This window comes from Monodelphis domestica, chromosome 5, assembly GCF_027887165.1.
Source record: "Monodelphis domestica isolate mMonDom1 chromosome 5, mMonDom1.pri, whole genome shotgun sequence".
In the NCBI taxonomy this organism is placed as follows: domain Eukaryota; kingdom Metazoa; phylum Chordata; class Mammalia; order Didelphimorphia; family Didelphidae; genus Monodelphis; species Monodelphis domestica.
Genome location: NC_077231.1, coordinates 133,648,224 through 133,792,402, shown reverse-complemented (window position 1 = coordinate 133,792,402; position 144,179 = coordinate 133,648,224).

Here is a 144,179-nt window from a genome sequence, read left to right as displayed (position 1 = left end):
ATGACTGAAAAAAATGACTGAAAAACAACATTTGCCAAGCACTGTGCACTAGGGTTATGTAAAACTAGAAAAGAAAGACAATCTGCCCTTAAGGAATTTACAATCTAATGGGGTACAGACAACCTACAAAAGGAAGCAGAAATGTAGAAAAGTGGAGTACCTGGTGCAAGAGTATGATGAGGGTGGAGTCAAAATCAAGCAGATGGGAAATGAAGAGTCGACTGTGTTTCTAATCCCCTTTTAAAGGGAAGATTTTTAAGGATGGGCTCTGGCCCCCCAATCAGAGAGGCCGAGACAATTGATAGTAGTCATAAGGACAAGCTCCAATGAAATTGAGTTGCTTGGTGATAAGATATACAGAGAGAGGAAGGAAAGAGAAAGGGTAAATGTATAAGTGAAAGGTGATGGTAGAGTTGAAACCAATAGTTCAGGGAGGGGGTAAATAAATTTTTTATTATTTAATCTTCCCTTTTATAAAACACCAAAACCTTTTATCTCTAGATTCTCTCTCTCTCTCTTTTTTTTTTTTGGTTCTCTGTTTTCCTTTTTCTTTATCTTTTAGATGGATTTTCCAAATTCTGAGGGGGAGACATTAAAGTCTTATAAAATCATTGTTACTATATATATATTTGCAAATTAGCTAACTTTATCTTTATTAATTTAAATGCTATGTTATTTGGTACAGGTATGTTTAGCATTGATATAGCATTATTGCCTATTATTCCTTTTAAGCAAAGTTTTGTTGCAATGTGTATCACTTAATATTATGAATTTAATTTTCCTTTGTCTGATGGTATGATTACAATTTTTGCTTTTTTGGAATCACCTGATTCAGGGTATTACTAGTTCAAGCCTCTTGTTTTCATTCTGTATGCCTTTATTTTTACATGTTTTTCTTGTATTCAGCAAATTATTAGATTTTATTTTCTTACCCATTCTGGCACTGTATTTTTTTATTTGATAATGTAATCCAAATTGTTAGACTTATGTTTTAGGTCACATATTTTTGTACTCATTTTTATCCATTCTCCTTTTATGCCAGCATTTTGTTCTAGAATAGTTTTATTTTCCCTATTTTGTGGCCAAACTCCTTCCATCAGTTCTACCTTACTCCTGATTCCCAACTTATCTTCCCTATCTGAAGTTATTTAATCTATTTAAATGATTAATTTATCTTTCTTTTTATGTATGTATATTTTGGTTTGTTATTTACATATTTCTTCACCTCATCTGACTCCTCTCTTTTCCAAGTTAAATGCATGATTTAAAATCTTCCTTTCTTTCTTTCCCTCCAATATCTTATTACAACTAATTTTCTTTTTGCCTTCTTTTCCAAGGAGTTTTCCTTTCTTTGTTTTTTACTTTATTTCTCTTCCTTTCTTATATAATCTGAATTTTGTTTTTAATTCATGGACTACATTTCCTTTTTTATTCTTTTATTACAGTCATGAGAATAAAAATTACAAAGTAACAGGTTTGGGTTTCCTTCACTATCACACTACTATATTTTTGCCATTTGAGCTCTTAGTCCTTTATCATTTCACCTTTGACTCCTTCTTTGATATATCATTATTTAAAATGGTAATGTCTATTGGAAGCATTATATATCATGAAAATCACTGCAAGTCCCAAGTCTTAGAACCCAGTTCCATCCTTTATCCTTACCTTATAAGCAATTTTATAAGACAGACTTAATTCAAATCAATCCAATGCTTTAGAATTAAATGAATTGCTTGTAGAGCACATAATTCAATTAGAAAACTGTACTTACAATTTTAGAAAAAAATTTAAGATAATTACTAAAAATACATATTATGCTCTCTGCCTCTTTATTTGACCCAACAACAACTCTGGACCAAAAATATATTCTGTGGGCCAGTGAAAATTCCATCATATCTTGAGAACACCTATCTCCCAAAGGCTCAGTTTTTTATTTTCATGGTCTTCTAGACCAACCAAATAGAAATGACATTCTTCTGTATAGCAAGGAAATTGTGCAAGGCTGAAATTCCCTTACTACAACTGGCCTCCTTAAAAGAAAATCATACTAACTTTTTTTTAATGGATGCTGGCCCTTCACATCTCATTCAATGATGACAATATCCCAACACTCTTCCAAAGGACATTCTAACAATTATCCTTAAATGGCTCTGACAGTGGGAATCATCTATCATTGCTAGAGTAGCAGTACTAGAGTAGGAGGCAAATACAAATAATAAAAATATAAAAACATCCCTTTTTAAAAGGGCACTATATCAGGTACAGTTCATAGTAGATATAATGATATAAAATGACAACAATGATTAGGAGCAAAACAAGAGCATCAGAGTCACAACAACAATGACAACACTTCTAACTTGTGACCAATCTCTATATTGGGTCAGGATTGCCTGCAGCAAGGTAGCTTAGAAGTCAAAAGGCTTATGCATGTAATCTGTCCCAAGATGTTCATTGATATAGAGACATATAGTACTGAAATCCATTTAGTATTCTGAGGTCAAAATCTTCCTCTCTCTATGAGTCCCATCAGGAGAGAGGGCATCACATCATTTCCCCCTTTCTCCACTAGTCAGGAAGCCTAAGTTTAAATGTAGCCTCAAATACTTAGCAACCCTGGAAATCATTTAACCTCTGTTTACCTTATTTTATTCAACTATAAAATAGGAATAAAAATAGTACCTATGTTGCAGGGTTGTTTGAAGATTAAATAAGATAATATTCACAAATGTGCCTAGCCCAGTCCTTCATACATAGTAAGGGCTATACAAATATTCATCTCCTCCTCAGAAGACTACTGAACAGGTATCTGAGTGGCAGTACTAATATCCCTCAGGTTACTCCCCTCTGCCATTTGATCATGTTATATAAAGGATAGAGTTCTGGACATGGAACTAAGGAAATTTATATTCTATCATGCCTCTAACGCTTACTGGCATAGTGAAATACTGAAGCTATTCTCCCTGTCCACAATAGAGCCAGAGAATTTGGTTCCCAGAGCAAGGCTATTGCCCAGTCTCCCCTCTAATATTTAATCATTATTTAAAATGATAATGTCTATTGGAAGCATAATATGTCATCAGAGTCACTGCAAGTCCCAAGTCTTAGGACCCAGGGCTCTGGGAGTTTTTTGTTTGTTTGTTTGTTTTTTTAATGGATGCTGGCCCTTAACATCTCATTCAGTGATGACAATATCCCAACACTTCCTTTGAGGAGTTTTGGGGTTAGATAAATATTACTGGCTTGAGCCTCTATCCCCTGTGTTCCATCTAAAGTCAATTATCAGAGATTTCTTCCCCATTCTCATTTGCTGCTGCCCGTTAGTATCTGCCATGTTACCTAAACCATTGCTATTTATTCAATATCAACAATAAGTAATTAATATCATTTAGCTTTTGCAAAGGTCTATATACTAAGAAAATGTGTCAAGAATAAATATATGACCACCACTTTAGGGGCATATTCTTTTCTCTACCATCTCAGTCTCTGGGAAGAATGAGTTCATATTTATAGTGCGTGATGCAAACATTCCTCCTACCAACTATTATACTTCTATATGTTGTTTTTGGGGTTGCCAAATATAACATCTTGACTCCCAGAAGAATCCACTATTGGGATGGTGCAGGCAAGTTTTTCCCCAGGATTGGCTCCTTCTTGGGCTTGACCACTAAATTACTGATGGCTTTTCTAGACCTTAGGAGGTCACAGTCTGATCATTTTTATCTCCAATATTCATTCATCCAAGATTAGAAAGAAGAAATTCAAAAGGACAGCAGAGAAGACCCAAGTGGGAAGCATAAGCCTTTTCCTATTCTTTTCCTACACAATTACAGCAATTCTTGCCTCATTCTATATGAAGAAAAAAGAAAGATGTCAAGTTTCTCTATTAGTCTTTTTTATGCACACTCAGGTCTAGCTTAGTAGTCAATTAAAAGACTTTTCTTCAACATGCAATAAGTGAACAGAAAACAGTCACAGTATGCCTGCATATGCTTTGAATTTAGGTAAATGAAAGCACTTACCAGAGATATGTTGTTAAATGTTTAACTACCATCTCTCCCCCTCAAAAAATGTCCCCATACTTTAGTTTAATCTGTATTACTAATATTTTCTCTATCACTTTCTTAAGAGTAGAAATCAAGAAAAACAGTAAATCAAACCTTGATTTGTAGCACTTGTGCTGATTTCTGAGCTGTACATGCCCATACTGAAAATTTAACTATCAGACCTTTTAAACTGCTTTCCTCCTGACATATAGGAAGAACATTTTATTAGTACTTACATCACTCTTTCTGTCAATGTTATTTTCTTCTAAGAATCTAGTGCTTCCATAATATTAATTATAAAGCATATATTTAACTAAGGCTGACAGACAAAGATTTTTTAGTCAGGTTGTTGTAATTGATTAACCAAAAATTTTACCAAAAAAAGTGTTTTGAGATTCTATCCTTTCTTGCTAATATACTTCCTTTAATTCCTAGAATTCTTCATTATTTGTACAATTGTTCTATGGCATGTAAATAAAGGGAGGCTTTCCATCTTTGAGTCATTTACTTTTGGACTAACTCGAATGGTTTATAGGCATGTTTTACAGCTACAAGCATCAATGATATACAACTATAATTGAAATACAAATTCAAACTTAATATTTTCCACAAAATAGTATATTATATTCTGTGCTAAATTCTAATACTTTGAAATCTGATTATTATATTTAGCCCACAGATTAAGATCTTAGTGTAAATGCAATAAAATTACATTAAAGGTTATGTATCAACAAGGTGTCAGTGTGCATAAGGATGAAGTATTCTAGTCATAATTAAATTTCAAATCTAATTATACTTTGAGGAGTCTTTTTAATTACATTGCAATATTTTCCTTTCACAGTGGTATAGCATCTTTTAGCTGTAATTTTCTTTTAATTAAAAATGTAAATAAATAAAAAACCATTTGCTTAAAATATTTACTTTATAAGTAAATGAAAAATAATGATAAAGTTAGGTTTTATCATTTGAATCATATTTGCTATTTTGGAACATAAGCATGTCCACATATAAATAGACATAGGTCAGAGGTCTCAATATTCTTTACATATTAGTAAGCACCAAAAGCTAATGTACAGTAACAGAATCAACAGAGAGGAGGTCAGTGTTATTTCATTTTTCCTCTTAACTTCAGGGATCATAGGATTATAGATTTAGAACTAGAAGGGACCTAAAGCCATAAAGTCCCACTCAAGACCAAGTGAACCGCCTAGGGTCATACATCTAGTAAATGTCCAAGGCAGAATTTGACCTCTGGTATTTTTCGGGATCCTTGCTCAGGACCCATGAGCACTGCTTGGTCAGATCATCAGAAAAGAAGAATTAGAAATCTAGAGCTATGTTGAGTATGATACTCTAGATATCTTTTGACCAAAGGAGAATATGACAAGATAATCATTTTCTATTACTGAAAGTTTGCCTCCTTTCTACTTTCATTATCAAAAAACAATGTAATTCTTTTATGTAATCACAATCTCCTGTCATTCAAATTTTCTGTATGCCTCACTCTCCTAAGCCCTTTTTTCAACTTGTCTATCCCTCACTATGTTACTCGGACCATAATTCCCAATTTCAATTTAATGAATTGGTTGAATTTGTACTATTTTTTACTCTCAAAATCCTTGCTCCCTTTTACTGTCTATCACCCCTTATACCTTGTCAGACTCCAATCCTAGATTAATTCTATGACTTGCATCCCATACTTCTCCACACTTGCTGCTGCCTGAACAGAACTGGGGGAGGTCATGCAACTTTCTGACTAGGTCCATTGCCATCTATTTATTTATCCCATCTATTCTCCAGTGAGCCCTCAATGCAAAAATAAAACTATATTACTACTTCCTAATTTATTCTCTATTCTACTCCACACAATGACTATTCTGGAACTTTACTCCTCTCCGTACACTTCCCACAACATCCATTCTTTTAATTTCTCAGCTGAAGTTCTTGTTTCTACTTTACCAAAGAAAAGAGGGAGAATTTTCTGAGAGTTCTTTCTTCTCTCTTCCTCTACCTCATAACCTATTGACATCATGCTCTATTATTTCCTTCTTTATTTTCTTCTCTGATGAAGAGGTGGACCTTCTCTTTGCCAAGGCCAACACCTTTTATACCCTTCCTTCCCCTGTTCTCATGAAAATCATCTCCATTATTAATCTGTCTATCTCTCATCTTCAATAATTTCCCATCAACTACAAACATGCCCAAGTCTCCCTGTTTTAAACACACACACATACACACACACACAAACACACACACACATATACAAATAACATGTCCTAGATCTGTCTTCTGAGCTACATTTTTTAAAGACATCTACTTAGACTACCACCATTCTTCTTATTCTTTTTCACCTTCTACAATCTGGCTTCTGATCTGTCTACCTACCTGAAAATGCTCTTCCAAAATTACCACTGACATCTTGATTTCAAGATTGAATGACCTTTTCTCAGTCTTTACCCTCATAATTCTATCTGAAGCAATCAATATTTCTGACTACCCTCTCTTTCCAGCTACTCTGTCTTTAATTTACTACTACACTCCATATAGTTCTCTTCTTATCTCTCTAACCATTCATTCTTGGTCTCCTTCCATCAACTCTAGCTTTGCCACGAGGCTTTTCCCTAAACTCTCTTTTGTCTCTCTATTTTTTCACTTCGAGACCTCATAGTTACCATGGATTTAATAATCATCTTTTTATGCAAAATTCAGAGAATGAAAGAGAGAGAGGGAGAGGGATTTAGTCCCATATCCCTAACTACCTACTGGGCATTGCTAAACTGATTTCCTATAGGCATCTCAAACTGAACATGTCCAAACTCATTCTCTTTTTGCCCAAAACCTCTTCTGAAATTTTCTATTACTGTTGATGATCCTTCAACATGATCCTTCCTACCACCCAGGTCCAATATCTTAATGGCATCCACACATCCAACATTTTCTCTCAGTGAGTAAATCTTTCCTTCCTTTTAACATCTCTCGCATCTGATACCTCCTCTCCACTCACAGAGGAACAATCCTAGTTAAAGCCCTTGTCACCTCTCTCTTATGACTTCAGACTCCCATTTGTTCAACCTACTTCAAGTCTCTCCCATTCCAATCCTTTCCCCTCACAGCCACCAAAGCAGTTTTCTTAAAGCATTAGTCTGAAGACACTTGCACCAATAAATTCCAGGAATTCATTATGACCTATAAGATCAAATATAAACTCTCCTTTTTGAGTTTTAAATATCTTCTCAACCTGGCTCCTTCCTACAGATGATTCCAAGATGATTCCAAACCTAATCCTCTCTCCTGAGATCCAGACATCACCAACTGTAAGTCAGTCAATAAACATTTATTAAGGACCCACTAAGTTCCAGGCACTGTGCTCAGCACTGGAGGTAATGAAATGGGTAAAAAGACAGTCCTTGCCCTCAAGGAGTTTACAATCTAATGTAGCAGCCTTTTGAACTTATTGAGCTAAATGTCTCTCAAATATCTTAAACTCAGCATTTATAAAAATAGAACTCATCATATTTCTCCCCAAACCCTCCCTTCTTTTGAACTTCCCTATTATTATTGAAAATATTATCATGCAGGAGGGAAAAAAGTGGAAAAAATATGAGGATAAGAAAAAGAAGGGAGAGGAGGAGAAGGGGAAGAAAGGAAGGGAGATGGAAGAAGACAGAAAGGAAGAGGGGGAGAAAGAGGAGAACAAGAACAAGAAATAGGAGGTAAACAAGGAGGAGGAAGATGAAGAGGCAGAGGACAAGGAATTGAAATGGATAAGTGAAATCAATCAAGTCTCTTCATTTTCAAATGCCCTGAACTCAGAGAGCCTTCATTCCAACTGCCAGGGCGTATAGACCTAATTTAAAGACCACCAATGAAAAAAATGAAACTAATGCAACAAGATCTGTTCCAGAGGATGAGAATGATAGGCTTATTATATTTGATCCCCAAAGCAGAGTAAGGAGTAACTTAATGGAAGTCGTATTCTCTCAAGACACTGTATGGCTTTGACTCAAAGAATATTCCAATCTCCAAATAACCTGATATTGATAGCTAAGCAAATTCTAAGGGAAAAAAAAACAATTAGTTGATTGTAACAAACAAGTTTTGTTTCTTTCCTTTCTACTGATTTTCTTTCCTAAACTTAAATTTAGCTTTGTTAGATTCTCAGGAACTTGGAATTTGGATCTCAAAAATAAAAGTAATAAACTATATTAGATGGTTCAATATCTATTTTACTACTGATTAATGCATTAGTTTGTATATAAATATGTAAATTTCCATTTGCATGTGAATATACATGTTGAGTTCATGTAATAGTAGCTGACATTTATATAGGGATTCATAGTTATGATGAAATGAATATAAATTATTCCATCTAACCCTCACGACAACTCTGAGTCATTTAGTGAAGCACTGCCATATGCCCTTGACAGGTGAGGAAACAAACTCAGCTTAAATGACCTTGCTTAAGTCATAGAACTGGAAATTAGCAAAACTGGGTCTTGAACTCAGATCTAGAGTTTTCCCACTATATCAAACTTCCTTTCTACTCCACAAATTGTTCCCTGATGAGTTACCACCAGAAGTGATCTCTGCCATTGCTGAACTCCTATAATGGGCTGTATGTGTAATATACTTGCCAATAATCACATATCACAGATTTTCCAATCATTTCATTTTGCATCATGGTGCAAAGACACATAGCTTTTTGTTATATTCTAGAGATACCCTGTTTTTTTTTCTTTTTCATTCTATTGATTTCCTACAGCAACTAATGAAGTCCCTTCTTTGCCATAATTATTTCATTTATATGTCCTGATACTTATATTTACATACTACCATGTCCACATCACATTGTCGCTAATTTAATTTCAGGATTATTTTACTGGGAGGAAGAATGAGGGAAAGACATGCTATAAGAATGGAAGCCGAGGAATCTAACATTAAAATGTCACAAGAAAATACAATTTCAATGTTAAAAAAAACTATCAAGCTACATTTTTCCACTACAGCTGGCCTCTCCATTTTAAGGGTTTAACAAATTACTGTCTTGAGCCAATTCTTTAGCCTTAGTCAAATTAACTATTCCTAATGATAGAAGAAATGAATTTGCCATTATGTAGATGAAGAACTAATGACAATAATACTTAATGGATTATCTGGGACTATTGAATGTTTCAAGAATTAAAAGTGACCTGAAATTTGAGAATTCAGAACTTCAAGATCAAGAACAAAAAAGGAATATATAGTCATAGGCCTCAAAGGAAGCTTATATAGACCATGTAGTACAATTGCCCTCTTTTGCATATGAGAAATTAAATAAGACCTAAAGAGATTATATGCTTTCCCCAAATAACAAATAAATAACAGAGCTAGCATTCACACCCAGTTCCAATGATTCCACATCCTTTTTTCCCAGTCTTGAGCTGCCTTCCCAAAGATGCATTATTTTACTTTCTGGGAAATGTCATATTTGTAAGTGACAGAGCTCAGACCTGCAGAAAGTATAAAATATACACCAACACATTAGCTTGTCTTGTCACCTGCCTGGTTCCCAGCAGGTTGGTGAAGTTAGCCTTTTTTAAATTTAATTTCATGGGAATGCATGATAAGCTCTTATTTCATAGTGAATGGTTATAATACATATTCCAAATATTTCAAGGATAATTTGGAAGTTGGGTGATATGTGCTTTCATCAGTAAGTAAAACAAAGCACAATAATTCTACCTATATTGGAATTTCTTTATAGAAAACATATTTTAATATCCCCAAACTATTCCTTTCTCAACTTGGCATTTGATTTTTGCATGTGCATTGTTTTGGATCAGGAAGACAGTGATGGTAGGGCTCAGTGGTGGTGTTCTTTTTCTAACTTGGCTTGAGTAGCTGCAATTCCTCTCAGTTCTCATGAAAACACACATTATTTAGTGATACTTCCCCCTCTCAGTGTACAGTACTATAGCAGGCCTCTCACAGAGGAGCTCAGGAGTTTCCTACACTAATTGTCTCCTAGCCAGTTGTTGCTTTCCCTGTAGCATCCCAAGCCAGACTTTCTTGCAGCCTGTTAGCATTTTCTACTCTAGAATACGCTGCCAAATTCTCTCCACAGGGCCTGCTCTAAGTTTGCTTGTTAAGATAAGCTTCCAGCCTCATGTACAGTCTATAAGCAAATATATACATATATAGATATCTAATTCTATTTTATGCATATATTCTAAAAAGAGAGACTGATAGACAAAAGAGAGAGCAAGCATAATTTGATATAATTGGTAATACTATTTTCATGTTCTTGACAACAATTGCATCCCATAGAACTCTGAGGTAAGAGTTTTATTTGAGGCTTCCTTTCCAAGATAAAAGGATTAATGAGACCAAAATAATAAAAATAAAATCACAATCACTGGAGGGGTTGCAGGACAGGAAAACACCTCTATACCATTGGTTCAGCCATTCTGGAAGACAATTTGGTATTATATCTTAAAGTCACTAAATTGTACATAACTTTTGACTCAGTGACATGACTAAAGACAGAGGGAAAGGAACCATCTGCTTGTACAGAAATGTCAAACAGTATTTCTTCATGTAACAAAGAACTGGAAACAAAGTAGGTGCTGATCAGTTGGGGAATGGCTGAATAAAATGAAAATAGGAATGAAATGGAATATTATTGTACCATGAACCAATGCTAAGGATTCAGAGGGACAGGGAAAGACATAGGATTCAATGCAGGATGAAATGAGCAAAGCCACATAATAATGTGAAGACAAATAACTAAAAGGCCAGAACTGACCAAAATAGGTATCAGAAGTTCCAAAGATAGATAATGATACACATCTCTCCCCTCTGGGCAGAAAGGTAATGGAATCTCAAAGTGAGGTACAGGTACCCTTAGGGATCCCCCAGGATCTTTAATGGTTTCTTTAAAGTAATAATAATAATACTAAGATATTTGAATTTTTGAAACAATATCAATAGATACAGTCATATAAGCAAAAGATCTTGGAAGAGTAAGGCTGTTTCTCCATAATCTTGAAGACAATAAAGATCTTGAAAGCAAAAAGTTTGAGAACCACTAAACTTTATTTTTACAATAATAATAATGATGATGCCTAAAATTCACATAGCACTTTTTAAAAAAAGATTTTTCTCAGTCCATACAACATTCAATAATCATTTTCTGACATTTTAAATTCACATAGCATTTTAAGGTTTCCTGAGCTTGTTTACATTATCTTATTTGATTATTACTATTACCAGAAAGGCAGTGAACTAGAAGTACTGAAGAAAACATGCATTGTCTCATTGACAGTGATTGATTTGTTTATGTATATATAACATGCAAATATTTATGTACATATAACAAATATGACATATTTGTTACAAGGGAGAGTTTCTCTACTCACAGGGTCATGGGGATTAGTGGGTAGTGATAGATATGAAAAAATAAGGTCAATAAAATATTGTAATGCCTAGAGGCAAAAAAAAAGCACAGAAAGGGGCTTGGAGGACTTTTGTTACTACTATGTTAAATGTTAAATAGATAGATATAGGAAGAGAGAGAGATGATAAAGTGTAGATATGTACATATATAGAGAGAGAGGTATATAGAATTTATACAGGATTTTCAAAAGTCTTAATGCATTACTGATTTTGCAACATTATATGTCTAAAGTTCTTTCAAAAAAAACAAAGAATATATAAACAGATTTTAAAACAAACTGTATATAACAGTTCACATTTTTTATATCTTTCTTATTTTTTTGTATATTGAAATGTTTATGCTTAGAGATGAAAGTTAAGTTTGTTATACATTTATATAGATAAATACTTTATGGAAGAGTGTATAATTCCCAATCTCAACCTTTTTCTTTGAATTTAAGAGTATGCCATACTCTTTGGGGGTGTGGGTGTAGGTATGTGTGTTCAACCTTTATTTTTTTCAGATAAGAGTAAGATTAATGGGTGCTCCCCTCCACATTTGTATACTCCTATTGTAAGAAATAGTTCTTCCATTCCATTTTCATTTCTTTCCTGATTTATTTCTTTTTGCTCTTCCTTTTCATTCCTCTCTTAAAACCTTTGAAACATAACAAAATCTTTTGTACAAAATCTTTTGTTTTTCTATTTTTACATCCTTTGTGACTCTTGAAGATAGCCAATTTCTTAAGAGAAATTGGTCTTTTCTTCTCCTATTAGAATGCAACCATTTAATCATGATTTAGTCTTCTGACAACTGCTTAAATTTAACTTTCTAGGTTTCTGTTGTCTTATGTTTGCATTTCAAAGATTCTACATATCTCTGCCTTATTTATCATGAATGCTTGAAAGTCTTCTATTTTATTTAAAATCCATTTTTTTCTTTTCTTATTATCAAAGTCCACACTAAGTTAAATGAGTATTGCTGTTTCTTTTAACTTTGGTCATGACCACTTAAAATATTACTTTTTTGACCTACAATTTCTGGACTTTAGCTATCTTATAATTGGGTATTTTCAATTTGGGGTTTCTTTCAGAAGATGGCCAGTATAGTTATTCTGTTCTAACTTTCCCTCTAGTTCTCATAGATCTAGGTAACTTCTTTTTATGATTTCTTAAAATATGGTATTTAAGATTTTACCCCACCTCCACTTATGATTTTTCAGCCCAGTGATTTTTAAATGAATTCTAAAAATCAACATTTTTGATGATAGATAATTTATATATTTTTCAGTCTTGGTTCTAATGTTTATTGTGGTTACATTGATTTCTTTTCATTCCATTCTGTTGTTGTTGTTTTTTTTTTTTTTTTCAGGAAAACTACTATATGTATACGGTTGTCACCTTCTCTTCTGACCTGTTTATTTTCCTTTTAATTTTTTTTCCTCCAGAAGTCTCACGTAGGGTTTTTACTTAATTTCTTGCTTCACTTCTTTCATTCAGTTTTTAGATTCACTGAGACCAGTTAATTATTTTTTTCTTAGACTCTGCTTGTACTTTTTATGGAGTTATTCTTTACTTTTAGTTTTACTTCTTTGTCTATCTTCCCTTTTAACTCATAGTATTACATTTTTGTATTCAGATTTCTTTTTCATTTATTCATATGTTTGCCTAGATTCATGGATTTTGCTCCTAATATTTCTCAACTAGAATGGCTTTCCCTGAACTTATCCTATTGGCTAAATACTAGCTAGCCTCCATAGAGGAGGTAGAACCACCAGAGCTCCTAGTCCTCTCTCCCTCTGAATTCTTAAAACATCCATTGTCTGTACCATGTGTTAAGCCCTTATATACTGCCTTATGTGTGCATGTAGTGTGAAAAGGAAATCACTTTAAAAGACTGATATATATTCATTTAAGGTCGCCAAGGAATTCAGCTATGTAATTCCTAAATGAAAACTCAAGTCAGCAGTCAACCTTTTATGGAGTTTTTAATTACAAACAGGAGGAAGAAAGGTATTAGAGAGACAGAGAGAAAGAGAGAGAGAGAGAGAGAGAAAGAGAGAGAGAAAGGGGAGAGAAGGGAATAGGGCTTAAATACCCCCTCTGTTTAGGCTGGGCCAAAGATAGCTGAGGCAAAGAAAAGAGATCAGTCCCTATCACTCACGTGACCAAAATGGAGAAACAGTCTCAGGGGCCTCTACCTCCAGCCTCCTTCAGAGCAAGCCCTCCTCTCAGAGCAACCTCCTCAGAGCAAAACCTCCTCGAACCTCCAGTCCTCAGACCCCACTATCTTTAAGGAAACCATCTAAGTTCCCTCCCCTCAGTTCTCACATCTACCAATGTCTTCCACAATGTCCATGTCTTCCCTGTGCCAATGGTGGCTCTACCTTAACCCAGGACTGCCCAGAGGTCTGTGGCTTTGCACATGTGTGTTGAAGGTCATATTCTCAAATAATTAAATCTTGATCCTTGCTGCAGCCCTTCCTAAATCCTTTTACTCTGAGTAGGGTGGAGATTGTAGTTTCAAGACCTGGTTCTGTCATTCCAAGTATCTCTATTGTATCAATTCTAAAATCAATCATGACTCAAAGAACTTCCTGTTCTATGCTTAAGCATAGGTCAAAGCCATTGTTTAGCAAAAGGTTTCTGTCCTAAAGTAGTCTTAGGTAGGGAGGAGAAGGATCCTCCCATGCCAAGGGGGTTCACATTCCAATAAAGTTCTTACTATCAGTAGGAAATTTTTTCTAAGTATGAAATTTTCCAATGGTGAAATTTCCAACATTCATAAGTCTAAGAAATTTTAAGGTTTACAGTAGGAACACATGCATGTGTATTTATGTGTGGACATGCATGCATAATCATCTTTTCCTGCAGAGAGTGTTAAAAAGTAGAGACTTTTTCCTCACACATTTCAATGGGACAGGAAAGCTCTATTAGACTGGGATGTTGCTGCCATCTTTGGTGAACTAGAGTCTACCCTCTGCTGAAATCCAGATTTTTCATTGATCTACTGTTGGTCTAATGTGGGTGTTGACTTCATCTCATTTCTTTCTCCTTTTAAGAACTAACGCTTAGTATTGATTCTAAGAGAGAAGGTAAAGGTGTTTTAAAAGAAGTTTAAAGCCTCATTTCTCAAATAGAGAACTAAGTCAAATTTATAAGAATGTAAAGCATTCTCCATTTGGCAGATGGTCAAAAGATAGGGATTCTCAGATAAAGAAATTAAAGCTATTGTAGACAAATGATTTAGACAAAACTAAGACAAAAAAAGAAATGACAAATATTGACAAAATGTGGGGAAATGGGGAGACTAATATACACAGTTGAAGGAGTTTTGAACTGATACAATTCTGGAGAGCATTTTGGAATCATGTCCAAAGGATCATAAAACTGTGCATTCCCGTTGACCAGCAATAATACTATTATATCTGTTTTCCAAAGAGATCAAAGACAAGGGAAAAGAACCTACTTGCACAAAAATATTTATAGCAGCTCTTTTTGTGATGACAAAGAACTGGAAACTGAAGAGAACTCCATCAACTGAGAAATAGTTTTGGTATGTCATTAGAATGAAATTCTTTTGTATCATAAGAAATGATGAATAAGATGATCACAAAAAAAAAAACCCTGGAAATACTTGTATGAAGTAAAGCAAAGTGAAGTGAGCAGAACCAAGGATAATGTAAACAATAACAAAAGTAGTGTATGATGATGATCTGTGAATGACTTCACTATTACCAACAATGCTAGATATGGGGATTCACAATGAAAAAAGTTATCTACTATAGAAGGTGCTGATGGAATCCAAATTCAAATCAAAACATACAATTCTTCACTTCACAATTTCCTCCCTGATTTTTTTCTAGTGTAAACAATACATGTCTTCTTTTACAACATGACAAAAAATGAAAACATGTATTATAATAAATGTACAACCTGTATCATAATACATGCTATCTTGGGAAGGGGGAAATGGGAAAAGGAGGGAGAGAACATGAATTACAAGATGCCAGAAAACAATTTTTGAAAATTAATTGATGTATTCTGAAAAAATAATTTTGAAAAAGAAGTTATAGTCAAGTTATGAAATCTAGGAATATGAAAAGAGATATTTTGGTGAACATAAACAACAATGGTTAAAAGGAAAAACTGGAATCACATTGTCATTATGGGTTGGTGTACATGATTCTAGATAGAAAAAAGGCATAGAGGCAGAATAGCGTCCAGGTACTTCAATTACCTGGACACCTACTAAAGCTCTCTATTTCTCTGCCAAATCATGGTAAGATGGAATTAAAATACCTAATGGTAATATACAATAAATAAGGAGATATTCAAGAGCACCTAGCTGTCCTTGCTGAGTTCAAGTTGCCAGATACATAAAAATTACTTTTTTAAGGTTCTGAAAGAACTGGCAGCTATAACTTCACTGTTAATATTCATTGGAAGATAATGGGGGAAAAGAAAGGTATCACAGAACTGAAAGACAAAAGTTGCTTTGATATTCAACCTCTTTCAAATTTCTTGTACATTTCATTAAATGGCCAATGAAAATGGTGAAAAGGTAGCACTGTTTGAAAGGTGCCAATAGAATTTCATCAAAAACTGGTCAAAGAAGACTGTATAGAGTAAGACATTTAGACTTGGCCTTGGAGACAGAAAGACCTGGGTTTAAGGTCTGTCTCTGCGCACCCAGGGGCATCTTTAGCACAATGGAGAGAATACCAGGTCTAGAATCAAGAAGAGTTATCTTCCTGAGTTCAAATCTAGCCTCATTATACTAGCTCTATGAACTTGGGCAAATCACTTAAACCTGTTTGTCTCAATTTCCTCTTCTGTAAAATGAGCTAGAGAAAAATGGGAAATCACTCTAGTGTATTTTCCAAAAGAATCCAAATAGTGTCACAAAGAATTGGACATTACTGAAAACAACTCAACAACAACAAAATCTGACATATTCTATGGATGAAGAATATCAACTATATGACACTAAACAAGTAATTTATCCTCATAATGACCTCCACTCTCTACTCCTATATAAATTGTATAACAAATGTTTTACAACATGGTAAAGGAAGCTTCTTCACCAGGAGTTTCCTAGTCCAAGAAAGAAAATATATCCTGTAAAAATAAATAAATGTATAGGTTGTATCAGGCTAAGTTCATTTTTTAACAAGGTTACTAGTTATTATTGGATTTAGAATCAGAAAGACTTGGGCTCACATCTCACCTCTGCCACATATTAACTGTGTGACCAGGAGAAATCATTTAACCTCTCTCACCCTCATCTATAAAAATGAGATGCTTGGACTAGATGACTTCCGAGGGCCTTTCCTAAATCAATGATCATATAATCCTGAGACCTGAGTTCAAATAGTGCCACTGTCACTGATTATATGACCCTTCATAAATCACTTAATTTCTATGTGCCTATGGAAAGCCCCTAAAATATTTATTAAGTCATAGATTTAGACAGGTAAAGGGAGTTATCCATACTGAAAAACCCAGAAATCCTACATGTATTTGTTTATGTCAAAAGGGTTAGTGGGTAGACTACTTCAGAAATCAAATAAAATTTAAAAAATTTAGGACAGCATTTTATAAGATCTTTCATGCCATTATTATAGGAAAGAAGAAATATGGGCTAAAAATGTATACAGTTAGGCAGATTCAAAACTGGGAAAATGCTAGAACCAAACAGTCATTAATAGTTCTCTATCAAGTTGGAAAAGATCTCTGGTTGAGTGCTCCAGGGATCTGTCTTTGGCCCTAAAATCTTTAACACTTTTATGATTGACTTGGATAAAGATGGCATGCTTATCACATTTTCAGATAACACAAAGATAGAGGGATAACTAACAAAATTCATGACAGAAATAGGATCTAAAAAGATCTCAACAGACTGTGTCAAAGGAGAAATTAAATAGTAATATATTAAAATTTTATTCTTCAGTTAAAAAAAAAAAACTTCATGACATGGGGATAGTACAGCATTATTAAAATTTTCCTGAAAAGAGATGTATTGTTTAGTAGACATAAAACTCTAGATGAGTCAGTATTTTCATAAGGCAAACTGAAAATGCTAATTACTAAGTAACCTGAAGCTATATGAAGAAAAATATGTCAATAATAATAGCTAACATTTATACAGCATTTAAGTGTCAGGCATCATGCTAATTACATTATAAATATTATCTATTTGATCCTTACACATAACTCTGGGAAGTAGGTACTATCTCCCTATTCTCAGTCCTACTTTATAGATGAGGAAATTAAGTGGCTTGAACAGGGTCACCCAAATTAGAACATGTCTGAGGACAGATTTGAACTCACAGCTTCCTAAACCAGGGAGATGATATTCTGCTGTACTGAGAAAGGAACTGGGAATGTTTAGCCTGGAGAAAAGAACACCTAAAATATGGAAGGACAAGAAATATTTTCAAGGATTCAAACAGATGACATATGAAAAAGAAATTAGTCTTGTTTTTCTTGACTCCAGGCTAGAAGTAGCAACAATCAGTGGAAGTTTCAGGAAGCTAGAAATAGCATTCTTTTAAATTAATGAAAAACCCTTCTAAAGAAATAGAGTTATCCAAAAGAACAGGCTACCTTGGTTTCCCATCCCTATGGATTTTCTAGAAAAAGCTGGATGAAATATGGTGCAGTGTGCAGAACTTTGAATCTTGAATCACACATTTCACTGAAGAGAACCACAAGACCTGGGAATGGATCCTCATTTAATCACTTCCAAAATTCAAGTCACTTAGCTTCTTTGTTATCAGTTGCCTCATACATAAAACAAAGATAAATGATATCATTATTCTCTACCTCTTGGGGTTTTGAGACTCAAATTCAATGCCCTAAGATCAGTAGGAAAATGAGAATTTAAACTTAGGCATTTATGAATCTAAGAGCAAGTAATATTCTTTCTCCTTTTCCTGCCTCTATCTTCCTAGTTGCTGCATTACTTTCATCAGAATAGGGACTATATTCAGAGACAATTGTTTTCAGCTCCCAGAACATCCTGTGAATGTGAACATGTGAAATGAAATGTAAATAAATCTAATGTTGATGACATGTTTGCTCATTTTAAAAATTGATAAAGGGTGTAAGCCCTTCCTTGCACTTAATTATACCCGAAGTAGATCTTGTTGTTAAAGGGGGGAAAAGTTAATTTTCCATATTGATTTCTCCTAGACATCCCTTGAGCTCTAAATTGACATTAATTATTCATGCATGGGAGAGGTCCTATGTTAGGAGAGAAATTTTCCATTAAGACTTAATTCATTAGCTCAACATTTAAAAAACTTGATGCCTTAGGTCACTCAGAGGTATAGAAGCACTTAAATCACTGCAGAAAGAGAGTGAAGTCTGAGATGCCCCTCACAATCCTGGAGAAATTGGAGAACAATTGTCTAGGGAAAGATGCATGAATAATACCCTCTATTTAATCTATATTGTTTATAGAAAGAACCATTACTAACATCCACTACAGATGAAGTCACTTTGGCCTAAGCCCCTGGTAGAGTAGAATAAGTCCTGCATTTGGAATTAGGAGACCTTGGTTTGAATATATGTACTGCTACCTACTTTTTCTTTGATATTGATTTGACCTCAGTTTCCTAATTTGTCAAATAAAAGGTTGGACTAAATGACCTACAACAACAAAATCTTTTTTCCTCCTCTCCAAAAACTTCTTTTTTGCTCTACCATTCTTTTTGTTATTGTGATTTTCTCTCTGGAGTAAACAAGTTTCCAGAAAAAATTCTCCAATCTGATTCCTCTACAGGGAATTGGCCAAAGGTCATGGACCAAGGAATGGCATACTACATTATCATGCAATCAAACAAAAAATAATATAAACAACAGAAACTTGCTATGAGGTCTTAAAAGCAAAGACCTCATAGCCATCTCTGCCTTTGAAGTTTTCCTTTTTTTTCCAAGTCAATGCTGATGTGGTGTTGTTCTTAGCCTATGACCTGTGTACAGTCCCCTGCAGATGTCAGAGATCTGAGAACCATTGTTGTGGGAGTGTGTTCATTAGATATGAAGAAAAAGACTGAATGAATGAAAGAATATGTCGAATCCCTTTAGAATTTTTAAGACTAAAAACCAAACTAGAATCAGTAAATAACCAAGTTTGGTGCTTTTATTTTGTTTTATCTGAGGAGAGAAAGTTAAACACAAATGAAGTCTTATTTAATTTAGTCTCTGAAAAAGAAACAAGAAGACCATCTATAAATTAAGCTTCTCCTGTTGTGTTCAATCTCTAGGTGACATTTTTTATCTCTCTTTGACAATTATTGTTAATTACTTATTCCTCCTCATGAGACTTTGAAGAGTTGAAATCCTTTATAAAAAAGAGGAAGAATGAAGCTCAGAGACAGGGACAATTGATCTTTAGGGACTAAAGATGGCTAAATGATTCATATCAACAAGGATTACCAACATCCCAAGAGATCAGAAGCTCTTTAACCTCTTTTGTGTCATGGATTGCTGTGAAAGTCTTGTGAAATCTATGGACCTCTTCTCAGCAAAATGTTCTTAAACTCATAAAGTAAGATATATAAGATTACAAAGGAAACCAATTATATTTATATAGTTATCAAAATTTTAGTCATTAATTCTAAATTAAGAAGTCCTTGCAGAATAGATTATAATTTTATCAACCTGCCTATACATCACAATTGATGATAAAGCTCATACCCCTTCACTTCAAAGATCAGTCTCATAGACCTTGTGGCTATGTATATTTTAAGCTCTCACAATATTCTAGGAACAGGTGAGGCAATATTTAATTCAGTGAAAAATGCAGATACTTGTTTTATTTTGCTTAAAATAATTTTGTTGGTGTTTTCCATTTCTAACATCATCATTATTATCATCATTATCCTCCCCTGTCCCCCTCCTAGAAGATCACCCAATATAATAGATCTAACAAAAAAGATTGAAAAGGAAAAAAATAAAGCAATACAATTTATTAATAGGTTTTAAATGTCTGAAAACCTCTGCAGTGCTTTAATACCTGTCTACCTCCCAACTTCACGAAGGGGTAGTTTAGGGCTGTCTTTTCATGTCTTTTCAGTTGTAACATGCTTAATCTTTATAATTTTGTTATATTTATTTTAATTGTATATGGCTGTTGTTTCCATTTACATTGTTGTAGTTACTATGCATATTTCTTCTTGGCCCTGCTTACTTTACTTTTCATTAAGTTCACATACATCTTTCCATGAGTCTCTTTATTCATGACATATATAATTTCTGATAGTAACAGTAACATCCCATTTTATTCATGTACCACAATTTATCTAGACATTCCAAAATGAATGGGTATCTACTTTGCTTCCTTCTTTTTCTCTCCCTAAAAGGTGCCACTTAAAATATTTGGCTACATATGGGGATTTTCTTCTTATTGATAGCTTCCTTAGGATATAATCCCAGTAACAGAGACCTTGGTTCCAAAAATATTGACATCTTATTCATTTTATTTGTACAATTCCAAATTGCTTTCTAAAATGGCTATATTTCACAACTTTCTTAATAATGTTTTATAGTTTCTATTATTTCATAATCCTAGATCACTGAGTACTGCTATTTGGGGATATTTTTGCCAATTTTCAGGTGAAACTTCAAACTTGTTTTGATTAGCTATTTTATTATTAGTTATTTGAAGAATTATTTCATATGTTTATAAAAATTTTCAATTTTTCTTTTGAGAACTCTGTTCATATCTTTTGATCATTTATCTACAAAACAGGTTTCTAATTTCTTGGTCCTAATTAATTTAGTATTATCCTTCCTCTTCTCTTCTGTGCCTTCTCTCTTTTATCAGTTATCAGTATCATGCATACTCTAAGCAGTAGTCACATAGTGACTTTATTCTTCCACTCTTCCTGATCTTAACTAAAAGACAAAAATGGAAACTATTTTTCTGTTCACTATCAGGATATCAAAACCACATTTTTGTTGTTTCTCTTATTCCTTGATGATTTCAATTCATTTGTAATTAATTTTTAAATTAACAAGTATTTTTCTCCCTCATACCTCTCATCATGTAAAAAATGAAAAAACTAAAATGCATATTAAAGCCAAATAATTCCTAACATTTCCTATATTCAAAACTTCTATTTTGTTTTACATATTTAGATATTTCAGGAGGTGCCAGTTACAGATGAACCAAGACAATATAATAAAAAGATGATGATGATACCTGGTTTTGTTTCTAGTGCTACATGATCCAGATTATCGAAGGTTTGCTTTATAGACTTTGAAAAAATTAAATTGATCTGGAAAAGAACATGTCAATAACCTCAATGATACTTTTTTTAAATGGAAAAAACAAGTCCTAGAAGTAACATGTCTCAATGTATTCTACCATATAGTAAACTTCAGTTGATTATAGCTTAGCAATCCTGAATTTATTTCTATAGGACCCTTTCTCCTCTATTATCTGCCTTTGCTTTAATCTTCTGTACAAGTGCTTTAAAATGATTTTAATTCAATTATAAGTTCTACCAGCATCAACACATTTGATGACATTTTTGCCCATTTTTTTGTTCATTTTGTCAAAAAAAAGGTTCATTTTTCTGCTTCACTTGTAAAATTTCCTTTTGAGTCTTCAAAATATCATTTTAAAAAAATCCTTACCTTTTGTGTTAGAATGATTCTAAGGCAGAAAAGTGGTAAGGGCCAGGCAATAGGGGTTAACTGACTTGCCCAGAGTCACACAGCTAGGAAGTGTCTGTGGCTAGATTTGAACCTCCTGTCTCTAGGCCTGGCCCTCAATCCACTGAGTCACCCAGCTGCCCCCCCAAAAAATGTCATTCTTGAGAGTTTTCTATCCCATATAGGATGACTGGACATGGAATTTTGGTCCATGCCTTCCTATAATTCTCATCCTTTCTCTAAACCCCTTGAAATCTATCTACACCAAATTAGTCCATGGACAGCTTTCCTCCTCCTATTAGATTCCTGTCACCAGCACTCTGTTACTTCAGATTTAATCTTGGGGGAAGACAATTTTAAGCCACTGAACAATTAATAAAAGGAGGTTTACTCAGCTCAAGCAGAACAAAGATATTTGATAAAGATCCAGAGATACTTAGCATTTCTATATGTGGCCTCTATCATTGTCTGGGAAGCAAGAGAGAGTGGATTGGCCCACAATGTCTTCAGAAATCTCTCAGACTGGAGGAACACTGACAGAATGGAGAATAAGACTGTCATTTCATGTTCCCCAAAAGTTAAGAACTCTGCCCCTATTAGCTGGATGCATTGAGCCAGTTCTTTTTTGAATATTATTCTGGCAGTACAGCTTCTTTGGGAAAGTAAAAAATATGCAAGGAATGCTAGACATGGAACTTTCTTCACATCCACAAGAGCCTCTTTTAGCATCTACTGTGTCGATTTCGACAGGTGAACAGTAGCATGCTCCCTTCTCATGCTAAGGGTATTCCCCTTCCATGATTGCAAGTTTTCTTGCTATTATTGGATGCCAAGGCAGAGTTGACGTGATTTAACTGAATAGTTGAAAAGACCAACTGAAGAAGTTTCAGTCTTCCATTTAATGACCTCCAAGTCCAGAAAGAGTGTTGTCCTCCCTACAGCCTTTCTTCCTATGCTATTTCCAGCATATTCTGAAAAATGACCATATAGATTTGCCCTCTGATCCAGTCTTCACCTCCTTTGTCCCCAAAGGCCAAGAATGTTCCAAACAGATTAATCTTTCAAGTGTTAAAGTTGTGGGAATTTTTTTTTTATCCTTCATGGTTTGAGATAATCTGGTGTCTATCTCCAGTATCTTAGAGGCAATTGTACTTATCTCTTATTTTTTAAAGATACTATGAATGGGGGGCAGCTGAGTAGCTCAGTGAATTGAAAACTAGGCCCAGGGTTGTGAGATCCTAGGTTCAAATCTGACCTCAGACACTACCCAGCTGTGTGACCCTGGGCAAGTCACTTAACCCCCATTGCCTAGCCCTGACCACTCTTCTGCCTTGGAGCCAATACACAGTATTGATTCCAAGACGGAAGGTAAGGGTTTAAAAAAAAAAAAAGATGCTATGAATGAGTACATGGATTCCTACCATCTTTTAAGGACTGTGTTGCTAAATAAATTTAGTAGATGCCTGCATTCTCCTGATCCTCTTTGTTCTGCTTTCCCACAACTGACTAAAACATATTTCTAAGTTTGAATTGAAGGTCCCAAAGCTTCTTTTGTTTTCTTCTGTATGTAGATAGGTACAGAGAAATAGAAACATATTGTTAAAGAAGTGCTTGAAACTCTTCATTTGAGGGTCAGACCCTTATTTTTCAATATCTCTGAACCAATTTAATTAGGCAAAATGAACGAAATAATTGTATTTTTTCCACATGATTAACATTCACCAAGTGCTATTTGCCAAGAGTTACTTTGAGAGTAGGAAACGCATTTTTTTTCAAGTTGCTAGCTTTTTTCACATAAAACTATTTCCAGCTAGCACCAGAAAATGACAATAACATCAAACTGCAGACATAGGTCCAGGAGTATGTAAGCCCTTACTGTGTGCCAGGCATTATGCTAAAAACATGACCAAAAACTCCTTGGCGCCAGTCACTTGAGACAATGGCACTGGGACCATTGGCTGGCCACTGAGATGGGAAGATTGACCCAGGCAGTAAAATTTAAATGTAAGACTGTACTCTTTAGAAATGGCTTTTCCCATCTCTCAAGAGTATTGGATCTTTGAGCCTATCCCTCGATGAAAGACAGGGAAGGAATTTCTCTCTCCCCAGTATTCAGGGCAGAGCAACTGTAGTGAGAACATACGTGTATCCAGATGAGCTAGAGAACAGACTTTGAGCACCTCTCTGCTTCTGCTTGGGGTTTCTTTCCCTGAATACTAGGAACCAGATAGTGATCCTAAGCTAGATGTTCCTAGCCCTGGTGGCCATTTTCTAAGTTCAAGATTTCCAAAGCTCCTCAGTCTGGGCGCTGGTTGTCCAAGAGGAGGTGATCTCTGCAGTAACTTCTGAAAGAAGATGACCACCTCTAGGGAGACACTACAGATGAAAGGATGAAGAAAGACAAACCCATGCATCACTTACCTAAAGTAAGGGTTTCTCAGTAATAAATGTGTGTCCCCTCCTAAAACCAGGCTATGAATGTATATGAAACAATTATATAGATGATCACACAGCTAGCTGATGACAGAATCAGCACAAGAATTCTAGTTTTCTGACTTGTTACCCAGACTTTTTCCATGAAATGATACTGTACTACCCTTGTGATTTTTCAAAGCTATTTTAAAATCCTTCACTACATTGATTCTTCTGAATACTTTGATGATACAAAGTTTAATGTAAAGGAGAATAATGAATGGTCTTTAAGATGATTACAAATACATGATATTTTGTAATTCTGCTAAAACAACCCTATCTCTATGTCAATAATAAGCACTTCTGTGATCCTTTGATTCCAGAAGCCCCCAATTGGAGAACAACTGAAAGTTAACCAGGATTAAAGCAAGCTTTGGGTCAGCATCTAATCAAAACTGTTTTAGGATTTCAATACACTAAACAGGATACATTATTTCAAGATAAAAAAAATTCTTAGTTCTATTGCACAGCAAAGTAGACATCAAAGAAAATCATCCTCTAAAACATAGTAACAATATTATAATTTCTCTCTGTGTGTGTGTGTGTGTGTGTCTGTCTGTCTGTCTGTCTGTCTGTCTCTCTTAAATATATGTGTATTTATTTACAAACTTCTAGTGGGAAGAGTACCCATAGCCTGAGAGTATAGAAGAGGGTAAACATGTAGCAAACAAGTAGTCAGACATTCTATAAATGCTACCTCCAATACTACTGTTTAACCTCAGAGCCACTTATATTATCTGCTGGTATGGGATTTTAAGCAAATTATGAGCTATTGTTATCAGGTATTGCTTCTGTTGCCAAGCTATTGGTGCTCTTACACTACAATTTGCTACTTTTTTCAATGTACTGCTCTCCTTTGGTCCTTTGATGTTATCTGATCATCACCCATTTAATTACAGCTACAATGGGGTTTCTCTCATGGAATAGAATATCAGTGTTTTATTATCCATGGACTTCTTTAATTTTTTATGTGAGGTAGACTCATAGCCCAAACCAAAACTCCTTATGAAAAGTAGCAGAAGCCATCAAACTTAAACCTGTTTTTTTTTAACTCCTTTGTTTCTGTCCTGTGTCCAACTTTCAGCATCCTACCTAATAGCACTGAGCACAGTGACTTGAACACAGAATTCCTGAGAACATTTTACAAAAGATTTGTAGTCATCTTCTAACTTTCAGACTTTTTCTTGAACTGTCTCTCTCCCCATTTGACCCATGCCTTCCCCCAAACCTCCTTTTTGTTCTCATTCTCATTTTGTAATCATCTCACTTTTGTTTCCATAGAAGCATCCTAGATTCCAAGGTGAGAAAATAGATATTTTTTTAAATCTATAAGACAAAATGAATTTAAAGCTCACAGATTCTTCTACATTGTCATTCTCCAGAGTAAAGATCCCAAAGGTGATATGTATAGCCAAATCCTTAGAAAAATATAGTGAAGAAGGAATTTTTTTTTATAACTATCAGTACCAGTATGTAGTACCCCTGGTATTTGTTGTCTTTTTTCTCCTGGCAACCAAAGGACTCCTCTATTGGAAAACACACTCTGTATGGTTCCAGTTTCTTGATTTGTTTTAATATTTGTTGATGACTCATAGGGGCATTAGCATCTATTTGGTTAATTCTAGTTTTTAGGTAGTTATTGTCTATGGTGAAGTTTGTTCACCTTGTTTCAAGCTGTTCTCTTTTCATACCTCTTCTCTATAGCTCTTTTTAGCTTGTTTTCCTTTATTAGTTTCATTTTTGTTTTTTTAATCATCTTAACTCTTTTTTTTAAATCTTGCTTTAACTCTTCAAGGAATTCTGGTTGGACTTTTGTCCAAGTTTGGATTTTTCTTGAAGGGCTTGATTGTAAATATTTTCAAAACATTCTCTTCTTCTGAGTTTATAGCTGAAGTTTCACTGTTACTTTAGGAGCTCTTCGTGGCAGAATTCTTTATTTCTTATCATTCTTCTTAACTTTGGATGTTATCTTAGAACTGGGATTTGCACACTTGTTGGAAGAATGAGCTTCTGCCCTCTTGTGTCTACCTGTTGTTTCATATCTTAGATTTGAGACCTAGTTGCAAAATGATGTGATCCAAGGTGAATTCTGTTCATTGCCTTCCTGGTCTGGGTTCTTCAAGGTCCCAATCTTGGTTGGGAGTTGCAGAAGACAGGTATAATACTAAATCTTTATTAGCTCACTGGGAACTGCTATATATTCAAAGCAGCTGAACTTTAGGCTCCATTTTGGCCTAAGTCTTCTGTGCTGGTTATTTACCTGCAGATTTCAGCCTGAGTTGGAGGCTAAAAACTGAGTCCCCACACTACTTCTGGGGTCAAAGGCTCACATCTACTACTTGCTTCCACGTTTGTTCCTTCCTTTATATACAGTTAGGACCTGATAGAGACTGCTCCTCTGCAAAACCCCTAGATGCGGGTCTCTCCACTCAAACCAACCTGGAACTAGAGTAGTCAGCAGAACTGCCATCTGAATCATCACTCTGAATTATTTCAAGGATCTCCTGACATTATTTCCTGTTCCAGAGCTTCCTACCCCAATGCCCAGTCTCTACCCTTCCTTAGTCACTGGATATCAAAATGCTTTATGTATGACACATTTCCAACCCCAGTGTCTCCAGTTGTGTCTGTCTCCCTAAGTTCCCTGAGCTGGAAAAATGACTCATTATGACTTTTTCCCTAGGATTTTCTAATCAGAATTCAATTTGGTATGTATTCTAAACCTTTATAGAGAAGATTTCTCTGAGGAGCTAGGTTATACTTCCTCCCACTACTCCAAAGTTCTGATCTTCTCCCCTTGCCTCTGTAATTCAAGAAGCATTACAAAATAAAAATTACTTTTAAAGATTCAAGGAGAAGGAAAAGAAGAAGCCATTATCAGTTGGCAAAGCAACATAGGCAAAAGAAAAGGTAAATAGCATACCTGAAACAATTAGGTGATAGATGACCTAATTAGTATATGGAGCTTTTGTAGTTGATTATTAACTTCTTTTGAACCCAGTGATGTTTCACAGCTGGTTGGAGCCAAGATGGAGAGGTAGGTAGGCCTACCCTATCTTTGTTGGTACAATTCTATCTGACTGCTTCACAGATAGTTATAAACAGTTGTTGGTTTATTACAATACTCAAACTCTCAAGATGGATTAGTGGACCAGGATTTAGGAGTCCCTAAATTTTATAATCTAAGTTCTACAACCAAATCTACCCTAAGACTGTCTTCATAGAGGATGATGGATACTCACTCTACTGCCTAGTGAGATCTGGGTAACAAAATCCTTTTCTAACTGGTCCACTCTCAAGTAGTGACAAGTAAATAGTTCATCAGGATAAGATAGCCATATCAAGCTGAGTTCTCCCCCTCGAGGCCTGAGGCCTCACCAAGATGGTAGGGTTCTTCTCTTGTAGATTCACCAGGTCTCCACAGCTCACACACAGAATTTAGGATGGTACAAGAATGTCTCAGCTCACAGAATCACAGATGATCTCTGGGGTCAGGGATGGGAAAACCACAGAGAAATATCTTGATGACAGGAACCTCCAAGGTTGGGTCAGGAAAGTCAGTTAACTCCCTCCAGCCTTCACAGGATGGCCATAGGAAGTCAGTCACTGCCCTCCTGGTGTCCAGGCACCAATGGATCCCTTTGATCCTCAGGTTCTGCCTTTTATCTCTTTCCCTGATTCTGGGACTCTTCTTTTCCATTCCATGTGTGAGCCCAGGTCCCACACAGACCTGCTATGCAAAGTTCATGCCACAGGCCTTTGAAAAAGCTCCTATCTATCTCTTTCTACTCTATATACCACTGCTGGGTTTGTACCCCAAAGAGATAATAGGGAAAAATACTTGTACAAAAATATTTCTAGTCGCTGTAATGGTTAACTTTCTGGATGGTAATGATGGTTTCAGAGGGAGCTGTTATGATTGACCCACAAGGAGACTATCCCTACCCAAGTGAGTATAGGGGAGGAGTCAAGATGGAATGGGTGGCAGACCTGTATATCTGTGGCTGCCAGGTACTACCCCATCTCACCACACCAGGGCTAGGTTGAGAGGGTCAGACCTCAGAAGATGAGCTTTCCTGGTGAGAGGTCAGTACTGGTAAACTAAGGGGAGGTCTCCCTCATTGGATGAAGACAAGGATGACCCAGGAAGGGTGTGTACAAGACTCCCCTTCGCTTCACTGCACAGCAGAGGGGGGCTGACCAGCACAGGGAAATGGCTAAGCAGCCACTACTAGATAAAGGCTCCCTCTATGTCCCCCAGAACAAAGTCTTCCCCTTTATCTGGTTCCGATTTGAAGTAAAGCTTTAATTCTTCAGGTATCAAAGGAAGGGGGGGGGGGTCAGGTAGAGGGTGAAAGGGTGTCCGTAAATTCTTATTCCCCAAGGTCCTTCTTCCTGACAGACCCCAAAGGTCAAATCAGAAATTCTCCTTCCCTTTCCCAGTTCCTATCTCAGCCTACACTGGGGTATTAAGGAAAGAAAGGTCGTTAGGGGGGTGGGCCAGCTCAAAGGCCATTGAGTCTGAGGCACCTCAGATCCTGCGGGACCAGAATCTATCTTCTAATATTGATGAAGATGTCAGGTAACAATGATTCTCTTTCTGGGAAGCTCCACAGCTGGTTCTCTGGGTTAATCTCTCGGCTGGCTCTTGGATGATCTTGAGCAAGTCAAGAAACCTCCTCTCACCCCAAGATCTCAGGTCCAAAAGCTCTTTTTTCTCCTAGGGTCTCTCCCAAGTCTCCCTGGTTCTTTTCCCAGGCTCCTTTGCTCTCTCTTTCCAACAGTCTTTGCCTGTCCATCAAATCCCTCTTTTAACGTTCCATTCTCTCCCTTGCATCCTGCTGTTATACCATGCTGTTTGTGGTGGAAAAAAATTGGGAAATGAGGGGATGTCCCTCAATTGGGGAATGGCTGAACAAATTGTGGTATTTGATGGTGATGGAATACTATTGTGCTCAAAAGAATAATAAAGTGGAGGAATTCCATGGGGACTGGAATGACCTCCAGGAATTGATGCAGAGTGAAAGGAGCAGAACCAGGAGAACATTATAGAAAGAGACTGATACACTGTGGCACAATCAAATGAAATGGACTTCTCTACTAGTAGAAATGCTAGTCCAGGATAATTCTGAGGGACTTATGAGAAAGAATGCTATCCACATTGAAAGAAAGAACTGTGGGAACAGAAACACAGAAGAAAAACATTTGCTTGATCAGATGGTTTGATGGGGATATGATTGGGGATGTTGACTTTAAATGATCACTCTATTGCAAATATTAATAATATGGAAATGGGCTTTGAACAATGACACACATAAAACCCAGTGGAACTGCTTGTTGGCTCTGGGAGTGGGGAGGAAGGAAGTGAAGGAAAAAACTCAAATCATGTAAAAATATTCTAATTTAATTAATTTAAAAATGTTTTTGAAAGAAAAGAAAAGGTAAATAGAACAAATTGATGGCCAAGGCAAATTGGCAGAGTGGATTCATTGGTGGAACAAGTAAACGAAACAGAAGGTGTGTATGAGATGAGTACCAAAACAGGAATATAGCTATTAAGTTTTGAAATGGTAATAATACAATGTGGTAGCATGCAATAAGAGATAGAGAATTGGACAAGGAGTCAAGAAGATAGGTCTTAAATATCACCTTTGACATATAATAGCTGGTTAACCCTGAGCAAGCCACTCAGTAGAAGTGCCTTACACCAATTAACTTAGAAGTCTAGTCCAAAAAAATAGAATGTAAAGTCCTTAATAAAGTGCTTTGATATGTAACATAAATACTTACAAGTATATTTAAAAACAAACAAGGCTAAAAATTTCAGTATGGAGAACAAGAGATAACTTTGCAGTGACATTATTTTGCAATATTTATTTATATTTCTGCCACAGCCAACTGATTGCTTTCCATGTTCTAAATGTCAGTAGGTCTCCCTCCCAAAAGATAAAAGAAAAAGATTTAAGGGATATCTTTCCACAATCCGGACTATCAAGGTAAATGTTCCTTTAAAATAAAATGAAAATTATAACATGGCTTCAATGGGGGAGGGTGGAGGCTCTGAAGTAGAAGAGGGGAAACTAGAATCTTCTCAAGATTCTAAAGAGTAAAAATATGTCATATATAAGAGGAAGAAAAGGGAAGGAAAGGACAATTGTATACTTAAAGATATAAACAATTCTCCTAAAAAGGAAGAAATCAATTCCTTAAGGAGGAAGCAGCTGCTTATCCACCAAGGAATATAATAAAAGCACAGAAGCTATTAGGTGGGAGATGATCCAACAAAGGTTAGAAGAACCAAGAGTTATGGTGTGGTTCCTTGCTCAGGTACACCAAGGTCAACCTGATACTAACAAAGTGAAATCTATTATCTTTCTATGGCATGTATTCAAATAATAACAAAGAATGTCCCATAATTTATCTGAGGAAAATAATTTCTACCAACATCTAATGATTTACATGAACACAAATTATAATAAAGGGAGTCAGAAAGTATTACTGAAGAGGATACAGTGTTGCCAATAAACAAAGACTATAAAGTCATTGTGTGTTTTTTTCACTGCTGCCTAATCAGGCTGAATGATGAAGAAAAGAGAGATTGACATGAATGTGAACAGTTGATCAAGAAAATAGTATCTGACAATGGGATTTAGATTTCTGTACTATGGCTTAAAATAGAAATTATATACTCTAATACCTCCTTTCTTCCCAACTTTCTTATTACTCTCAAGAGGAACCCTATCCTATCGGTTACCAAGTCTTACAATTTAGATGTCATCCTTGACTCTTCACTCTCTTTCACCTCCCCAACCTCCCTATAGCTGGTCTATTATTGACAGGTGACTTCCTATTAACTTCAAGATCAAATATAAAATCCTTTGAGTGTCATTCAAAGTTTTCCATAATCTGCCCAGACTCTACTCCTCTCTCCCTTCCTCCTGATGTACTTTGAAATCCAATAAGAGTGACTCTCTTGCTTTTCTTACATAAAACCTTCCATCTCTGCCATCAGGAATTTTCATTTACTGTCCCCCATGCCTGAGTCTCCTCCTGTTCATTCTATCTCCTAGCCTTCCTGGTTTCCTTCAGGGTCCAAATAAAATAAAATAACAACCTACCTTTCCCAATTCTCCTTAATGCTTGTGTCTTTTCTTTGTTGATTATCTCTAATTTATTATGAGTATATGTTGCTTGTTTTCATGTTATTCTCCTTTCTCCCCCTACCTCCTGCATCCTCCCCCTAACTCTTGCTGTGAGTTCTTTAGGAGTAGACTATACTTCTGGCTCTTTATATCCCCAGTACTTAGCATAATGCCTGGCACAAAGTAGTTGCTTAGTAAATGCTTGTTGCCTGACAAAGATTGGCTAGAATGTATTCAATTGGTTATTACTCATCTAAGCTATAAAAACTATGAACCATATAGCGACTCTTCATGATTCCAGAGGATCATCATGAAACATGCTATGAATTTATGAATTTGGGGAACATGAGGAAACATGTAGCTTTTGTATGCAGCCATTGAGGGAATTTGTTTTATTTGAATATACATATTTTAAAAAGATTTTTCTTTTTTCCACTGGAGTTGGGTAGAAGAGTGGAAGAGAGAAAAAAATTTTGTTTATTATTATGTTATTATTATGTTAATTTATTTATAAATAGAGAGGAGGGAGGGGTGCTGAACATGTGGAAAGCTGATGTACTTTCAGAAGAGGTCATTGCATTAATCTTATTGGAGAGTTTTACTCTGTTACAATAGACTTCTCACAAAGTGAGAATAATCTGTAAATGTCTGTAATGTAAAAAATAAACACATCAACAAAACTATATTTTTAAAAGACTTTAAATTTAAGAGAATGAAGGAAAGATAAATATGCATTTAGATATCCACTTAGATACTACTGAATGTATATAATTGAGGAAAAGAAAAAGCAGTGAGACATCAGAAGATCGTAAGAGACAAATTCTAGCCCACTTAGCCCCTATCTCGAGCTTCCTCCATTGGCAGTAATGAAAATCTCCCTCATAGAAGGGTGGCAGAGAAGACAATAGCACTGTCTCTTCTGCCTCATTTCAAATCATCCAGGAAGCCCTGGAAACACCAGCCTTTTCTACACAAGAGGACTCTACTCTGCTATACAAAATTTTCAAGGAAAATAGTCCCTCTACTCCAGGGTCTTAAATTCTACTGGATAGTCCATGTTCCCTTAAGATGTATATGGTTCCCTGCTTTTTCAACCAGCTAAACTCCCCAGAATCATGCATCTTGTTCCACAATTTTAAAAGATTTTCTTATAATAATGAACTGATACTCTAGGATCCTCTCTTTTCTTCTGGCTCCTAATTCCTTCCTTGAATTCATAGAGTTCAAAGGCCTTCTTCCCTTTTTCCTAAATGCCAATTACTCAATGTAAACAAATGAAAAGGAAGTTTGGGTATTCAATATGATTCAATCAAATAAAAGGTAGGAAACATTAGCATCCATGTATTCCAGAACTTGCTAGCAAAGCACAACTAAATTTAGCAGCCAGTGATATTGATTTGATTAAAAATGGTTTAAGGCTTGTAAATGTCACTGGAACTTAGCAAAATTAATATTATTAAATCCTTCTGGTGATGGGGAAAACTAACAAAGGGATTTGCAGTGGTTTCTGTAATTAATTGCTCTGTCATGATTTATATTAACTTACAGTACAACTCCATTAGCTCAGACCTGTCATCTCTGCTCAAGGAACCACCAAGTAATCACTAGCACATTAAAGAATAAATTAGTTTTTGGCTTGGAGCCTAGTTGTAGAATGCTTCATTTGTGTCTGCTGTAGACATATGTACCTAATAAAGTTGGGACGAATGAGTTAAAGTACATATATATCAGTGTCAGCAGGTTATATTTTAGAGACAATATGCTCAGCATTGTTCATTAGAGCTAATGAATTCTTTTTCTTTTTCTTCTTTCCAGTTGCATCACCTCATATTTAGCCAGTGCCTTCAGGTGAGACATGAAGCAAAACTCTGAAAAAAGGTAGGTCTCCAGAGATTTTTTTCCTCTCTTTGCAGTCTGTGGCCTGTGGTTGTAATAATAGCTTCATGTGGTTTTTGTTAACACTTCATTACCCTAAAGTTGGATAAATTATCTCCTGCTTCTGCCCTGTGTGCAAACACTCTGGTGTAGCCAAAAATCTTAGCTACTACTTACAGTAGATTATGGGGATTTGTAAGGTCTATCAAATCATCTCTGACTCTGATAGCTGGAAGATGTTTTAAGTAGGGCTGTCAGGAGGACTATTTAACATTTCAAAGAAAGTGTTGATTGCCTGGAGGATTTGCAAGCTAGAGCAGTCCTCTTTTCAGGGGTATGTGGTAGGGAGAGGAACTAATTTGGCAGGTACTGTGACCAACAGCCTAACCAGCCAGAGGATCCTGACTCAGGGAGTGGGACCAAGAGATAATAACCTACCTTAGCTTAACACCAAAAATAAACTAGCCTTTAGAGTTCATTAATACTGGAGGGTTCAAAGGACAAGGTCATTTCAACTACAAATGGCTGTGTACCACCCAGGCATTCCTAACTTATCCTGGATCATCTCTGTAATTTGAATCATCTGATGTCATTGACTTCTTCACAGATGCTATGCCTGCAGTGCAAGGAGCCATCCTGGAGCTTTCCATGCATGGCTGAGTAGAGTGATAAATGTACAAAATGTGAGGAAATTGCTGCCTTAGCCAACTGGAAAATGTATATATTATTGAGACTATAGTCAAAAAGGGAAAGTGAGCTAATTTATGATGACAAAGGCCTTTGACATTTGGGCAATCTTATTCTTTCCTTCATAATGTGATATGTGATTGGCATTTCAAATTTACAATGATTAGTCCTAGCTGATAATTTTCCATTGAATTGGAGTGGAAAAAATCATAAACATGGAAAGAAACCATATCCACCTATGTGATTGGCTGCTGCACGTTATTTACACCACTAGCTGTATGTGAAGTTATTGTCAATGCAAGAGGCATTTTTGCTTAATAAAATGAAGGAAGGAAGGAAGGAAGGAAGGAAGGAAGGAAGGAAGGAAGGAAGGAAGGAAGGAAGGAAGGAAGGAAGGAAGGAAGAAAGGAAGAAAGGAAGGAAGGAAGGAAGGAAGGAAGGAAGGAAGGAAGGAAGGAAGGAAGGAAGGAAGGAAGGAAGGAAGGAAGGAAGGAAGGAAGGAAGGAAGGAAGGAAGGAAGGAAGGAAGGAAGGAAGGAAGGAAGGAAGGAAGGAAGGAAGGAAGGAAGGAAGGAAGGAAGGAAGGAAGGAAGGAAGGAAGGAAGGAAGGAAGGAAGGAAGGAAGGAAGGAAGGAAGGAAGGAAGGAAGGAAGGAAGGAAGGAAGGAAGGAAGGAAGGAAGGAAGGAAGGAAGGAAGGAAGGAAGGAAGGAAGGAAGGAAGGAAGGAAGGAAGGAAGGGAAGGAGGGAGGGAGGGAAGGAGGGAGGGAGGGAAGGAGGGAGGGAAGAAGGAAGGAGGAATTGTATTCCAATTGACAATACAGGAAGTATTAGTGAAAGGAAAATTATAAAGAAATACAAAAGTACTAAATAATGCTTCTTGGTCTCTCAGCTTCAACTAGGAATAGGAAAAAAATTAACTAAAATCATCCCCTCTGTGTAGTACCTTTCCAATTGATCATATAGCATAATAGTCACTAAACTCTCAAAATTGACCTCAGTGCAATTTAAGTACATAGATAATTTGAAGTCACATCTGAACCTAGTTCTCTCTTACTTTCCAGAAGCTTTCAGATTTTCAAAAATTTAGATTTGTGGGAGGCCTCAGAGGGAATCTTTTCAACACATATCCAAATAGGAGTCCTCTCTAAAACATTCCTAAAAAATAGTCAAGTATTTGAAGACCTCCAAAGGGGTAAAAATCCACTACTCCCTTGAGATAATAACAGAGCACTAATAATGGCAACTATTGTGTAATTTGGGTGAAAAGGAGAATGACTAAGATGAAACCTGATAATAAGGCTAAATTTTCTAGATCTTCTTTTGAAGAAATCACTTGCTCTTGAGACAGCTCACCTCAGTTTGGGGCTATTGTAATTACTGGGAGCTATTTCATTTGCAGTGTCTTTAACTTCATATTACTTATTAGGAATAGGCCATTTTGCTATGATACCCAGTGTAGGCTAGTTCTTTAGAAACCTGGTTAAGAAGTTGGTATTTGAATTAAGATTTGGGTTATAGATTTCTGGAATTCAATTAAAATATAAGAATGTCAGAGTTCTTATTGAAGGACAGAATATTATAAGAAGATATTCCACCCTAAAATGAAATGTAATATAGTGGATTGAGAATAGATCTTGATGTCAGGAATACCTGGGATCAAATTTTCCCTCTGACATATACTAGCTATGTGACCATGGATAAGTGGCCCAGTCTTTCAATATGAACATCTTTAGGTGAGCTGTCAATCTTCATCAATAAAGGGAGTTTCCACACAGATGTAATTTTAGACCCCATAGAAGGCTTGAGGGAAATTGATTAAGTGATTACATTTTAGTCATCCAAAAAAGATAGGGAAATTCTAGAGAATGAAATTCTGAATATTAAACAAGGAGATTCCTTTATGAAAAAGAGAAGGGGAGTTATCTAACAAGATTGATATGATTTACAAAGGGAACTTATTAACAATATTTTTTAAACAAATGAACATGAAAGTATAGAATTCTAGGATCTTGCCAATTCCACTTCACCCACCAATGTAGTAAAAGGAAAAGACTGCTAGATTTTGAATTGGAACTTGAACTCTGCCACATATCGTCATCTTGGTTAATTTACTAATTTTCTCTGGGTCTCAGTTTCCTCATCTATAAAATGTGAGAGGTTGATTAAAATGTTGTTTAAAGACCTTTCTAGAGTTACAGATGTAATGCTAAGATGCCTTTTGCTCCATAGTGTTCATCATGTGTAGAAGGAACTTATAGAAATGGCAAATGGAAGAAATCATCAGATGTAATATTATGTATGGAACTAGAAGATAAAGAAAGGATAGAGACTTAGAAGCAATGACAGCCAAGATGTCTTGTCTATGATTTTCTCCCTGCTACTTGCCTCTGAGGACAAGTATTAGCCCATGTTGCCTTTAAGCAGTTCCTCCTTTTTAATGAAAGAAATTAATGAATAAGTAATAAAGCATTTATTAAGTGCTTACTGTGTGTCAATTACTATTGGAGATTGCTATGTTGGAAGTCAAATGAGATAATATTTGCAAAGTGCTTAGCAGAGAGTCCAAGCACCTAGTAGGTGTTTAGTAAATGTGCATTCCCTTCCCTTATGAGATATAAAAATCAATGTAGTCCCTGCCCTCAGGTAGCTTACATTCTAATGGAGGAAGACAACAACATAGAAGAGTGATAAACAGGGAAATTGGTGTTTTCTTCTGAAAAATCAAAGAGAAAGTGAGTTTCATGGCAAATAGTTTATAGGGGTTCTTTCCAAAAATAGTAGTGTGGATTTGATTAGTGTTCCTAGAACCAGGGGTCGATGCCAGGGTTATGAATACTGCATCATGGCAGGAAGATGGCTAAAGTACAGTGTGGTAGGCATGAGGCTGGTTAGATATAGTGAATTCTAGCCAATCAGGAGCACATGGTCCCAAAATAAAAACTGGAGTCTCTTGTCAATTACTTGATTTATTTTTTTAATCCACATTTCTGTCTTAGAATCAACATTGAATATTGGTTCCAAAACAAAAGAGTGGTAAGAGCTAGGCAACTGGGGTTAAATGACTTGCCCAGGATCACAGAGCTAGGAAAAGTCTGAAGCTAGATTTGAATCCAATACCTCCTATGCTCAGGCTGACTGCCCCTTGTCAAAGATTTTAGACAGTCAAATCATCCAAAAGACCCTGGAGTACACTTCTGGACCCTGGGCCTGGCAACTGTCAGAGATAATTCCTGCTATATTATTCAGCACTGCCTCTACAATCATTAGAATCATAGGAAGCTTCTACCGAGGTCTCCAGAGTTGGTAGAAACAGCCAACTGCCCCTTACTTTCCCCATTCCTTTCTCCTGATTTACTTGTAGATAGAAAGTTTATGATATTTGATTGGCTATCTCATCATCCTCCTTTGCTGCCACATCTAGGACTCTACCTTTCAGGCAAGGTAAGGTTAACCGAGAGGGTTGAAATGAGCAGAGTTAAACACAGGGCTTCAGGATACATGCATCTACAGTTTTTAGATTTATTAGGATCTGTATATGATTAAACTGATTTCTGGGTCATATAATCCATAAGATGAAGAACTACAAATTGTCTGTGATCCTCATGACTTCTGAGACCTCTGTAAAATGGGAATTATGTGAAATAGATAAAGCAATTATCTTTATGATCTAAGACACCAAGAACCCTAATGAGGCAACAATCCAAAGGAGTACCAACAGAGAAAGATAGTCCCTAACCTCTCACTCACTCACTCAGCACTTTGTCCCTCACCAGACATCACTCTCCATCAAGGCTGGACAAGTTTATCCATGGATTTTAAGTAGAATTCAACTCTACCCTTCCACCCCTATCCTGAGCCACTGAATGCAAGAAAGTGTGCCTTGCCTATGGCTACAACATGGACAATGGCCTTTGAAATAATAAGAATAATTAATAGCTAACATTTATATAGCACTTATGTAACAAATGAAATTTTTCAAATAAGGGAACTGAAGCAACAAATTCCAAGCACAATCAGTTTATTAACAAAACCTAGCAACCTGCCAATAAAGTAAAGCTGCATGAGGATATATGCCAGACAAAACAGAATGAAGAATCTCCCTTTGGGAGCTGTGCAACTCAACTCAACCAAGAAAGTCCCAGGTTTTACGCAAAGGAAAAATCTTGGAAGTCATTAGTGCAACTAGCTAGGCCAGGGATATATGGGAAAGTGCTAACTGTTCTTATGTTAGCATCTTTCCTGAGTCTAATTCTCCTTTCAACAACTTGAAATGGAGTTAGCATTGTCCACCTTCTCTTTGAAGCTGGAAATCAAAAGCACCCAAAGCAACTGGAGAGTCTGAAGAAACCTGAAGAGTAGATTTCTCCTCTCTCCAGTTCTTTCCATCCACTCACTCGGACACAGGACATTGACCTTTACCAATTAGGAGAGAATCTCATACCAATGGGCTTTGGCACTTGTATATTGACATCTAAGATATTTAGGAAATATACACAGATATAAAACACTAACCCTATGGTTAAAGAATATGAATAACTTTCAAAGAATGGCAAATTATAAATTATCATGTAACATACTCCAAGTCAAAAGTAGTAAGAGAAATGCAAATTAAGTCTAACTTTTTATTTCATATGCCACAAATTACCAAGGAGGGAAAAAAACAAGAACAGTCAGTGTTGAAGGAGTTAATAAAATAGCTGTCATGTATGTCACTTCAAGGGTTGCAAAGCATTTCATAAATACCTCATTTTGTCCTCACAACAACTCTGGGAGGTAAGTGCTATATTATTGTCATTTTAGAGATGAGAGAAAATGAGGTAAAACTTAAGTGATTAACCCAAGTCACAAAGCTAATGAATGTCTGAGTCCAGATTTGAACTCAGGAAGAAGACTCATCTTCCTGGACCAGCATCTATCCACTATTTCTCTTCCTTAAAACCCCATTCCCTGCCTATTATCTTCCTTTTATGTGTTCTCTTCACCCATAGTATTAGTCTTTATTTTTGCTTGCATTTATATTCTCAGAATTTGTCAAAATCCCCAACATATATCATGAATAAATACTCCATCTACCTCTCTGTCTGAGAATTTAGATGACTTACCCAAGGTCAGAGCCAAAGCTCAGAATCAAAGGCAAGTCTCCCTGACTTCAGTTCCAACATTCTATCCACCATGTAGGGCTGATATAGTGATACACAAGTACTGATATTGGACACACACACACACCCTCCAAGTTAAGAAAACTTAATGTATTTATAAATATGCCATTTGTTAGGGGAGTGCCTAACACTAATAACCTGTTCATTTGAGTTCTATTTTGGAACAAAATAAGTTATTTTTAGGTTATTGAATTGCTACCAAATAGAGATTTACATTTCCCTGGAACAACAAGGATATTTTATAAGAATTGAGTGGCACTTTTCTTCTTCTTGGTCTCCTTGTCTTCACATGGAAATGTATCTAGTCAGCAGGACAAAATATGGCAACTCTCATGGTCTTTAGACATCCACTAAGTTGGAAGAGTTCCTACTCTACATGGATGGGAATTTTAAACCCATTAGGAGATCAAGACATTGTCACAGAAGACAAGGGCCACTCAAGCCAATGGGACAACTTTTGTTTTTTTTTAGGAAAAACTAATCATCCTTGTTGGAGGAAACAGAGGATACCCCAATCTTATCACTTGCAGTTTATGTGGTAATGTCCCAAGGATCTTCTAGATGATGTTAATTTGGAAAATAATTTCAAAAGCAAAATCTGTCTTAAAATCAGAGGAATTTATTGAGAGAGAAAAGCTAAGCATGCATGTAGAAATAAGCCCCTTTCAGTGAGAGGGGGCTGTGAACAAAGCTGAACCACAGTCAAGAAGTGAGTGATGAGTTCCTGATCAACTTGTCAAAGGGTCAGATGTTCCAATGGAAGGGCTCATTTACATATCAGCACCAAACCTCTAGAATATCAGCTGTTCAAGGGAGGGTGTCTAAAGGTCTTAAATTTCTTCATTAGAATATCTGGTTGGCAATGTCTATTCAACTAATCTTATCAGGACTGCCGAGATTACTGAAATGGAAGCCATTGGCCTCCGTAGCTGGACTTAGCAGGGATTCCTGACTCTCCTATTCTACATTATTATAATTCAAACATCCACATTTATGCTATATTATGTTTTAAATAGCCATACTTAACAATGACCTTCCATTATTTAATGCTTTTTACTTTTTTTAAGGCTTTTACTGGACAATCTTCCTGATATTGAAAGTACCAAGTAGGAGGAAAAGAAAAATAGCACTCCTTGCAGTGTGACCAGGAAGCTTCATCAAAATGGAGAGAAGTCCTGGGACAGTTTCCTTGCCTTTTAGGGAAAACTATTCCCTGTTGTTGGAAAACAAGAGAATCCGAGTCCCATCACAGCAATCATGAGTAGGTATAAGAATGAATAATATCCTTAGTTCCTAATAGTTGCACCTAGATTGATTCATAAAGTCATTCTAGCTATTCCGTCAAAACATTCCCACAATTCAATATCCTTTAAAAGAGGCCAAAATCTACTAGGCAGTCTCACTTATTAAATGACATTCACTCAGAGGATGGGAAGAGAACAAGTATTTATATAATACCTATAATGTGCCTTCCCTTTATCTTTCCTCTTCACTTTTCAGAGAGAATATTCATTTTTGTTATTTGACTCTCTAATGCAATATATATTGTATATGCCAAGCAAAGAACAAATAAGTGCTTTGACAATGACTTCACATAAGTAATCTTGAGGCACATCTATTCCCCCTCCCTTACTATTGCCAAGGTATATTTTTCAGACATAGATAACCCATTTAAAACATACAGATTTGCAGAAAAAAATTACAAGCATATGAAATGTTTGTATTCTAAATCCTACATTTTATACCCTAAGTGAGAGTACAGTGTAACTATAATCATATAATTCAGACATCTGTATACAATACTAGGGGAATTTACAAGCTACTCAGAGAAATGAAAAATTATGTAACTATTAGGCTATTTTATGTGCCCTAACTTCAAGTGAGTTATGTGCTTCTGTCCCTCTTTTCATTTGCTCTACTTTGAGCTATTATGGAAGCTTCACATATAGGACTAAATCTGAAGTTTTTAATACAGCAAGTATTTAATTTTCAAGAAAGTTAACATAGTCCAGACAGTTTCATTTCTTTGCTCTCTGATGTAAAGAGCAGCTGTTTCTCCTGAGTTGCTAAGATCCCATGTAGAAAGTTAACAAAACACTAGTTTTGTTATAGATTATAGTCAATCTGCTGCTTAATGCCAAAAAAAATGGTATCAAAAAATAACCTTTAGCTCTTTCTGGCTCCCCCACAAAAATTATATGTCTATGGAAAGATCTGGCAAGCTTTTTTAAAGTATTGAGCAAGCCCTGGGGAGAATGGAGGCTTTGTGATTTGATGCACACATAGAATTTTACCAGAAGTTAAGTGCAACATTGACGACTTTTTGGAGTACAGAATTCCTCAATACTGTTAATATATCAGTAGATCTGTGATCTCATCAGTGTGGTTACTCAATTCCTCCCTCTTACTTTCCCCACATATTCAATCTGTTACCAAGTCTTATTTTTCTACCTTCATGATATCCTGCTAATGCATGCTTTTCTTTCCACTCTCTTTTCTCCATTAACACAGCCACTATGCTAGTTCAGTTTTTCCTCACTTAGACCACTACTTTAACCTTCTAATAGGTCTCCTTGCCTTGCCCCTGCTTACTCCAATCCATCCTCTACTCAATAAACTCCAATTTCAAAAATAGAATCTTCTAGGCATTTAAAGCTCTTCACAACCTGTCCTCTTGGCCTTTCAAGTGTTCTTATACTTTATGTCTCTCTCCTCAATGATCCAACCATGCTGGTCTATGCACTGTTCCTCATTCACTTCATCTCCCAACCCTTTTCATTATCTGTTCTTTGTGTTTGATATGTTCTCCCTCTTCACTTCTGTCTTATTTCCCCTGGATTCCTTCAAATTGTAATTCATATCCCACTTTCTTCCTTTTTTCTTTCTTTCTTTCTACCTTTCTTCCTTCCTTCCTTCCTCTTTCTTCCATTATTTTCTTTTTCTTTTCTTATATATGCATGTGTACCTTTACAGCCTTATTATACATTAATTCCTTATACATGCTCTTCAATCTAGTGACACTGACTTTCTGGCTGTTCCACTAATAAGATATTCAGTCTCTTGAGCCCAGATATTTTCCCTGGCTGGTCTCCATGCCTGAAACTCTCTCCCTCTTCTACTCTAATAACCTCCTCAACAAAAATCTCATCTTTTACAGGAAACCTTTCCTAAATGCCTCTTAATTCCACTGTCATCCCTCTGTTAATTATCTCCTGTTTATCAAATATATATATATATATATAATATATATATATATAATTTGTATGTTGTCTCCCCCATTAGATTGTAAGCTCCTTGAGGGCAGGGACTATCTTTTGCCTCTTTGTATCCCCAGCATTTAGTATAGTGCCTGTATAATAGGAAGTTCATAAATATTAATTGATTGACTGATATATGTAGTATGTATTTTGATATTTACATGCTGATTTCCCCATCGAAATGTGAGTTCTTTGAAGACCAGACTTTTTTTTTTACTTTTCTCTGTATTCTAATTGTTTAGCACAGTAACTAGCACTTGATCTTTTTTCCTTTTTCCTCAAGGAAATCTCATCTTCAATTTAGCCCCTACTTCTGAATCTTCAACCACAACCTATCAACTAGTTCCTTCCCTCCTGCCTTGAGACATTCTCAAACATGAATTACCCTCATGCTATCCCATAAAGTAATTACTTATTGAGTGCCTTGCCAATCAAACTATAAAATCATGACTTTATTAAGTGGGGGGGGGGGGCAAGGAAGTAAATTCCTCTCCAAAAACAAAAAGTTAAGAATCTTAAGGGAAATAATTTTTAAAGTAGGAAAAAAGGCAGCTGAGCACTACCAGATCTCAAATTATCTGATAAAAACAGTAATCATCAAGACAACTTGGTAATAGGTAATACAGAAAGGGATCAGTGGAACAGATTAGGCACACAATATACAGAAGTAAACAAGCACTGAAGCCCATTTATTGATTGAATAAACTCAGTTATTGAGACAGAACTCACTAATCAAAGAAAATAATGGAGGAAACTGAAAATCACTATGACAGAAACTAGGTAGAGACCAACATTTCATACCTTAAATGAAGATAAATACAAATATACAAATAACTATGTTCCTTGACATCAACTATGACATCATAAACAATAGAGCAAAAGAGAAATTTATCTTTCAGCTGTATGTATAGAGTAAGAGTCCAAGACCAAACAAGAGATATAAATTATTACAGGAAGAAAAATAGACAGTTTTGACTGCATGAAATTAAAACTTTTTTTGTACAAATAAAATCAACATAGCTAAAATTAAAAGAGAAGCAAGTAAATTGGAAAAAAAATATTTCTCTGAAGTAGGATCAATGTCTAATATATAGAAGCCTGATTCAAATTCATAAAAATAAAAACCATTCCCCAACTGAAAAATGGTCAAAGTATACGAATAGATAAGAAATCCAAGTTATCAATAGTGATATAAAGGGGGCAGCTGGGTCTCTCAGTGGATTGAGAGTCAGATCCAGAGATGGGAGGTCCTGGGTTCTAATATGACCTCAGACACTTCCTACCTGTGTGACCCTGGGCAAATCACTTAATCTCAATTGCCTAGCCCTTACCATTCTTCTGCCTTAGAACCAATACACAGTATTGATTCTAAGATGGAAGGTAAGGGTTTAAAAAAATAGTGATATAAAAATGAACCAAATTAACAATTAGAGAAGTATTAACTAGCTCAACTTTGAAATTCTACTTCACACTGATCAACTTGGCAAAAATTAACAAAAAAATAAAATGATAAATACTGAAGATACTATAGGAAAATAATTATTTTATTTCACTGTTGGTGGAGCTGTGAACTGATCCAGTCATCCTGGAAAGCAATTTGAAATTATGTCCTTGTATGGTGAGAACAAAAGTATGAGAATATGACCTATGGAATCACTGTTATTGTAAATAGTAAAATCACTAACATGGTAAAATTTACATGTAACCACCCATATGGCCATGGGCTATCTCTTGACACTAATCCTTCTTTGTTCTGTTTCTGTACAATATCTGGCCTGACTTAAATGTAGTGTGGAGTTCTGTCACTGTCCTGCCACTGCCCAGAACCAACTTAATCAGCATATTCTCCTGTAATAGTCTATCTATAATCATGCTAATGTGGACTGGCCCTCTTTCTTTTATATCTCAGTATCAAATCAGTGATGCAATCATCCCTGCAGATGGTCTACTCTGATATATAGACCCCAAATTACTAATTTTTCCATGCCCTTTGATACAAAAATATCACGATTAGTTCTAAGAAATTAGAAAAGGATCCAGATATTTATAGTAAGTTTTGTGGTGGCAAATAACTAGAAACTAAAGGAGTGTCCATCACTTGAGGAATGACTAAATAAATTATGGTACGTGAATGTTATGGAATACTATAAGAAATAATGAGTATTAACTCATGTAGAGTGAAGTAAGCAGAATCAGGAGAACCATTTATATACTAAAAATAATAATTTGCTTTGCGTAACTATGCATATTTGTTTAAGTGTTTTGTTTTTCCTTTCTCTTTCAATGGATAGGGATAAGAGGTCAGAAGGAAAGAAGATGGAATTTAATTGAAAACAACCTTTATTTTCAAATTTGAGAAGGAAAAAATATTAAATTCCAGTTACTCATTTGTTATTTTCCCCTCTCTCTCTTTACCAATCAGTCCCCCTTCCTTTCCTGATCATACATCCTCTATATCTTTTGGGCTGCTTCTCATACTCAATTCATTGTTGGTAATGTATCACAATCTACATCCCTATTAATCTTGGAATTACCAACTCTTTGCAGGCTATGGTGTTCCATGATTCACAGGCAAGTATCATCAGTAGAAATTTTATAATATTTTTGTTTATTTTAGGCAGAAATAAGATTATCGAAATTCTTGTACAACTTTTCACATGCCAATCAATCATTATAGCTCCATCTTAACCACATATGGGGATGGTCATATCCTTGATCTCACAATCATCTATAACTATTCTTTCTACCTCCATGATCTAGAAATTCCTCTCTCTGACCATAGTCACCATCTTTCATTTCTCCCCTATGCTAAAATCCACCTTAACCTTTTCTTTCTCTTTCCAAATACTTTCAGCCCCTCAATCCCATCCTGTTCTTTCAGTTCATTATCCATTGTCTGGCCCTGTTCTTCTTCTATAAAAATCCTGACATTAATATTGAAGAATTTTCAATATGCTATCAACTACTCTTTCTATTTCATTTTTATCTTTGGCTTAACGTAGTATCTGGTATATATTCAGTGCCCACAAGATATTTATTGATTATTAGATTAATGTCTTTGTATCCTATCTATCGTCACACTGCCATGCAAATAGGAAGTATAATAAATACTTCATGAATTTCATTAAGTAGCAACTTTCTGGGGAGTCAAGATGGTGGCTTAGAGACAACAACAGCTCAGACCTCTACAAACCCTTCCTCACCAGTCAAAAACACAATGCTTCAAGGGGACTGAAAACCAAATCTAATAACAGGACAGAGCTAGGGAACCCTCCTCCTGGACCCAACTTAAAAAGTATGCCCCAAAAAAGCCTGAATTCTGGAACATGTGGGTTTAAGAAGAAGGAAGAAGGAAGGTCCCACGACCCCTTCCCCACCTACAGTGCTGAGCCTCTAGTGGAATATCTGGGTGAGCAAGGGCACTAGTCCAGAGGGAGTACCTTGCTGGTACAGCTAAGCCAGCCTCAGGGCATTGAACATGGGCAGCATAGAGGCAGCTGGTGGAGAAATGCAGCCTAGTCGCAGTCAAGATGTTCCATCTTGCCACAAACACTCTCTCTCTCTCTCTCTCTCTCTCTCTCTCTCTCTCTCTCTCTCTCTCTCTCTCTCTCTTTCTCTCTCTTTCTCTCTTATTCTCTTTCTGTCTCTCTCTCTCTCTCTCTCTCTTTCTCTCTCTCAAGGTTTTGGCCTTAGGGCACATCCAGCTTTGCAAATCAACTCTGCCCTGGATCAGTCTCCTCAACAGGGCAGATAAGAAGCCTTCAGAGGGCAGGGAAGATCACATTCCAACACCCCACTCCAGTCTGCTCTGAGAGCCTTGCTGACTAAGCTCCAAGGGCAAAACCTGCAACAATTTACAGGCAACAACCTTGATAACAGGGTGGAAAGCCCAGCTCCTTTTCAGTTTCTGCTGTCAGCTGGGGAAGATCTGATTAACCTGATCAATTAATAGAATAGAGAAGAAGTCCCTTCAGGACAGAACAGCCCAAACCCATAGAACCAACACATAATGAGAGGAGGAAGACTACAGGCAACTACAGGGGGGAAATAAGAAGGGTGGGGGGAATGTGAGTAAACAACAAAAAAAGAAAAAAGAAATTGCAATGGACAGCTTCTATCCAGACAATGAACAAAGAGCAAATGAAACAGAGGGGGATTAAGGAACACCAAGCAAAAACACAGAAACTCCAGAGAATCGTACACAGGCTTTTGAAGAACTCAAAATAGAATTCAAAAAACAATTAAGAGAGGTTGAAGACAACTGGGGGGAAAAAAAACTTAAAAAGCAAGATAAGTCACCTGGAAACGGTGGCACTGGAAGTACAATGAGAAAACAGTGTCTTGAAAGCCCAAATTAACCAGACTGAAAATGAGGCAAAGAAGATGAAAAATCAGAAGGTGAAGGATGACCAAAAAGACAGGGATGAAATTCAGTCTTTAAAAACTAGAATCCAACAACTAGAAGCAAATGACTTCACAAGGCAGCAGGAAACTATAAAACAAAATCAAAAGAATGAAAACATTTAGGAAAATATGAAACACTTCATCCACAAAACAGATGATCTATAAAACAGGTCCAGGAGAGACAACTTAAGAATCATTCGACTATGGGAAAATCATGACAAAATAAAAAGCCTGGACATCATTCTACAGAAAATTATCCAAGAAAACTGACCCTACATTCTAGAGCAAGAGGGAAAAGAGGAGATTAAAAGAATCCATAGAACACCTCCTGTACTTAATACCCAACTGACAACACTCAGGAATGTGATAGCCAAATTCAAGAACTACCAGACCAAGGAAAAAATATTACAAGCTGCTAAGAAAAAGTCATTAAGATACCATAGAACTACAGTTAGCATAACACAGGATCTGGTTACATCTACACTGAAGGACCAAAAAGCATGGAATATGATATTCTGGAAAGAAAGGGAACTAGGTCTACAACCAAGAATCAACTGCTGAGCAAAACTAACTATATTCTTGCAGGGGGGATTTAATTGGTCATTTAATAAAATAGAAGACTTCCAAGCATTCATAAAGTCCAGACTTGAACAGAAAATTTGATGCCCAAATAGAATTCAAGATAATCATCAAAAGGTAATTAAGAAAGGGGAAAAATATTTTTAAGGGACCCAGTAAGTTAAAATGATTGGTATCCCTACAAGAAAAGAGAATATTGGTAACTCTTAAAAATTATTATCATCTGGTATCTAGAAGAATTATACTTAGAGGGAACAGTGACAAACTGTACAGGATGAGATGCCAAGACACACACACATGCGCACACACACACACACACACACATACACACACACACACACATATAGTTATATATAAACTAGAGGAAATACTAAGAGAAATGGGAAAAGAGATAAAATTGGGTAAATTTATATGTCATAAAGAAGCACATGGGGGGAGTTGGGGAGAACACCAATACACTGGAAGGATAAAGAGGTGGGAAATAGGAAATACTTAATTCTTATGTGCATTGAAATTGACTCAAAGAGGGAAGAACAATCAGATCAATTGTGGTAGGGAATTGATCTGTGCCCTATAGAGAAATAGAAGGGTAACAAGTGGACTGGTGGGGAGGGAAGCAATACAAGGAAGGAAGACTATGGAGGTATATTAAAAATACCCTAAAGAAGAATAAAAAGGGAATAAGAAGGGTGGGTGGGAAGGGAAGCAAAATAAGGGTGGGAAATAGGGCAACTGATAATAAAAAAACACTGGTAAAGAAGGAAACAGTGAAATAAGAAAGGGCAGAACTAGGAGTAGAAATCAAAATGTTGGAAAATACACAGCTGGTAATTATAACTCTGAATATGAATGGAATGAACTCACCCATAAAACAGAAGCAAATAGCAGAATGGATTAGAAACCAAAATCCTACCATATGTTGTCTATAAGAAACAAAAATGAGGAAGGCAGAAACACACAGGGTAAAGGGAAGTGGATGGAGCAAAATATATTGGGCATCAACTGAGAAAAAGAAGGCAGGAGTCACAATCATGATATCTGACAAAGCCAAAGTAAAATTAGATCTAGTTAAAAGAGATAGGGAAGGTAATTACATCCTGATAAAAGGCAGTATAGACAATGAGTAAATATCAGTACTCAACATGTATGCACCAAATGGCATAGCATCCAAATTTCTAAAGGAGAAACTAGTAGAGCTCAAGGATGAAATAGATAGAAAAACTATACTAGTGGGAGACCTGAACCTTCCTTTATCAGATCTAGATACATCAAACCAAAAAGTAAATGACAAAGAGGTAAGAGATATAAATGAAATCTTGGAAAAAAATCAGAGTTAGTAGATATGTGGAGAAGAATAAATAGGAACAAAAAGGAATATATTTTCTTTTCAGAGGCACATGGTACATTCACAAAGATTTACCATGTACTAGGGCATAAAAACATTGCAAACCTGTGCAAAAGAGCAGAAATAATAAATGCAACCTTTTCAGATCACAATGCCATAAAAATAATCATTAGTAAGAATACATGGAGAGGCAAATCAAAAAATTAATTGGAAATTAAATAATATGATTCTCCAAAATCAGGTAGTTAAAGAAAAAATCCTAGAAACAATTAATAATTTCCTTGAAGAAAATGTCAATGATGAGACATCCTTTCAAAAAATCGATGGGATGCAGCCAAAGCAGTACTCAGGGGGAAATATATATCCTTGAGTTCATAAATTAACAAATTATGGAGGACAGAGGTCAATGAATTAGGCATGCAAATTAAAAAAACTAGAAAGTGAACAAATTAAAAATCCTCATATGAAAACTAAATTAGAGATCCTAAAAAATTAAAGGAGAAATTATTAAAATTGAAAGTGAAATAACTATTGAATTAATAAATAAGACTAAAAGCTGGTATTTTGAAAAAAAAAACAAATAAAATGGACAAAGTACTCGTCAATGTAATTTTTAAAAGGAAAGAAGAAAACCAAATGAACAGTATCCAAGATGAAAAGGGAGACCTCACCTCTAATGAAGAGGAAATTAATGCAATCATTAAAAATTATTATGCCCAATTCTATGGCAATAAATATGGCAATATGGGTGATATAGATGAATATTTATGAAAATATAAATTGTCTAGATTAACAGAAGAAACAGAATACTTAAATAACCCCATATCAGAAAAAGGAAGTGAATAAGCGATAAAAGAACTCCCTAAGAAAAAATCCCCAGGTCCAGATGGATTCACAAATGAATTCTATCAAACATTCAAAGAACAACTAATCCCAATATTATAGAAACTATTTGACATAATAACCAAAGAAGGAGTTCTACCAAATTCCTTTTATGACACAAATATAGTATTGATTCCAAAGCCAGGCAGGTCAAAAAACAGAGAAAGAAAACTATGGATCAATCTCCCTAATGAACAAAGATGCAAAAATCTCAAATAGAATACTAGCAAAAAGACTCCAGTAAGTGATCACAAGGGTTATTCATTATGGCCAGTTGGGATTTATACTAGGAATGCAATGATGGTTCAATATTAGGAAAACGATACACATAATTGACCATATCGACAAGCAAACCATCAAAAATCATATGATTATCTCAATAGATTGCAGAAAAAGCCTTTGACAAAATAGAACACTCATTCCTATTGAAAACACTAGAAAGTATAGGAATAGAAGGTCCTTTCCTAAAAATAATAAACAGTATATATCTAAAATCATCAGAAAACATCAATTGCAATAGGGATAAACTAGAAGTATTCCCAATAAGATCAAGAGTGAAACACAGATGCCCAATATCACTTCTATTATTTAACATTGTACTAGAAACACTAGTAGTAGCAATTAAAGAAAAAGAAATTGAAGGCATTAAAATAGACAATGAGGAGACCAAGCTATCACTCTTTTCAGCTGATAAGATGATCTACTTAAAGAATCCTAGAGAATCAACTACAAAGCTTGTAGAAATAATCAACAACTTTAGCAAATTTGCAGGATACAAAATAAACTCACATAAGTCATCAGAATTTCTATATATTTCCAACAGATCTCAGCAGCAAGAATTAGAAAGAGAAATTCCATTTAAAATCACCTAGACTTTTTAATGTTAGAACTTCCTTGAGTAGGCTCAAGAGGTATAGAATAGTTTTCCTCATAAAGGGTATCTTTTTTTAACTTTAATAGCTAGATTTAATTTGAAATTATAGAACTTATATAAACTAGATCATGAACTCAACAGGAAGTAGAGTTCTTATTTTACCCACATTGTACATGCTTCCTTTACTTTCATGGAAAAAACTTTCTGGACATTCAACAAAGCTTAATCAAAATCTTGATTCCAGGAAGATTAAAAATGCATCTTAGGACAACTTGTAATATTAGAAACAACCTTCTGGATCTTGTTTTCCTTCCTAGACTTTTCTACTCAACCATCTTTGTTGGTTGTAAATTATATGCCAGGAAGTGAGAAAATGCCCTAAATGTGTTCAGTGGTTCAAAAACTGGCTCAGGTAAGAAACAAAGCTGGTGAAAATGTTTGTGGTCTTCTGAGAAACTATTCATGAGGTTGATTTATGCAGTGTACAATGATAAAATTAGTGCCCTTTGTCTAGAGTTAATAGCAGTTTGATGGCATTAAACTCAGAAAATGTCAAACCAAGCAGGAGCTGTTTCAAAATACAAATTTATAAAAGAAGGTAATAAATTTCCTTCCATAATGACAGAATAAAATTCAGAAAAGACTCTCAAGTTACTATCTTTAACTAATTAATCATACATAGAACATGACATGAAGCAAATTGAAAACTAGAAAGGAGTGTTCTGATATTTTAAATTTGCCATGGCTCATTCTTTTTAAAGTTTTTAAGTCTTATTAATGCCTTTATAATTTTCCATTTAGAATATGCCCCTAACCATCCCCTATATTACCCCTCATTTAGCATCTCTGTACAGGAACCTTTTCTCAACCTGTCTAAATCCTAGTGCCTTTCGTATTTTAATTATTACCTATTTATCTTCTATATAGCTTGTTTGCACAGAATGATTTAATTGTTCTTTGACACACACACGCGCGCACACACACACACACAAACCTCACCCATGCCAATTAGATTATAAGTTTCTTGAGGGCAAAGATTGTCTTTTGATGCTTTTTGAATCTCCAGAAATTAACAAACTACCTATTACATTGTAGGTGCTTAATAAATGTTTATTGACTAACTAACCGTATTACCAAAAAAACCCTTTACAATTTAACAGAAGGGACAACCATGTCTTTCAGAATATGCAACATTCTATATTCACATACACATAACCTCTATTTTGCCAACAAAGAGAGGAAATGCATTCTCTTTTCTCTCTTCTATGGTCAAATTTGGTCATAATAATTACACAGTATTGCATGGTATTCAATGTTGTATCATTGCTCTTTCCATATACACTATTGTAGTGAAAATGCATATTACTTTGCTGGCTATGACCCCTTGGTATTCTGCATCAGCTGATATGTCTTCCCAAGTTTTTTTTTTTATGAATTCCTAATTTTTTAATTTTATAATATTAGACTCATCTGTCACCATTTGTTTAACTATTCCACAATCAATGGGCAACCATCCTGTTTCCAGTTCTCTGCTGTCACAAAAAGTGGTCCATATGTGAACTCTGATACGTGTGCGTAGATTTCACATATGACATACATACCCTTTTCTGTTTAGCTAAGTGACACAATGAATACAGAGCACTGATCCTGAAGTCATTAAGACCTGCAATCAATTCTAGTTTCAGATACTTACTATCTGTGTGACCCTAGACAAGTCACTTAACCTCCACATGTTTCAATTTCTTCATCTGCAAAATAGGGGGTAATAATACCACCTACCTTCCCTTGTTGTGAAGATAAAATGGGTTAATATTTGTAAATATATTCATAAGCCTTGAAATTTTACATAAATATTAGCTATAATTATTATTAAATACATACAAGAACTAATTAGTAGGAATAACAAATTTCAAGAAGAAGTTGCATATATTTGAACACTATTCCAGATTATAACTGTATAAAATATCTTGATGGGTTCCAACTCAATTGAAATATGCAGTATAAATATGAATAATGGGACCCTTTCATGTGCTAACTGGGACTTTTTACCATTTCCACAGGAATTATAGTATAAAGAAGAAATATTATTATATTCATATTAAGTTCACAAATGATCTGGTGTTGTTTTTTTTTTCCCCTAAGGAAAGAGACAAAGATTTTCTAATTTGGCAGTTTGTCTTTGGCCATGGGTACATGAGATGGGACAGTCGTAGTTTGTATTTTGGTTGTTCTAGCACCAAAATTGGGGTACAGGAAGACAAAACATAAGGTTAGGTGTGATTATCCCTTTATGTTGAAATAGATGCTTATTCTAAAATGCTATAATCATTTTTAAAGAAGTAAACTACAGCACAGAACACATTATCATCAGAGTTTCCTTCTTTGCAACTTTTAAACCTTCATTCAATAGTCTTTGCCTCTAATAATTTGATGTATTTAAAGTCAGAATTTGGAATCCTGGAGGCATCAGTTAGTAAAAATATATGTTGTCACAAGCCTTGGAATGGCAGAAAGGTCAGAATCTACACTTTCCATGTTGTACAGGATAAAACAAACGGGAAATGGGTATGGGGATTTGTTTGGCAGGCAAGATGTCAATTTAGGCTCTCTTGGGAATAGGTCCAGGCTTTGGTTCTCACATAATATAGGGGTAAGTGATTTGGTTGGTGTGAAGGTGGACTGGGATGTTCATTCTCTGGTTTGTTTTCCTTGGTTACCATGGGTTATAGAGATGCAAGACAAGATGCAAAGACGTCTGGTGCCAAGGCTGGATGGATTCCTTCACAGGATGATATTTGGGTCCATGGATGGTGTTTTAATGAGGGATAGTAATATTGGTGGGTAACAGGACCCAGAAAGGACTTCTCTTGTGTGTTTGAAAAATGCTTTTCACATTCATGCATCCAGTCTTCCATTTAGAAGTTGCAAAAGGAATACTAGGGGATCATGGTAAAGGAATTTCTAGTACCTGTTGGTAGAGAGTTTTAATATTTCACATTAGTACCTGAAAGTAGTTATCATGCTTTTTTTCTGTTACCTGGAGACACGTTTGTTATGGGTGCCATATGGCATTAGAACATGCTTTTGTGTCCATAGAGTTGTCAGTGTAGATGGGAAAAAGAGGAAACATCAAGCCACTTAAATATAGTCTCAGTAGAAATGAAAGCTGTCATTTTTCCAGTATTACATTTAGTCATTCCACTGCCACTACAGACTCAGAGTGGTGCGAGCAGGAACAACAGCTGAACCTGCGAAGTCTTATCTTGTGACTTCTTTTACCCTTTGTTCTGTAAAATGAGTAAATCTGGCACTACTGGTTGACTGAGTGGGGTACAAAATCTGAGACTAAATGCCTTTAAGGTATTTTATGAAATATGACAGAATTTGCTTTTGTTTTCAAGGAAAATATTAATCCATTCTAAATATTAGCAAACAATTACAAACACACACACACACAAAAAAAAAACAATTCCCATTAGGAAAAAAACAGTTTGTATGCTTATAAAAGGTTGTTATGCTCAGGGAATGAGCTGATAATTTTTTAATTCAATAAAGGAAAGACTTAGCAGGAACAAAACATGTGCTTGACTATATTAAGAGTGTAAACTTCAAAAATAATCCATTTAAAATAAAAGAAATTAGATTAGGAAAATGTTGATAGCAAATACAGTGAATAAAATCTAGATGCCTAAAACCCACGAAAAAAAATATTAAAATCACAGTGGTAACTGCAAGACTATGAAAGATAAGTAGCCAAAGCATATATGGCCAATTATTTTCAAAATAATACAAATTGTTAAAAATCACTTGAAAATGTTAGTCATGAGATTCAAATTTAAACAACCTTAATATACATAATCTCTCTCAAATTAATAAAAAATAATTAAAAGGAATGACACTCAGTACTGGTAAGGTTGCAGGGCAACAGATACATGTTTTCATTGTTAGTAGAATTTCAAACCTGACTTTTTGGAGAGCAATTTAGAAGTATGTTATAAAAGTTTTGTGTTTGTTTTTAAATGTTCTTTATTCAATAATTTCATTGTTGGATATAAAATATAATATGACTCTATTATAAAAAATGATATAATAAGGAGTTGGGAATGATAATTTAGCTTCAAAACCAAAGGGCTGGAAGGATGGTAACAATGAGCAAGAGAAGCGTACTACAGGCATTTTAACTTCTTGTTGCTAATGTTATTCCTTTAATTTTTTCCCATAATTTATTGCTATTACACAAGATTTCTAAAACTATGATAAATAGGACTTGGTAAAAGTGAAAATATTTGTTTTTAAAAGGAATACTACTTATACTTCATAATGGTTTTAGCTGTGTATGTTTATCATATTGTAGAAAGATAATTCTATTCCTATATTTCTAGTGTTTTTTCATTAATTAATATGCTAATTTTATCTAAGACCTTCTCTGCAGCTAAAGATATGGTTTTTATTTCTTCTCTTATTGATCAGGTTTGGTAAATTGATTTTATTTCACGGAATTAAAATGCCCTTACATTTTACTTATAAATCCTGCTTGGTCTTAATGGATAATGTTTGTTTTGTTTTTATTTTCTGCTATTTTCTATTTGTATATTGTTCAGTACTTTGATTGATTAATGATATTCACCTAATTTTCTCTCTCAACTTTATGTTCACTTTAATGATCAATGCAATATTTGCCTTGTAGAGGGGTCAAATCATCTTTCTCTGTGTTTTGAAATAGTCAGTACTAATACAGAAGTTACAGTTTTTTAAGTCTGGCAAAACTTGAGCATCCAAGTTGGCTCAGTGTGTCTTGGCAGGTCAGCGTTTTTATGCGCTTAATGATTTCTGCTTCAAAGATTTGTTGATTTAAGTTGTCTACTTCTTGTTTTTTAATTGTGATACTCAGTGCTTTTAGAGGCAATTATTAATTTCTTTTAGATTCTTTAAGTTATTAGCAGAAAATGGTATAGATAATAATCTGTTACTTTTCTAGATTTGTTTTACCCCCAATGTGATTGAACTATTTTTGCTGTATCCAATAAAATTTACCTTTATTGCTTGACTTGCCATTACTTTAATAACTCCTTTCTCTTTTCTAATTCTTTTCTCACAATTCATTTGTTTTATAATTTTCTAATTTTTCTAATTGTGATCAGGATTTCTTTTTTAAAAATTAAGATAAAAGTCTTTAAGGAATAATGCTTTATATTTAAAGTATTCAATTGTTTTCTTTTTAAATTGTATTTATCTATGATCTTGGGTTTTTTTCTTCTTTTTGCATTGCTTTGTTATTTTTTTCTAAATTTTTAAGGTACAGATTGTATTTGTTCATTTCTTCTCTTTATCTGATTAAGTTAAATATTCTTTGTTAAGAATTGCCTCTGAATAATTTTTTGACAACATTCTATAGATTTTGATAGGTACTATTTGCCATATAGGTATTATTTAGTAAGTAATTTTAAAATTTCTATAACTACTATTGCTAGTTTTATTGCATTATTGTCTTTAAGAGTACTACATAGAATCTTGGCTTTTTTATACTTGCATTAAAAGGCACACAAGAGTATTTTCTTATAAAATTTGTCTCACTGCAACTTCAACCTAATATTCATAGTTCTTTACCCAGGATCCAAGCAAATTAATTGTTAAGCAAATAGGTTTCTCCAGTCTAAAAATGCCAATTCCTTCAAGGGAGTTCCCTCAACATAAGTTTAAAAGGCCATGTTTTGTTTTGTTTTTTACTCTTAGGAGTCTTCAACAAATTCCTTGTTCTGATCCTTATACAACTGACATTGTCATTTTTGGAGCTTGTTACTCTTTGATATTGATAATCAGTTTCTGTTTCCAACTTCTGTATTGATAATCAGTTTCTATGTTTCCAACTTCTGTATTGATAATCAGTTTCTATGTTTCCAACTTCTGTATTCATCTTTTTAAAAATCTAATTTGGTAAATGATTTGCTTGTCATCAACATGTATAGTTAGAAATTCTTGAACCTTGAAACAAAACTACATTACCCAAAGTCCTTTTCTGTATTACCTAGAATCCTTTTCCCTTTTCCTGTGTCCTCGTGTTTTGTGTGATTGTATTTAAGTGATGGTAACTCCTCCCTCTTCCTCTCTTTTGACCTGCAATGGGGCTGAGTACAGGTAGCTTTTTTAACTTTTGGTTATTAGTAATAAAACTTTTAAAATATAATAGTTATTGGTTATTGATTTTAAAACACACATATTGGTCTATTTAGATGGTTCCTCATTTTCTGTTTCATCCATTTTTTCAAGTGTCATTGGAATGTTATTCCTGAGAGCATCCTTTACCTCCATTCAATTCCAGGGAACAGCCTTTATTAAGCTACTGCAATGGGACAAACAATGTGATTAGATATAGAGTCAAATGTCAACATGTCACACAGAGTCAACCTGTCAGTATTTGTATAACTTTAGGTAGATCTAAATATAACTTTCCCTTTTTATATTAAGATCTCAGTTCAGCTGGTATATTGGCTCATATTTAACAATGGTGTAAAGAGGTCATGGCTTTCTAACCTGTTCTGGAATATTATCTCCAAGAATGACTCCTCCCCTATAGCACTACTTCTTTTGGATGTCATAGCTGATAACCTCTGGGGTGTCTGGCTTGGTGGAAGATTGTGTCCTTCTCCTACAGTGTGGTCTATCAGTAGATAGAACCTAAATTTAAGTCCTCCCTCACATATTTTCTAATTGTATCATTTTATGGGTAATTTATTTCACCTCTCAGAGCCTCCATTTCCTCATCTAAAATGGGCAATAATAAAAGATACACTAAGATACTACTATAAGAGAAACATTTGTACATGTTTAAAGAACTCAATGGCAGTTATGATGATGATTTTCTATTTTATATCATTTTCATCAAATCACAACTCTCTAGGAAAGTTTAATTTTATGGACCCTCATGATAAACGTACAGGCTTGGCCATGAGTCTATCTTCGCTTTATTGTACACAGTGATGCAGAGATCCCCTTCTCAGATATCATCTTGTTCTTGGTAGCCACCATTCTTCCAATGGAGAATGGAAGACAGGCAGAGACAGAGAGGGGCATTTGGCTTGGATAGGAGCATGGGCCATCTAGTCCAGTGGCCTCGTGTTACAGATAAGAAAGTTAAGTGACTTTCCCAATATCAAATTCCTAGTAAGTGGCAAAGTTAAGACTTAAACTGAAGTCCTCTCCACATGAGGAGTTATGAAAATGGAATCAGGATTTCTACTCTAATTTTTCATTTTCTTGTTTAGAACTTCATCATTCCAAAACATGTTTTCTAAGTTCCTTCTGGCAATATCATTGGTCTATGTGAATCATCATCCGTGAATAGTCAAGGAAATGGGTTGGAAGACTCTTAGGAGGTTCTATGTCAGAGCCTGAATAGATACACCAAGAAAACAGCACATTTTGCTATATTCATGTCAGGTTAATACTTTAGTGGCTTTCAGTAGGAAGTCACTAACCCCTAGGACTCATCCTTTCTGCTGGCTAGTAGCAGATAAATTATTTTCTTTTAGTATCTGTGGATTCTCAGAACTATTTCTTAAAGAATTAGAAACTGCCTCCTCATTAGAGGATCCAGTTTCACCTTCTCTGTGAAAGCCCTCAACTGATTCCATAGCCTAAGAGATCCCATGATCTTTCCCTTCTTTCTCGGTGTCTCATGAAAACTTTTGGGAGAGAAATATTATGTACTACAGTCAGCTGTGATGGAGGAAAAGAGGGAAAGCACAACTGAGACTCTGACCTAGGCAGGGAAAGCTAGTTTCTCCTTAAAACATATTGAAACTGTCAGTCATCAAGATACAATTTCCAAAATGAAACTTCTGACAATTCTGATATTTCACCTCATGTTCAACAGATTAGAAAAAATGACAAAAAAAAATATCAGAGGGGATGTGAGGAAACAGCTATATTGCAGCATTGTTGATAGACTTGTGAACCATTTTGAAAGGAATTTAGAATTATACACAGAAAAGTTATTAAACAATGCATCATAGTTAAGTCCTTTGACCCAACTATAATACTGCTAAATCTAAACTACAATTATCAAAAAAAGAGTAAAATGTATATATGCAACAAATTTTATAGAAAAACTCATTATAGGGGGCAGCTAGGTGGCCCAGTGGATTGAGAGTCAGGTCCAGAGATGGAAGGTCCTAGATTCAAATCTAACCTCAGATACTTCCTAGCTGTGTGACCCTGGGCAAGTCACTTAATCCTTATTGCCTAGTCCTTACCACTCTTCTGCCTTGGAACCAATACACAGTATTAGGTCTAAGACAGAAGGTAAGGTTAAAAAACTTTTTATAAATACATATCTATAAAACTCTTTATACAAAGGCCAAAAAAAAACTAGAAAATGAGATGTTCATCACGGGAGAATGGCTAAATAAATTATGATATTTGGATGCCATGGAATATTATTATATTGTAAGAAATTAAGAAATTGATTCATTCAGAGACATAAAAAGATCTATATGAATGGATGTAGAATGAAATGAGCAGAACTTCATAACATAACATCAATATTTAAAATTAAATAATTTTGAGAGCTTGTATTAACTGATGAAGAATGAAATGAGTAGAAGTAGGAGGATAATTGATACAATAACCACAACTTGGAAAAACAAACAACTTAGAAACCATTAAGACTTCTGATCAATGCAATGTCCATCCAGAACTCTACAGGACCAGTGATGAAATATGCCATCTAGCTCCTGAGAGATGTTCAGGGTGCAGAATGTGACTGTGACATATATATATATATTTGAAAATGGACCAATGAGGGCCTTTACTTTGGTTGATGACACAAACTCTATATTTGATATAAGGAATTTAGGATTTTTCCACCAATGGGATGGAGACAAGGAAGTGTGAGAAAATAGATTTCATTAAAAAAATAACATTTAATTTTTTAATAAATAAATAAAATAATTTTAAACTTTTGAATGGTGCCTCATGCTGTGGATTCCTGGTTACCTAAAGATGTCAAAAGGATCATCCACATGAAGTCAAAGCCTCAAACTAATGACTCCCTGCGCCTCCATGGATTAAGGCTATGAGTCCTCTCATTTTCACATCCCTCACTACTTCTCCATTTGAAACCCTCGCTGAGGCAACCAGAGAGGAATGGTAAGAACTTGTCCATCAGAAGAACACTGAAACCTCAGTGCCTTGAAAGTGGGTCATCTCCCCTGTTGGGCCCAGAGGAAGGAAATGCCTGCTGATCATTTTCCCTAGTGTTGGCACCACGTGAGTGAGATGGACTCTATGTTCTCTCTGTCTGTCTGTCTGGCTCTGTCTTCCTCTAGCTCTGACTGTTCCTCTGTCTCTCTTTCTGTCACTGTGTGTGTCTCTGTTTCTGTCTCCTCTCTTGCCTACCTACACCTTTTTTCTCCTCTTGCTCTCTTCTCCTGCGAGATGCAGCCCCATTTGTATTGCTAGGGTGGCATAACAAAGCAGTGCTGGAAGGATGTACTAAAAACAAGGCAGACAGGATCTCTGCCCTCCTCCCTCTTACATCCTTTTTAATCTCTCTTTTCCCAAAGAACGCTTAATTATCCCCAATAACCCAAGTATAAGGAGGCATTCTTCCACTGCTTTCATTTTCTCCTCTGGGAGGGAGAAGGACCTGCATTTTGCACTCATGTCCTCAGGGTCTAGAGCCTGTGCAGTCCATCAGCTTGCTCAGATGATGTCTCCAAGGGGAGGGAGCTACTTCCATCATCAAGATAAGGTGCGCTGGGAGTGCCTTGGGGACAATGGAGCCTAGGAAGACACCCTTTCATGGATCCCAGTTGGACTGCCATGTGGTTTGAAGGAATCTTTTTCTGCTGGCTCTGTAGCCAGAACGCTGCGTCTTTAAAGGGTCTGAATCGGCTTTCGTAGCCCCCTTTATTGTCCTCAGCTTTACTAGAATTGGATGAGCATCTGATGAAAGCCCATGCTTTAAGGGGAAGATCTTTGGGACCTTCCCATGGAAAGCCACAGCCTCTAAGAGACAGGACTCGGTGCTGCTTTCCTCATTCTTTTCCATTCTAGGTGCAGGCTGTAAGGGCTCTGGCCTTTGGAGTTTCAAAATCAAGCTGCAGGAGTTTGAGAGATTTCTGTTCGGGTTTGACAGCCTGAGCAATGCTGATCCCCTAAGAAGTAAAGAGCAAAGATCAGTCTTTAGGAGTAGACTTTGGGACTCTCGCTCAGCAAAAACACTCATCTGGCAACCTTTTGGGATGTGAACTTGGGGGAAAGAATGTGATACAAAAATTGAACTAAATTTACATTACTCCTTCCCCAAGAAACTGAGTTTGAGAGATTGTGCCCTGATATTCTGGGGAAAGGATCTGGATGTTTGCTTTTGCTCTATCTTTAAAGTAAATATCCCTTTATAAAAGTCACCCTTTGCAAAGAGGCGAAATAAAGCTAGCTTGCTATTTAGTACTCTCCTAAAAACTAAAACAACAACAACAACAAAAACTGGATAAATGGAGACTGCTTAGATATTAAATTGTTCATTCAAAATCATGACTTAATTAGTCAACTGTAAATTAGATCAATTTCACTTCCCTCAAGCAGGACTTGTTTTCTCTCCTTTACATGAAAGCACTTGGAAGTGTGTATATATCAAGTTCACGAGGCTGTCTGGAGTGAAGGAGTCACAAAGCAGAGTATAATGTTGATTTGCATGAGTTCCCAACTCCTTTGCTTGGAGAAATCCCCGAGAAGGACGCACATACCTTCCTTAATTGGGGAGACTCAAGCTTATCCCAACAGAGAGTAAACTATTATCTGTATGAAGTTAGGAGTTATTAGAGTCCTGTAGGAAATTACCCCTCAGATTCTTTGGTGCTACCTTAGTACCTTAATAGAAATGATTCATTTAAAATCACTGAACAATTTTATCTGCAGTACAAAGTAAAGTGGGGAATTGGCTACCATTCAGATGATTTGAGCTGTGTAAATAGATAATCTGAATCTTCTTCATACCAAGACATCTGGAATAGCAGACGACACAGCTGTTCACTCTATGCAAAGGATTTTCAATAAATATTTTCAAATGACTTGTTTAATAAGTTATTTCTGGAAGTTCACAGATCACGGGATCATAGATTTAGAGTTAGTAGGCTCTCACATTCACCTAGTTGTTAACAACCTGAATTTTTTTTCATACTAAGACATCTGGAATAGTTGGCTACTCCGCTATTCACTCTACACAAAAGGTTTTCCACAAATATCTTCAACAGAATATTTTTAATAAGTTATTTCTTGAGTATCATAGATCACAGGTGGACCTAGTCAGAAAATATTTTTATTGTAAGATTAGAATCTTTGCTTAAATACCTTTTATTATTATTATTATTATTACATATTAATGTACTTTCAAGTTCTCGTGCAAAGAAACATTAGCAAATCATAGGATCATATATTTGGAGACAGAGGGGATTTTAGAGGTCACTTGGTCCACCTCCTTCACTTAGAGTTGAGTGCAAAACTAATTCAATATAAGAGAGGTATGGGTGTCCAAGATGGGATACAAGCCTAGGGCCTCTGCCTCCAAACCCTGTACTCTTTTCACTGAACTACATTGCATCTAGGGCTCTAGAAGGCTTTTGAAAATGTGGAGTGCTGCAAAAGCTAAATAAAATTAAGTTTTCTTTATAACTTGGCTCATTTCTAACTATGTTACTTAAAATATGCTTTGCCACTCACCTACAAAGTCGTCTTTTTTTTTTAATTCAAATTGCATTGCCATCACAGGGCCCTAAGAACTCTGTTCCTCAAATGGTTTGATTAAAATTGGTTGTTAAAAGTTAAGATCAGAGTGATTTCTCTTCTCCATACTCATTCCCTGCTTCCATGCATTCTAGCTTTACGGGAGGCTCATTAATAGACCAGCTTGCCCAGTTTGTCATCTGTTTCATTATGCAAAATATATACTTTTCATTTACTTTTCCTGTGTGAAAATCTGTTAACTTCAACCTGTCATAATGATTTCTTTGGGTTTCTTCTCAACCCCTGAATGGCACAGCTTCTCTAAAATCTCCACTGGGGGTAGAATACTTGGAAACCCTGATGGGCACCAATTTTAATGTAATGATCTTTATGTTCCCATTAAAATAGAAGTGTAATAACTTGTAAAGCTGACCACTGGGCAAACCTAATATTGACCTCAAAGGAAAAGAAAGTTTAAAGCTTTCTGATCATTATTAAAAAAATCTTTTAAACATGAAAATTAAAGAAGAAATCCCCAAAATGAAACTTTCTTTCTTATCACTAGTTTTATTACAGTTTTACTGAATAAAGTGTGAAAAGTTGATACATAGTTCTCTCATCTTTTGACTTTCTTTACCTAAGTTTGTTCGCATTGTTCACATTAAAATAAGTATAAAATGATACCTATTGCCTCTTCTCAGAGTCCTACGAATTATTTTATTCAAAATGATATCTCATAAATGGTCAAGTATTATAGTTAGCTAATTCATTTACATGTGAATTTATTCCTTTGAGAAAATGTCTTGAATGTTTCAGAATTTAGTTCCTTCTGGTTGAAGTCTGTCTAGCAGATGCATATCAATTTGCATGTCCAAGACAATAGCATCATTTGATGTTTGCTGACTAAATAAATGAGTGATTACTTTAAAGAATCTGAATACATCAATCTGGATACTCTTAGTCAACCTGACTCAATACTATTTTATTTCTAAGACAGCTTATATGAGATTTAGTCTTTCATAATACATAAAGTAGAATGTGTATTTAAATATTAATACCCAAAGAAATTCTCTGATTACTAGGAGAAGACATCTTTTTTTTAATAAGTAGTAGGTGTGAAAACCATTCCTTCTTTGCCAAACTCTTCCACATATGTCTATACTCTAGGTAGCAGCCACCATATGGGGGAAAATGCGTTCCTTTCTAAACCTGATTTTGTATCTCTAAGTTCCAGCCTGACTTTCTATTCATTGCCAGAAAGAAGTAACTACATAATTTGGCACTCTGTGAATGAACAATTTAAGATTCAGCTCTGTCTATCTGCATGTCCCTTCAGCAGGAAGAATTCCCACTCAAGAAGGTCCCTTGAGGGATTAGAAATGGGATAGTGGACTCTCATTTAGCAACTCTGCCAAACCAGCTTTTCCATCATATTTTGGGGGATGAAAGGGGAAATGGATTTTTCTTCTGCAATCCAATAGCATCTATCTCTGCTCCTGGTGTATATGTCCTGTTCTAGGAACTCGATGTTTATTGCCTTCTCTTAGTCCTCCAAGGTGGTGCCCACAGGATTCCCAAGGAACTAAAAACATTAGCAAAGGGTACCTCAGATTTCCTCTGGCCAGTGACGAGCTCTTTCAACAAAACTCAAGGTTCAAGCAACAAGAGGAAGCTCAAGAATTCCCCCCTCTGATGGCTGTTTCCATCCTCTAATCATACCTCGACTGCTTCTATCTATTGCTGGTCTTTGTGCGTCCCCACAAAAGTGATGCAGAGTCTCTGTCAGAGTGAATTGCCTTGGGCTTCCTGCTAATTACTAGTAATGACTCTGGTTCTTAGTAAGATCACTGAAAATTCACCCAAATCCTTCTTTTCCTCCTGTTCCACTAGAAGAAGATTCTCAAAAGGACATATCTAATTATCTCTGGAGGGCAGAGTATCCCAATTTACTATTACTAATTCCTGTTTACCTAAATCACTCAACAACAAGTAATGAGTTTCACCCAAGCAAAACTGTATCTGAAACAATTCTGGAAGCCTGCCTGTAATTCTCTTAGTTGTGAATATTGAATACTCAAACCTCAAACCCTTGTTCTTTGTTATCAGTTACAACTTCAGGAAACTGAGCAAGGCTTTCAGGTAAAGTGGAAAGTATATGCTAGTTGAATTGAGTTGTATAGAATGATTTGAGGATCATGCAAGCAGGGTGGAAAGAAAATGCATCTTCATTTAGGAAGATATTGGAAGATGATAAAGGTTAAGTTCAGGTCCCTGACACTACCACAAAATAGCAGTAGATGCACCAAAACAAAAAAAAAAAACAATAACCAAACAAGGTGGCAGGGGAAAGGGGGACTGGGGCAGGGGGACAGAAATATCCAGAAAAGCCTTTGCCAAAAAAATGTGGACAAACAAAAAAGAGTTCAATAAAATGACTGAAAAATTAAAGTCATGAAATATGTATTCAAAGAAATCACAAAGGAAATGTCTTGTATGCATTAGAAACAGAGGGTAAAGTACAAGTCAGAATAATTGACAGGACATCACAGGGAGAAAATCCAAATTTAAATCCCAGTTTAAACACCCTGAAGTATAGTCAAATCTGAGAATATTAACATTGAACACAGTCTTACAAGGACGGGAAGAAATTCACAAGAAAAGAATCCCCATTCAAAACACTTAGAATTATTTGTCAATGTTGAAAAATGAAAATATAATGTTTGAACGTGGTATAATAAAAAGCAAAAATAAAAACTGTCACAAAGCAAAGCATAATCTTCAAAAACAAATTTATTTTCTTTATGAAAAAAAAAGTATTTCTTCAGTCAGAGCCCAGGCTTTTATCCATCCTCCTAAAATATATATAACCTTTGACATGTAATTTTATCAAAAAAGAAACAATAAGGTAAGCAAAACTATCTAACATGAAGTAAGTGATGGCAGTGTTTAGATGCTATAAGGAGAAGAAATAATCTGAGACACAAGAAGTCCTGCTTTGTCCAAAGATCATTTGGAACATAGATCTCCAAAATCAGTGGAATGATTGAAGAAGTAATCCAAAACAACCAATAGGAGTGCGGAAAGAAAAGAGTATGATTTCTATTAATTTTATCCCCTCAAGAAAGAAATAAAACTGATTTAATATTTGATATATAGATTGGCTTTAGCATATCCTCAAGTCTTACAATGATCTCTGGTATCATATTAGCCTTCTCAGATGCAAAAATATTGAAAGTGAAATGTAACATATTTACATAATTCCCACAAGTAGCTTGCAAGGAGACTGAATATGCTTAGAAGCTGGGAAGTTTGGGGTTTTAACTAAGGAGTCATTACCCTTTACCCAACTTGGCCATATGGATGATGCAGCTAAGTTGGCCATGTTGCCCTGGACCCTTACTAATCAGGAAAAGAAAATTATCCTTTCCCATAACTGGCTGGTCTCTATCTTGGGCTCCATACTCAGGATTCTCCTGATTCTTCTCAATTTCTATTCCCACTCCTGCCTCCCCAGTGTAGCTGGGTACCCTGTAGTAGGAAGCTGGATATGACAGAGTGCCCTGGCCAGGGATGGGTTGAATGGGACTAAACTGAGCAGGTCTCTCCCCACAACGGTTTCATGAACTTAGCTCCATGCAGTCTCTGTAGAAAAGGCAAGTTAACTTATGGCTGGGAAGTATAGTTGAAGTTGACTTGTAGGAGCAAAGCGCTAATGAGTTATATGAAAAGGAAGAATGTGTGGGTCAAATTGTGATGCTCATGTTTTTTCCTTTTCTCATTCCCTACACATTCCCTTTCTCTCAGCTGCACTTTACTTGTTCATAAAACTCTTTACCTGACTAGAAATTTGGCCCTAGTGGGATTTTGCAATTGGGAGGGAATCCAAGAGCAACTGCAAAATGTAGCTATTTTGTCTTCCCACTGAGAATTATAGGTATCCATTTTGAGAATGAGGAATGGTAATGGATTGGTGATTGACACTGGTAGGGTGAAAGGTATGGAAGGAAGGAAGGAAGGAAGGAAAGGAAAGGAAAGGAAAGGAAAGGAAAGGAAAGGAAAGGAAAGGAAAGGAAAGGAAAGGAAAGGAAAGGAAAGGAAAGGAAAGGAAAGGAAAGGAAAGGAAAGGAAAGGAAAGGAAAGGAAAGGAAAGGAAAGGAAAGGAAAGGAAAGGAAAGGAAAGGAAAGGAAAGGAAAGGAAAGGAAAGGAAAGGAAAGGAAAGGAAAGGAAAGGAAAGGAAAGGAAAGGAAAGGAAAGGGAGGGAGGAAGGGAGGGAGGTAGGGAGGGAGGGAGGAAGGAAGGGAGGTAGGGAGGGAGGGAGGTAGGGAGGGAGGGAGGAGGGAAGGGAGGGAGGGAGGAAGGGAGGGAGGAGGGAGGTTAGAGGTAATCTTAAAGATTTTTAACTTCAATACAGTTATCAGCTCAAGTATGACAAAATATATGTATTGTCATTATTTTTTCTATGCCAAATTTAAATTAATTCAGCCTTATATATTTGCCTCTTTTTTTTTAATTGAATACAATCCTCAAAGAATTTAATAATAAATTTTAATTTCATTTGAAAATGTTTATTCTTTTTTCCTCAGAAGGTAGAAAGACACATTCAGACTGTACCAAATCAAGATAAGCAACAAATCCCCCATTGGGGCAGCTTTACTCTAATAATGTAGTAAAACAGGTGATTAAAACAGGGCAACTATGTGTGTTTGATATTCTTAATTTAGTTAGAAGGCAATGTTATTTAAAGTAAATGCTTGTCAATATGCCAACTTTAAATAATTTTGATGCTGATTATCTCCCTTTATAAAAACTGACTTGACACTAACTATTTTTGTGAGCACTTGGATTAAATAGAGTATTTGACAAAACATAAGTGTATTCATAATGGAAACATTTCCCAGTAATTTATTAATTATATTTAAAATTGAATCACATCCATTTAGTGCTTTTCTTGTCACAGTAGGCCATTTTGCACAGATAAATTTACTGACATAAAATCACTGTGATTTTACATAAAGAAATGAAGATGTCAAAAATACCCTAAAATTGCAAATGATAAAATAGACACTGTCTGGAAATTAGAATGCTGTTACCAAAAGTGCCTCATCACTTACCCAAAGGAAACTGATGGTATGTATTTTCTAATGACTTCAGTGTGACTGACTACAGTGTCCAAATACTGGAAGAACCCACACCCACCTAGGGAAAGGCCTTTCCCCCAACATCCAACACTGCTGGCAGGTTTGTTTGACCAAAACAAGGAAACTTCATTTAGCCTCAGACTGACAAGCAACTATGGGAATATCTCTGGAGATTACAAGCCTAGTCAATGTTTACCCTGTGACAGAACATTCTGAGTAGTTAGGCCTGTTTTCAGTCAGTCAAATAGTCATCAAACATTTATTAAGTGTTCACTATGGCACCACCAGCTCTGAGGATACAAAGAAAGGTAAAGACAGTCACTGCTATCAAGGAACTAACATTTTAATGGCCAAGGCAAGATGAAAGAAACAAAAAGAAGCAAGGAAGGAAAGAAAGGAGAGAGGGAGGAAAGGAGGAAGGAAAGAAGGAAAGAAAGGAGAGAGGAAGGAAGGAAAGAAAGAAAGAAGGAAAGAAGGAAGGGAGGGAGGGAGGGAGGGAGGGAGGGAGGAAGGAAGGAAGGAAGGAAGGAAGGAAGGAAGGAAGGAAGGAAGGAAGGAAGGAAGGAAGGAAGGAAGGAAGGAAGGAAGGAAGGAAGGAAGGAAGGAAGGGAGGGAGGGAGGGAGGGAGGAAGGGAGGAAGGGAGGAGGGAGGTTAGAGGTAATCTTAATAATGGTTTATATAGATTATAGATATAGATATGGATATGGATATGGATATGGATATGGATATGGATATAGATATAGATATAGATATAGATATAGATATAGATATAGATATAGATATAGATATAGATATAGATATAGATATAGATATAGATATAGATATAGATATAGATATAGATATAGATATGCAATGAGAGGAACTGATAAAGGCCATTTGCAGAAGGGAGAATTTAAAGTGAATCTAAATGGAAGCCAGGAGGCAGAGTTAATTATAGAGAATTCCATGCTACAGGGATAGCCATGAAAAAATATAGTCAGGAGATTTGAGGAACAGCAAAAAGGTCAGTGTATAAAAGAGAGTAAAGGTTAAAAAGATTGGAAAGGGAGAAAGGGAGTATGTTGTAAAGGGTTTTAACATTCAAACAGACGATTCTATATATTATACTGGAACAGGAAGAAGAGAACAAGCATTTATTAAATACCTATTACTATCTCATTTGATCCTCACAATGATCTTTGGAGATAGGTGCTCTTATTATCCCCATTTTACAATCTAAGGGACTGAGGCAGACAGAGGTTGTGACTTGCCCAAGGTCAAACAGTCAGTTAAGTGTTTGAGATCTAAAATTTTAGAGTTGTAATGGATTTCAAGATTGTTTTATTCAAGTCATGAAATTTTATAACTGTGGAGTATCTGTTAAGGTAATAGATTTATATCTAGAAGAGAATTTAGAGATCATGTAGTTAAAGTTAACAGAAGTTCTTAACAGGAGATCCATAAACTTGGGCTTTTCCCCCTAATGTGAAATAATTATATTTCAGTATAATTATTTTTCCTTGAAATCCCACACATTTTATTGTGTGCATTTACAAATATTATTCTAAGAAGGGCTCCAAATGCTTTATTACATAGGCAAAGGGCTACATGACACCAAAAATGTTAACAGCTCCTAATATACTTATAGCATTCATTTGGCAATTAAGAAAATAGATGTGTAAAGTTAAATGGTAAATTGCAAACCATTCATTTAAGCCCTGCTCCTCCAAATCTAGAACCAGTTCTCCTTATAGTATACCACATTATCTATTTTAACTGAGAGACCCGAGGTTGATGCGAAGTTAGTGATTGGCTCAGACTCACTCTAATAATTATGGTTTGAGACTAAGACAATGAGTCTACTCATTCCTATTCTGAGGATCTTTTCCTTCACAGCACAGAAAAAACATGGTTCTGTCCTTCAAAGTACTTCTAGTATGTTAATAGTATTGAACATGAAGTATATGAAAAGATTATTGAAAAAGGCTACAAATTGCAAGTGTTTAAAGTAACAAACAACATTACTGCCACAGGTTGTTCCCCCAGTCAACAAATTCACATTTTTTGCAAACTATTGCACCACAAAAAGTATTACAATGAATGTCTTGATATTTATTGAACCTTTCCTTTTCTGACCTCTTTAGAGGTTAGGGAAATATACCCTAAAATGGGATCCATGAATGAGAGTGCAAGAACAATTTAGTAATTTTTTTCACATAATTCCCGTACTGTTTCAAGAATGGTTAGACTAATTCACAGCTCCATCAACAACAAATTAGTATTTGTCTGCTGGATGTGAGATTAAAAAAAAAAAGACTTGTTTTAATATTATTTTAATATTAATTGATCTTATTGCACAAATTGCATGACAGTGGGTGGACAAAATAACAGCTGAAAAGACCTGAATTCAAGCCCTTCCTTTGACATATACTAGTTGTGCAACATTGAATAAGTCATTTAAACTCGCCAAGACAAAGTTACAGTGAAAATTCCAAACTGAATTGGGAGAGAGAGAGTAATGATAAAATCAATAAAATTCACAAGTTAAGGGTTTATACTAATTTTATTAGAAGTGTTTAGAACATGTTTTTATGCGATCAGGGCAGAGCAAACTTATTCTTTAGAAAATTATTTTAAAGCTCTTGATTACTTATGGGTTGTGTCCTTTATAATTGAAAATCTGTTACTCTCAGGAGCCCACTGATTTCCTGTCATTATGTACTTCCTGTAGACAGGGAATAAATTGAGTGGTCCTACTTTCTCTCTCTCTTTAACTTGATGTTGCAAGCATGATGGTGGTAAATGAGGGTTTGAACTGGCTAATTAGTCATGGACATGTGGTTTTTATTTTGTATCCCTTTTATTCCTTTATTTCTAAATTATCATTAATAAATTTCCTAAAATATAATAATTTTATTATTTGAGATTTAATTTTAATTTTTACATTCCTGTGAATTTGGTTTAATTCTTCATGTATCTTAGACATCCAACATTAATCAGTAGCATTTTATGCAAAAAAAAAATGTTATTTGATGGAGTTTTTCTTGTGTTTTTATAAAAGCTTTTAAATTTTAAGTTATCAAAATTGTCTTTAATACCATGTCTATCCCTTGTTTGATTATTAATTCTTCCTCTAGGTATATTTATGAAAGATACTTTCACCAATCTCAAATTTTTATTTGTGATATGACATTTTATATTCATACTGCATATCTATTTGAAGATATGATGTGTAGTATGTATGTAAAAAGCTGGTCTAAACCTTATTTTTTGCCAGACTGCTTTGTCAATTTCTCAGTAGTTCTTGTCAGATATAGAGCCCTTCTTTTGGTAATTTTTGTTTTTTGTTTTATCAAACACTGATCTAGTGCTTTAATCACTTCTAGCTCTAAGAGGAATCTGTTACACGAATCTACTTTTCTGTTTTTTTTAAGTAACATAGTTTTTATGATTGATTCTTTATAATATAGTCTAACATTTGAGAGTTGTATGCCCCTCTCATGCTTATGTTATTTTATGTTATGTTCCTTGATCTTCTAGACATTTTAATCTTAAAAATGAAATTTTATATTGTTTTGTCTCAATGTGAAGAATATAGTCTTATTAGCTTGATCTTTATGGCATTAACTATGTAAATTAAATTTAAGTAGCACTATTACTTGTTCTATTAAAAGAGCCCAACTATGAGCACTGAATATCTTCCCAATTATTTTGTTGTTGTTCAGGCATTTCAGACTCTGTGACCCCATTTGTGGTTTTCTTGGCAGAGATCCTGGAGTTATTTGTCATTTCCTTCTTCAGCTCATTTTATAGATGAGGAACTGAGGCAAATAGGATTAAGTGATTTTTCTGGGGTCATAGAGCTAGCAAGTGTCTGAGGCCAGATTTAAACTCTGGAAGATGTCTCCCTGACTTCAGGCCCAACATTCTATGCACTATGCCACCTAACTGCCCAATTATTTTAGCCTTCATTTATTTTCATAAAGAATATTTTGAGATTTTTTGTAGTATAGATTTTAATTATTTTTAAAATATTTAATGGAATTTACTTTTAAACCCATCTGTCCCAGGGTACTCCTCCCTTACTGTCTCTATTAATTAACTAATGGCTCTGTCAGATGCTTTTTCCTAAAAGTGAGTTATTTAGAATCTCCATTACTTGTTTTGTTAATTTAGTTATTTTCTGCTTTATAGATATTTACTTCCTTTGAATGCTTTATTTTGTTGGCATATAACTGCATATAGTCCTACTCTATAATGTTAGAATTTGGTTAGAATTCAAAGACACCAAAATTATCCATCACACTGACTTGCCACTGAACTGAGATTATTCTGGAAGAGAGAATGAGACTGACAACTTTGTCCAACTCCCTCTCACTTGAATCCAACTCACACAGAAGTTAATACATCGACTTATGATAGCATTAGTCCTCTTTGAAATGAATGAGAAACAAGAAGACTTGGAAAACTTTCCTAACCTGGTCCCAGTGTTCTTACTATAAGTTCCCATCACCACAGAAAAAAGAGGCTGCCAAAATGGACAATCCAGGGATCTGACTCAAAGTCTTCCTGCTCTATACCTGTCTGAGAGAAAAAGCTTCCTAAGTGCAGTGTGAAGCAACTTTTCAGTAATGGAAGTCACCTCTAGCAATCTTACCACTTCAACTCCATTCTTCACTTCTTTACCATTGCCAAAAAGACAGACATAGGCTGAAGAGACTCAAACTTAGTGTAAGGATGACTATCCAAGTCCCTTCAAAGTAATTATCTTTGTTAAGTAAGAATGCTTTCGAAGTCACTCCCTAAGGAATATGTACAAAAGAAAGAAGGGATCACAGAACCAAAGGGAAAGATTTAGAATCAAGAGATTCAAGAGAATGGAACAAGCCTATTATTCAAGTATACTACTTAAGAGCAAAGGATAATATTAAGAGAACAATAATATTAAAGAGAGTCATCAACTCTCTAATGGTCTCAGAACAAAAAGTAAATCCTAAGAAATGACTGACTCACCCCCTTGTTTCCTCTACCAGTCTATCAATAAGTCTATCAACAAGCTAGTATATTAGCAAGCATTATAATAATATCTGCTGTTTTGTCACCTTATTGTTTCCAGTAAACTAAATCTTGCCTCCACTAGTAAAAGGTCAGGGGTTAACTAAACAGAATAGAATAAAAGCCTAATATGTTCAGAATTTTCCTACCTGGTAGCTCAGAGTGATGGTGAGTGAACTAGAAATTGTTTGTCTAAAATAACTCCTAAAGTTGAAGAGGACAGCACCACAATAACCTGATGGGTCATTATTTACCCATAAACTTTAAATAAGCTAAGCAATGTAACGGGTTGTTACACTAGGAATTCTCCATTCTTTCAGGCTTTCCAGAGCTAGACTCAAAAAAGATTTCTAAGGAATAGATAATAATTCATAGTATCAGAAAATAAAATACAAAAAATTGATAGTAGACAATTCTTAAAGCTAACTCTGAAATCATTTAGCATATCACATAATTATCTGCTATCTCATCTATGCTAAGATAAGCAGGCAGAGGTCCTAAAGATCGCCCTTATGGTCATGAGAACGTCTGAGGATGAAAACCCATCTGTTAGGGGTAAAATTAGGGGTTATTGACTGAACATATTATACTAGTGGTCACCAGGGATTAATTCAATCCCAATAAAATACTCAAGTCAGTTTGGAATTTCTATGATGGTTTAATTACAGTAGAAGGAAGAAACTAAGAAGGGAGAGAGAAAAGGAATTTGGACTGCTCTGGTAAGCCAGATAGGAGTTTAGAGGCATAGGCCAAGGGGCCTTCTCAATCTAGCTTGGCTTCCAGCCACAAAGACTCCCCCGAGATGAGGGGCCTCCTAGGAAGATAGCGTTTTAGGAGGTAAAGGAAAAAAGGAATCAGCCTAAACCACTCACCAAGCATGCTAAGGAGGCCACCACAAGCTCCCAACACTGAAAGAAAGAGTCCAACCTTTCCATGAGAGAGTCTGGAGAGAGGAAGTGACAAAAAATATATAAACCGTTCTTTATATCACTTCCTGTGTCTTACATGTACCAATGGTAGCTTAAGTTTGACTTAGGACAACCCAGGGGGTCTCTCAGTTGTTTCTTATTTGTCACTTGATAGCACATGTGGTCATAGGCCATCCTCCTCAACACTTAATCCTTAAGTAGGGGTGTATACATTCCTGGTTGCTAGAATTTCTAAAGGCTAAACAGGTTTAAGTAAAACTAAAATTCACACATCCACCTAGTCTGTTACAACTGTTTCTTTTTCACTTTCATACTTTCTAACATTCTCCATTCTAGCATGTAAGCAGCTGGCTCCTCTGATAAAACATGTACCATGGGTGTGGCTTTCACTGAGGACACATGGCTTTGTTTACTACCTGACAAATGCCTGAATCAAGACAGATTTTCCTGCTGCCAGCTGTGCATCATTTACTCAGGAAAAGATCCCACAATATCTGTCTAGGATAATCAACTTTCAGTGATACCCAAAAACTGAGGAATAAAGGAACTGATCTCTATTGTATTTCCAATCTCTATGATTTTATTGTCCTGGAAATAATCAAAATTGTTCAGGAATAAATACATATTCAAAAAAATCTTGGCTGAAAGTTGACCAATCATATATATGGCTAGTGGGAGCAAGCTTGAAAATCTACCCAACCGTCTGACCCACAACTGAGTCATGTAACAAAGAGAAGTTAGATTTCATTGCATTAGATAATTTGCCTTTGCAAAACAGTTTTCTCAAGCTCTTCCACCCAAATCTGAATTTTTATTTTGCTTTTATTTTGGTCAAGATTTGTGATTTAATTGGTGTAAGGAATTCCTAGGGGTGGAAATATCATCATCCCATTCCCAACTCCACCCCACATACAGATTGACAGCTCATCACTAGTCTTAGAGACTTACTTGGGAAACTGAGATTTGTGAATGATCATATAGTATGTATCAGAGATGGGACCTGAACCTGAGTTAAATAAGAACTAAGCAAGCAATATAAATACTCCCAAAATCTAGTTGATATTTGGACAAATTAGATGATAAAGCATAACAATTTTGTAATCAGTAATTAATAAACCCAACTAAAATTTTAAAGAGCAGAAATCCAAAGTAGTAGCACTTAGCACCCCAGTATATATTTTGAGTAACTAATACCAAATAGTATAGGAATAAAGGTTAAATCTTCCATTTTGTATATTTTCTAAATGAATTAAACTCACTATTTTGTAGTAGATACCAAATACCAAAAAGAAACATGGAATATTTCATTTTTTAACCCACGCCAGTCCTTTACTCATAAGTTAGTACATAATTCTATATCCAACAATAAAACATACTTTTAAGCCCTGCTCAGGAAGGTAATCTAGAACTTGAATGAGAAGAAAGGACTATTTCATGGACTCATTAACTATCTTGGTTCTCAATCACATTAACAGAATACAAAGCAACAAGGTAAATAAGAGCTCTTCATATCTTTTATTTTCCCACAATACAACTGCTAAATATTATGATTTCCCTTCATTTAGACTCTGGTTCCAGCTTTATCTTTCCTCTCTACTCAAATTATTGACCATGTAGGTCACACGATCATAGACAACAGACTCCAAAAGGGAAGAGATTTTAGAAGCTATCTAATTTGAAGTCTTTATTGTACAGCTGAAGAAACTGAGGCCAGATCTCATGCATATGTTTTCTGTAAGCCGCTTGAAGCCTGTGACTATTTTTTGTTGTTTGAGCCTGGCTCATTGACTTGACGACTCTCAATTCTTTTAGTGAATGGCAAAATGGTCCTCTGATATTTCAGCTATTGTTGGTTAGTCATTTTTAGTCATGTCCAATTCTTTGTGACTCTATTGGGATTTTCCTGGCAAAAATACTGAAGTGATTTTCTCCTCCAACTCATTTTACAAATAAGGAAACTAAGGCAAACAGGGTTAAATTACTTACCTGTGGTCACCTAGCTAGTAAATATCTGAGGTGAAATTTGAACACAAGCTTGCCTGACTCCAGGCAAAGCACTGAGTCACCTAATTGCCCAGGCAACTCAACTACCATAGTGTTTATTTCCTCCTAGGCACAAATTTTGACTAAAAACATAACAAAAATAAAATGACAGGCAGAGTGAGTCCCATAGCTAGACATGCTTTCAGCAGCAGGCATACTAGCCGTGTCAAAAATTGTATGCTACATGGTGAGAAACAAACATAGATGTTGTTCTATAGTAGTGAAGTGGCTCTAACTAGTCCTCTCCTTACTTGAGGTGGGGCCCTCAAGCAGAAACAAGTGTTTATACTGCTCCATGGGCTTTATAGCTGTATCTAACAAGCTTTACTTTAGTCAGCGTGCATTTAGCTTCCTTCTTTGTTAATTATCTGCCTGCATCTCCCTAAATACTCAGAAAGATGACTTCCCTAAATAAATCAAGTCCATAAAGAGGTTATAAACATGAAAGCTGAAAAAGCTCTCCCTCTGTAGCCTAGCGAACACTCTAAACCTCAGACCACCACTTATCCCCTTCACTCATCCACTTAGCACAGTGCTGAGTACATAGCACTTGATAAATAATATTTGTATAGAATCAAATTAATTCACAGCTCCGATCAAGAGAGGGAATATGTTCAGACCTCATCCAGCCATGTAATTAGCCTCTCCAAGGACTCCAAAAGCTAGATTTCTCCAGGTTAAAACACCTCAGTTAGACCGGTTAGGTACAACCAGTGAAAGAATTTCAAACCTATTACAAAATGGTTGGAACTCAAAATGCATTTGTTTCCCTATTTATATCTCTCCACTTTATATGTTATTCTAAACAGCTTCCCTTTTCAGTGAAAATTCATTATAATATCTGTATAAGTGGAAATTAAAATATAATAGTTATTGAATATTAATTTTAATCTTTACATATCAATGGATTTCTCTTTCCTCAAGCTCAGTAACAATAGTAATAATAGTAATTACAAATTAAAGAGATTAACCAGAGAACTGAACTGAGGCAAACTACAAATGAAACATGTTAATATTTCCATTAATTTCCTGACCCATGAACTGAGTCACACCCCCACACTTTCCCCCTCATGCATAATAAAGCTTTACTTTATCTTTAAAAGTGATTCCAGTATATTCCTCTGAGGGAAGAAGTATGTGCTTTTTCTATGAATAGCACAAAATTCTGGGAGGAGGGATGTATAAGTTCCTAATGGTAGTTGACAACAATATTCTATCTAATTTTGCTTCTTTCACAATTTTTTATTTCTAAGAATGAGATACAGGGAAGAGTACAGCACAAGATTATAATCTTGTCTTCAATAACATAGAAATTGGTTAGAAGAGGGAACTTAGAATGTGGCACCTCTCAAACTGTATCCCCAGGAGGAACACAGAGAGAATAAAGAAGAAACTAATTAGGGTATAGCCTACAAATCAGAAAATAAAATTCAGAATAGATTTGAAAGAAAGAAAATGATGAAAACAAAGAAAGTTTTCTTAGAAAATGGCATGGGAAAATAATGAAAATAATATATTGGGAGAAAGGAGAGAATTTAAAAAAATAACCACCTAATTGAGTGATATAAGTAATGGATAACTAGTAGCAGAGAAATAACTTAATAATTTATGTGAAATACAAGAACTATGGAAATAGTAGGGAATTGGGAGCTGAACTGAAGCATCATAGACTAAATCCCTTGAACCTCCTACAGATCTTTTGTAGAATGGAGTTTCAGAGTGGGATGTTAAGTAAAAGGAAAGTGGACTAGTGGGAGGCCAGTGGAAACATAGTGATCCATCCCTACCAATTTCAAAGACAAAGGGTAAAGGAATGGTGATTCATAGTCTTTAAACAAGAGAGGAGAGGCTGTGGGAAAAAGGATGAGGTAAAAGGATGCAGATTGAGGCAGCTCATTCCAGAGGGAGAGATCATTTAGGAGATAAGAAAAATCAAGGAGTTTGTGCTGGACTAGACTGTTGCCATCCTAGTTTGCAGGCACAGAAAGATGATGATGACCTCATTATGGATTTAATTTCGTAAGAGTTTGTACACTGGAAGTCCACCTTCTCTAAGAGAGTGTTGTGCCACCCTGGGCAACATCTTGTCAGAGGAGAAGGAATATGCCAGTACCAAAAATGGGGTGGGGGGTGGGGGGAGGGAGGAGGCAGAATCAGAGATAAGATGGCACAGTCTTTGGAAAGAAGACTGAGCTTGGTGAAGGTCAAGGGTTAGGGTTGAGCTATACAACTAAGCATACGGAGCAATTTCTTCCACAATGGGCTACTTCTCTCCAACACTGTTTCCCTAGCAAAGTGATATTTCTCAAGGAGGAATATCAGAACAAAGAGGGAGAGGGGTTGGGGCAAGATCAATATAAAGGCAATAGCATAGAAATTGGTTACAAGGAGCTCACACCAGATACTTCAGGAGCTGTAAAACTTATGAGGGACATGACAGGAAAAAAGAAGGAACAAATGAGGTATAAAATAATGAATAAGAAAAGAAAATGCAGAATATTAAAGAATAATGAAGAGAACAAAGCAGATCAAAAAGTTTTGGGGGAAAGTACAGAAAAAAAGAAAATTAATGAAAAAGACCATTTGGAGGAAAGGGGGGGAAGGAAGATTGAGAACTAATCTTTTAACTAAGTATCAAAAGAGAAAGGAAAAAAGAAGAAAAAAATAACTAAATAAACGAAAGCAAAAAAATGAGTTAATAGCTTGAGTAAAATACAGGTATTAAGAAGGGGAATGGAATCAAACAAGTGGGGGAAAGAGCCTGTAGATGGGCTAACATAAAGGAGGAAAGAAATTTGTTTTTCAAAGAAAAACTAAAGAAACAAGGGAACTACAAGTCTATGGTAACTTTAAACATGAATGGATGAAGTAATCCAACAAAGCAAAAGAGAATGACAGAATGAATAGGAAAACAAAATCAAGCCATGTTTTCCTAAAAAGTTAAGACACATATAAAGAAATAATAATGAGAACCTAGAGCAATGTTTACTTGCATCTGATGGAAGTTAAGAAAAAAGGAGAGATTGCAATCGTTATCAAAAAGAGCAAAAATTAAATTCATATCACTAGAAAAATGTTAAACTCTAGTATGCTTAAGGCAATCATTTACAATAAACCAATATCAATATTAAACATATGTTTCAAATTCTATGGCATCTAAATTCAAAATGAAAAAGTTATCTAATTTGCAAAAAGTTAAATATAGTAATATAAAAATTGTTCTTAATTCAGAGCTGGAAAATCTAACAGAAGGATAAGTGAAAAAAAATATAGAACTATACAAATTGCTAGAGAATTTAGAGCTGAAAGGAATGCATATTCTGAATGGAAATATTAAAGAATATACATATTTATCAGGACAAAAGAAAATTAACCTTGTAATTAGATTTAAAAATTTAAATAAATGTAAAAAAGGATAAACATATTTTTAGAATTTAATGTGGTAGAATAATTGCTAATTTAATGTGGTAGAGCACCAGAAAAAAGATATAGATTTAAGTGGTGATTTTTAATGACATCCTAATAATGACCCACTCAACAACAAACATCCATAAAAAGAATGACCAGATATACAATTATTTCCAGCAACCCTGAGATTTTTTTAACTCATAGAGGAATATCTATAAAATGTGAAAGTTTTAAAAAATTACAAAATGATGTATAAGTTCAGATGAAAGAAATCTCTAGATGGAGAAAGTTTTTAGTGGAGATGACATTTAAGTTAAGCATTGAAACATGGATTAGAATTTTTCAGGAAAAATATTCCAAGTAGATGTAGTCAGAGTAAAGACAAAGAGGTAGACTGGAGGTCCAATTTATCAAAGTAATAAATAGTAGCGCTACACTGGAGCTCAGGTAGACTATATTTAAGAAATAATGGGCATGTCTCAAGTTTAGCTGGAATAAAAGATGTGTGAAGGTGCCTTATAGGATATATAGCAGATTAGATAAAAATCATAAATGACTCAAAATATATAGCAAAGTAGTTTAGTCTTTATTCAATTGGCAATGGGGAGCCATTGTAATGTTTTTATTAAAATAAACAGACAGGGAGAGAGACAGAGAGAGAAATGAATAAATAAGATTTCAGGAGCACAGGATTGAGTGATTTGAGCTATTCTTTAGAAAGGTTATATACTAACAGGAGTATATAATACGGCTCACAAGAGAAAGAAACTTTGGTGGTCAGTAAGAGGCTATTGAATAGTCCAGATGAGACATATTGAGAGAGTGATCTAGGATAGTGGTATATTTCAGACAAAGAAATAAAAGGACTTAATGATAGAATGGACACAGTGAAGAGGAAGGGAGTTACAGATGACAATAAGGCACCAAGCATGGGTAACTGGGAAGAGAATGGTAAAAGCAGAAACAGTAAAGTCCAGAGGAGGAGCAGTTTAGGGGTAAAAGAAAGACAATAAGCATGCTTTCAATAATGTTAAGTTTGAAGTGCAGGTGAAGATATTATTCAGGAAACAGATGGAAATGTGAGTCTGGAACTTTGAAAAGACAGGAAAAGATACAGATTAGGAGTCATCTACATAGACTGTGATAGTTGAAACAGTGAGAATATAGAGGACCACCAAGTGCAAGAGTATAGGAAAAAAAAGAAAAGAAGACACAATAAAATGAACTACATCTTAACCCACTGGCTCTCTCTCTATTGCCTACAAACTTTCCAAGCTCTCTCCTTTTCTAAAAACAAACAAATCCTTTACAAGGCTTAAATTTCTTAAAATGCTATCCTATATCTCTGCCCCTTTTCAGAGCCAAACTTAAAAAAAAGCTTTCTACATTTGTTGCCTGCACTTTCTCACTTTCCACTTACTTTCTCACTTCCTTGCAATTAGGTTTCCAGTTCTCTCACCCAACTGAAACTGCTCTCTCCAAGACTACCAATCAATGACCTTTTAATTGCCAAATACAAGGAGCATTTCTAAGGTTTTATCCTTCTTGACCTCTCTGCCTGGTATTTGATAGTGCTGACCACACATTCCTCCTAGAGACTCTCCTCCATATATCTTTATGACATTCCTCTGTGTGTGTGTGTATCTGTCTCTTTTTCACTCACTGACTGATTTTGTCTCTCTCACTTCATGTCATCGACTCCTATGGGTTCGATTATAAAATATCAGCTTCATACATATGACTCTAAAATAATATATTATATGTGTATGCATATACACACATGTGTGTCTGTGTAAACATACATGTGTGTATACCTAGTCTTACTCCTGAATTCCAGTGCCATATAATAAGCTGCTTATTGGACAATTTTGACTGGAAATTCAATAGACATTTTAAGCAAACAATTTTATAAGCTCTTTAAATATTTTAATTTTTCATTAAATACTACTCATTTATACTTTAAAAATTTTTATCAATAATTGTTTTAAAATTTTGAATTCTAACCTTTTTCTCCTACCTCTCCTACCTCTATCCCACTCCTTAAAAAGGCAAGTAAATATAATAGCAATTATATGTGTCAAGTTATACAAAACATATTTCCATATTAGCCATGTTACAAACACACACACAACCAAGAAAAACAAAGTGAAAAAGACTATTCTTCAGTTTGCTCCCAGTTCATCAGTTTCCTCACTGGAGGAGGAAATCATTTTTCATCATGGGTCCTTTGGGATTTTCTTGGATTATTGCTTAATTAGAATAGCTAAATCTTTCACAGCTGATCATCATTAATCACAGTATTGCTGTCACTGTGTTTAATATTCTCCTGTTTCTGTTCACTTCACTTTTCATCAGTTCATCTAAGAATTCCCATGTTTCTCCAAAACCATCCCCTTTTTCCATTTCTTACAGCACAATAGTATTATATTATAATCATATACCACAATTTGTTCAGCCATTCCCCAATTAATGGGCATTCTTTCCATTTCTGACAACAGAAAGCGCTATTATAAATATTTTTGAACTAGCATGTCCTTTTCCCTTTTCATTGAAATCCTTGAAATACAATTTCTGAGTCAAAGGGTTTGCACAGTTTTATAACTTTTCGCCATATTTCCAAATCGTTGTCTAGAATGGTTTGACAAGTTCACAACTACCCCATCATTGCATTAGTGTACTTATTTTTTTCATATTCTCTCCAACATTTGTCACTTTTCTTTTCTGTCATGTTAGTCAATCTGATAGATGCACTATGATACCCCAAAGTTGTTTTAATTTTAATTACTCTAATAGTGACTAAGAGCATTTTTCATGTGAATATTGATAGGTTTGATTTCTGGTGAAAAATTGCCTGTTCATTTCCTTTGAGCCCTTATCAATTGGAGAATTGAACTTTTTAGTTCCAAAACAGAACTCATCAGTGTTTTTCAGAACTTTCCTCTTTTCTGAAATTCCCTCTTTCTTTTGAGGAAACCACTCTCCTTCAAATTACCGAGAATTACCAATTTATAACCTTAGAATTCTAATTGACTCTGCCTTTTCCCTCATTCCTCATATCTAGGTGATATGTGTTGCTAATTCTAATCTCCCAATATATTTTGTAACTAACCCCATCAATTCATAAGGATAGCTACTGCCACAGTCCAGATTCTATTACCTCTCACCTGGACTATGGTAATATCTTGCTAATTATTCCTTCATTATCAAGTCTATCCTGTTTTCAAACCATGTTTTACACATCTGACAAACTAATATTGCCAAAACATAGGTCTGAACACATCACTTTTCTACTAAAGAAGTTCCAGTGGTGCTATCTTGACTCTAGAATAAAATACAAATTGCTCTGTTTGGCCTTTAAAGGCCCTCACAATATTATCAGTTTACATTTCCTAGATTGTTGCGTTGCATATGCTACATCTCTACTGTGCTTTTCCCCGTCTTTCTCTGCCTCCCCTTCCCTCCCCTGCCTGAAATACCTTCTTTCCTTATATCTACCAAGAATCCCTGGCCAAAGGTTCATGAATCACCTCCTACAGGAAGCCTATTCTGATCTTTCCAGTAGTAAACACTCTCTTCCTGGAAACTCATTTGTGTCTATTTTTAATTATCTGTATTTATGTTGTTTCTCCCAAATAGAACATAAGATCAGTTAGAGTAGGGAGTGTCATTTTTATCCCTGGCACCCAGTAAATGTTTAATAATGTTTGATAAAGGGACATATGAATTAATGGATAAATGAACCAGAGAATTGGAAGAAGAACCAGACAAGGTTAATGTGATAGGAGCCAAGGAGAAAGAGAGAGTTTCTAGCACAAGGAGGTAATTGTTAATTTTTAGTTCCACAGAGAAGTCTGAAAACTGAAAGAAAGAAGAGCATTGAGAAAGGCCATTCAATATGGAAATTAGAAGGCCATTGATGACCTTAGAGAGTTTCTATAGACTTACAAAAATGGAAGTCAGACTGAAAAAGGAGGAGTAGTGAGGAAGTGAAAGAGGGGATGACTCTGACCTAGTAAGTCAAAAAATATCATTGTTAGCAAGGAAGCTTCCTTTGTTTAAAGTTAGAGTGTGTATATTGTTTTGATTTTTAAACAGAAGATATTTGATAATGCTAGTAGGCAGATTAAAAAGTAGACAGGGAGAAGGAGGTCCCTCTTATACGAAAGAGAAGGGATAATTAATGAAACAGGTTGATGAGGAGACAAGAGTGTATTGGATCAAGGTCACAATTAGAAAGAGTTAGCTTTGGGAGAAAAAGAGCAGCAGTTTTCACTGTAAGATAGGAGAGGAGATCAGTAAAAATGCAGAGAAATTTTGATCTGTACAGAAGGAAAACGGAGGAATGTCTAATCTGTACGTCTTAAATTTTTCAGATTAAAAAGAATTGGAGTGAAGAGATATACATTTAGTTTAATATTTTGCATATGATTTTTACATTTTATTTTAAGAAGTAATATGAGTAAAAACAAATCTTTTGTATAAGCATCTTATATATGACCCTTTAAAAAAAAAACCTTGCCTTCCATGTTAGAATCAATACTAAGTGTCAGTTCCAAGAAAGAAATGTTTTAAGGACTAGGTCATTGGGGTTGTGACTTGCCCAGGGTCTCCCAGGTAGGAAGTGTCTGAGGCCATATTTGAACCCAGGACCTCTTGTCTCCAGGCCTGACTTTATATATGATATTGCAAATGACAGACATACATAGGTACACTAGACAAATGATTGTCAGTCTGTAAGTGTTTAATAAGTGACTATTATTTGCTAAGTACTAGGGATACAAAAAAAGCTTCCTATCCTCAAGGAAAATAGAAATAATGGGGGCAAATTCAAAAACAAAATGAAAAATAATTTGATAGCATAAGGAAAAAAATCAAAGCAATGAGAGCCAAAAAGGAGAAAAAAATTATTTTCACTTTCAAAAAATAGTCTTCATTTGACTTGAAGTAGATCTGTTATCTTCATTATTGAATAAAATTTTGTTTTTTATTCTTTATTATCCTTGAAATATCTGAAATCCATTTTGAGATTTAAATTGTTAAATTTTTCAAAAGACTATTACAGCCTATCTATTTCACTCCTTAAAGAAAAATATCTAGTATATTAAGTAGCAAACAAGTAAAAATTGATTTATATTTTGAAAATCTTTTCAACTAACATCAAATTTTTCTCTGAAATAAAACTGAACCAAACCAATACTTCAAGTCCTTGATTTAACCAGTGAAAGTCAAATAGTTAATAAACATCCAAAAATAGTAATATCTGAAATGTTTTATTGACATGGTAAGTTTTTTATTTTTTGCTTTTTCTTTCCTACTGTGGGGAGAAAACACAAATAATTTAACTCTCTTCTAAAGAGGCAGCAGCTGAAAGGAAGTAGGGAGGGAAGAGAAACAGAGGAAGAACAGAAGGAGAGAAAGATAGGAATAGTTAGATGCAGATAGAGTTCTAGTGAGAGAAAAAATGTAAAGATATAAAAACATTTTTAAAGTAAATTTGATACAGTAGTGATAATTTAACTTACACATAAGTACACAGGGCAACAAATAGCCCCATAAATGTGCTGGGTAAACTCTAAGGATCCAGAAAAGAGTCATTTATTGCCTTGTAACCTCAGCGGCAAACTAAAATTATCTCCTAAATAACAGATTTTCCAGTCTTACTGAATTATTGTGTAACAGAGGGATAATAACTTCAACGGAATCTCTCCCTTGGTTACCAGTAAAATGAACAGCATGAATTAGATCTAGGTAATGTTAGGTGTCATTTGCAGAAAATTCAACCTTGGAAACTTTTCCATGAAAACTAGAGTTAAGCCACAGGCCAAGACTTGGTTTTCTAGTTTCAGTATGATGATAAAAAGCAACAAATAAGTAAAAAAACAACTAATTTGGCAAAATGCTCTACAAAAAAAAATAATTCCTTCTCTTACCTTCACCTTAGTTAATGATGTTGTAATTGTAACTGGTGACAATTTGCCTGATAAGATTCAAAATTGCAAAGGTCAAAAAGCTTTCTTATGAAATACTTCCAGAAATTCTAAACTGATCCTTTATAAAATATTGAGAATTATAAACAAGGTCTCCTAACAATGTAACTTACACTTCATCTTACCCTCGGTATAAATTCTTAATTAGAAAAATGGGATGGGATGGTTCATTTTGAATGAAATTGAATAATTTGTTAATTTCATATGTATTTTATTTTAATTGAAATGCAACTAAAAGTTTTCTTGCATTACCATAGGTATTTCAATAGCATTTAAATCTATTATAAAAAATACTTCTAATTAGTATGGTGGCAAATTTCATTTAATATCACAGATATGGCATGATAACAATGACATTTATATAACATATTGTTTTATATATGGAGGCAAGTAAATAGAGAAAGAAGCTTAATTTGTGTTTTATTTGACATATTGGCCTGGAGTTTGATTGATATTCATCATCCCAAAAGAGAAAAACATGATTTTCTGTTCCCTGTTAATATACTTCTCAGAAAGATAAGTGAAAACCAGAAAAAGAAGAGAAAAGAATAAAAATAACAACTAGAAACAGTGGTAGTGGTAATAATAGAAATAGTAGTAGTAGTATTTGAGTTGGGGTTTTACTCTTTGATTAAATTGCAAATTACTCAAAGAAATGAACTGCAGGTCTTATCTTTGTATTGCTTCCACTACCAAGTATACTCTTCCACACATATTAAGGGCTAAATATTTGCTGTATTTGCCTCTCAAAATGTTTGAATATAGCTTCAAAGAATAAATATTGCCAAAATTTAGATAGGGAAAAGAAGGGAGAAAGGATGGATTGTTTATTCCATTAAAATATATGAACAATTTTTATAAAGTACTTGCCATTTGTTTTCTGCATCCATAGAAAAAAGAACAAATTTTGAAATTTAAATGAGATTTTAAAAGTCAAGATTTTGGTTATGTAAAATAAAGAAACATCAAGGTCACAGAACAGTAGAATGAACTATTGAGTGTAATTATGAAGATCTTTAAGAAGAGATTTTGAAAATAAAGAAAAAAGTTAGAAAATATGATTATCTCAGAGTCCAGCATAGCCATGATGGTCCATGAACCTGAGAGTAATAACTGGGATGGGGAGATTGAGACTTTCCTCCCAAGATTCCCAAATTTAGAGGATGTAAAAATTTTCAATCCTTTGGCAACATAGGCACAATTGGGTTTAGCATGAAGTTAGGAAAAATAATTTGTCAAAAAGGGATATTTCTCCCTCATTCTGACATTGTAGGGATTAGGAAATATATTTTTCTCCATTCCTGTAGATCAGGTGTTCCCATCCAGGCAAAGATATATCCCTAGTGGTACAAGAAACTTGCCAAGAGAATATAGAAAATATATGTTAAATAATTCTATCTAATGAGCTATTGCAAAAGTAGTTGTGCAGGTGAGAAAAGTTGTAGATTTGAGAGACAACAAATTTGTAATAATAAAAAATTTATGCATCAAATAAAGTTCCCTATGAAAAATTAATTTATCATTTTGCTTTATTTTTGTGAATAGTCATGGTAAACTCTGGGGTTTATTTTCATATTGAATAGGGAGTACAGGAAGACTTGCTAGCTCCCATAGTGGTCATAGTGCATAGAGTACTTGACCTGGAGTTAAGGAAACCTGAGACCAAATTCAGTCCCAGATCCTTACTATGTGACACTGGTCAAATCATTTAACCTGTCTGCCTCTGTTCCCTCAACTGAAAAAAAAAACAAGAATAATAGCACCTCCCTTCCAGTATTGTTGTGGCAATAAAATTGTATTTTAAAAGCATGTTGCAATACATAAAGCATCTGTCTGGCACATAGTAGGCACTTCATGAATGTTTGTCACCTTCCTTCTGAAAGCCAAGGCATACTAAGATGAGCAAAGATTGGGAACCCCTGGTCTAAATTTTTTCTTATCCTGTCCCACACCACTTTGCTGCCTTCCCACCAGTATCTTCATAGTGTTCTGAAACATGCTTCCTCTCCTTCTTTTCTGTTCTTACCCCTGCATTTTGTACCTTGCATCTGAGGCACAAAAAGTGCCAGGTAGAGCTCAGAGCATAAGTTAGGATGGCAAACTAGAGGACTGCCTTATTTTCCAAAGAATGAAGGATAAACATAGGACCTAAAACCAAAGATTTATATCTAGAAAGGACTTTAGAGGCCATCTAAGCCAAAGCTTTTTTACAAATGAGAGAACTAAAGTTCAAAGGTTTTAAATAACTTGTCCAAGTTCTTGCAGTTCATAAATATCAATGGTGGGATTTAAATGCATATCCTCCTGGTTCCAAGTACAAGACTCCATAGATAATCCCTTCACATTCAGAAAAAGTATTCATTCAGCACCTCCTAAATATTAGCCATTGTGTTATGTGCTGGGAAGATAGAGACAAAAGTGAAAAAAGTCCTGTCCTTAAGAAGCTTACATTCTTTTGGTGAAGAAATATGAGAACATATGAGTAAAAATATGAAGAAATTATTTACATGTATAAATTGTCCAAGTATGTTTCTTTGCTGTAGCTAATCAAAATTGCTACTGTTAAGCTTTCATTTAAAAGCTCAAATATTTGTGCTCAGTTTTTCATGGATAAAGAAAATAATTGATCACCATTTTCTTTATGAAACCCTTTACTGTATACAGTTGAAGACCAATCAATCTACCTTTTTACCTTTCCTTTTTCTAATTCAAATTATGTTAATGTTCCTTTTTGGGGGTTGAAAGATGAGCAACTTTGGGGATTAGGAAAAAATTTGCAAAGAAAGTCACATTTAAAATGAGCATAGGAATTAAATAAAAAATTTCAATTAAAAAATAAAATAAAAAATAAACTGAGCATAGGAAGGCTAAGGAAAGAAGGAACACAAGACACATAAAGGGAAGCTGGGATGCTTTGTGTAAGAAATAACAAGTAAACCAGGTGGACTGAAAAGTAGAGTATAAAGGAAATAATGTGCAATTAGCTTTGTAAGGTAGGCTGGAGCAAGATAATGAAAGACTTTAAGAAATAAAGTAAACCTTGGAGTTTGTTTTGTTTTGTTTCCAAAAGACCATAGGGAGTCACTGGAACTTTTAGAACAGGGGAGTAACATGATTAGAGCAGTGTTGTAGGAATATCAATCTGGTAGCTTTTGGGGAAAAAAATATTGTAAAGCATAAAGGCTTGAGGTTAGGAGAATTGGGCAGATAACTGCAATTATCTGGAGAGAGGTGATTAACTGCATAAAAGTAGAGGCCTTGTGAATGGAGAAGAGTTAGGATAAGAGTTAGAAAAAAAAAGTAGAGAAATTGTGGAGATAGAATTCATAAGACTTAGCAACTAATTGTATATAGGGTTGAGAGTGAGTAAAGAGTTTTAAAATGACTCAGATTACCATGGAAAGTGAATGGAAATATTATGGGACCTTCTACAGAGAGAATGAAGTTAGGAAAAGGCATGGGTTTGGACATTTAACCATTGAGTTTGAGGTGACTACAAAACATCTAGTAGAAGATGCAAAGTAGGCAGTCAGTAATGCAGGACTGGGTATCAGGAAAGAGACTAATTCCATATATCTTGACCTGGAGTCATCTTTATAAAAAAATAATAATAATTGAGCATATGGGAACTGAGATCTTTAAGAGAAAGCATAGAAAGAGAATATGAGGGCCCAGGGACCATCTCTAGTTAGACAGTAGATGGATGCTGAGTTGGAAAAGGATGCAGTCTATCTCTAAGGATCCTCTACTAACTGAAAGTCAAAGTCTGATGAAAGCAAGGGAACTGGAAAGGTGATGTAGGTAGCTCCAGGAAAGAGCAGCTTGGGAACAGGAACTGTGGAGAGTGTGAATGAAAGTAAAGCAGGCAACAATTTAATGATTCTTAGACCCCATAGAGTTCTCACTTGATATTAGATAAGAAATTTATAGTGGATTCATTCAGCAAAGTCAGAAAGCTAAGGAAAAACAGAAGTTACAGGAGAAGAGAATCTCTAAGAGGAGGGAGTGCTTGATAATGTGAAAAGCTTCAGAAAGAACAAGGGGCAAGAAGACTGAGGGAAAAAGCACTGTATTTGACAAAAAATAGATCATTGAATTGTAATCTTTCAAGAGATGTTTGATGAGTCATGGGATCGGAAGCCAGATTGGGATGGGATAAGAAAGGAATGGGAGGTGAGGAAGTTGAGACAATGAAGGTAAGTTCTTCTTTATTAAGATGACATTTAGGACAATTTGTCCTGGTTGTTTATTCCAATGTGTCCTTTTTTCTTTTGGTAAGGAAGGGGACAATCCAGGCATATTTACATGCCCAGAGAACTGGACATATGTCCCAAAATATCTTTTTTGTAAAGGATAAGGAAGACCTGGGCACCTTTGTGGGTTTGTGGAGTAAAGATTAAAGAGGGTATGACTGATAACTTCAAAGAAGTTAGAACACTTATGTAGCTCTCCATTGTGTTTGCACTGTGAATATAAAGCCCAAAAGATTTAATAGACACATTCATAGGAATTTTGATTCTCATTTTCTTGGCTTAGTATCTGTATGGGTCATTGATGTTTATTGTAATTAAAATTTCACTGGGTTTGCAAATTTTCTCTGTATTAAAATGGTTTCTAACAAAATAAAGCACTACAATAAGTCAAACTAAAAAAAATGTTCCTTCCTAAAATTTTGATTTGTGTCTACTCTGTGCAGTTATTTTTTCTTAGTTCATGAAAACAAGTTCCAAATTTAGTGAAACTTCTTAACATCCCGATCAGCATTTATGAGCTTTTTTCACAACTGGCACTGAGTGTCCTTTCTCCTGTCTGCTCTAAACCCATAGGAAGCTCCTTAGATCTCCCTTTCCATATATTTTCTCTCCTATCAGTGGGGAATCACAAAAGAGAAAAAAACCATTGAACAAGCACTCAAGTGAGATCTTCCAAAAGATGAGATAGATGAGATAGCTAATAGAAGTAGTTCAGATAGGAAACCAATGATTTTATTATGTTGGATGGGCTTTTAAAGAAAATGCCCTGAAACTAAGGAGAGAAAGAGAGAGTGTGTGTGTGTGAGAGAGAGAGAGAAAAAGAAAGAGAGAGAGAGAGAGAAATAGAGAGAGAGAGAGAGAGAGAGTGATGAGGAGTGAATGCCATCCTGTAGACACCCCACCAGCACTCACCAGGGGGAATCAAGTTGCCGCCAGTTTGGCTGGGGTTCAGTGCCATCTGCGTAGTATTTAAAAGTGAGAGCCAAACTCCAAGCTATTTTACTGAAGTTAGGAAGGATGCTCTCCAATCTATATCTGAAACTCAACAGTTCCAACTCCTGATCATTGCTAAAGGATCTCATCAGGGTCAAGAAGCTTAAAAAAGAAGTCACTTTTTTCTGTCCATATGAAGGCTGAGCATAATGTAGTATAAAGAGCACTTGGGTTTGGAATCAGAAGATTCCAGTTTGAATCCCAGCTCAGGCACCAACTAGCTATATGATCTAAAGCAAACTGATTAGCCTCTCTTATTTTGTTTCTTTAGCTATAAAAGTGGAAAAAAGAATGCCTTCAATACACTGTTATTATGAAGTTCATAGGAAGTAATATATGTCTGTGGGGGTAATATATAATCATAAAACACCAAAAAGAATGCATGAGAGCTAACTGTTATTAGTCTAATAGTATCCAGTTGTCAGTGATCTTGTTGGTATAACATCCAAGACTTCTTCCTATAAAACTGCAAAATTCAATTGGAAAGCTGTTTGAATTTGCTTTCCCTAAAAATACAAAGTATATCACGTTTCATCACAAAAGAGATCTATGAGAAAGATATTATAGAATTGATAGCACTTGGCAACTAATGAATATTGAGGAAGGAGGGGTGACCAAAAAGATATAAAGAATGGCTCGAAGGCTATGAGTTCAGTTTCATGAAAGGATGATGGTGGATATTTCTAAAAGGGAAAGTTTAAATTACTGAGAGGTTCAAGGGCAAAGGTAATAAGAAATGGGGAATTTGATGTGCCTATGATTCATTCAGGTAGAAGCATTCATTAGCAGTTTGTGATGAGGGACTAGAATTTGAGAGGGACCAGATATAGATGTGCAGATTTGCAAATCATCTGCAGAGAGAAGAAAATGGAACCCGTGGGAAGTCTTCAACAGAGAAGAAAGGAATCCTCATGACAGAAATTTTGAGAAAACTCATTGTTAAGGAGTAGGAAGTCAATGAAAAGCCAGGAAAGGTGACTGAGAAAATGCAACTAGACAAGATGAAAAACCAAAAGAGATTATCATCAAAAAAAAGTAATAATATAAAACCCAGTGGAATTACTCATTGACTATGGGGGGGGGGAGAAGGGGAGGGAAAGAACATGAATCATGTAACTATGGAAAAATATTCTAAATCAACTAATTAAATAAAATTTTTCAATTCTAAAATAATTAATAATAATCAAAGAAGGAGAAAGTTGGCCAACTGTGATAAAAATTGTGAATAGATTAAAAAAGATGAGAAATGAATAGAAGGAACTAGAATTCAGTTAATTAATTAGTAGCTTGCTGGTAACCTTTGACAGAAGAGATACCTGCCTGCTCATTGTTGAAGGAAACTGAAGGGGTGATGTACTCTTTTTTAGCATTCTGTTTTACTTCACCTTACTTTCTCCAACCAGAGGAATTGCAAATATTCATCACTAAGTTTTCCTTATACCTAGACCTACCTAGTTTTCTCATCTGACCATCACAATACCCACAAAAGTAGTTTACATGGTTGCAAGGCTTAAAGTAGCCTTAATAAAACTCATTGCCTGTTTTAAAGTGATTCAACCAAGGAACGATTCTTTTTCAGTGAACTGCAGGTCTTGTAGTTCATTCATGAGGCTGGAGACACCACAAGACTTTTAGAAGGAACCAATAACAATGCTCAGAAAAATGAGGGGAGCAGAAGTAACCCAAGTGACTGAGATGAGAGATTTGGCTGGATTCAGTCACCCCAACACCAGACCTATTAGGTCCCAAAGCAAGCAGACCCAGTGAGCTGAGGACAGAAAGAAGGACATTCAAATATATTTAAGCAAGAGCCAAGTCTCAACCACCTGCCATGTCCTTAATTGAGCCCATCCTATCTCCAGTGAAAGACCACTCTGTTGGGAACCAGAAGATCTGGTTTTTAATACCAGATATACTACAAACTGTGTGTCCTTGCTTAGGTAGATAGCATGCCAGACTTGGAGTCACAAAGACTTCTCTTTCTGAGTCCAAATCTGGATTCATAAATTTAAGTCATGTGACCCTGGACAAGTCACTTAACTCTGCCTCAGTTTCTTCATCTGTCAAATGAGCTAGAGAAGGAAATGTCAAACCACTCCAGTATCTCTGCCAAGAAAACCCTGTGTGAGATTAGTCAGATACAACTGAAAAATGACTGAACAACACAGCTTCCTTCACCATGTCGCCTTGAGCTTTGTGTGCAGATGATCTGCCATCCTTACATCCAAGTATTACTTGGTCCTTCATCCCTTTCATCAAAACTCTTGTTGGCACAGTTGACTAAAAGACAGGGTGGTATAATGATGAAGAGCCTTGGATTTGGATTCAAAGGACATGGGCCAAAATCCTGCCTCTCCTATTTACTCCCTGCATGAAAATGGTCAAGTCATTTAGCTTCTTATAGTCTTGACTTTGTCATCTGTAAAACTGAAGGAATCAGATGGAGTGGCTAATTGCTGAGGTCCTATTTAGATCTGTGTCCATGATGCTAAGATTCTTCAGTCCAGCTTTGACATTATTTGGCACTTCTTCATGTTCCATGGAGAGGGGAGAGGAATAAAGAGGAGAGGAAAAGGTGCTGCTCTCTTCCTCCCTTTATTCATCCCTAATTTCTCTCCAGCTAGTATAACTAATTCCCAGGTGCCAGTTTCTTCACAGTCCTTTTTAACTCTGGATGTTTCCCACTTTGTACTTCCCCAGCTGGTGATTCCTCCATTTATTTTACAAACAGAAATCTCTGCTTTTTGTGAAGGTCTCCAACAAGGGATTCACATGATGTTGAAAGGTATTAGGCTTTCCACCCAGAATTTGGCCTTTACTCTACTTTGTGCTAAACTGCACCTGTTGTTCAGCTGCCATTGCAGCTACTCTGTACTCAAATCAGTAGTGAACAGGGTCCATTGTATAGCACCTTAGGGGTGTTAATTATAGAGTACCTGGATGTACCTAGAACATTTGGTAGTAGTAAAACAGTAGTTAATGTTCTGTTGAACAATGCCTCCAGCAGTATGAATTGTGCAGAATTAAAACAGAAAAATCATTTAATCATTTGGCATTAACCCAGGAGAAATTTAATCACCACAATTGGGTCTCAATTCAATTTTGTTACCAAAAATATTTTATAAGAATCTTCCAAAATTGATAATAGGTATCAGGTTGAAACAAGGTACGAGAGGATTTTAACTTCCATGCAAATAATTTCTAGTCAGAAAGATTAATTTGCCTTACAGAAATATTGTCTTCTATGGAATTATGCCCTAGTTCTCCGAAGTCAGGAGTCATGAAAGCTTTCTTCTACTTTGATTTCAACTGTGGAAAAAATCACAGCTGCCAAAGATGATATAAAAATATTTTTTCCACAGGATTTTCACCAAATAAATTAGAAACCTAATGTAAATTATTTCAATCGACAATCCCCAAAAGCCTGTGTAGATGAAACAATCTGTGGATGTCTCATCTAAAGAAGAGCAAAAGTAATGCAACAATCTTTTTTTATTAGCCTAAGAAAATACCCATTTATGATGGAATCTATTTATCAGTTCATTAGGTAAAGTATGAAAATGGATGATGATATCTGTACCTTCTGTAATACCTGAAGTGAGCAACAGGACTAGGTCCACTAATCTATCCACTAGATATTTAACATTTCACACTTATGCTCCAGTCTCATTATCTTCCTCTCCAATCTTGTTCCCCTTTCTGACATCGGTCATTATCTAAGAAGTCTCCCATTGTCCCAGATGCCCAGGCTCCTTTTCCTCCCCAAAGGCATTTAGGTGGCATAGTGGGTATAGCACTGGGCTAGCAGTTAAGAAAACTTGAGTTCAAATATGGCTTCAGACACTTACTCTATGACCCTGGACAAAGCACTTAATTAATGCCTTTCTCATTTTCTTCAACTATATAATAGGGATAATAATAGCATCTACCTCTCAGAATTGTAACAACGAGATAATATTTCTAAACTGTCCTAAAACATAGTATCTGGCACATATAGTCACAATAAAAGTTTCTTTTCTACCTTCTTCATGAAGTCAAATATTCAATAAGTCATCAAACTCTGTTCTCATTTCATGATTTATTTGTTATTTTAATCTTTCTATCCTTTCCAGTCCACTGAATAAGAAAATAAAGTTCAAATAGAACTCAGAAGTCATCTACTCTATTGGTGTTGAATGCAATTAGAAACAAATCCCTTTGGGCCACATATCTACTTAGAAAACTACATATTAACATTATCTGACTTTTATTGTACTTTTTTTTGGTCAAACATTTCCCAATTATATTTCATTCTGGTTCAGGCACCTGTACCACTAGTATGATACCTCTGAGAGTCTATGCTATCTCTGAAAAGAAACATCTTTGAAAAGTAATTACCCAGCTTCTGATTCTTCCTAGTTTGGCAAGATCTTTTTGTAACATGTCTCTCTTTCTCACTTAATATGTTAGTCATCCCTCCCAAATGTGTATCACCTACAAACTTTATAGGATGTCCTTGATGTCATCATTGAAATCATTGATTAAAATGCTGATCAGCCCAGACCAAGGACAGATTCTTGGGGAATTCCATTAATCTCCAAATTGACATCACTCTATTAATAATTACTCTTCAATCAATCGATCAACCATTCTAACCCAATGGCTCTAACTCCATATTATTAAGGTTCATAGAATAACGGATTTTCTTAAATGATTTGCCAAAATCCTGGTATTCTATGCATTTAAAAATTTCCTGTTCTACAAGTTTCATAATCCCCCCACAAAAAATGGAATAAGTTTAGCCCATAATGGCCTATTCTTTATAAAGATATGTTTCCATCATTGATTCCTACTCTTACCCCACCCTACCTCACTTGCTTTCTTATAAATGTTTGAGAATCATTCCTTTAATCTTATGTCCTAAAATTTTTCCTGCAGTTAAAATCAACTTTACCAACTCTCAGTTTCAAGAGTTCACTCTTTTCTTTTTGAAAACTAGGGCAATACTTGTCTCTCTTCCTTTGATAACTGCCATGTTCCTAATGATTTTTTAATACCACTGAGGAGGGCTCATCAATAAGATTTACTCTTGTAGTATTTGGGAATTCACTTTCCTCTATATAATGAGCTAAACTCATTGAAAACAGTCTTCTCTTACATCATTTATCTTTGGGTTTTGCTCCAGTTATCCATTCTTATTTTCTATTCTTTCCAATCTAAAGAGAGGAAGGAAGTAAAACAGGAGTTGAGTATTTCTGCCTTGTCATCAGTTCCATCATCATCTCATTCAATTCAAGCAATATTCATATACCTTCTTTTATCTTCCCCTTTCTCCTAGCATAGCTAAAAAAGACCTTGTTATTGTCTCAGCAACCTTGTCCTCTGAAGACCATTGGTTCAATTTTCTTTAGTTTTTCTTACTTTGTTATCATAAGAAAATAAAATTCCTTTTTTATTATCCTTCATTATTAGTTCGTGCTTCTTTCTTCTTCACATTTTTTAAAAATCTAATTTGAATACTGAGTTCTCAAGGCATTCCCACTACCATCCTCTTAGTTCATGGATTTATTGCATTTTTCCTGGATTGTGGCAACAATTTACTAACAAGTTTCTGTGATTACAGTTCCTTTGTCCTCTTTTAATTCATCATACACAATGCTGCTCCTTTGCACCTTCATTGACATAAAGTCCTTCTCAACAGTATAAAGGAAGAAAACAAGGAAAATTTCAGAAACTTATACTACATGGAAGGATCCATTACTCCCTGGTACCTCACTAACCTGTTTTACTTGCATGAATTCTGAATTCCTTTGGATTGCACAGACATTAAACAATGAACATTCAGCATAACATCAAATCTGAACTTATCAGCATAATTTTTAATTTCCATTCCCTCACCTCTGTTCTTTTTCCCTCTTTAATTTCTTGCCTTTCTGTGTGTAAAAGGGATTGCAATATGAGTTCTGCTCTAAGCAATAATCCCAAATTATAAACTGCTTTTGAATGTCTGAAATCAGATGGCCCATAGGCATCTCTAACTCAAAATGTGCAAAGTAAAACTCACTGTATTTTGCCCCAAGTCATTCTCTCTCTTGAGCATCCCTGAGTAAGGGGCTCCGGAGTCATGCAAGCTGTCAGTCTTGATGTTATCCTTGACTCATGCTTGCCCTACATATCCAATCTGTTGACAAATCTTGTTATTTCTACTTTTGCAACAGAATAATACTTAACAACTATGTGATGCTGTGTACCACATACAGAGCTAAGCTTTTTACAAATATTCTCTCTTTATTCTTCTATACTTCTCTCTACTCATAAGAGCAGCTACCCATGCCCTCTGCCTTGGACAATTGCAAAAGTCTTCTAATAGATTTTTATATATCTTTTGACTCCAGTCTATCTTTCACATAGCTGTTAAAGTGATTTCCTATTCTGTAGGTCTGACTAGATCAACCCTTCTCCCTTACTGAATAAACTCCAGTGGCTCCCCTTTACTTTCAGAATTAAATATAAATGTTTCTTGCTGGAGGTTAAAACCCAATAACACCTGGTCCTTTCTTCCTTTTTTCAGGCTTCTTATACTTTATTCCCCTCCAGGTATTCTGTAATCCATCTACATTGACCTATTTGATGTTCCTCACACTTAACATTCCATCTCCTATCTCTTTGCCTCTGCAATGATTGCATTGATACCTAAAATATTCTCCTTCCTAATGTTCCTAATTTTCCTGGTTTATTCCTGGTCAAGATTAAGTTTCAATTCTTCCTTCTTTTGGACACCTTTCCTCATTCTCCCTGACTGTTAGTGCCTTCTTCGATGATGTTCCCTTCTAGCCACTCTATATTTCTTGTACATATCAGACTATTTATATAATTTCTCCCCAGTTAGAATGTGAGCTCCTGGTGGGCAGGGACCATTTTTACCCTTGCAGTCTAAGATTTTAGCATGATTCCTGACACATAAAATTCTTAATAAAAGCCTATTGATTAATATAAGGAAACCGGAGCCATTTCCTAATTATCATGTCTGTTCTGGCTCATTGCTTAAGAAGTTAGTGTTTTGGGACAATAAAGTAAATCCTGGGTAGCCTCTTGGTCCCTCTGGTGGATCAGATCTGAGTCAGAACTAATAATAGGTTTGCGATTGGATTGAAATGAGATACTCATATACTACCTAACAGTCAACCAAAGGAAGTTTATTTAACATAAAAAGGATACTCAGCAAGGAAATAGTGTTGATCCCTTTGGATACAGCCTTTCTGCCTTTGCAAAAGTGGTGCACCATTATTGTGGAAGATAATCTAAATCCTCATATACTGACTTTTGGCTTCATCAGTAGTTCTAGTCTTTTCCCCCTGGGCCAGAAGTCTAGAATATGGATTCAATACCTTTTAAGGAAAAACTAGTCTAACCTACATGGGACAGAGCCTCAGGGAAAATTAACCCAGCATACAGGAGAGGGACCTGGGAGATGTTGTTCTTTCATATACCCCCACTCCCAGCATGGTGGCTGTGGGATATATATAGCAAAGGGCTCTCTCCTTCTCAAAGGAGAAACAGCTGCCTCCCTCTCCTCTCTCTTCCCCAGCCTTCCCCTATTTTCGTTTCTCTTCCCTTTCCTTTCTTTCCTCTACTTCCCCCTTCCTTCATACAATCAAGAACATGTCTCTTAGAACTCCCTCTCTCCAGGACTTCCCATAAGAGGTGGAGGAATTATCGCCCTTCCTCAAATGGCAAAAATGTCAATGACTTCAATGGAAGTGCCAGAGCTTGTGTTTATACAGGTGAGACTGAGTCCTGGCTACTGCTGCTTTTTCCTTTTTGCCTTTGCATAGGTGATCAAACAGTGGTCCTAAAGGGACACGTCCGGCCTTGGAGGCAAACTTGGAGACTGAGAGGCTGGGAGCATCAGGTGTCCACACTATCTGCATTTGTATTTTTTAAAACATTTCTCAACCAGACTAAACACAATGCTCTGTGCCAAACAAATATTTCAAAAATCGTGATGACTGACAGATTGATAGAGCTTCATTGCATTAGTGGAGGTATATAAGGTACAGATTGTGCTTAACACACTATTACAATTTTAAATATTGATCAGGAAAAGTCAATGCAAAGGAGAATCACTGACACTATAAAGGTGAACTAGGGTCACTGCTATAATAGGAGATGACCTGGTGCATTACAAGTTTTCATGATATTAAGCTTATGCATTAACTAAAAAACTGAAATGTGAAAAAAAAGCATCCTGAGTACTCCTAAAACTATAAAAATATGTGATCAGAAAGAATTCAATTCAAAACTTACCTGAAAGGCTGACCTCTGACCTGTAACATTTCAAGTTATTAGTACTTATCCTTTTCCTAATCTTTTCCATAGACAAAAAGAATTTAATTTTTCATGTGTCCTGTAAGGTAGAGGAAAGATTGTACCAGATTTAATCTGAAAGTTTTATGATTCCAAATTCAGGAAACTCTTTTAATCTTCATGTGCCACAAAGCCCTGAGTGGCAAACCCATCGAAATCACCAACATATAAAAGTTGAAAATTTGTTCTTGTTATGCAACTAGAAAAGAATATTAAAAAAAAAAAACCTCTTACCACCTTCCCTCTTCTAATCAATACTGTGTGTGTATTGGTTCCAAGACAGAAGAGCAGTAAGGGCTAGGCAATGGGGTTAAGTGACTTGCCCAGGGTCACACAGCTGAGAAATATCTGAGGTCAGATTTGAGCCCAGAACCTACTGTCTCTAGGCCTGGCTCTCAATCCACTGAGCTACCCAGCTGTCCCCTAGAAGATAATTTAAACTCCAACATATTCAGCATTTCTATGCCAGAGATAACAAAAATCATAAAATTATCTATTCTTAACACTTTCCCATTATGATTTTCAGATCAGTCTTTTTGGATTGTCTTAGCCATTAGCCAAGCTGAGAGTATGTGACTTGTTAAAAATTGGTCAGCAAATAATGTAGCTTGAGAGAAGCACATTTGTCACTTTTCTTCCTCAAAACTTATTATCTTGGGAACAGCCTAAAGTGCACAATCCAAAGTTTACCAAGTGTGGAACTCCCACTTGACAACAAATACTCTCAAGCCTCTATGCTCCTCTTCAGAGAGCACTTTTTTTTTTGGTAGAACCATTTTTCTTCAAGTGCACATTCTGATTCAGGTTGCTAAACAGATTGCTTTCTTTATGGACAAAAATAAATATCCCTACTGATGCTGATTTTAGAAAGTGCCAGACTCACATACCTTTTTGTGTGAAAACCAGACACTTAGACATGACTGTACAATAAGACCATTCCCAATGCTTTGCCATAAAATAAGGTTAGCAACAAAATAAATGCCTTTGTATTTCTTTAGAAAGTTCACTTCCAACATTTGTCAACTAAGATTTTTCCTTTCCAGAACATGCAAAACAGGCATAAAATCAGTAATGTCAATGGTGACACAGACTCTGTCTCACCTCTTTGGAATATTCTTACTGCTTTGTTTCTCACTAATGAGAAGTTATAGAGAGGGAGAGTTGAGGAATGTAATTAACATACAGAGATCAAATTATTTCATCTTCTAATTTTATTCACTTCCCTTCATCTAAGTTTCTCTCCATTGTTTCCCCGGAGTCTACAGTGTATGACTTTTATGCCAGTTTTAAAGCCAGTTTTTGTTAGTAGATATAAAGGGTTTCTCTTGAATTTAAAGCACTGAATAAAAAAATGTAAGCCTACTAACCAGTTTAACCTTTTATATGTTTGTGGTTTAACTGCCAGTGATATGTTTTAGGTCTTGGGCCTTTCCTCATCCACTAATGCATGAGAGTTAATGCCTAAATAATACTTAAGAATGAGCCTAAGGACAGGGTTGCAAGATATAAATTCCCCACTATTACAGAATAATTTTCCTCCATAACCTTTCTCTCTTTTTATTCAAGCTACAAAATAGACATTATAATAATCATTAGTTTCAGTGGATGCATCTTTGCTTGATTAAATCACTACTTAGTAGGCATAATGTATGATTCTTTTAAAACATTCTATATAATGCCAAAATGTTCTCTTTTCCTACTAAAACTATACTCCAGGAATAAAATGTTTCTCCAAAACATAAATAAAAGAATCATCTCTGAAGAAATTAAAAGTATTTGTCTTCAAAAGAGAGTAAGCACAGAACTTAAAAATAAAAAGACTGGAAGCATCCAGCTGGCAGGAACTTCTTCCTCTTCTCTATACAGCTCAAGGCAGTAAGACAAAAAAAAAAAAATTAAGATCTAAGGAGGAACAGCCTCCGGGGCTTTCATAGGTTTAACCTGGAAAACTGCTCCAATAAGTCATCTGCCTGCTTTATCCTCTCCTTCACCTATAAATGACTGATCTGTCCAGTTTATCTCTGATCTTCTTGTTTTCATCTCCATCATCTCAACTATCTTGTGCAGGAGATTACATGATTTTACCATAGACTCTTGTCCCTATTAGCCCAAGTTCTGCTCAGCCCTGAAGTCTTTCCCTCTCTGTGCAAAGAAAACATTATGGAAGGTTGAGAGCAAGGCATAATAAATACAAAAACAAAAATGAAATAATCCTTGCCTTTAATGAATCTACATTCAATGTGGTAGGAAGAAAAGAAAGCCATCATAGGATCACTGATTTATACCTAAAAGGAACTTTATTTTTTATTAACAAGTATGCTTTTATTATAAAAGATAACTATATGAAAATGGATCGCTATTGACTGGGGAATGGCAAAACTAAAGATGAAGATTTCAAACAAACATGGGAAAATTTACATGAAGCGGTGAAGAATACAATAAGCATGACCAAAAGTAACAATATACCTGATAATAAAACAATGCAACTAAAAAGATCATGTCAAAAAAGTTGAATATTGAGTAAAATACATAGAAATCAGATAAAGAATGATACTTTCTTTCCTTAGCCACAAAGGCAACAGATTAGCTTGGAGAGAAAGTTGAGACTTTGTCTAACATAGTCATTCTGTGGCTTGTTATTGTTGTTGGTGGTGTTTTTAAGAATCTTTTTTTCTGGGTTTTACATGTATTATCATACAATACATATTTCCATATTTTTCACTTTTGTAAGTGAATTATCTTATACAACTAAAATCCCAGAACATATTCCCAAATAAACAAGTGATGTCATGTTTTCATTTGCGTTCCTACTCCAACAGTTCTTTCTCTGGAGGTATATAGCATTCTTTTTCTAAGTCCCTCAGAATTGTACTAGATCTTGGTATTGCCCTTGGTAACAAAGTTTATCACATTTGATCATTTGATCATTCATTTTTTCAATTTTTCAGTTCAATATTTCAGTTGCTATGTACAAGGTTCTCCTGGTTCTGTTTATTTCACTCTGCATCAGTTCATGTAGGTCTTTCCAGCTCTTCCTGAAATCCTCCTCCTCCTCATTTCTTATAGCACAATAGTATTCCATCACCATCATATACCACAATTTGTTCAGCCATTCCCCAATTGGGGGATATCCCTTTAGTTTTCCAATTCTTTGCCAACATAAAAAGAGTGATTATAAATATTTTTATATAAAAAGATACTTTCCCATTTTCTTTTATCTCTTTGGGATACAGAACTATTAGTGGTATTACTAGATCAAAAGGTATGCATTCTTTTATAGCTCTTTGGGCATAATTTCAAATTGTCCTCTAGAATGGTTGGTGCAATACATAATTCCATCAGCAATGTATTAGTGTCTAAAAGGGACTTTAAGGTCATCTAATCCAATTTCCTCATTTTAGATTTAACACACCTACTAATACCACTAAGCTAAGGCCACAGTGATTGGAGATTATCACTAATCCCTACCTTCAAGATTTGCCCTGCAAAAAAATTCCTCTGAGGTTGCTTGATTCCTCAAGAGGAGAATTAACTTGTCAGTGCTTCAATTCTTTTTTGTTAATGAATTTATTATTTTTAAATACTCTTTTTTTCATTTTGAGTTTCAAATTCTCTCTTTCGGCCCTTACCCACTTACTTAGAAAGCAAGAAATATATCAATTATATATGAGAAATCATGCAAAATATTTTCATATTAGTAATGTCACAGAAAGGCAAGAAAAATAAAGGAAGAAAAGTATGCTTCAGTGTGCATCCAAAGTTCATCAATTCCCTCTCTGGAGATGGATAGCATTTTTTTAAACTCTTACTTTCCATCTTGGAATCAATACTGTGTATTGGTTCCAAGGCAAAAGAGTTGTAAGGGCTAGGCAATGTGGGTTGTGACTTGCCCAGGGTCACACAGCTGGGAAGTGTCTGAGATTTGAACCTAGCACCTCCCATCTCTACGCCTGGGTCTCAATCCACTGAGCTACCTAGCTGCCCCCTGGTTAGCATTTTTAATCAAGTTCTTTGAAACTTTCTTTGATCGTTACATTAATTAGAATAGTTAAGTTTTTCTTAATTAGTCATCATTACAATATTGATATTACTATGTTTAATAATCTGGTTCTGTTCACTTCATTTGACATCAATTCATGTAACTTTTTAAAGGTTTTTCTGAAACCATCACCCTCATTATTTCATATAACACAATAGTATTCCATTACAATTGTATACCACAACTTGTTCTGCCATTTCTCAATTGATGGATATCCCCTCAATTTCCAACTCTTGGCTACCACAAAAAAAGAATTTCTATAAACATTTTGTACATGTAGATTCTGTCCCTTTTTCTTAGTAGTTGCAATGCCACTACTAAGTTTGTATCCCTGGATCAAAGATCAGGCAGATCTTTATAGCACTGTGGGCACAGTTCCAAATGGTTCTCCAGAATGCTTGGACCAGTTCACAACTCTACCATAAGTTCATCAGAGTACCTTATTTCTGATATCCCCTCTAGCATTTGTCATTTTCCATGGATGTGAGGTTGAATCTCATAGTTGTTTTAATTTGCATTTCTCTAATCAGTCGTGATGAGCATTTTTTCATCTGATTATAAGTAGCTTTGATTTCTTCTTCTGAAAGTTGCCTGTTCATATCCTTTGACAATGTATTAAATGGGGAATGGCTTTTAATTTTATAAATCTGACTTAATTCCCTATATATTTGAGAAATGAGTCCATTTTCAGAGAAATTTGACATAAAAAAGTTTATATTACTTCATTGTCTATGGTATCTTTTAGCAAAATATAACTTCCGTGATTATCTCTTTTAATTTGAAATATTTTTGCTTTGTCTGAGATCATGATTGCTTCTCCTGCTTTTTTTTTGTTTCTGCTGAAGCATAATAGATTCTGCCCCTTATTTTTATTCTGTGTATGTAATTTTCTATTTCAAATATGTGTCTTGTAAATATATTGTTGGAATCTGGTTCCTAATCCTTTCTTCTATCTGCTTCCATTTAATGGGCCAGTTTATTTTATTCACATTCACAGTTATGATTTCTGTGAATTTCCCTCCATCCCATTTTCTACTATTTACCCTTCTCTATCTTTTTACACTATCTCTCCTCAAAAGTCTATTTTGCTTCTGACAACTGCCTTCCTAAATTCAATCTCCCCCCCTTTTATCACTCTTTACTTTTCCTTATCTCTTTCTCCCTGTTCCCACTTCCCTATTGTCTAAGTCAGATTTATATATCCAATTAAGTGTGTGTGTATGTATATACATTATATATATACTCATACACATATATGTACATATATAATTATATATTATATATTAAATATCAATTTTCCCCATGAAGGATTATACTCAGTTTTCTGGGTAGGTTATTCTTCATTGTAATCCTAGATCCTTTGTCTTCCAGAATATCAGATTCCAAGCTGTCTCCTCCTTTTTTACATGGAAGTTGCTAAATCTTGACTTGACTTGATCTTGACTATGGTTCCACAGTATCTGAACTGTTTCTTTCTGCCTAACTGCAATATTTTTTTCTTGACCTGGAAGTTTCAGAATTTTGCTATAATATTCCTGGGGAATTTTATTTTGAGATATCTTTTAGAAGGTGATCAGTGGATTCTTCGAATTTTTATTTTATCCTCTAGAATAATATACCAGGGAAATTTTCAATTTTCCTTTATAATTGCTTGAAATATGATGCATAAGCTCTTTTTTGAATCATGGTTTTCAGGCAGCCCAATAATTCTTACATGATCTCTCTTTGATCTATTGCCCAGGTTATTTTTTTTCCTGTGATATATTTCACATTTTCTTTTAATTTTTCATTCTTTTGATTTTGTTTTGTTATTTCTTGATGTCTCATAGAGTCATTGACTCTATCATCTATATTTTTATCAACTACTCAATTCTAATTTTTTAAAAATTATTTTCTTCAGCAATAATTTTGTACTTCTTTTACCATTTGGCTAATTCTGCTTTTTAAGAAGTCTTTTTCTTCAGTGAATGATTCTACCCTTTCTTTCAATTTGACCTATTCTGTTTTTTAAGGAGTTCTACTTTTTGGTAAATACTTGGGCCTCTTTTATTATTAGTCCAATTCTGTTTTTTAAGATATTATTTTCTTTGGTGTTTTTGTAACTCTTTTACCAACCTCTTAATTGTCTTTTCATTATTTTCTTGAATCATTCTCACCTCTTTTTCCAATCTCTCTTCTACTATTCTTATCTGTTTAACTCTTCCAGGAATTATTGTTGAGCTTATATCCAATTAGAATTTTTCTTTTTTGTTTGTGGGTTTTCTTTACATTATTATCTTCTTTTGATTTTATGTCTTACCCTTCCTGGACACTTTAGTATTGTTGTTTCCTCATTTTTCCAGCTAATTTCTTGAGTTGAACATTGTTAAAGTTGGACTCTGCTTACCTGGGATTAGAAGAGACCCTGCCCCATGCTTCAGGGGGTTTTTTGTGCTTCTGTTTTTAGAATTAGTTCTGGGTAACTACTCTTATGGTCTTTTTTCTGGTCTTTACCCAGGAAAATCCCTTGTTTCCCTATAACCACAAGTACTAGTTCTCCTTAGGGTCATGGAACTGTGACCAGGGCCCTGTTCCCCTGAAGCTACAAGTGCTAGTGCTCCTCTCTGCCTTGGAACTGTAATTAGGGCCTCTTTTAAAGATAATTGAAATCATGAAATAGGATGAGAGTCCCAAATAGAATTTTTCCTCAGGAATCCAAATTGGGGGTCTTCTATGCCAAAGTGGAAGATGGGGAGAAGTAATTATAAAAAAAACCAGACTCAGAGTACAAACATGAATCAGATATGGAACAGGTTGTTTTAATCCTGTTAAAAACGGATAACTAAGGAATAAAGAGTCATACAATAATTAAAAGATTAGTGCCTATTGGGACATTTGTAGCAGGGTTGCTCATTAGCTAGTTACTTTACATTTCATTGCCATTAAGGATAGGCTGATAATCTCCAAATAATATCTTTCTAAATCCATGACCAAATTTCTTTTGGTTTGCCACAGTCTCTGTCATTGTGACTATAATTATTACTGATACTCTGGTATCCAGGGAAGCATCTTTAGCATCCCAGGAAGAAGAAAGATAGCAAATGCTCTTTGAGATTTTACTAGGTCCTATAATGAAGAAAGGAGAAACAAACAGGAAGTAATCCCATTCCAGACACCAATTTGCTTAGAAAGCCATTTTATCATGCATGGCCCAAAATTTCAGTCTTGTCCTGACACTTCATGGCTAAGAATAAGGGGAAAGAGTATGAATAGTCCCTTTATATCCACAAAGTTCCAGCACAATAACCAGTATACAAAAAGAGTCCCTCCATAGTGTTCCCAAAAAAAGAATCCTACATAAATTTGAGGAAACTGAGGCTTAGGTGAGATGAAATGACATGCCTAGGGTCATGAGGCATGCTAACTGGCAGAACCAAGATTTCATCTCAACTGTATCAAAATATGACGATAAGTTAATACAATGCAATTTTGAGGGACAGGAAATGAAGGAAAACTGGAAATATAAGGTAGTATCTCAACTGAACCTTAGAGTAAACTAGGTATTCTAAAGGCAAAGTTAATAAGGATGCCACTCCAAATTCTGTTCTTGAGTCTCCCCTCTTCTGTCTATTCTCCCCCTCTTAGTGATTTGCTCTCATCCTATTTCATGATTCAATTATCTTCTCTAAACAGATGACTCCCAAATCTATATTTGCACCTCCAATTTCTCCCAAGAGTTCTAGTCCTTTATTTCCAGTTAACTAATGAATATCTTATCTAGATGGCCCAGTAAGGGCTCAGTTTCAAATGAATTCATCTTAAGATTTCAAACTTGTGGGGACTTCAGGGATCATCTTGTCCAATCAACTCATTTTACAGATATGTGAGACTTAAAGAGAGTAAATGATTTGTCCAAGATCCTATTAACAGAAAACAAGAATTTGAACTCAAGTCTTCTGCCCCCAAACCTAGAGAGGGCTCTTTCCATAATACTATATCTGTTCTTGTTGTTGTCTACTTGTTTTCTTGTTATGTTTGACTTTGTAACCCCATTTGGGGTTTTCTTGGCAAATATATACAAACATATAAATGTTAAAGTGAAAACTTGGTAAATTTAAGTGAAAATACTAAATTTAAGTGAAAACATTGTATACTCCCCCCCCCCTTTTTTCCCTTTCCTTGGTTTTTTTTCCTGGTTTTGCTATATCCAACCAATGAGAGACTATTCCTGGAATGTGTATGGATCCACATGGGAGGTTGGAAATCCCATATTCTGATATAATAAGTATTTAAGGAAATGTGGAGAAGAGGAGGTGGCCTTAGGTGTTAAATGACAGGAATAATAAAAACTGGCCATATAAACCCAAGAAGACTCTAGGTTTGGGTTTTAAGAGTGGTTATTCTTTTCCCCATAAGGAACACTGGGAAGGTAATGCTCTTTGGTTCTGAAGAAATTCAATTCTGGTTTTGTTTCCCATTTAGTAAACTATTTTGACTCTTGTTTGGTCAGACTCAGTTTGGTCAGACAACTAGAGGATTTTCCAAATCTGGCCCCATAACATGCCTGTGTATATCACCATGTCCATCCCTCACTTAAGATTTCCCTGAGTTCAAATCTGGCCTCAGCCACTTCCTAGCTGTGTGACCCTGGGCAAGTCACTTGACCCCCATTGCCTAGCCTTTACCACTCTTCTGCCTTGGAGCCAATACACAGTATTGACTCCAAGATGGAAGGTAAAGGTTTCAAAAAAAAAAAAAAGATTTCCCTGAAAGACTTCCTAGGACACTAAAACAAGATGATTTAAAGAAAAAGAATAAAAATAAGCTGAAAAGGAGAGGATTTACATCACTCTGAGTAAGGCTAGAAAAATATCACCCAGGCTTTACCTGAAACTGAACAACTCAAGCACAGTTCCAAAGTTAATGGAACTTTGAACCACAAGAGCATGAAAAGTAGTTATAAGGAACCAAATCTCCTAATTTCTCCTTTCCTGCATGTGTGCCTGTTGTATTTGAGTTAGAAAGTAGGATATGTGAGACTGTTGTGGATGAGGAGGAAGGTCTCAAGTAGAACCACTAATTATGTTCATGCTTTACAGTGTCAGTGATCTTCCAATCCTTTCCTCTTTTGGACCATCAGGGAAAAAACTGTGGGTCACAAAAGATTTTTTCTTGATCTGGTGTCATATCTGTCTATCACCAGAACTCCAATTTTAGGGCTATCACAGTCAAATTCTTTAATCATTTTGTAATAATTAGGACAAAAAGAAGAGAGGCATGGTAATATGAGAAAAGAAAAACAAAGAGCTTGGGTAGAAATTGAGGAATGACAGGTTGATATAAGGCAAAGATCAGCATTAAGAAGAAAGGGGTAGTGTGGGACACTGACCTCTAGATCAAGAATATTCTCAGAATTAGAAAAACCTGCCCTCCTTCACTGACTGATTTACCCAGGACTGACACTCAATTCTCAGCTAGTAGTTTTATACTAATTACCTAGTTCATAAAGGTGTTAGAAAAATTAAATATATTGATAAAGAAGCTATTTGGAAATCTAGTGATTTTCCTCAAGTCTTGGTACCCATTGGAATCATGAGAAATACTTCCCTCAGGAAATTAAAAAGCATGTCCCATTGTGCACCAACCTTCCTGCTTTGTAATAATTATAGAAGCACTATAGATTAGGAGACAAAGACTTAACTGTTTTTTTAGAGACAAGTATATTACATCTAAAAGCATAAAAAAGCTCCAGTATTCATGTAAATCTTTCAGATCCTAGGTAAAATAGATGCAGAGAACAAAATAAGACTGCATCTAAATTGAATAACCATGATAAGTTAACAAGCAAAGGTTCCCAGATAAGGCACAAAAAGAAGCACATTTGTTTTCCCTAACACCATTGTCTGGTGTTGCTGGGAAACTGCTCTACAGCTGCTGGTGTTCTACCCTAGGAGTAGCTGCATTTCAGCTCTGTTTGAAACAGCTATTCAATAACCATCATTTATCAAGGAAATAATAAAGTTGGTAAAGGGCTTCTGGATGTTTCTGGAATGGTTACCCTATTGTCCGAATTAAATAACTGAAATCAGAAAATGACCTCAAGAGGGACTTCTGGGTAAAAATGGATGCTCAGTGTAAGCCAATAAACTGATCAGAAATTTGCATGCTTTTTGTGGAATCTTAAACTAATATACATAAGATAGGCTTGCAAGGTGGCTTAAGGACTTAATTTGGAATTATTTTCAACAATTAAACAGTAGCTCAGTCACTCCATTTGAAAACCCAATATTTAATTAAAGAAAAAGCACTTCACATGCTATCTATAAAAAGGAGGTTTTGGTTTTTTGTTGTGGTTGTTGCTGCTTAGCTATTTTATTATTTTTAAATTCTCTCTTTTGTAAGAGCTTGCCCTGTGTTTACTCCATGGTTCTCTTTTGTTCCCCTGTCAACACACTGACTACAAACAAGGGGATCCTATTATTTTAGCTTATTCAATGGCTCTTAGATTGTTCATTGAGAAGATCACATCACATCTCAATACAGCTGTTGGCAATATGTCTTGCTTGTAGATAAACAAACAAGATTCACTTCTTCAGTGCAGAATTCTGCTAATTAATCTTACCACTAAATTCATTGTTCTAACAACCAAGATTTTAAATATAAAATAAATGAAAAGTATGTCATTTGACATTTTATTTTTCTATCAAGGTTAAGAATAACAATCCATATTGCTATTGTGCTGGCAGCACTTTAAGTCTTACAAAATGCTCTTTGTAAGACTTCCAAATTTATTTTTCAGTAACAACCTCCGTTGTTGCTATAAATATTAGCTGCTTGGGTGGGGATGAGGGCAGTAACAATTGCTGAATATCAAGTATTTATCAGCAAGTAAGAGTTCAGCAAACATTCCTTTAAGTGTAGACCTCACATATTCATCTTCCTGATCCCATATTTAATCACCAGGCTCAGTCTGGTAAAATTAAAAAGAAGGTGAAGTTGTTCATGAAGTTTTGCTATTTCTACCTCTACCACTGGAAGTTCCTTCTTCCAATAAAATCCTCATTCTTTCTCTATTTCTCCTTCCCCATCTCAGCAAGTTTAAAAATATGTTCCCAAGGAAGATTTTAGGCTATTAATCCTGAGATAAAGCCTAAAGTCTCTTTGGGTTTGAAAATTCTGAATTCTCTGGAAATTTGTGAGTACTGCTTCCATCATACAGTAATAGGGCATTCAATTTACATCTTGAGTTTTAAACTGTTGAGTCTATCCTTTTCCATAATCAGAAAGGTAGGGGAGGTATTGTTTTGAAGTTGGAGGTAGGGGGTGACATGAGGAGGAAGGATAACTTCCCATTTTTCTAATCGTTAGCCAAATTGACCTATCCCCAAGGTCTTCACTTCCTGTTAAAGGTAGAAGTAAAATATTCTAATGCAGTTATAAAATAAAGCAGTTCATGCTAATCATGTTATTGTTTTATTTCATGATGGAAATTCATTAAATAAATGGTATTATACTTTTGATTTCATTGGTATAGGGAACTTCCAAATGAGAAAACTCCCTCTACCACGGAGGTGGGCATTTTCCCTTCAACTCAATCTTAGAATTAAAGAGTCAAAGAACTAAAAGATTAAGGGACTTAACATGTTGGCATCAGATTTTTCTGGATATACAACTGGCTCTATCCATTACACCAGACTCTCTCTCTCTCTCTCTAAATGATGATGTCATAAGTTTCAATATTTTAAAAAGAAACAGCAGAGTGTCTTTGGTCAGAGATGGTAGGGATACCTTTGCCCTGATTCTGATGTCATCACATTATTCATGTTCAGTCTAGTGTTTCCTACCTATGATTAAATTTTTCAAAATCTCTGCTGACAGCTAGAATTTAAATACTTTTTACATTGTATTTCATTCATAGAAAATTATATCTGAATCATTTCTTAATATTAAAATTGCCATCTTATCTAAAATTCTGCCCAGTCATTTTCATCCCCTTCCCAATTATTCTATGAAAGGCTCCACCATTCTTCAAGTGTCCCAGTCTGGAAATCAATTCCTCCTTTATCTCTTACATTTAATCTGCTACTAAGTCCTGTGTTTCTTTCTTTAAAAATCTTTTATATTCATCCTTTTTTTCTCCTTTTCTACTACCACTATCCTAATATGCATCTTCCCAAATGATATCCTTTATTTTCTATATGCTAAAATTGTTTATACTTATCCATGTTATGTGTTTTACATATTGTCTCTCCCCATAGAATGTAAGCTCTTTAATGCCAGGAACTTTAACTTTTGTCTTAGCATCCTCAGTACCAAGGACAGTGCCTGGCATATGGTAAACACTTAATAAATGCTTGCTGCTTAATAAAAAGCCAGGCAGTTATGATAGCAGAGTAGCTTAATAACTTGTCTTCCAAACTCCTCCTGCTCAATGCAAAAATGATACAATATAAAGTTCATGAAGTCAATTCTCTCATTTCACAGATAAAGCAATTCTCAAAGAAACGGATTGACTTGACCAAAGTCATTAATTTTAGTGGCAGAGTTAGGTTTAGAACCCAGGTATCCTGACTTGTAATTCATATTTTTTTCCTACTAAATTAAGATTTCTTCCTTGTCTATCCTGCTACCTTTCTCAAAATGCCACTTTCATTATGTAAAGAATCTACAATTGTACTGTATTGTCAGGCTGTATCATATTCAGGGTCCTCTTTTTTGACTCAAAGCTGTTGATCTGGTCTTGTGCTATTCATCTAGCTTTGTTTAGTGCAAACTACTCCCAAATTTGGACCCTTTTACTCTAGTCAAATTAAAAAAAAAAACTATTACTGCTTGCAGGATACATCCATCGCCACCTCTATCACTTCCATACTCTTCTGTTGTTCCTCTCACCTGGAATGTCCTATCCTTTTCCCTGTGCCTACCCAAGTCCTCGCGCTGGCATGCTCTGTAAATCATTATCCTCCTCAAAAACTATATTTTTATCTTTCTTTCACAGAAAGCCAAATGTTGGCTTGCTCTCTGTTCTGAACAACAGGAAAGATTCTTAACAGTGGGGAGGTTTTGATCTTCAGAAATTCACTCTATAGGCAATGAAATTTTCTCTTCCTCATTATCTGTCTTTGATGAGAAAGAGCTCCATTTCATTAAGAATTTTAAACTTCTTCAAAGACAGGCAGAGAAAATACTGATACTAGAATCTTAACTAGTAGCCTAATTCTTCCTTATCCTGAGGTCATTCTTGGTTTGGGTTTTTCTACTATTGTCCTCAGAGGTGTCCCGTTCTTCAATCAAGGTTATACCCCTAGTCACCCTCCCTGGCAAGAAGCTCCAAATGAGCTCTCAAGGTTAGAGAGTATGGCCTGAAATAGAACAGAATATTTAAAGGGAGAGAACAAGAGAAGAAAAAGCTTAGTAAAGAATTCCTTTGACTTTGGTTTAAAGCGAATGAGATGCCATAAGATTAAAAACAGCTAAACTTTTAAATCTAAATCTAAGTTTATCATTTCATTTCAAGAAATCTTAAAATATATAGCTTGGCAGCAAACATTTCTTACTATTTTTTTAAAAAGCTGTTCTCCCTAGTAACATTTACAATATTATTTACACAATCTTCAAGTTTTAAACCATATTAGTCAGTGGTACAACCCTTTATGCCATGCATATATTAAAAATGTGTTAAAACTGTTTTAAAAATTCTATAATAACTCCTGATGAGAGACTGGCAGTATCTTTCTACATCATTTTGGCATGCATCCCATCCTGTCAGGCTGTGTACTCATTAAATATTGCAAATTAGGCAGGATAAAGATGCCTTCTCTATGAGAGACATTCAGGTGAATATGCTGCTTGGTTCAGGAAGGAGGCATTCCTGGTGGCCTTTGAAGAATGGTGGCAAATCTTTTCCTGAGTCAGGACTGAAAGAATTCTTTAGCATATGGTGTTTGAGGACACACATGCTCTCTCTGGGTGAAGTATGAAACAAAACATTGATCACCTAGACCAGCCAAGATGGAGATCTGTCTTGCCTTGCTACCCATCACTGCTATATTTCAGAGCAGTACCCTTCAGCTCTTATTCTGCACTCATGTGCATTACTGCAAATCCTAATGCAGTATTCAGTATATTAGTGATGGCAATGAGAGGTGATGCATGTACTTAACCTGAGATGGTCACATCGAGTGGCAAAAGGTTCTATAGAAAAACATAAAAATAAAGTAATTCATATCAAGTCTCAAAGCTTAATGGAACATAAACATTGATTCCTCCATTTAAAGAATTCTATTGATTATTGGTAGGAGGATATTGGATAAAGCCAATAAAATAAAATTTTATTTTAATGTCCTAAATTATACTTGAAGCTTCACTGCTTTCAAGTTTCTTTTTATATGCCAAAAACCAAATGCAACGAAAGTGGGGCAGGCAGGTAACTGAGTTAGAAGGAGAGAAAAGTGAATAAATATACATAAGGAAAAGGAAAAAAACACTCCAGGACTCCTGTGGGAATTCTGGTCTTAAAGAGTAATGTAAAGAGACAGAACTGTTTTTTCTTTTTTTTTTTCCAAAATCACAACGAAGTGATAATGACCTCAGGAATTCATGTGTGGTCTTTTTGATGTGGTTTTGGCACAAGGAAAAGCTAAATGCTAAATGTATTGTAAGTGGGCTAACCCCAAGATAAATATATTATTTCCATTAGAAGATGTCTTGCTTGTGATATTAAAAGCATTTTAAAAACAGTACACACTTTTTCAATTCTTCTTTTCATTCAGAGGTCAATTTACTTGTACTAGGCTTCTGAAGATGGTCTCTGGCTCCCCACAAACTGCTGTTAGGAGGAGTACCAAAATCCAAGATCTTACAGTTACAGAATAGCAGGATTTCTTTTAGTAAATATCCTGCTAACAAAGACATTATCTACATAATCACATTTCACACGCTATGTTGCAGTACAAAATGTCAAACATGGGTATAAGATAGTACCTGACTACATTTCAATATCAAAGAGATGAGTATATCCCTAATGATTTTCTAAAAATTGTAAGAGGTAGAATGATGTATTATATAAAGAGCTGACTTTAGTGTCTGGAAGAATTGTATTCAATTTTTACCTCTAATAGATTGGTCGTCTGACCGTGGACAAGTAACACTGAGCCTTGGTTTCCTCAGCTGTAAAAATAAATTTGGTGTTGGAGTAAATGAATTCTGAGGTCTTTCCAACACTGTTTATATGTTCCTGTGATCAGAAAGATTTAAATTTATAAATTACTGTACAGTTACTGCTCTTTCTCATCAAAAGAAATTTCTACACCAGAAGTTTTCCAAATTGAAAAATCATAAGTTCAGATAAGACCAAAAAAAAGTATGAAGACATAAACAATTGAAATTATTGATCTTCTAATTATCCCTCCCTTTGGCACTTACTAGCAGTGTAATCATAGATTAATTTACTTCTATAAGTCTCATTTTCCTCATCAAAAAAGTGATGAGACTCAGTTTCCTGATCTGTACTCCCAATATCACAAGATTATTGTAAAATTAATTGAGATAATTCAAGTGACACAACTACAAACCTGGGTTCAAGCCCTTCATCTGATATATGTGCCTGATATATGGCCTTGGGGAAGTAACTGCATCTCTTAGTGCTCCAGGCAAATTTCCAAAATGGCAGACTACAGCTCATTGCAGATCCACTTTGGTGGAGGCAAGACCACAAGTTTCCCACAATGAAAAATGGGGAGAAAAAAAAAACAGAATCAAGATGCACAGAACAATGGAAAGACTTTTAGATTTGGAGTCAGAAAACTGAAGACTCTTCTATTCATCCCATCTCTGCCATTAGTTAGCCAAGTGACTATGGGAAAGTTACAACCTCCCTAGACTACTGTTTCTTCATCTAAAAAAGAAGATAGTAATAGTCAACTCAGACAGTAAACAAGACAATCAACAAGCATTTATGAAGTGCCTCCTATGTGCTAGGCACTGTGATAAGCTTACTTGCCTCAGAGAGTTGTCCAGAGATTTCAATGAAATAATGTATGTGATGGCCTTAGCAAGCTTGAAAGAACTATGAAAATGTTATCTATTTCAAAAGGCTATAACACAGATAAGTAGATAATCTTATTTAAGATCACTTCTACTTCTAAATCTAAATACCTCATGAATGAATGCTGACCTCTTTAGAGTCCTCTTACACTCAATCTTTTTTTTTTCTTTCTAAAGAAACCTGTCTAAAAAGGTCATCTTATATGACAAAGAATGTAGAAGAATATCCTAGAAAGGAATGGTGATTAGAGTTAATCCATGGATCTCCTCGGATAGAATTTTCAACTCAAATAATCTTACCACCTTTGATTCTTTCCAAAAGTTGGAAATTTGAACCCAGTTCTCTTGAATCCATATTCAGCAAACAGTTTGCTGCATCACACTAGGAATCATAGTACACTGAAGGCTAGGTATATTGGTAATAGTAACTACCCTGAGAACTATAGCTAGAAGTCCTGGTGCCTGAAGAAAATTTCACCTGAAATGACAGCTTTTTGGGGGGGTCAAAATAGATGAGACACAAGGAAGTTGAGGAACCGGTAAGCCCAAAATAGTATAATTCAGTTGCTGTCCTTGTTGAAAAAGAGGTACAGTGACCTAGATAGTCACCGGTGGCAACACTGAGTACCTAGAAATAGATACAGTTTAAAGGAAGATACAGTTTAGGGTCCTGATCTGGGACAATCATAACTTCTCCCAGGGGGCTATCATCCCCCAGGTTTGGGTGGACTCAACCCCGTTGTGCTGCCAAGACCAGGGAATTGTGCCACTTGGAACTCCCAAGATCAATGCAAGATCAATGGCAGAGGTAAGAAGCCAATGCCCTACTTTATTACTCATGATAGATATGGTCTTATCACTCCCCTCCCCTGTTATTCTCTCATGTCCTTTTATAGCCTATCCTCTGGAAATAAATATCTCCAACAATATTTGCATCATATCTCTTGTTTACAATCCTCTGCTTCTAGCTGGCATGCCATTTATTGCCCTTAAGTATTGGGTTCTTGATGGGTAAGACTTGTAGGTATCTATGTCAGACCCAGACTCAGCCTATTGCTCTTTGGTCATCCTCATGCCATTCTATCATTTGCATACCTCTCCTCTCCATCCCCTGAAACTCTTTTTGACCTCTAGCTTTGAAAGCAGTAATTAAATCAATATTACTATGGTTGGAAATGACAAGTAAATCACTTGCCCTATAACACCAGTCAGTATCCCTATGACTTGCCATACCACAACATCCTTTCATAGCCATCACTTCCCTATGTATGTTTGTTAGAATTTAAGCTTCTATAGGGCAGGGTCTTTCATGCTTTTTGCATTTGTTATCTCTAGCACTTAGCAAAGTGCCTGGCACAGAATCAGGGCTTAGTTCCTGCTCTTTCATTCAATCATTCGTACTCCATGACTAATGAATTCTGCTTTATCTTCCTCTCAAATTGTTTTCATCTTCTTATACTCAGCAGAAACTTCAGTAGGGAAAGAGGTTAGGATTTTGCTTCCATAAATGTATTTCTTCCTATAAACTTGCAACTCTAATCTAATGTTGTCTTTAAAGATAATGGCTATTTGTTAAGAAAGCCCAGTTTTGCAACTCTGTGGCCTTTATATCTCTGGAATTACCAAAGGTCTCAGGAAGAAGGAAATTCAAAAATTTCAGATATGAGCAGATCAATCAATAGGAAAAACATTAACAATAGAAGGAATATGGCCCCCAAATGTAGTAAACAAATCCAGGTATCTATGAATAATAATTTCAAAATAAAGGAAAAAAAAACAATCAGACATTTCATGAGGCAGATGACCCTTTGGAATGTGATAACATGAAACTATAATAGCTATTTTTGAGTGATTAAAAAAATAAAAATTACAAGAGCAGAATTTATGGCCTACACAGCTAAAATAATGGGTAGCATAGAAAAACTAGAATCTAATATGAAAATTCTCACAAAAAAAAACAAAAGAGAAAAATTTGAAATTCAAATAATAAAGAAGTGAATGACAATCTAGAAGAGAAGGAAAAAACAAACAAAAAGATGTGTGAGCAAAAACTTGTCAGATTAAATATTTTCTCTAATACCCATGACCTCTTGAACCTCTCTAAACAGAAATTATGCACTAAAGAATTAAGCAACTGCACATGTTTTATAGTATTGGACACCCAGAATCCAAGAGAACATAAAAGAAAAAACCCCAAACCCACAATCTGAAGCTCGCTGACCTAAAGTTTGGTCAGCACTCCTCTCCAACCTCCCATACTACCAAGGTCACACTAGCAGTCCCAAAGGCCAGACACAGGACTACATCAAAACCCACCCTAATATCCTATCCTCCATCTTGCTTTTCAAAGATGTAAAGTTCTAGAATTAGGAAGTTTTGTGAACCTCAAGAGTCAGTTTGGCCACATCCTTTCAGGAGCAAAAGCCTGTTGTGAGGGTTGAAATCCAGAAGTACCAAAGCAGGTGCCAGGAGAAAGTAGGCTCTTCAAGTACCAGAGAAAGTAGTTCCTTCCACTGACAGTAAAAGTGGGTTCTGAACATCCAGTGCTGGGACAGAAAACTAAGGAACAGAAAGGAATGAGGCAGATCACCAGGACAGAACACTCTACATGAGCTATGCAGCACTCTACTCATCCTGAGGGAAGAGTACAGCATCCAGGTCGGGCCAATTCTGACACCCAAAAGTAAGTTGGGGCAAAAAGCTAGCCTAGTCAATAGTAAATTACCCCATGTGGGAAGAGGCTGAGATGCTTTGAGATACAGTCCCCAAGGAAACCACAATCAGAGGGGAGGGAGTCAGAAGTGAGTGATAAGGAAAATAGTATAGTATAATATAGTGGTAGTCTCTCGGTGATTGAGAATGACTATTGTCTTTGAGCAGTTTCATCTATGGTGTACCCTCATGTGGCTTTGGAGTCCAAAGGCTGAGGCGCACAGTTTGTGGCACATGGGACATGGGACGCCAGTTGTTACGGGAGGTGCGGTTGTGGCCTAGTGTCGGCGTTCACACACAGCAGCAAGACGTCAACATTGCTCATCTTCAAAGGTGGCGGCAGCATGGTTAATGTGGGTTCACCAGCTGCTTCTGTCAGAGGCAGCGAGTTCTAGTTGCTTTGGTATAATGCCAGCCCACTTCGAGTTGGACTTTAGCTGATCCTTGAATCTTTTCTTTGGTCGGCCTTGTTTCCTGAGTCCAGCTGACAGTTCACCATAGAATACCTGTCTTGGTATTCGCTGTGGGTCCATGCGGATGACGTGTCCTGACCATCGTAGCTGGATTTGGAGGACCATTACATCGATGCTGGTGAAGTTGGCTCTGTCAAGGACTTCCTGATTGGTGATTCAGTCCTGCCATCGGATCCTCATGATTGACCGGAGGGAGCGTTGGTGGAATTGTTCCAGCTGTTTCATGTGCTTCCGGTACAGTGTCCATGTCTCGCAACCGTACAGGAACGAGCTGAGGACCACTGCGTTGTACACTTTGAGCTTTGTCGCAGTGCTTACACCGCTGTGTTGGAGGACTTTGCAGCGCAGCCGCCCGAGTGCCTGGCTGGCCTTTTGGATCCTGGCATTAATCTCGTGGTCTAGGGACCCATTGTTGGTGATGGTGCTGCCCAGGTACTTGAAAGTGTCGACGTTAGAAAGCTGCATGCTGTCGATTGTAATGCACGGCTGGTTTGTTGGCCTCCCTGGTGCACGTTGGAACAGCACCTCTGTTTTGCTGAGGCTGATAGTTAGGCCAAACAATTTTGTTGTGGTGGAGAACCTGTCCACAATGGTTTGGAGATGATTTCCTTGGTGGGCCATGAGAGCACAGTCATCTGCAAAGAGAGCTTCCAGGATGAGTATCTCTGTTGTCTTTGTTTTTGCAGTCAGGTGGCGAAGGTCAAATAGTGAGCCATCCAGTTGGTATTTGATGTAGACTCCCAGGTCTAGATCTATCAGAGCATGTCGTAATACTTGGGTGAAGTATGGGTTGAATAGCACCGGAACAAGGACACAGCCTTGTTTCACGCCATTGGAGATGTTGAAGCGGTCGGATGTCTCTCCACCAGATAGAACTTCCCTTGTCATGTCAACATGAAAGAGCTGGATCAGTTTGACGAATTTTGCTGGGCAACCGAGCTTGCTGAGGATCACCCACAATGCTTCCCTGTTCACTGTGTCGAACGCCTTTGTCAGGTCTATGAAGACAATGTAGAGACTCAGGTTCTGCTCAAGGCATTTTTCCTGCATTTGCCTCACTGTGAAGACCATGTCAATGGTGCTGCTATCTGGTTGGAAGCCACATTGTGATTCAGACAGGTTCTTCTCTGAAATAGATGACAGGAGTCTGTTGAGTATAACATGGGCGAGGATCTTTCCAGCAGTGGAGAGTAGTGAGATGCCTCTGTAGTTGTCACAGGCTGCTCATGAGCCTTTTTTCTTGTATAGGGCTACGATGGAGGCATCTCTGAGTTCTGGGGGCATGTCTTCCTCTTCCCATATGCTGGTAAGCTCTATGTGGAATGCCTGGAGTGCCTTTCCATTTAAGGCCTTGTATACCTCGGTTGGGATCCCATCTTTACCGGGTGCCTTGCCTGCACTCATTTGTTTAATGGCTTTTTGGACTTCCTCTATTGAAGGAGGGACGTCAAGTTGTTCAATGGAGTGGTTTTGGGGGATCTGGTCAAGGGTGCTTTGGTCGACTGAAGAGGGTCCTTTGAGAAGCTGACTGAAGTGTTCTTTCCACCTGTTGCTGAGGCCTTTTTATCTTTTATGAGAGTGTCACCGTCAGAGAATAGCAAGAGAGTGGTGGTGGGCTTTAATGGCCCATAGACAGTCTTGAGGGCACTGAAAAATTGTTTGTAGTTTTTCATATCAGCAAACCACTGGATTTCTTCTGCCTTTTTCCCCACCATCAGTCTTGCATCTTCCTGATCTCACACTGCACCGTGGCTTGGAGAGACTTGAATCTGTCCTTTTTAGGAGCAGAATTTGGGTTATTTTGCCACTCCATAAAGGCTTTGTTTTTCTTGCTCAATACGTCTTCAATAGCAGTGTTGTTCTCGTCGAATCAGTCCTGGTGGTTGCGTTGTTTTGGGCCTAGGACTGCCTTTGATGTTTCCTTCACTGCATCTCTGAACTGGTTCCATTTCTCGGTTGAGCTTCCAGTGAGTGGTCCCTTGGCAGACAGCTTGTTGTCCAGGCAGGACTGGAATGTTTGCAAATAAGATGGATCTCTAAGAGGACTCAAGTTGTAAAATGCGCAAACTGTCTGGGCGTGTTTTGGATGGCAAGGCGCAATGCGCATTTGAAGAGTCGCTCTAACCAATCGGTGGTCTGTCCAGCATTCAGCTCCTCTCATGGCTCTGGTGATCTGTACATCCTGGATGTCTCGCCGGCGTACAATGATGTAGTCAATGAGATGCCACTGTTTTGATCTTGGGTGCATCCACGTTGTTTTATATTTGTTCGCCATTCTGAACACAGTGTTCGTGATGGTGAGTTCGAACTCTGAGCATTTGCTGAGTAGCAGTAGGCCATTGTTGTTCATTTTGCCCACGCTATGTTTGCCGAGCACTCCTTTCCATCTTTCATGGTCCTGGCCAACGCGGGCGTTGAAGTCTCCCAGTAGTATCAGCTTGTCATTTGTGGGCACTGAGTGCAGGACAGCACTCAGGTCAGAGTAGAACTGCTCGATGGTCTCCTCTGTGCTGGTCAGTGTTGGGGCATATGCGCTGATGATTGTGGCATACCGGTCTTTGCTGAGAGGCAAAGGGATCTTCATGAGCCTCTCGCTGATGCCCACAGGCAAGTCTGGCAGCTGTTTGAGCAAACTGGTCTTGATGGCCAGGCCAACACCGTGGATTCTGTCTTCATTTGAGGCTCTACCTTTCCAGAAGAAGGTGTATGCAGTGGTGGGTTCGCTGAGTGATCCCTCTTCTGATAAGCGTGTTTCACTTACGGCTGTGATGTCGATGTTATATCACGCCAGTTCTTTACCGATTAGAGCTGTTCTTCTCTCAGGTCTTGGGGTATTCTCTCTCTCTCAAGTAATGTTCTGATGTTCCATGCTCCTAGTAGGAGTTTCTTTGTATTTTGTTTCTTTTGGTTTCGACCGCGTAAAGGGATGACCCGCCAGCCGCAGTGTGCTGACCGGGTGTTTGTAGGGCAGGCAATATTTGGGACACCTTTTCTAGTCCCCTCCCTTGATTAGGGTGAGCAGTGCTGTCCTAGAGAGGGCTGCTCAGTCACCCAGGATGCTGCCAAACGTCCCTGCTGCCCTACAGGGCTGAGCGACCACTGGTCCATGGGCCGCCTACGTGCAGGATCGTGACTACAACTGCCAGTGGTCACCTCCACCTGTTGCGTCGCCCCTCCCCCATCACCGCAGGTCTTGAAGAGGGTGGACGGGGTTAGGATAGATGAGTGTGCACAAAGATACTTGTGCGTGAAGGAGATTTAAGTGGAAAAGCCGATGCACAGAGACAGTCCCACTCTCTCGGCCTTGGAAGCCTGGGTCCAATGGCACGAAAAGTCATTACACCTGGAGACTTCCTCAGATGAATTGGATGGCCATGTTGTCCTGTGTGCTCCAACGCGCCCTAAGCACTCCACAGTGCTTTGCTGCGTCGCCATCTCAGCCATTGAACCTTCTTGTTGGTTTCTTCCATCTGTTCCGCCGAAGCAGTCTTCACATGCTGGGTGAGCAAAGCCCTGGTTCACCATGGTCATGGTCATGATGACCCGATGGCTACCCTCACAAGGTTTGGCTGGCCTGGGTGCTCAGGGAGGGGTAGTATCTCTGGTATGGAGGGCTTGTCGTGCCCTTCTAGGGCAGCTCTCCAGCCTCTGACCCCCACCTGACACCCAGCTCTCACTTGTGGCTCCCAGTAGCTGCTAGCATGTGGCAGTGGCCACACCCCAGGATAAGGAAAATAAGCAAGAAAAAAAAGACTGAAAGTACCAAAGATTCCATGAATAAATCTCAATCATCTTAAACATAAATAGATAAATCAATAGGAAAAACAGCAGCAACAGAAGAAAATATGGCCTCTAGATCTAGTAAACTACTTTAGGGAGCTATAAATAAATATTCCAAAATGGAGTAAATGATTCAATTCTTTTTTTTTTTAGCTCATACCTTCTGTCTTGGAATCAATATTGTATTTTGGTAAGTAAGAGTGGTAAGGACTGGGCAATGGGGGTTAAATTACTTGCCCAGGGTCACATAGCTAAGAAGTGTCTGAGGCCAGATTTGAATCCAGAACCTACTGTCTCTGGGCCTGACCCTTAACACTGTAATGATTAAAAATTTTTTGTAGACTATCTCCAACCTCTTTCACCCTTCCATTGTACTGGTCTTCTCTGCCCCCCCTCCATGCACTTCTTTATGAAATATAAAATTACCCCATTTTATCTTTTTCCCATTTATCTTAATATTATCCTCTTTTTCTACTCCTAGTTTATATATATTTTTGACATTTCATCCTATACAGTGTGTCACTGTTCCCTCTAAATATACTTCTTCTAGCTACCCTGATGATAATAACAATTTTTAAGAGTTACCAATATCATCTTTTCTTATAGGAATATAAATCATTTTAACTTATTGGGTCCCTTTCTGGAACATGTATGATGAAGCAAAGAAAAGTGAAAAGGAATGACTAGATAATCAGAGGGTGGTGAACACTGTCAATAACTACAGAAAGGTCAAGTAGGATGAGGATGAATAAAAAGCCATTGAAGATACAGATATATAGATAGAGAGATTAATGTCTTTCTGAAGTATCATGTCTTTATATCACAGAAATTTCCAACAAATATACAAAACTATTTAATATAGAAACATTTTCTGACAATGTATGAAATATTCTGTTCAAATACTTTCTACTATAAGGGAGGAAGTATGTCTTATTATATCACTTCTTCAACATCGCCATTTTCTCCCATTATTCAAAAGTTTATTTTCAAGATCCATACTTTTAGAAGAAAAACTCATTATTTGACAAAGACTACTGGGAAAACTAAAAAAAAAGTATGGCAAAAACTAGACATAGACCAATAGTTCATGCCATATATCAAGATAAAGGCAAAATGGATACATGTTTTAAAAATAAAGGAGGATACCATAAACAAATCAGGGGATCATTGATTAGTTTATCTGTCTGTTAGATTTAAATTAATATCTATAAGTTCTTATTTTCCATAAAGTTTATTAATAATCACTTGAGATAGAAAAGGTAGATAAGTATAGATTCAAATTTCTTCCTTACTCTAAGGATGATCATGTGTAGCCCATCCTGTAGGAATCTCCATCCATCTGTCCCTCACCTGCCTGCCCAAGGAAATAGTGAGTGCCAAAAGACTTGGGTTCCAACCCACTCCCATTTATTTACATTCAAGGACTCAGCTCTGGCATATGAAGAATGTGATGAACTGAGTCTGCGATCCAGGAGGGAGAGGGGATGGAAGGGGATGACATCTACACATGTCAGAACTATAAATGAGGGAAGAATTTGTATCCAAACAAGATGAAGAGAACATTACAAGATATAAAATAAATAATCTTGGCTACAATAATTAAAAAGGGTTTGCACAAACAAAATCAATGCAACCAAGATTAGAAGGAAAACACCGATCTGGGGTGCAGGTTGAGGGGATTATAGCAAATATCTCTGACAAAGTTCTTATTTATCAAATATATATGGATCTGGGTCTAACTTATAAGAAGACAAGTCATTTCCCACTTAGCTAAGGATATGAACAGTTAACTCTCAGATGAAGGAAATAAAACTATCTTTAGTCATGTGAAAAAATGCTCCATATCACTATTAACTAGAGAAACACAAATTAAAACAACTCTGAGGTATTACCTCACAACCATCAGACTGACTAATTTGACTAAAAAGGAAAATGATAAATGTTGAAGAAGATGTGAAAAAATTGGGACACTAACATACTGTTGGTGGAACTGTGAACTGATTTAACCAACTGAAGAATAATTTAGAACCATGCCCAGAGAGTCAAAAAAGTGTGCATGCTCTGATCCAGCAATATGACTATCAAATCTGTATGCCAAAGAGATTAAAGATAGGGGGAAAGGACCTACTTAAAAAAATGTTTATAGCAGCTCTTTTTGTATAGCAGCAAAGAACTGGAAACTGAAAGAATGTACATCAGTTGGGAAATGACTGAATAATTTGTGCTATATATGCTAGTAGTCGAATACTATTGCGCCATTAGAAATGCTGCATAATATGATCACAAAAAACCTGGAAAGACTTACACAAAGTGATGTCAAATAAAGTGAGCAGAACAACCATTGTATATAGTAACAGCAATAAAATATGATTAATTGTGAAAGACTTAACTATTAACAGCAATGGAAGTATCAAGACAACTCCAAGGGATTGATGATGAAAAAAGCTATCCACCACCACAGAAGGAACTGATGGAGTCTGAATGCAGATTGAAACATACCACTCTTCACTTTATTTTCTCCATGAATTTTTCTCTGGTATAAACATGGAGATATGTATTTTATGATAACACATGTACAATCTATATCATCTTACCTGCAGTCCTGGAAGAGGTGGGGAAGGGGGAATGGAGAGAGAGAACATGGATTAAAAATTGTATTGACATGCAACCTGGAAATTTTTTAATTAAAAAAAGAATTCCACTTCCTTTTGGTGATATTATTTACATTGTTATAATCATTGTGCATATTGTTCTATTACTTCTGCTTATCTGGCTCTATATTAGATCTCAACACCACAAATCTTACCATTTTTCTCTGGATTTCTCATATTTTTCCATTTCTTATTATATATTATATTATATTCATAAGCCATTTTTCAATCATTCCCCAATTAATAGACCCCCATTTTACTTCCAGATCTTTGCTACCACAAAAAGTGCACCTATGAATATTTTGATATGTTAGAATTTTGTTTCTTCCTTTGATTTCCTTGGTATGTATGGCCAGTAGCAGTATTATTGTGTCAAAGGATATGTACAGCCTAAATGCTTTTCTTGCATAATTCCAAACTGAAATCCACTTCAGAGCTTTACCAGTAGTATTTGTGTGCCTGTCTGCTCACTGTTCCTTCAGCAATGACTCTTCCTCTCTTTTTCATTGTTGCCAATTTGCTTGCATTCAGGCAAAAACTCCCAATTGCTTAATTCATGTTTCTCTTACTATTAGTATTTTGGGGCATATTTCTATATAATTATTTCTATTTTGAAAATCTTTTGAACATTGATTTTTTTCTATCCTTTAACCACTAATCTATTGAGAGCAGATCAATGACTTTATCAGCAATATGTATTTAACTCATTTTATTCAGTACTTAGCTCTGTACCTCACATTAATAGGAACTTAATGTGCATTTCTCAAAAATTCAGAAGGGGGAAAATAAAAATATTTTAAATATTGACAGACACTGAACATAAGTTGTACTGGGGGAAAAAAGTAATGAAAAGAAGCAATTCTGAGTTCCAAAAAATATCCAGAGAACATTATCCATATTCTAAATCTATTTTAGTATTAGCATTGCTGAACCATTTCCCCTTTTTAATGTTGCTATAAGGAATGATTCAGAGGGAATGAATAAAGAAATATACTGAGAATTACAATGATGTATGAACAAAAGATATCAATAAAAATTATAAAAATAAACAAAAGTTAAAACAACCAACACTAAAATATTTTCATAGTTTTCAAGCTCTGCAAAGGTAAATACATTTCCACCTTTTTAGAATACCACATTGTCTTAAAATGCTTTGAAGCAATCCTGTGGTAGAACTAGCTGATAAGAAGTAAAGCCTGTTTCCCTTGCTACACAGACTTCCTCTCCCCCATGAAAAACTGACGAGAAAATGCAGAGAAATATTTATGCTGACTTTTCTTTCAAAGGCAGTCAACAACTCTCTATTCCACATCAAATTTATTATCTTTTCCCTCTATCCATCACCTTGCATTAGATCGGCATGCTGCATATGATATATGGATTAATCTGTATAATTTTTAAAATGATATAGTACTTTATCCCATTACTCAATTAGAGAAGGAAAATATGGGCTTAGAAGAAACACTGACTAAGCACTTCCAGAAAATATTGGGAGTAAGATAGTTGACACAAGAGAATAACTCAGAAACATCATACTCTTCAACTTCCTGTCCTCACATTAACATCCCTAGTCAGTCTGTTTTATAAGCCCAAGGACTATTCAAAAACACCTCACAGACTAATAATGCCTTCTTCTGGAATACAGCTTTACACTTTTCAAAGTACCTTCACATAAATAATTTTGTTTGATCCTCCCAAGAACCCTTTGAGGTAGGTGGGGGTTACATGAACTGCCTAAGGTTATACAACTGAGCCACACTAGAACAAGGTTTCCTGATTTCTCATGCACATGCTTTCTACCAACAGTTTTTCCTGGGAGAGGCAAACAAATGAATTGGCAGAATGATTTTATTGTGTGCCCAAAGGCAACAAGAAATATGATTTTATGGAATATTTGGTCACTTCATATTGCTCATAAGCATTTGCAAAAAGACCACCCAAAAACAATTGCAATTTGTCAAACATACAGTACAGAAGATGAAGAGATAGAGAAATCCTGCTAAGAACTCATTATTTCTTAACCATCCAGATTATATTTATATATCCTTTGTTATTTGTCAACTTCAGTGCAAACATAGAAATAGGTAAGGATAGAGATAAATATATTGGAAATATGATTCAGGATTAGAGAATAAGGGAGGACAAGATATATACATCAAACGGAGAACTTGATGAATGAATGATGAATAATTTCTTTGAGAAAAGATTCAGAAGCACATAACATAAAAACTGTGACAGGAGATGACTCTTATGATGGAATTATTCTTTAATCAGCTTCCTTTGTACATTCAGATTACTACTTATTAGAGCAAAGTCCAAAATTAGTGTGTAAATAAATATAAATGAGGAGGTGGCGAGAACAGATGTACAGTTTTTAAAGTTCTTTCTTGACCTCTTTAAAGGAGTTATTGATGATGAAAAAATGGAAAATGAAAAGAAGGACCAAGACATTGCAATAAAAAGTAAAACCAAAGAACCTAAAAAGCTCTTTAGTCAGCAAACACTTGACTTGCTTACAAATGAAGTGAAATGACAACTAATTTAGAAAAGAGGTTTGTTTATTCTTATGTACCACCCCACACCTGTTAGAGTGGTCAATATAACAGTAAAGAAAAGTGATAAATGTTGAAGGAGATGTGACAAAATTGGGATATTAATGCGTTGTTGATGATGTTATGAACTGATCCAACCATTTTGGAGGACAATTTGTAAGTATGCTGAGAGAGCTATAAAGCCATGCATATACCCTATGATCCTATAATAACATCCCTAGTTCTGTATCCTAAAGATATCATAAAAAAGTTGAAAGGATCTACTTAGACAAAATATTTATAGAAGTTCTTTTTACAGTAGCGAAGAACTAGAAATTGAGGGAGGATGTACATCAATTGGAGAATGGCTAAACAAAGTTTGGTATATGATGGTGATGGAATACTATTGTCCTATAAGAAATGATGAGTAAGATGATTTCAGAAAAATCTGAAAAAACCTACAAAAACTGATGCAGAGTGAAATAAACAGAACCAAGAGAACATGGTACACAATGACAATAATCTTGTATGATAATCAACTGTGAAAGACTTGGCTGCTCCTAGCAATACAGTGATCCAGAACATTTTTTTAAATTTTATTTAATTAGTTAATTTAGAATATTTTCCATGGTTACAAGAATCATGTTATTTCCCTCCCCTCCCCCATATCACCTCAAGAGGCTGACACGTAATTCCACTGAATTTTACATGTGTCATTGATCAAGACCTATTTCCATACTATTCATATTTGCATTAGGGGGATCATTTAGAGTCTACATCCCCAGTCACATCCCCATCAACCCATGTAATCAAGCAGTTGTTTTTCTTCTGTGTTTCTACTCCCACAGTTCTTTCTCTGGATGTGGATAGTGTTCTTTCTCATAAGTCCCTCAGAATTGTCCTAGATCATTACATTGCTGCTAGTAGAGAAGTCCATTACATTAGATTATACCACAGTGTATCCATTTCTGTGTATAATGTTCTCCTGATCCAAGACATTTCTGAAGGACTTGTGACAAAGAATGCTATCCACCCCCAAAGAAAGAACTGTTGGAGTTGGAATGCAGATCAAAGCATAAATTTTTTTCATTAGTTATACTTATGTTTTTATTTGGGGGCTTTAGTTGGATACAAGTATTCTCTTACAACAATGGCCTATATGGAAGCATGCTTTGCATGATAATATATGCATAACACAGAATAGATTGCTTACCACCTCCAGGAGAGGGGAAGGAAGGGAGAGAAGGAGACAATTGGGATCTTATAATACGTTGGAAATTTTTATTATGTAAAATTGGGAAAATAAAATATCTTTTTAAAAAGAGAGATTTGTTTGTAAAATCTTTCAGAGAAAGATAATGGAAGATTATATATGTATTGCCTCAGAAAACAGAAAGAAAAAAAGTAACAACTTATTTGAAGAAAGAGAACTAAGTAAAAGCCATTGTATTTTTAAAAAGTATTTAAGAATGAAAATAGAAAGACAAGCAGAAGAAAAATGGAAAAGATATGCAAAGATTTTTGCCACAAACTTTTTTAAAGGACTTTTTTTTGCAGACCCTATGGTTGAGCCACCATACCAGTATTCTAATAGTCCCAAATGTGTATTCAAAATGGCACTATAAAGGATGAAGATGCGAATAGCAATTGATTTTGGACCAAGTGTACACAGAGGAAATTCATATTAGAGGTGATACAATTAAACAATGTTAATGAATCAATTCCCAGTGCATTGAAAGGAGGAAAAGATACTAAAGTTGTGGTGAGGGTGGAAGAGGAAATCAGTCCCTATTTATTATTGTAATAGAATCTTTCATTTTGGAGAAATGTTTGTATATTTCTGATTATATCTTGTAAAGTAAATATTCCCTTGTTAAAGCTAATCTGTTAATGGCTAAATGAATCTGAGGGACAAAGGACCTACTCACAATTATCCAAAGGAGCATCTTTGGTTACGGCTGGAGTCATTAGCAGAGAGCCTAGACACTTTCCATCCCTTTCAAGAGTACAACCACCACCATAAATTTACAGCCTAAAAAAATGTTTATCCAATCTTTACTCAGGATAGTTTAAAAGGAGTGACACCTAATCAACTCCATGTCCCAAATTCCTATGAAGAGAGCTCCAGGTAGTTTGGAAAGCTCTATGTGTAGACCAGTTTTCTGTTAGAGCTAGAAGTCAGCTTTCTTCATCTTTGTGCTTTCTTTTTGTTTATGGGTTGAGAAAAGCTCTTTAAGGCTAGGGCAGAACTATGTGGCAAACTCTGTGAAGTGTTCCTCTCTTTGTGAATCTGCAAACCTTTGTATTTGAGGGAAACTATGATTTTCATCTATATGTCCCTGTAAAATTGTATATGGTTATGCAACACTGACTGTTTCAAGATTACTGTATGTCACTGGAGAAGCAAGTAAAAAAGATATTAATTATGTTTCCTCTTAGACCACAAAGAATGGTTATGCATTTAGGACAAAGACTTGAATTTGGAATGAAGATAGTGTTAAAAAAAAAACAAAGAAAAAAACAAAGAAAACTGAACCTCTGCCTTGCAAAGGATAGCAAATTTCAAACAGAGTGATAGAGCCTTTGTAGCATACTTGGATTGCCTAAAATGCCCAGACCTCTATGATGGTTTGCTCAGTTCCCTGCCATGTGGGTAGGTGTAGCCCACTTTAATTGACAGTATAGCCTGAATGTGCTGTCTTTAAAACTTCAGAATGGAGAGAGATCATTCTCTTTTTGACATTCCTTCTGGCTCGCCTTCTTTCTCCCTCCTTCCTACTGTGTACAGATGGTGATGATTACAGTTCACTTACCTGAGTGAGCTTTTTTCTATTCTGTGTTGTTTATCATTCTCTGTTTAAGGTGCCGCTGGTAATCTCTGCTGCACCTAGAGTTTGAACCATGGTAACCCTAGAACCAGGATTCCAGGTGAGATTGGGCAGCCAATTAACCAGCAGAAAAGCCTGGAGAAGAAAGGATTCCTGAACTCTAGTCCAAGGTCATGGGGCTGGGGGATACCATTGGTTAAGACTTGGAACTGGGATGAGGCTCTATAGGAATCAAATTAAACTATAAATTTAATTCTGTCTTCCTCCCCAAAGAATGAAATGAAACAAAGTAGGGAGAGGAATTGTGCCTCCCATGAATTGGAGAAGTAACTTTATATATTTGTGATTATACCTTTTGAAGTAAATATCCCTTGTAAAATCTACTCTATTAGTAGATAAATGGAAATAGGGTGCAGAGGACCCCCTACAATTGGAGGAACACTATCAATAGGAGCTAGAATCATTTGCAAAAAGCCTAGACATCTCCAGATTCCTTAAGAATTCCAGAGAACCTAGGAGTTGTAAAATGTAAGCTACCTGAGCTTGAGCAGCAGAGGCCAGGGTAGCAAATGTTATATTATCATCTCTAAAAAAAGGATCAAAAGAATGTCAGCAACTATATATGTAATATGTTTGTATATACTTTCTTATCTATCTGCATAAAATGTTTATAATAATAATCTGCACAGGAGAACATTTTAGTGAGTTTATTAGTAAAGGATAGGTGGGCTTTCACAAGTATTATTCTAGATTTGAAAACATATTTACTATCATAAAAGTGTACTGGAGAGGTAAAGAAATATTTAGTCTCCTATCCTTCATTTTTCTCTAAATTGTAAAACAGCTTTTGATTCAGCAGAGCAAGCAAAATATTATCTTGAAAGTTCAGTTTCAAAAAGGTATCTTCCATGTACATCAAAATTATTTGAGTTCTTGATAACTATAAAAGTGTGAATAACTATGTTCAATGATTCCCTGATCACACAAATCAGGAGAAACAGAAGATATTGAGAGATGCTTTCCCAAAGTATTTGCCATTGCCATGGAGAAGATCCAGAACAGTGTAAACTGAAGAAAGATTATGTATGGTGGAGCTCTCTAAGTGTTTTCTTTTATTGATGACAACATGATGGTTTCATTAAGTCCCCAAACAAGGCAGAACCTACTGAAAGAGATCCAAGATCTCTCAAAAATAATTTGGCCCCTTAAGAAACATAATTTATATATTCATAATTTTTGTTGGGTGATACCTATTATATCTGGGAATTTTAATGTAACCAACAAACAAATTAATATTTTAAAATTAAGGAATTTGACCTAATCATCCACATAGGGAAAAAAAAGTAGATGAATAATGCCTATCATCCAGATTACGATAGGTACATATAACTTGGACAGACAATGCAACTGGACAATGAATTAATACCAGGATTAATCAAGAGAAAGAGAAGTGACTGAATTGCCTTTGGGGATTATAAAATTCCTTCCATGTCACTAACTGCTCCAGTCTTTAACAATATTGTATCAGTATTTTAGTATGACTGTGTCATGAAGCCCTAGTCTCTAAAGAATTAAAAACCAACATTACTGAGAAACCATTGCGTGCAGAAAACAATGTTCACATTGTGTAGAAGTATACCATTCATATGAACCAGCTGGAATATATCATAAATAATCCAAAAACCAGAGTGAAAAGGGTCATCAGAGGACTCTATTACTAAAAAAATAAGGACTGGTCACTTGGAAAAAGGTATGGAATAAACAGCAGACAATCCATATGCTCCATTCGTATCCTTTCTTTTTTTTTTAAACCCTTACTTTCTGTCTTAGAATCAATACAAAGTATTGCTTGCAAGGCAGAAGAGTGATAAGAACTGGCTATTGGGGATAAGTGACTTGCCCTGGGTTATATAACTAGGAAGAGACTGAAGCCAAATTTGAACGCATGATGACTCACCTCCATATCTGGCTCTCCATCCCTTAAGTCATACAGCTTCCCTTCCATGACTGCCCTTTCCATGTTACAAGAAAGTGAGGAAGAAATTATGTTGGATGGTCAGCATGCAGCAAACGAGGGAGGCCATGGACAGGGGTGCCAAAGGGCTGGTAATGATCTAGATCACTAGAAAGTAAAGAACAACCTTGGAGGTGGACCTCCAGTGGCAAACTAGGGAAAGGAGGCAGACAATAGTGCTATGGGATGAGTTGCGATCTGAATCCTTGGAAGAAATATTCACAATGATGGCATCCCTGACCCATTTGAGTAGGCTTCCTACTGCAACAGGCTATGGTTCTAAATTAAATAAACGTGCTGCTGTCACTTTGTTAAGATCATTTTGAAGAGGACATATTTGCATGAGAGGCATTATGGCATAATGGCTGCAGAGCTGGTCTTGGAGTCAGGGAGACTGGTTCAAGTCTGACCCATTTTTGCTGCATAGTCCTTGAAAAGTCACTTAACTTCTGCCTAGGCAACACTAACTTGATGCAGAGAACTCCCAGAGGAGGGAACATTCTCTACCATCAAAGAAATCACAGGTCCAGTTCCTATCATATTTAAATAAGAGAATGTGAACAATGATGTTTGAATATCTGGGGACTGACACTTGGATGCTGAGTGAAAATCCTCTGAAGTAAAGCCTTGATGTATGTGCTCCCTAGAGTAAAATTTATGTTTAATTTTTGATATATCTGCCATAATCTTTGCTCCTGCGGAATAATTCTAGACAGATAAGTTATTTTGACATATTTATGGATGACACTTTTTTGGAATTGATACCACCATATTGATGGCAAAGACAGAATCTTCCTGAAACCTATCTACTTACTTTAGTTAAAGAAGTGGTGACACTACAGGTGTTCCATCTCATAGTCACTATGTAAGATAATTTTTTATTTAATTGTCACTCTTTATTATAATGGAGAAGTCATTGCATCAGTGGGGAGGGGGAATAGGGGAGAAGAAATCTGAACTTGAAGCATGTAATAGCTAAAAATAACTGTGATTTTCAATAAAGAATTTTTAATTAAAATCTTTTTAAAATTTGTCCAGAATATTGAACAAGTAATCCCTAAAAATGCTTCAGAAGCTGTAGGGACCACAGGGAAAAGATGGTCCATGAATATAGGTCTTAGATTTCATTTCAATTTTAGTAACATTATATTACTTTATACCAAATTGTGATATTAGTAAAAATGGACTTCTATGTTCAGAATTAAATCTAATTCAAAATGGATTCCACTGAGTAAGAAGCCATATTTTTAAATAAAATTTCACATTGAAAAACCCATAACTGGTCTTTCTAAGATCTGTTTCACATTCTTCCAACAGATCCCACAGTGTTCAAAGTAGTTTCAACCAGAGTTGACACAGTGGTTTCTGGTATTCCCCTCATATTTGAAGAGAAACAGGTTGCAAAGGACTAATCAAATGCCATCCACTCAAGAATAGGACAGAGAATGCAGGGAAGGATTGGTTAGCACTCTCCTGCCAGGTACCTGTGGTAAACTTAAGCCCCAGAGACTGGAACCAAGAAGAAAGAAATCCAATTAATATTTGTGAAAAGAAACCAAATAATATGCTCATAAAAATATTAGAATGTTCTGAATTTGTACATTCTCAGTAGAAAAAAATATCCTTAGGATAATTGATTAATAGATGCAAGCCACAGCTGGTTTGCCTCCTACTGTATCCTGGGTTTGCAGCATACAGAGAAAACCCCAAGCACTGGTTCAAATATGTCACTCAATCCTCTTGTGACAGCTTCCACTGAATAGTTGGGATAGAGAAGCTCTGAATGGTGCTTTTTATTTTTGCTTCAAATGATTCCACATTTGCAAAATAGAGCAATTTCCAAATGACTGGTTATAACTAGATGAAAGCCAATGAGCCCTGAGGCCTGTCATAACTACAACTTGTCAGAAATCATGCTACGCTGTTCCCATGGTCAGCTGAGGCAGAGCTAAGGGCTGGACTTTCAGTTGGTACCCACACAATAGAAGAGTTACACACCTACAACTTTCTATATATCCAGTGGAATTTGTGTGGTAAATCCTATGTCATTGGAAAAAACAAATACCAGGAAGCTGCCATATAAATAAATCACTGCTGAAGAAAAATCCCACATTCCAGAAAAGCCTGGATCATATCAGAGAAATTGGGTATTCCCTCCAATGGAGCAGATCCTTTGCCACCGTTGTATGTATCCAACCATATATCGTCTGCAATTTCACCTGATGCATTGGAAGCCCTCATCTAAACCTCTTGATATCCATGGACCACTCTGAACATCCATCAATTCAATACAATTCATTTTAATAAGCAACTAGTAGGCACCACACACTGGGTTTGGTACTAAAGGCATTCTAATGCTCACGAAGAAAACAAAACAATATCCTTCTCTCTCTCATTCCAGGACTGGAACATCTCTCCTTCTGGTCATACATTCTTTGATGCCTTTATGCCTTCTTCTGGATAATTCTTTATTTGTAATGTATTGCGACCTCCTCATGCCCACTATGCTCCTCTCCACCAGCCTTTGTGTCAACTAAAATTTTAATTCTTCAAAGACTTAAAGCCATACACTATCATCAGAACATAGACAACAAAAACAATAAGCCTTTGTTTCAAAAAGGAGTTTAAATGTCATTAAAAGAAATTACACAATTTCCTGAAGGGAATCCAAGATACTCTCTTACTCCTGTTTTACTCAGAACCCATATTCATTCTCTTTCCAAGGAATATATACTAATGATTCTATGGTCTGTCTAGCCAACTATATATCATAGTTAATAAAATTAGCTTTCTTCTTTATCCATTTCAGTTTGCCTGTGGTAATTGCCAATGTAACCAAAATATTTTTCTCTAATCTTTTGGTAGTGGTGATAGTGGTGGTGGTGGTTGTGTGGGGATGCAGGAGGACAGTGAGAAATAAAGGTAGGAGAAAAGGAGTGTTTTCAAATAATAGGAGGGAAATGATCCAAGATCCCAAAGAGTGAGTAATATTGGTCACCTCTAGACTCTGGAATTGCAAGAGAATACTAGTGTTATAATGAGCAGCTTTAGCTATAGAATCATAATTGTTGCCTGAGAGGCCAGAGCTGGTTGTCAAAGCTTTTCTTTTCCTACAGCTTACTTTAACATTTTGCCTAGAACACTAATCAAAGAAAAATGGGAACCTTCTTCATTCTGAAAAAATATTCTATCCAGATCAAGACTGAAGTAGAATCACACGTTATAGATTTTTAGTACTAGAAAGGATCTTGGAAAATACTTTTGTATCACTTTGTTAGATTGATAACCACAATTTATTTCTGTTGTTCTTAGGAGCTCTTTTTATCATAGGAATATGGATTTGGTTTTGCTTCTTAGAGCGTAGTAACTGTAAATGTTATCCTTCCTCATCCACAAGGGACAAAAATGAATCAATCATTTGCTTTAGAATATATGCATACACATTTATATATATACTATATTAATAAGGAAGACCTCCTTAGGAAACTTGTGTCATGGAATTTTATTACTCCTCTCCAACCAATGGGATATTGCAATAGGTCAGGCATGATGAAGATCTGCACCAGGGTGAAGGCAGTATCAGGAGAGAACAGGTTATATTGTTTATATGAGAGATGCTGTGAAGGTAGAATCAACTAAACGTGGCAATAGATTGGGTGAGGGGTTATGGAGGATGGCGAGTCCTAGGAAAAGTCCCAGCCAAGCAGTCAAGCCCCCTTAGATTTTCCAGATATTTGAAGCCAGGTGAATCACCTTACCCTGCTCTACTGACGAAATATATTAAAGTGAGGGGACCACATCCAGAGACGCTAAGTGTCTCCGTAATCCTCTTGCATATCCGTGCTGCATTAGGGCAAAGGAAATCATGTTACATTAAATGTTTGATGACTGGTAAGTGCCTCGTTTCATCCCAACATCTAATCTGAACTAAGAGAGTGCTAGTGTTAGAGCTGCGCCTGACACCTCTTCATGCAGATGCTGAGTTATCACATAATCACTCTTTTGAAGAATCCTTAGAGAATTCAGTTGAAGTGAATGTCCCTGGTTTAAGCACCTGATCCAACTTTCTCATTTTACAGATATGGAAGTTAACTGACTTCTCCAAGGTTTCACAGCTCATGAATTTCAGAGTTAAAATTAGAATCCAGATCACCAGACTCTTGGATTCACTGTTGTTTCAACACTATCCCCGACATGTTCAGACCAAGGTTGCCCGGAGAGCTTCGATGTGGCGTCTACGAGAGCAGCCAATTTGGGGATAAAAGTTCCCTTCGTGTGTTCTGAATCCTTCCTTCTCACTTTGTCCAAAGCAAAAGGAGGGAGGATCTATGGAACCGAAATGATCCCTTTTCGGTGGAGGACTTTGAGGCATTTTTGTAAGTGGCCAATTAGGGAAACACGGACACAAGATGTGTGACAGGAACACGCTGGAGACCAAAACGACCCTGAAAACTGACTAAAGGGAGCTTTTAAGAGCTAGTGTGTACTCGAGATCCTGAGGAAGAAAGAAGGAGGAAGAAGGAGGAATGAAAAGTCCGTCTTGCAAGTGAAGAAATTTTTGGTTCCAAGAGTCTTAAGAGTAAACTGAAAAGGCAGGTGACAGGCCAATGAAAAATGGGCTTTTCTCTGCTGGAGCCAAGCTTCTGGGGGCCATGGAGGAGGAGGGGGCCCAAGGGGACCCCTCACTCCCATCCATTTACCCTTCCTTCTTTCAGGTGGGAGGCGCCCTGGGTGAGAATGTTATAAGATTTTAAGTCAGAACTAACTTTTTCTTCTGTATCTAAATCCACCATCCATACATTGGGGAACCACAGACTGCAATTTTAAATAAACTCCAAGAGCTTAGTCTTAGACTTGCTTACTTTTCCTTCTTTTATTCCCCTTTTCTGAAAACTGTGTTTAATTATTTCAGTGAAAAGCCTTTCTTTCGATTCACTGTGCCCCGTGTTGCCCTTTTCTTCTCCTGTTCTGAACTCCTCTTATATTCGGAGTTCTGGATTACTCTCCCCACCACCACCAAACCCTGCTCCATCCACATGGGGGCCCACTACCACTTCCAGGGGGAGAACGTGAACTGTTTGAATCTAATGGGGGCTTCAGGGAGGAGGGGCTTACCTAGCCTGGAAATATCCTGTTCTGGTGCCAGAAATGTCATGAGCAGGGTCCAGCCTCACTTGTGGCTCCAGGGGATCCCAGGAGGTAGTGAACAGTCACTCAAGAGAAACAAGTGGAAGACAGCTGTGTATATCATTTAGCTATGGGCACACTTTGCATCTGGTAGCTGCTCCATCATCAGAGAATGGGTTGATTTTTGTGGTATTGTGGTAAAGGGCAGGTTCAATAAGAACAATAATTTAATATAATAACATCTCTAATTGTGATGTCAGATAACAGGTGGAAACAAAAGTCCCTTTTGACTTTTTGTCCTCTTTCTTTAACTAGGACTCTGGGTAAAACCATACTCCAGTGGTCAAGAGGGAAGGAGATCTCCCTGTAGGCAGAGTGCTTTAGCCTACCTCCTAGTCCCACCCACCCTGGAATTAGACAGAGAAACTGAAAACTCCTGAAAATGTCCCTCCCTCCTGGGCTTTGTTCCTAAGCATTTGTAAACTAGAGGTGTTCACACCTCCTTTTGTAGACTAGAGGTGTTCATACCTCCTTTTGTAGACTAGAACTGTTCACATCTCCTTTTGTAAACTAAAGCTGTTCAAACCTCCTTTTATAAACTAGAGCTATTCACACCTCCTTGAGGTTCCCACCTACCTGCCTGGGGGAAGAGCCTGGGCTGTGAACAACTTGGGTATAAATTCAGTGGCCTTGTGGAAGAGCAGAGCATTAGGCAGCAGCCCAGAAGAGGAGCCAAGCCTGGGCAACTGACCAGCAGAAGAGTTGAAGTTTGATGGGCAGAGAAATGGAGAACCCCAGCAGCACAGGCAATGACAATTTGGAGACTAGAACTGAGATCATGAAAGTAACACCAATAGACAACATTCCAGAAGATGAATCATCCAAGAGGCTGATAACTGAAAGACTCAGAAGGCAAAATCTTTGCTACTCCATTAATGGAGAATATGGAGATCAGAGAAACCAGAAAAAGAGGCAGGAGGAAGATCAGGAAAGAAATTTGAGACAAGTAGTTAAACACCAAAAGAGTCATATAAGGGCTCAGGCTCATAAATGTAATGAATGTGGGAAAGGCTTCAGTTATTACTCAGTAATGATGAAGTACCAGATGACTCACACTGGAGAGAAGTCTCATACATGCAATGTATGTGGAAAAGCTTTCAGGCTAAAGGCAAACCTTACTGTCCATCAGAGAGTTCATACCAGAGAGAAGTCTTATGAGTGTCAGGAATGTGGGAAAGTTTTCAGTACCTCTTCAAACCTTAATATTCATAAGAGGATTCATACTGGAGAGAAGCCTTATCTGTGTGAAGAATGTGGGAAAGCTTTCAAGCTAAAGACAAACCTTACTGTCCATCAGAGGGTTCATACCAGAGAGAAGTCTTATGAGTGTCAGAAAGTGGGAAAGCTTTCAGTACCTCTTCAAACCTTAATGTTCATAAGAGGATTCATACTGGAGAGAAGCCTTATCTGTGTGAAGAAGGTGGAAAAGATTTCAGTATCTCCTCACAACTTCTGGTACATCAGAGAATTCACACTGGAGAGAAGGCTTATAAGTGTAACAAATGTGGAAAAACCTTTTCTAACAGTTCAAACTTCATTAAACATCAGAAGATTCATACCAGAAAAACAAATTCATAAATGCCAATGACTAGAGGAAATTATTCAGTGAAGATTCAAACTTTATTTACCATTGTGATTCATACCAGAAAAAGCCTTGTAATAGGCCAAAAATGCAAGAAACTATCTCAGATTTTCTGCTTTATTACACATGGGAGGATTCCTCAAGTAAAATTTTATACATGATGATTACAGGAGAAGGCTTCCTACCTCCTCAGACCTTGTTATCCATCAGAAGATTCCTACTGAAGGATAGTCTTACAGATGTAATGAATGTGATGTGTGAGATTTAAAATAGTGAAGCCCATAAACTGTAGTGAGTTAAAATGGTAGAAGATATAAATTGTGATAGATATAAGAGAGGGTGAGTAAATTTGACCACAGAAAATATATTTCACTACAGTGTCTTGGTTTTAAATCAAATATAAGGTGGTCGCCAGGGAAATATTCCCAATTATTCAAATACCCAAGTCAACTGGGTTTTTATAGAGATTTTTAATTAATAATATAATGAGGAATTAGAGAAAGAGTAGGAAAGGAATAATTATGAAGGGCCTCAAGCCAATATGGCCTAGACCTGAGTCTTAAGAGAGAGAATCAGTCAGTCAGTCTTTTAACACTCACCACAAGGTCTGCCTAAACAAGGATTCTAGTGACACCAGTCCAGCTCCATCTCAGCTGACTTCACCAGAGAGCCTTCCAGCCAGAGACTGTTCCAAAGGGCCTCTCTCCAGAGCCTCCAGAGGGACAGAGTCCCCTTAGAGGAGCTCCAGCAGAGACCTCCTTAGAGATTGTCCTCCAAGAGCTTCCCTTCTCCAGAGCCTCTCTCAAGAGATTCTTCCCAAGCGATCCTCATCAGAGATCCTCCAAAAGGAATTCTCCAAAAGGATCTCCTCCAAAAGGATATATCTCCTCAAGAGATTCTGCTTCTTATATAGGAGGTTTTTCTCCCATGTCACCTCCCCTAAGTCCCTACATCTACCAACCACTGTAGTAGACGCTTTCCAAAGTACTGCCCATCTAAATTCCTGCTAAGTCGACCAATCTCCTCAGTAAGTCTGAATCAGAAAAAATGCTGCTGTATCGACCAATCTCCTCAGTTAGTCTGAACTAGAGAAAACACAGCTGAGTCAACTAATCTCATCAAGAGAAAACTTGCCCGACCCTTTTAGGTACCTAGCATCCCATTGTATCAATTCTAAAAACAGGCCTGGCTCAAAGAACTCCTTGCCTTATTATAAGCATGGGTCCAAGTACTTTCATTGTTTAGCAAGGAGTTTTCTCTCCTAAAGCAGTCTTACGTACGGATAGAGTAGGGGTCCTCCCATAGCAAGGAGTTTTTTTTCCCCTAAAGCAGTCTTAACTACAGTTGGAGTAGAGGTCCTCCCATTTCTGATCCAGGCGAGTTCTCACATCAAAATGGGGAATGTTTCTCAGTAGGGAATTTGTTCCAATTAAGAATTCCCCGATGGGGAAATTTTTAACATTCACAAGTCTGAGAGATTTCAAGATTTACAAGATTTACAGACAGCATTGAATCTTTGTCCATGTGATATAAGTATTTTCTTTTGTTTCTTGGTCCATTCTATAACTCATTCTTTGAAATGTGGATTCAGACCATTCATGCCTATTGTTATTAACAATAAACTTGAATTTTCTTCTGGAAAAAAAACAAAACAAAACAAAAAACACTATCCCCAAGACAGAAGGCCTACCACATTTACTCAAGAAGGTATACATCTATTCTATTATTTCAGTGTATTAATATTAAATTATTTCTTTGATGAGTTAATATGTCTTTATTAAATAATAAGCACATGAATAAATGTGATCTTATATTTTTGTCCCAAAAATATATTTCCCAAGTATAAAATGGAAATGGCTTGGTTGAAGATGAGTAGTCTGGCTAAAAATGGTAGATGGGTCAATGGATTGATAATGCAATATATCTGCAGAAGAATAATCATTCTTTTTGACTGCTTCTAGAGAAGTAGAGTTCTACTAGAGTAAGGAGGTGATAGTTCTACAATATCAGAACAAGTCAGTACATATCTGGAGTGTTGTGTTTAGCTTTATTTACCAAAATTTACATAAGACATCATAAAGGAACTGGAAAATGCTTAGAAGAGAGTGGCCAGAATGGCAAAGGGTTTCAAGTGTGTATCAGATGAGATTAAATTGAAAAAGTCTGAATATTTAGCAAAAGGTGGGGTAGGGAGGAAGAATGGATCATGAAAGCTATATTCAAGTGTTTATAGTGTTGTTTCCTGGACTAGGGATTACAGGTATTCTATTTGGCTCCAGAGAGTTGCAGAGAAACACATTCATCTTCATGTAAGGGAAAAGTTTATAATAATTGGTGCAGTCCCAAAGTGGAATGGGCTGCCATTGCAAGTAGTTGGTTCCCCTGTGTTGATCAAGATGAGAATGGGTGCTCACATGGGGATTCTTTTTGGCTTACAACTTGAACTAGATAGATGGCTGCCATGGTCCTTTCCAAACCTGAAATTCTATGATCATAAAATATGTTTTGCCCTATATCTATTTTATGGATATCTTCATCCACATGTTGTCTCTTAATTTTACTTATGTGTTTTGGAAACCTCACAGCTTCTCTATTTATTAAATCTCCTTTCTGCCTCTTCCCAGAAGCTTCTCCTTAAAAAACCATAAACAGTTCACTGTGAAAATTAGTTTTAGACAATTTATAATTTATTCCAGAAGGGTAGCTTTAAAAAAACAGATGAAAAGAGTTAAGCAGAGATAATAGGTTTGAAAGCTGCATATGCCTCCCGTAGGTTTTTGAATTAGTTGCATTTAATGGGAACATTGACATTGGGGCTGTGGACAGTGGGGAGAAAAAAAAAAACTTATGACCTTCTGATACTGAACATTCTAGCTTACAAGGATTCACTTCAGAATACTAGAATAACCTGACTTATGGGTTAGGTCAAAGCTGTGATTTGGACCCAGCTCTGCCTACTATAGTTTATCATTATCCCAGAATGCTACAGCTAGAAGGAACCGCAGAGATAAATAACTGAGTTCAGCTCCTTCATTTTGCAGATAAGGAAACTGGAAGACCAGAAACCTGATGTGGCCTGTCCCAATGTCCCATTGCTAATAATTAGCAGAGTGTCAGTCCAGGTCTTTTAATTCCATGTTCAATGTTTTTTTCTACTATGTCCCAAGTATGCTCTTTTTTTAATATCTATCGAGTAAAGAAGCTCAAAGTCTCAAAAGTTTCACCATAGGTATCTTTGGAAATTATTTTTTTGTATTTTCATGGCAATATTTGTGGGATATAATTGTCAGGAGAGTTTGACCTAGCAATCAAGCAGTTGTTAGATGCCTAAGTGAATAATCAGAAGATTTGGTGACAGGGGCAGAAAGATAAGCAGTAATCAACATAAGTAGACACAGGAAATCAAAGAAATCATGTGGAAGAAAGGGGACTTTGGGGACTCCTTTGCTTAAATAAACAAAATGTATTTGGAAAGGTAATCAAAAGAAAGGCTTTTAAAATAGAGCAAGAAGAAGCTTAAGCAAAAATGCTTTGGGGAAGAAAAGGGATGGTGAGAATGAGGAGAAAAAAGTGTCAAAAATCACTTTCACAATCAGGTACTCTGCAGGAAGAAAGAACTTAAGCACCAAAATTATTGCACAGAGGTGAAAAAACTCTAACTGTTCCCTGTGTAGACTATTTTTTATTTTTGTCAAATCCATAGCCCATTACCTGCCACACATTAGAGGCAGCTCCATACTGATAGACAGTTGGACTTGTAGTAAAAAAAATGAGTTGTGACCTTGCATAACTTTTCTCAGCCTTGGTTTCCTTATCTGAAAAATAATAATAATAATAATAATAAGCACCTACCTCATTGGATTGTTAAGACCAGATGAGAATATCCATAAACCACTTTGCAAATCTTAAAGTGTGAAAAAATGTAATCTATCATTATTGTTATTACAGCTACTTCTGGTTCTTGTTGATGCTATTAATGGTAAACATAAAACAGCTATCAAAAGTCTCACTAAATCATGAAATCTCAGGGCCACCTATTCTACATCTAACCCACACCAAAGACTTTCCTCTCCGCTCTACTTTGCCTGACAAATGGTTATCTAGATTCCACTTGGAAAGTTCTATTTTAGAGGAAACTAAAAGGAGGCAGGAGGCAGTCCATTCCGTTATTGAATAGCCTTAACTTGTAGGAAGTTTGGGGTGTTTTTAAAACTTTGTTATTGTTGTTCAGTCATTTCAATCACATCCAACTCTTCTTGATCCCATTTGAAGTTTTTTCTTGGCAAAGATACTGGAGTAGTTTACCATTTCCTCCTCTACCTCATTTTACAAATGAGGAACTGAGACAATCAGGGTTAAGTGACTTGCTCAAAGCTACACAGTTAATAAGTGTCTGAGACCAGATTTGAAGTCTGGTCTCCTTCATTCCTGAGGTCCAGCACTCTATCCATTGTGCCACTTAGTTGCCATTTTTCAAAACTTAACAGAAAACCTAAATTTATCTTTCTGCAGCTTCCACGTATGACTTCTTATCTTGCTTCCCCAACATAACTTTCTTTCAAATACTTAAAGACAACTATCATGTTTCTTCTGTCTTCTCTTTTTCAACTAACCCCTCTTAATTTCATTAATCAATCTTCATGTGGCAGGCTCTTAAGGTTCTTTATTATACTAGTTAATGTCCTTTCTAGTTTATCTTTAAACACTATAAGTTTATACTAGTTTTGCAGGCAACTAAAACGTCTGGTTCTATTTCGCATGAACTACTGTCTAACCTGACACAATGCCCAACTTTTACTTGTAAAGGCTAATTTTAGAATCCAAGTATAAGGCTTGACATTATCTCTGTTATATCTTAGATTCATGCCAACATTCTAACCTGTCAAGATTGTTGCTTTAAGATTTGACTCTTTCATCCAACATGTCAGCTCTCTTTTCTGAATTTGTTGAATCTGAAATTTTGATAAGCATGCTCTTAATGTCATCAACCAAATCATTGCTAAAAAAATATTGAACATCACAAATCTCTGGGGCATTCCATTAGGGACTTTCTTCCAAATTGTTCTGAACAAATTAAGTACAAGTTAATTAATTCTTTGACTTAAATTCTTCAAACAATTCTGAATATACCTGTAGCTCATATTTCTCTATCTTGTCTTCAAGATTAGTATGAGAGTCTTTGTTAAATGCTTTGCTAACACTAGGTAAACCATACAGAGAGTATATAGTTGCAAATCAAGTAACGCTGTCAAAAAGAAAAGAAAAATAGGCTAATTTACCTGTCTCTGTTGAAGTCATATGGACCTTTTATAATCATTCTTCTAATCTAGATGTTCACTAATTATCTGCTCTAGAAATTCCCCAGGTGTTTAAGATAAGCTCAATAGCCCATAGTATACAAACTATAGTATCTTTCTTAAACAAAAACAAAAACAAAAAAAAGGAAATTTTCTCTTCTTCTCCCCACCTATGGCATCCCTTCTGCTTTCCACAATCTTTCAAATGTCAATGACAGTGGCTTTAACGACCACATCTATCTACTCTTTCAGTACTCAAAGATTTTAATTCCTCTTAGGCATGTGCTAAGGAATTAATTTAGAAGAGCTAGGTATCATCTTATTACTTCCTTACTTATCTTGGGTATCATCTCCCAGTCAATCATTTTGGTTCTATAATTTCCATTTCATTCTCTTTGGCAAAG